Consider the following 144,179-nt stretch of genomic DNA (forward strand, 5'->3'; position numbering starts at 1 on the left):
ATTTAAACAGTATTCAGATTATTATAATTAAGATTGTTTTAAAGTTATTATTACTGGAACAATAACTTGGAAGGGAGGTGTGGTAATATCGTACCGTCAGTCTTAGCAGACGACGTGTCCATGACCTTATACATGTACAGTCCAAGGGACATCACTCTGGCAGGTTAGCCTCGTTCTGGTCTTCAATAAAGCACGTTGTAACTACACACGCCTTGTGTCTATATTTGCCTGTATCCGAGAATACTACAAACGTGGCAAAATTGCCTGATTTTTTAACATTTTCTTGTTTTTCTCGCTCTGACCCCTGATTTGCACATGATCACCAAAACCATTGCCTGTTACGACATTTCGCTTGTTCTGTGTATTCCAATCGTCTTCAAATAGCACAAAGTACGAATGCGTGTGATATTAGACCTATGTGAACCATAAGATGAATTGAATTTGCAAAAAACAGTTTTGTGTCCGTTCGTACTGATTTTGACGGGAGAATGTGTCTGTTCGTACCACTTTCATCAAATTGTTTCCCTTCGTACGCTTTTCATGACGTTTGTGATTTTTGGTAGAAAGCTTGTGCAATTAGCATTTTAATACCCCTAATTCGACTTATGTATAACCCATAATGCATGTTGTTCATGAGTGCAACAACACGCAACTGTGGCTTTTCTGGTGCAATACCATCCCTGTTTAAAATCTTACTGAAGAGCAAACATTTTGATAAGTGTGTCTTATTCCAGTTTCCTTACACAATGTCATTTCAAAGATCTAAACTTATGTGAAACCTGTTCAAAATATGCTTTCTGCAAGCTAAACCTAGACATTCAGTCTTTTAGCATTTTCAGATTTTTAATGACCAAACTTTTTTTTTATCATTTTATTGAAGCTGAAATGCAATCCCATAGTACGGGGGTTGCCTGGCTAAAGTTTTAAAATCAATTTGATAAAAAAATGAGGGTGTGACAGTGCGGCCTCAACTTTTACAAAAAGTCAGATATGACGTCATCAAAGGCATTTATAAAACAAGTCGCGTAAGGCGAAAATACAACATTTAGTCAAGCTGTCAGAATGAAACTGAAGGCAATGCAATTTTTCAGCAAGACCGTATACTCGTAGCATCGTCAGTCCACCGCTCATGACAAAGGCAGTGAAATTGACAAGAAGAGCGGGGTAGTAGTAGCGCTGAGAAGGATAGCACGCTTTTCTGTACCATCTTTGTTTGAACTTTCTGAGCGTGTTTTTAATCCAAACGTATCATATCTATATGTTTTTGGAATCAGGAATCGACAAGGAATAAGATGAAAGTGTTTTTAATTTGATTTTGACAATTTAATTTTGATAATAATTTGTATATTTTTAATTTTCAGAGCTTGTTTTTAATCCAAATATAACATATTTATATGTTTTTAGAATGAGAAAATGATGAGGAATAAGATGAACGTAAATTTAGATCGTTTTATAAAAAAATTTTTTTTTTTTACAATTATCAGATTTTTAATGACCAAAGTCATTAATTAATTTTTAAGCCACCAATCTGAAATGCAATACCGAAGTCCGGCCTTCGTCGGAGATTATTTGACCAAAATTTCAACCAATTTGATTGAAAAATGAGGGTGTGACAGTGCCGCCTCAACTTTTACAAAAAGCCGGATATGACGTCATCAAAAATATTTATAGAAAAAAAGAAAAACACGTCCGGGGATATCAATCCCAGGAACTCTCGTTGTAAAATTTCATAAAGATCGGTCCAGTAGTTTCGCTCTACACGCACGCACGCACACACGCACGCACGCACACACGCACGCACGCACGCACCCACACACACAAACACACACACACACACACACACACACACACACACACACACACACACACCCCACGATCCTCGTTTCGATTCCCCATTTATGTTCAAACATTAAGTCAAAACTTGAATAAATGTAAAAAGGACTCATAGAGCCTGGATAATGTTTTTTCTTGATTTGTCTAAATTCTGCTCATGATTATCACAGGTGAAGCAAATGGCATGATAGGAGTAACATACAAATGTACATGTTACTTAGTTCAGTCTTAGTTGCAGTGCTGCAAAGCAAGCACAACTGCACAAATCAATCTTCGTTCTTATCAAAACACACAGAAAGCTCCGTCACTGAACACATTACTGAAAAGGGTACGAAGGGAAACAATTTGATGAAAGTGGTATGAACGGACACATTTTCCCGTCAAAATCAGTACGAACGGACACAAAACTGCTTTTTACAAATTCAATTCGTCTTATGGTTTACATAGGTCCAATATCACACGCATTTGTACTTTGTGCTATTTGAAAACGATTGGAATACACAGAACTTGTAGTGGGGGCCTGTTTCACTCTGATCTAACGAATGTGTATGAACGGAAACGTTTTTCGTACGAAGGGAAACATGCACTTTTGTACGAACGGAAACATGGGGTATGAACGGAATCTGTATGTTTTCAAAAGACAAGTGATTGTACAAAAGCCATGGGTTTCTATAAACTTTTGTTCAAGCGAAATGTCGTAACAGGCAATGGTTTTGGTGATCATGTGCAAATCAGGGGTCAGATTCCATAACAGAGCGAGAAAAACAAGAAAATGTTAAAAAATCAGGCAATTTTGCCACGTTCGGCCCGCATGTGTTATTATTAGGATTAACTAGCACCTTGGTACTTATCGTACACATAGCCCAACCATTTCGCTACCTTATTCTTTCAATATCACACAAGCGCGCTGCCCACACGACTTACCACAACGTTTTTCCCGAAGCAAATGACGAAAATGGGGCTGTATGAACGGAAACATCCGGTGGATGAACGGAATCAGTTGACACACCGTGGGAATGGCACAGTGATTAGAGTGCTTGCCTCTCACACTGGCGCGAATAAAAATACCTGATTTTTCTCAGCAATCTGCAGTCTACCAGCTGGAAATGGGTACCTCACCCTATTTATAGGGCCAGGGAAGGCGAAGGAGAGGAGATGGACACCGCCCTCATGAAGCTGGCCCAAAAAAGTTGAGATCTTTAACATCACGCTCCCCTGTGATCAAAATGGTAATGGGAATACCTTGACCTTACTGTTATATTGTCTCAGGTTCCGTGTGAGGATTGAGCCCATCAAGCCAGACAGGCTGGATCCAGGCACCACAGTGAAGGGCATGGAGTTCATTGACATCCCAGCCAACAGCAAGAAGGACTACAAGCTCAACTTCTATGCCTACCGCGAAGGAACATTCTTCCTCAAGGTATGAGGATAGCAGGAGGGGTGGGGGTGGGGGGGGGGGGGGTAGCAGTGGCTGGGTAGGGGTTAATATGAGAGTAGGGGGTGGAGGGGTAGCAGTGGCTGGGTAGGGGTTAAATTGAGAGTAGGGTGGGGTAGGGGGGGGGGGAGGGGTAGCAGTGGCCGGGTAGGGCTTAAATTGAGAGTAGGGTGGGTAGCATTGGCTGGGTTGGGTTTAAATTGAGAGTAGAGTGGGGTGGAGGGGGGGGGGGGGTAGCAGTGGCCGGGTTGGGGTTAAATTGAGAGTAGGGTGGGGTGGAAGTGGGCTTGCTTATGTGTGTAAGAAGAACTACATGCTCAACTTATATGCCTACCATCAAGGGGCCTTCTTACTCAAGGTATGGGGAGAGGTGTGTGTGTGTGTGTATGTGCATGTGTGGGTGTGTTTGCCTGTGCGCATGTGTGTGTGTGTGTGTGTGTTTGCCTGTGCGCGTGTGTGTGTGCTTCTATTAATGTTTGTGATGAGGCGTCAAAGTGATACAAACAAGACAACTGTCTTCATTGCTGTGGAGAGTTGTCTTGTGATGGTGTTATTTACAATTACCGTAAGGTACAGAGTGCCGTACCAAGATAAAACTGGTTCCTTCTTTGTATTATTCATCCTTTTGCCCATACAGCAACTGCAACCACTGGTCTGTCCTATTTCAGGTCACATTTGCCAATGAACAGACTGGGGAATACCAGTACTATGAAATCCAGCTGCGTTCCACCAAGCCCGGGGTCATTGCCACTGTTGACCTTTCCACGCCAGTGCGACAGAGCGTGCCTCACACGGTTCGCTTGGAGAACCCGCTGCACTACCCCGTCAGCTTCAACGCCTCGTGTAACATCCCTGAGGTCCTCATGCCCACCGGTCTGCAGGTTCCTGCTCAGTCCCAGGTGAGGCGCCTTTCATGTAGTATTTGTCAGGTGATTCAGGTGTGCAGTGGTGACATGTCAACTGAAACTCAACTTTTTGTGTTAGGGAGCATCGGTCTCGAATAGCATTAACTGGTGAAGAGACGATAAACAATGATAACCAACCATCTCCGTCAGCTGATTCAAATGCTTAGTGGTGAAGAGACGATAAACAATGATAACCAACCATCTCCGTCAGGTGATTCAAATGCTTAGTGGTGAAGAGACGATACACAATAATAACCAACCATCTCTGTCAGGTGATTCAAATGCTTAGTGGTGAAGAGACGATACACAATAATAACCAACCATCTCCGTCAGCTGATTCAAATGCTTAGTGGTGAAGAGACGATACACAATAATAACCAACCATCTCTGTCAGGTGATTCAAATGCTTAGTGGTGAAGAGACGATACACAATAATAACCAACCATCTCTGTCAGGTGATTCAAATGCTTAGTGGTGAAGCTGTGGGGAACTTGTGAGAAGTTTTGTTTTTTGCACTTTGTGTGTAAAAACCTTCTTGTCCTGCTCACCACTCCAAGCTCTTTTGGGATCTTTGTGTTTCTTGTTTGTTTGTTTTATAGGTGGCCTCCCAGCATTTCTGCTAGTTCACCTGTTGTGACATTTCCTTTCCTAAATCAATCAATGTAATAAGAAGCAGTATTGCTAACCTCCCTTTGGTATTTTGTGTGTGTAATTTGTTCCCTCCGTGTTTTCGTTTTCTCCTTTCTGTCCTTCCTCATTGTAACTTTTTTTACGGCATCTTGTGCATCTTATTTTTCCTACCATTCAATCTCTTCAATGCTGCAAATGTTTTTTTCCATTCTGTAATGTAAAATGTCACATTGATTACAGGGTCGCTTCAACTTTGAGTACCAGCCGCTGAAGGTCGGCGAGGTTCAAGGCAAGCTAGAGTTCGGCAGCCAGGACCTTGGTCTGTTCACCTTTGACCTCATCCTGCGAGCCACTGCCGCCAGTCCTGAGAAAGCCATCTACCTGCGAACAAGTCTTGGTCAGACCCAGGTGCAGACAGCACGCTTCCTGAACTATGCAAAGCAGAAGACCGACTATGCTTGCAAGGTGGGTTGTATTAGCTGTGTGATTTGGCTTGCTTTTCTTAAAGTGACCGCTGTCTCTAAGAAATCTATGAATGAGCTTTGTAAACTGTGGTGGAATCTCTTATTTGTGAATAAGTTTTGTTGGCAGCCTGTCCATGTCAACGAATGAGGACTTCCAAATTCATGAATATCAAAGAATGACAGTGTACAGATCTTTTCACTGTAACTGAAATATCAATTAAATGCCGATAATAACAGTACGTACAAACCTCTAACAATCTGAGAAAACCAGGTCTTTAAAAGGAGGTAGTCTTAAAATGGATGTAAATTTACAGAGATTATGAAGAGAAAGTCTAAGACAGCAGGGTCTTAAGAAGGGAAAGTCTTAAATTGGGCAGTCTTATAAAAGGGATTCCACTGTAACTGTGTGGCCCTAGCTCCTTCAGAACCAGGTAGTATGCACAAGACAAAAGATTAAGTGTAAACTTCACCCATGCGTTATTGCATGTAAGATAGATATTGGTAGAACTCGAGAGAAACATTTGACTGACAACAAATCTTTGTTTTCACCAGGTGGACTCGGCCGACTTCCACGTGGACAAGACAGTGGCTGCCGCTCCAGGCTCCACCGGGGGCACAGAAGTCGCCCTTGAAGTGACCTTTGAGCCATCCAAGTTAGGAGAGCAGCGCGGCATGCTGACGGTGATTTCACCAGTGGGAGGGGAGTATGTCTTCCCGCTGTTCGGCACCTGCCTGCCGCCCAAACCCCAGGGTCCCTTCATCGTCAAGGCGGGAGGCACCACTTCCATTGTCTTCCGCAACGTCTTCTCTTCTACCACCACCTTTACCTTCCAGGTGAGTCAAACCTTGTAGCAATCTACTTTGTGATTATATGACACAATCTTTTTGGCTCACGTAAGTGTAGCCTATGTGATCGTAACTTTGTCTGTCTGTGCGTGCGTGCGTATGTGCGTGCGTGCGTGCATGCGTGCGTGCGTGTGTATGTCTGTGGTAGAAACTCTAACATTTGAAGACGTCACATTACATTGACGTCACATTATGACGTAAGAGGGTTAGACGTCACGCGAAGGAAGTACTGAAAGTGTCGGTCATTATTATTTTGAGCGGGCCGAGACTAGTTGGCAGTCGTGTCCCAGTAAGTAGGCTACATGCAGACAGACAGATCTAGATCTAGTGTCTCGCTTTCTTGCACAGTTTCATCTATGCTCTTTCTGTGTGTGTGTGTGTGTGTGTGTGTGTATGTGTGACGGAGTGATTGAGTTTGTGTTACTGTTTGTCGATTTCTTACGTGAGCCTTGATGGCTTCGCCTCTTGTTTTGTGGTTATTTCTTACCAGCCCACAGTGTCACCTAGAGGGGATGCAGTAGAGAGGCTGCATTATTATTATTATTATTATTATTGTGATCATTTTTATGCGCCTAATCTAAATATAGCCCTAGGCGCTTACATATTAATTTCTGCTGTTTGAAATGGAATTTTTTACAGACAGACAGACAAACAGACATTTTTTACACACAATATATAACGCATTCACATCGGCCAGTAAAGCTCAGTAGCCTATTTGGCGAGCATTCACCTTTCACGGCCTTTATTCCAAGTCAAACGGGTATTTGGTGGACATTTTTATCTATGCCTATACAATTTTGCCAGGAAAGACCCTTTTGTCAATCGTGGGATCTTTAACGTGCACACCCCAATGTAGTGACGGCTGCATAGTGTGTATAATGTACAGTTATGTATGAATGGTGCTCTGGGAGAGAGAGAAAAAGTGTGTGTTTGTGTGTGTGTATAACACACACATTTGTAAATCATTTTAGCTACTTGTGTTTGTTGATGACAAGTGAGAAAATGTACTCAACATCACCATGTAACCATGGGTTTACTCTGATACTGACACCGTTTGCTTCATTCGCAGGTTGACAACCCACTCTTCAACCTACCCAAGCAAGTCGAGACGATCCGCACCAAGAAAGATCACCGCATTGTAGTTGGCTTTGACGGCAATGACTCTGGCTCTAAAGCAGCAGTGATGGGTCGACTGGTCGTGTCATGTGCACGCTCAGCAGGCGGCAGTGCTAGCGTACAGTGGGTCTACTACCTCAAGGGGGTCACACTCTGAGTAGAAAGAACAGAATTTTATCTGGGAATGGATTCAAATCCAGATATGTGAAAAAAAGAAGATTCTGAAGACTTTTTGAATAAATAACATTTACTGTGATTCTACCCAGCTGTGTTAAAAAACAAACACCTCCAGACTTTTAATTTAAAAACCATGAGACATTTACTGTGATTATGCCCAGCTGTGAAAAAAAAACCTCCATTGACGTATAATGTACAAAAATTTTAAAAAACGTGATATTTACTGATACATGAAGTGAAATGATAAGAGGTGCATGGACATCAAATTGCAAATAGTTAAGAATCAAAGATCAAGTGATGTATTAGCTGCTTTTTACTGTTCGACTACTGTCATGTATTTTTTTCTTGTTGGCTCACGTAAGTGTAGCCTATGCGATGCTAACTTTTGTCTGTCTGTGCGTATGTATGTATGTATGTATGTCTGTGGTAGAAACTTTAACATTTGACTGAACACCGAAATACTAATTTTACCTGGTTATTATCCAAGCAACAGCTTCAAAGTATTGAAGCAATGATCAACATTTCTTTGTTAAAGTTAAAGTGTGTATCCAAAGAAAACTGGTGGTGGGGGGTTTTGGGGGGGTAAACACAGGAGACTGGTTTGTGTCGTGTGCGGTATGTAGACCAGGTCAGAGGTCAAGGTTAGGTCAGATCGCGTGAAGGATTGTGGTATAGATACAGTCATCACCGAGCTGCAGTTCGCCGATTTGGAGAAGACGATTTCACATTGTTCGGTTTCGTAGCTCCAGAAAAATAGATACAGAAGATACCAAAGGATATTTCCTACAGGTTAATCTGCACAGCGTGTTTCCAGTGTCTGCGCAGTGTTGATCTGGCAGTCGTGTCCCCGTAAGTAGGCTACAGACAGACAGATCTAGATCTAGTGTCTCGCACTCTTGCACCGTGTCACCTATCCTCACAGTGTGTGTGAATAGGTGACGGAGTGATTGAGTTTGTGTTACTGTTTGTCGATTTCTTACGTGAGCCTTGAAGGCTTCGTCTCGTGTTTTCTATTTTTATTTTGTTTTGTAATTAAAATAATATTGATGGCGTCCTTTGTATAAGAATATCAAGACATGTAAATTGAATCATTTGGTGTCTTTTTTATTTCATGGTACTTTTGTCCATGCATAGTTACACCAACCCATCCAAATGCTACAAAGGACAGAAACAATGCTACAAATGTTACACTACATGTACTTTGTGATTTTGATGTGAGTGTGATACTTAACACTTTTTCCTGTGTTGTGATACATGTATCAGTGTGTTTTTGATTTTAATGTGATGGGTGGAGCCTAGATTGTCTAAAATGATGTTCTCTGTTTTGTTTTGATGGAAGTTGCATTTTCCTCATTTCACAACTTTAGTATTTCATGATTTACAAAAACTTGACAATTCCGTCCATGTGTACAGATGTTTAAAGATTATTTTTAAATGTAAATTTATATGAACCATGAAGGTATTATAGTTTTTCAACATTCCATCCAAAGGAGTTTAACTGTGTCCATCCATCCATGGTTCTATTGTTGTTGTTTTGACAATAGTTTATCATGCAAGTAACTGATACTGTCACATTTGAATAAAACCTTGTCTGTATCTGTATTTCAATTCTTTTTGTTTTTGAGTGTGTGTGAAGAATGAGTTTGATGTCCTTTTGGGAGAAAAAAAAGTCTGTGCATGCATGTGTACTGTTTCAGCAAGCATTAAAAAACAAGAACACAATAAAAACCAGGTGTATTAGAAATTATGTACAAAGTGAGTTTTTAATGTGATCTACAAGAGTAAAGGATGTAGAACAACATGTCATACAAACAGATGCATTTTTTATTTCATGGCTGGCTTGGAAATCATGAGCTTATTCTAAATGGAAAGGGATCAAGCACCCAGGCTTGAGGAAATCGCAGTAAAAAATTACTTAAATTATGGTACACAAATTTTGCACAGGTACACAAGGTTACAAACAAAATAACCTGTTCCTTTTTGGCTCACGTAAGTGTAGCCTATGCGATCGTAACTTTGTCTGTCTGTGCGTTTGTGCGTGTGTGTGTGTGTTTGTTTGTGCGTGTGTATGTCTGTGGTAGAAACTTTAACATTTCGTCATTTGAAGACGTCACATTATGGCGTAAGAGGGTTAGACGTCACGCGAAGGAATTACTGAAAGTCTCGGTCATTGTTAATTTTTATTTTGAGCGGGCCGAGACTAGTTGGCAGTCGTGTCCCTGTAAGTAGGCTACATGCAGACAGACAGATCTAGATCTAGTGTCTCGCTTTCTTGCACAGTTTCACCTATGCTTACTGTGTGTGTGTATGTGTGACGGAGTGATTGAGTTTGTGTTACTGTTTGTCGATTTCTTACGTGAGCCTCGAAGGCTTCGCCTCTTGTTACCAATTAATTTTACAAACATTTGGGATAAATTTACACAGATAGGATCATATTGTTCAGGCCAAAAAGATAATAAAAATACAAAATTGAGTTAATTCTTCTGCCTAGTTTTGAGCTTTTAACTAGAAAGTGTGCAACGTCGCTACTAATCAGTTTTCCCAAATTCTGTCAAATTTTTAGCTATTTCACTTTCAGTTTGGAACAAACGCACACCTTTGAAAACACAATACTGTATTAAAACACTAATTAACTATTCACATTTCAATGTAATTAACTAAAAAAAAAGTCATGTTAAACAGAGCTTATGGGTATGCGTGGTTTCACTCCTTTTATTCCATTTGGTTTTATTCTGTGTCGAACTGAATATTTCAAGCATCCCGAATTGTGCACCAATTCGTTTTATTACTTCCCTGCAAAGCTCTTCTTGTTCAGAAAACAATGTTTAGTCAGCAACAAAGCAGGGGACATCACTGAAACTAACCAAACAAAGATGTCCAAGCGAAACAAAGTAAAATACGTAGGCGAAGAACCATCATTTATTCGTCAGTTCAAAGAGAGGGTCGGCTACAAGGAAGGCCCAGGCGTAGACACCAAGGTTTAAAAAACATGTTGTTTTTTGTTTCATCTTTATTGTCGTGGATCATTCTGTCCAGTAGTTTTCCTGAAATTGCTCAACACACACAAACACACACACTTACATTCACCATCATATCGTCTGGATTTCCAGTGTATCCGAATACATTTTCTCAAATTTGACAAGATGTGAAAAGAGGTATACAATTATTACAGTAGGTAAACAAGTTTAGGAAAGCAGTTGGAATGTAACATACAGTGCATTATCGGCAACATGAAATGTTCTTTTTCTATGGTAAAGGGTGTGTTTGCAACTTGTATTTTTGCAGCGACAGAAACTTGACTATGAGGAAGATGACCGATCAGACACAGAGGAGGAAAAGCCAGTAGTGGTGGTGCTGAAAGCTGGAGATCTCACTGCTGAGGAGGTTAGCGAAGAGGATCAATTTAAAAAATTGATAGAAGGTTTGTATTATTTTATTTTCAAAACAATTTGAGTTAGGTGTTACCTGCATTGGACCGCCTGTCCCCCCCCCCCCTTTCAAGACCTTAAAAAATCAAGTCTGCAAAGGGTAAATTTACAGAGATGATAAACAGAAAATCTGAAAAAGCAAGGTGTTAACCTTCGCCGGCACTCGTTATCGACTACACACGGACGCATTCGTGGGGCCAAGCAGACCCATGCTTCTCAAAGAAGGAAAAATGTGCATATCCTTCCGTGGCACTCGTGGGGCCGTGCAGACCCATGCTTCTCAAAGAAAGAAAAATATGCATATCCTTCCGTGGCACTCGTGGGTCCGTGCGGACACAGAAGGGTGTTTGATGCAAATATCTCTTAAACGAGTTGGAATTTTTTAATGAGCTTTTAGAAATGCCTCAGACACCTAAAAAGCTATCATCTCCTAAAAACTCATTAAATTTCAGTGATAATTAATTAATTAATTAATGGTCAAATTTAGACTACACACGGTATTTGGTAAAATATTATGGGTCTGCATGGCCCCACGAGTGCCACGGAAGGGTTTGCACAATTGTCCTTCTTTGAGAAGTATGGGTCCGCATGGACCCACGAGTGCCTCGGAAGGGTATACATGCTTTTCCTTCTTTGAGAAGTATGGGTCCGCACGTCCCCACGAATGCTTCCGTGTGTAGTCTAAATTTGACCATTAATTAATTAATTAATTATCACTGAAATTTAATGAGCTTTTAGGAGATGAAAGCTTTGTAGGTGTCTGAGGCATTTCTAAAAGCTCATTAAAAAATTCCAACTCGTTTAAGAGATATTTGCAATCAAACACCCTTCTGGGTCCGCACGGACCCACGAGTGCCTCGGAAGGGTATACACGCTTTTCCTTCTTTGAGAAGTATGGGTCCGCACGTCCCCACGAATGCTTCCGTGTGTAGTCTAAATTTGACCATTAATTAATTAATTAATTATCACTGAAATTTAATGAGCTTTTAGGAGATGATAGCTTGTTAGGTGTCTGAGGCATTTCTAAAAGCTCATTAAAAAATTCCAACTCGTTTAAAAGATATTTGCAATCAAACACCCTTCTGGGTCCGCACGGACCCACGAGTGCCGGCGAAGGTTAAATAGGGGAAGCTCTTAAGTCGGATGGTCTTAAAAGGGGGGGTTCAACTGTAGCTGCATGGGTTGCTCCCATTGCAAAGTTTTGCGTCAATATTGCACATTTTAGGTGACATACACATTTAAGACATATTGTTTGCATTAACCTATATATTAACAGCTATTGTGTTTTCAGCATAGCAATAGGGTCCGATATTTAGACGAGACAAGTATAATGCCGACGAGTCGAAGACCCTATTGCTACGCTGAAAATACAATAGCGATTATAAAGCTGTTCTGACCTTTATTTGTTGTTCCAAACTTACACAATGACAGTTTTTGCACCGATGCGTTGATCTCAGGTTTTGATAGCAGACGCCGTTTGTTATGCGCATTAGTTTTGCGCAGGCACCACACTGACTTTGGAAAAAAACTCGATTTGACAACACAGCTGTTAAACAGCTTTTTATTAGTTCATTCGTATACAACAAAAAGAAGTTTGAGTTTTTTTAATTTTGAACAAGACTACTTATGAAGAAGACCAAAACACAACATCAACGGAAAACTAGAAACAACTGAAGAACTAGGATGCAACAAGGGGAGGAAAAGAGAACAGCTAATCCGTACAAAGCGAGCAGACGGCAGCGACATTTTCAGTTTGGGTGAATGGCATTTATACTTGTCTCGTCATGAAGCGAATTTTTCAACCTCAGTTATAAATGACTACATGAATGTTAGTGCCATGGGTTGTACATCAATACTTCAGAGGGGAAGTGGGGTATTTAGTGTGGAGTTACGAGATAAGAAAAGCCAAATGCAAAAGTTTGTGTCAGTCGGCAACTGTGAACTAAGCTCACAGGCACACAAAAACGGCTGTTCCATTTTACTCCCCTGTTTGTACTACATCTTTCGACTTTAGGCATTTTGTGGTGTTTAGGGACAGAAAATAATAGGTTTAGTCCTGTTTCATCGGGAATTTAGCAGAAAAGGGTATGCTATCGACATTTGTAAAGCTAAAAAACATTCCAGAGAAGAATTTCAAGTTGTCAGTGTATGCTGTTGTCGATCAGTGAAACATCGTGTGGTACAGATGGGTAAACCGGAACCATGCGTCTTTGTTATTGACAATATGCTTTTGGATATTGGCAAAAATGGCCAACTTCCGTAGCATTATGCTTTGATGATCGGAAGAGACCATCCAATCACAGCCCCCGAATTCCCCCACGTGTCCATCAGAATAGCTATATTGAATGCTATATTTACAACTCTTTTCCTGCCAGGAACCCTCATACAGGCTTTGATGTACGATAGTATGTTTTAAGTGTCCATTTTCTGAATCTGAAAACACATATATAAGAACATAAATGTCTGCTACAGAGGGAGGGCTTAGCTTTGTGGTGCCCCAATAAGGGGATCGCCCATGGGATTACTTGGCATGCTGCCTGACGCCTCCCCCCCCCTCCCCCCCCTCTTCATTTCCCTCTTTTTTGGTATTCATCTGTTTTTATGCCTGCTCTCTCTGATTTCTTTTGGTTCAGATTCAGCAGCGTTGAATTATACAAACAAAAATTCTGGTGTAAATTATAGAACATTTCCGGTTATTTTTTAAGATTTATTTGCTTTCCTAAGTAACAAAAAGTGCTGTTGTTTATGGCAATTTATTTTAAGACCATAATTGATACAGTCTGGGTTTTTCCCCATTTGTTCATAACAGTAACTCCTTTATTCCCTTCTTCTGCAGAGGAAGAAGCTATCCGTGATGGGAAGATCACATTCAAGAAACCAGAGAAGAAAGGGGAAGAAACTCCAGCAGACACACCTGAAGCAGATGACCAAACTAAACCTGTGAAAGACAAAGGAAAAAATAAAGACAAAAAGAAAAAAGACAAAGAAAAGAAAAAGTCAAGCTTGTTATCATTTGATGATGAAGAAGAGGAAGAGGATTGACGCATTGTCTTCTGCGATTAGCTCTCTCTGATTTGAATGTTTTTGTTGTTGTTTTCTTAATGTACAAAGAGTGAGGTCAATTCGATTTGACTTATTGAATGAAACTCACATTCTGCTTTTACTGATTATCTGAGAGAATATGTATAAGGGCATTGGAAGAGATTGTGTACATCAGTGACAGTGAGGCTGCAAGAATAGCTTGAACGTGTACTTGTGAGCACACAGGAAAATGTGTGTGTGTTTTTGTGTAAAATTGTATGTGTCAGTATGGGTGTAGTTTGTGTAAATCTTTCTTAGTTTAAGTGAGAGCAAAATATGAGAGAATAAAGTATGTGAGAAAATATTAGATATTTTTCAAACGGTTTGCATTGTGTAAAAACATCATGTGGCCAACATTATTTCATTCAGTAACATCATTAATTTAGTGAGAATGCTTGTGAATGGAATAAATATGCTGAAAAGGGTACAATGAGAATTGTTTTGTCTTTGTTTGTACCAGTCAAGAAAGGGAGTGCGGCTTCAAGCGTTATACTCAAGACACAATATGAAAATCACACTGACATTCCAAAAACAGATCCACAGAAAGAAATCTACCTTACATGTACAAGGAACTCTCTGTAAACTTTTCTTTCTCTGTTTTATTGTTGTTGCTGTTCGTTTCACACCCATGCTGTTTGAAACAGTTCATTGCCAAATATCCTTTCAAAATCCTGATTATGTCCCTTGAAATATCTTTGGTTGTTTCTGAGAAAAAAAATTATAGCTATAAAGCCTAAAAAGGATATCCTGTCATATTAGTCTTTACAATACCTAACATGCTGAAATAGGTTTCTCATACTCAATCCCTCACACTTTGGGCTGACGAAAAAGTGAATGGAATTAAAGAAAGAACTTATAAGAAACCAGAAAAGAGGTTGAAAGATAAAAAATTAAAATGTAAATGCGATGCTGAGCAAATTTCCCCCCCACCAGCAATCAGTCCATGGTCAGCAACACTACCAGAGGTTAATTATTTTCTTCCTCGCGAAGACTGGAAACTGTCCTGGAGTGGGCAGCAGTCGTACAATACAATACATTGGCAAACATAAACAAAGCCAGTCAGGTTAATAACAATTACAAGTGAAGTTCATCATAAAAATGCAGTTAGCTATCTCTCTATACTACTGGTGCAGTAGTGTGTTTGTTGGTGCACAAAAGAAATTTTAAAAAAAGAAAAGGACATTTGTTTTGATATTTAGTCACCTAAATAACCAACGACTTTTACAGATTATTTTGTTTTCCCAGTGCTTATCAGTGCTGCTACATTTTACACATCGAATCTTATACGGAGGTGGAGATCTTTGCTCCAGTTTTTATAACCCAGGCCGGCATGGTCTGTTTGCCAATTGTAAGACCAGTGTAGATCACTAAACTTCCCTTATTGAGTGAAAGGTGAGTTGGTGCAGGCAGATATGACTGCAGGACATGAAACATGTCAAGGATTGTTTCGCCTTGAAGTGTTTAATGAATTTTGTCTGTTAAAGACAATAATAAAGACACAATTAAAGCAAAAACCAAACGAACAACATAACAAGGACACGTACATCAGCCGCCCGAAAGGTGGAATTGAACCACTCCGACGTCAATCGGCTACAGGTTTGAAGCCTGCACCCCAGACCACTGAGGTTCATCCGGGCACTTATTGACCTTTCCACTACAGTTATATACCATACGTTCTTTGTGAAAGTGAAATAACAGGTGTCTTGACGGTTCTTTTTTTTTAACAACCGCAGCTTTATCTTTCATTTTGAGAGGTAGATATTTCATCAACAAATTATAACAGAAATATATACATACTCTCACACATTCCATATATTTCTTTATTCGATTTAGTCTCTTTTAAAGCGTTACACTTTGTATTCAAGAAATAATAACTATGTCAAGACCGAACGCCGTAAAGTTCAAACCGGAAGTTCAGTATTTGTTGCATTTCTGTGGATTTATTTTGGTGTACAAGTGGCAAATCAACCATCGTTTATCATACAGCTGTAGGAGCAGAAAACGGACGTAGTTATATGCTGTTGTTTTGCACTAACAACAGTGTTATGTATGGTGTTTTATGATCTCCCTTTGTTTCAGGTGCCCGTTCTCGTGTCAGAGCCACAGCCGCCCAACCGCAGTCACTTCTTGCTGCGCGTAAATGATCATCACAGGCTACAAGGCTGTCTCAGCTATTTTTGACTATTTTCACATTCATTTTTATGAACAATTTTTGGGGTAAAAACCTGATCTTGGACATTACCCGTTCCTCCCCCCACCCCTTACTCCCTTCCAACACACACACACACACGTCACTAGTTGTAACGCGCAGAATCGAAGCCATCTAAAAAAAATAGATTCGCCAACTTGAAACTAAAACTAAAGTAACAAAGTCGACGCCGCGTTGCTATTTCCGGATGGGGCCCTGTCAGGGTTTTGAAGCGACTCGATATAACGTCATAGTTTTCCGTGCCACTGTGTGGTTGCTCGACTCGCCGGTGTCACGATTTCATCTTTCGCCTGTATCGAAGGGTGTGTTTTTTTGTTCAGTGTAGAGTTAAATACTAGATCAACGAGTCTGAGAAGCGAAACATCAACACGGCGAAAGATGAAAACGTCACACCGGTAGCGCGACTTGACGAGTTCTGAGAAATGCCAGCGCGCTATTTTGCTCAAAAAAGGTCAAACACGGGGAGGGGTTGCTGTAGCATATTGGTTTCGACTTGGGAACTTATGCCAATTGTGAGGTGTTTTCCCAAATGCAAGCGGGAACTATTTTAGCTTTCCCCCCCTTTTTTTGGACAGCCGCACAAGCGATCGTGCCACTGTGCGAGCTTGGGCATACAGTGGAACTCGTTTGCAACGGCGCAGTCTTGCATTACTCCGTCAGCGGTCTTAGGCCAAAACCAATAAATTAGTTTGCTCTTTTTCTTCGCGAGAATTGAATAGTTCCATTTTATGTACTTCGATCCTGCCACGGCTACCGTCAGCATTAATTTTGTTCGTATGCCAAGCCTGTTTCCTGCAGTCAGTGTAAGTGGTGTAGACATCGTAAAGACGGTCTTACTGGTTTTGAGTTCAAGTTAAAATAAAAGGGGTGGCTAGATGTAGGAACATGCCTACTGCCGCATCATTATGCTCCTTTTTACATTTAGTCAAGTTTTGATTTCTTTTTTAACGTGGCCTTTGAATTCAAAATAGACAATCGCAAGGGTGGGTTTGCATTGTGTGTGTTTGTCAGTATGTGTGTGTGTGTGTGTGTGTGTGTGTGTGTGTGTGTGTTGTGACAGTGTGTAGCACACTACTGGAACAATCAGCCAGAATCAACTAAAACAGAACTCGTGGCGGAGTTGTCAGCAATAATCGTTTATCAGTGCAGTTAGGTCAAAGAATGAACACATATATTATACCTGCAAAAATACGTTCTTTTGAATACTAACCTCGGCTCTTTCTTTTTACATTTATTTTTACGAACTTCAGCTTTCACTGATACAAAATCGTATCCATACTCTAGGCGGCAGAATAGATACATTTCATCTCGCCACTGTCTCCCCCAAACAAATATATATACTCAGCAAGCCTAACTGAATGGCAGTCAGTACAGCTGTCTGGTACACAATAAAGGGGAGCATCTCGTTACTCCCCCGTATCGTTACTCCCCCGGCTCGTTACTCCCCCGTATCGCTACTCCCCCGGCTCGTTACTCCCCCGTGCCTTTTTATTACACTTAAGTAATGCAGTTATTACTTAATTGAATTTTCAAGAGAGAGATAGATAGAGAGAGAGCATGTTTAAAGAACTTACAACTGTCAGATCTGCCTGTACATTCGTGTACAGTACATCTTTGAGAAGAAAAAAAGGTATATATTCCCCCGGCTCGTTAGGCCTACTCCCCCGTATCGCTACTCCCCCGGCTCGTAAACTCAGTCCTCCGTGCCGGCACAGAAAATGACTGGATAACCCTGTGATAGTAAGTTTGCAGGAAATATTGTTTTTCCGGAGAAATTGTCTGGATAAACAAACAAAGAAACAAACAAAGAAACAAACAAAACAGCTGGACAGGGGGCGGGGGGGGGGGCAATATTTCATGACAACTTACTATCACAGGGTTATCCAGTCATTTTCTGTGTACGGGCATAGACCAAATAGATAAATGGTCTATGGTACGGGGGAGTAACGAGCCGGGGGAGTAGCGATACGGGGGAGTAACGAGCTGATCCCCAATAAAGTTCGTCCACCAGAAATCGGCGGTCTGACAACCAGTAACTTCTGAGACAGTTATCCACTACTGTTTGGAAGGTCGGTGGCTGAGCAGTCAAGACCCGAGCGCGATTTGGCGCGCATTTACAGTAGGGGCCAGGCACAAGTGGGGAAAAGAACGCCAGCGGCTGCCTCGCCCGCCAGTTCGACCGTCCGCCATTATGACCTACATTTGTTGCCGTTGTCTGCAGTTGCCGACCACGTCCCGTGTGCAGCGCGCACGTTGCAACTCAGTTTAGCTTCACTGCTGTGAAGCGATTTCAAAAGGTTGGTCGAGTCTCGCCGCCACACCGCAGAAATTCCAGGGCTACGCTGGTGCCACGCCTCCTGGATAGGTCAAGAGTGACAAGACAGTTGCTGAAGCTGAACCTCAGTTCTCATCATGGCGTCTCAGAAACGGCGTACTGGTAGTTTCTGCGGTGCGATAAATTGCATAAACTCGCGTGCTAAATGTCCCGGCAAGTCCTTTTTCCGATTTCCAAAGGACAAAGACAGGTTAGAGTTTGTATTTTCTTTAATTTTATATAATAGACATGTTCTAACTGTGACAAATCATGACCGAGTGGTATATCTGTGACGACATCACTGACAGTGCCAGATAATGGATTGTTTTATTTGTCTTGGATAGATCTAGAATACGTGGGACAGAGAGAGAGAGAGAAGTTATGAATATGTTGGACGCAGTGTGTGTGTGTCTGTATGTGTGTTGCAAGAACCTAAAGAAGTTGATATTTGATGTCGAACTTGTTTCGAAACTATGATGTTTCAGGTGTGCCAAGTGGCTCTACAACATACGCCGTGCTGACCTGGATAACAAATCGCCCGAGGAACTCTATGACAACATCTCCATTTGTGCTGACCACTTTGAGGAGTGGATGTTTACATGCCCCTCGGAGAAAAAAAGACTGATGCTCTGTGCCGTACCCACCCTGTTCAACTTACCTGATTCGCAACCAGAAATCAAGCCCGGTCGAGTCAGAAAAATCCTCGCTACGAGAAAACCATTAGAAGGCAACAGCTCACAGTCAGACAATTTCAGTGACGTCATCATTGGTCATAACGTAAGAGCTCAAACTGATAGAAAACAAACTACATTCAAGTTTGTTTGTTTTTCACGTCAATTTTTGTGTCTGTTGTTTTGCATGATCGTTTTTAGTTGAAATGGTTCAAGTGCCTCCAACGCCTGTTTCACATTCAAACCCCCATTCATTTACTTTGCAAATAATCCCCATCAATTCACCCAGATCGGCGAGTCACCGCTCACCACACATTCCCGAGCACACGGCGGTAAAGGGAGGGGGGGGGGGGGGGAGTCATAATTATAAGGTTCTGATAAGTCCCGCCCCAATTGTTTCGGTAGACCACAGTTCCGCTTGAAAATTCTCCTGTCGTCTTGGGCCAAATCAAACTAGAACAAGTCGCGTAGGGCGAAATTACTACATTTAGTCAAGCTGTGGAACTCACAGAATGAAACTGAACGTAGTCCGCCGCTAGTGCAAAAGGCAGTGAAAGTGACGAGCCTGTTTGGCGCGGTAGCGATTGCGCTGTGCTTCATAGCACGCTTTACTGTACCTCTCTTCGTTTTAACTTTCTGAGCGTGTTTTTAATCCAAACATATCATATCTATATGTTTTTGGAATCAGGAACCGACAAGGAATAAGATGGAATAGTTTTTAAAACGATTTCGGAAATTTAATTTTGATCATAATTTTTATATTTTTAATTTTCAGGGCTTGTTTTTAATCCAAATATAACATATGTATATGTTTTTGGAATCAGAAAATGACGAAGAATAAGATGAAATTGTTTTTGGATCGTTTAATAAAAAAATTATTTTAATTACAAGTTTCCGATTTTTAATGACCAAACTCACTCATTAGTTTTTAAGCCACCCAGCTGAAATGCAATACCAAACCCCGGCCTTCGTCGAAGATTGCTTTGCCAAAATTTCAATCAATTTAATTGAAAAATGAGGGTGTGACAGTGCCGCCTCAACTTTTACAAAAAGCCGGATATGACGTCATCAAAGGTATTTATCGAAAAAATGAAAAAAACGTCCGGGGATATCATACCCAGGAACTCTCATGTCAAATTTCATAAAGATCGGCCCAGTAGTTTAGTCTGAATCGCTCTACACACACAGACAGACACACACACACACACACACACACACACACACACACATACACCACACATACACCACGACCCTCGTCTCGATTCCCCCCTCTATGTTAAAACTAGACTAAACGTAAACAAGTCGCGTAAGGCGAAATTACTACATTTAGTCAAGCTGTGGAACTCACAGAATGAAACTGAACGTAGTCCGCCGCTAGTGCAAAAGGCAGTGAAAGTGACGAGCCTGTTTGGCGCGGCAGCGGTTGCGCTGTGCTTCATAGCACGCTTTACTGTACCTCTCTTCGTTTTAACTTTCTGAGCGTGTTTTTAATCCAAACATATCATATCTATATGTTTTTGGAATCAGGAACCGACAAGGAATAAGATAAAATTGTTTTTAAATCGATTTCGGAAATTTAATTTTGATCATATTTTTTATATTTTTTTATTTTCAGAGCTTGTTTTCCATCCAAATATAACATATTTATATGTTTTTGGAATCAGAACATGATAAAGAATAAGATTAACGTAAATTTGGATCGTTCTATAAAATTTTTTTTTTTTTACAATTTTCAGATTTTTAATGACCAAAGTCATTAATCAATTTTTAAGCCACCAAGCTGAAATGCAATACCGAAGTCCGGCCTTCGTCGAAGACTGCTTGGCCAAAATGTCAATCAATTTGATTGAAAAATGAGGGTGTGACAGTGCCGCCTCAACTTTTACAAAAAGCCGGATATGACGTCATCAAAGACATTTATCGAAAAAAAGAAAAAAACGTCCGGGGATATCATACCCAGGAACTCTCATGTCAAATTTCATAAAGATCGGTCCAGTAGTTTAGTCTGAATCGCTCTACGCACACACACACACGCACACACACACAGACATATACACCACGACCCTCGTCTCGATTCCCCCCTCGATGTTAAAACATTTAGTCATAACTTGACTAAATGTAAAAAACGTGCTTCCAAGGCATCAAAATGCAAAACCGCCGCTGGTGTAGATCGTACTAGCGTGGTACACACACTTTTTGTGCGTTCTGATCAGATAAAATAATTGTCAATCATTGTAGTTACTCGACTGTACGTCTCTCACGCTCACAGTCTTGTACTGTGCGGCGCATTTTCAAATAATGTTAAAAACATGTAAATACATCTATGTGGTCCAGGGGCGGACGAGGGGGGGGTGCACAGGGTGCAGGTGCACCCCCCCCTCCAGCAAAAAAATAAAAAATAAAAAAATTTGGAAAGCTGATTCTATGACCATTTCTAAGTTCAAATGGCACCAGATGGCACCATTTTGCTTCTTAGGGCCAATTTTTTTTTCGGGGGGGCATGCCCCCGGACCCCCCTAGGAAATTCGAGCGCTTCGCGCCCATCACATTCACTTCAAAGTGCACCCCCCCTTACAAAGCAACTGATCCGCCCCTGATAGTCGGCGCCAATAGATGGTGACATACCTATAGAAGTACAGCAGCGGAGTACTTATTAGTTTTAAACCATACAACAAATTCACCAAGTCAGATATGATTCTCTTGCTGCATTTGCACCGTGCGTATCGCTGTATACAAAGTTACGGAACTTGTGAATGCATGTGGTTTAAAAGTGGATAATAATTTAACGAACTGCGTCATTCACTGCCCGGGAGTTTTTACTGAACAGAAAATAATATTTATCTACCAAAAAATGGGCTGGTTGGGTTGGCCGGGTATTACCCTGGAGGGAAAACGTCATAGCGGCTTTGACCTTTGTTAGAGGTCAAGAACCTTGGGCTAAATTTAGCATCGTGTACTCACTCGGTCGCTGCACGGACCTACATTCTACGTAGAATGTAGGTCCGTGGTCGCTGTGCAGCCGAGACCACACAGTCTTCGCCTTCGGCCGAGACTCACATGACCTGGAAAGAGATAGCAGGAAAAAAGGAAGAATCAGCTCGTTGACATGATTGTAGTAAAGGACGGAACAACACTGAACAAGAAGATGCTATGAGATTTGTATTCGATGACAGACAGGTGTTTTTGCGATAATAATTATCATAGTCCGCCGACAGTGAGCTCTCGCTCATCAGTCTGATACTGGTGGCCGAAACCGAGGCAACTGTTTCCATGCCGCGTCGACGTGAATCGCTTTTGAAATATTTTACCGACTGGGGCTAACTCTATTAGGTTTATCAGTGCAAATTGTTTTTTTCTCTCATCGTGTTGTCACTGTTTGTATATTATATCAATGTTACTTGTAAATCGCATCGAGCTCAGTTTAGTGAATATGTGAACATTCTCACTTTCAAGACTCTTCAGAAAAGACAACGGCAGAACTTCGAAGAACAAGAAAGTGGAAATGAAACAAGTCGCGTAAGGCGAAATTCAAGCTGTGGAACTCACAGAATGAAACTGAACGTAGTCCGCCGCGAGTGCAAAAGGCAGTGAAAGTGACGAGCCTGTTTGGCGCGGTAGCGATTGCGCTGTGCTTCATAGCACGCTTTACTGTACCTCTCTTCGTTTTAACTTTCTGAGCGTGTTTTTAATCCAAACATATCATATCTATATGTTTTTGGAATCAGGAACCGACAAGGAATAAGATGAAATAGTTTTTGAATCGATATGGGAAATTAATTTTGATCATAATTTTTATATTTTTAATTTTCAGAGCTTGTTTTTAATCCAAATATAACATGTATATGTTTTTGGAATTAAAAAATGACGAAGAATAAGAAGAAATTGTTTTTGGATCGTTTAATAAAAAAAAAATTTTAATTACAAGTTTCCGATTTTTAATGACCAAACTCACTCATTAGTTTTTAAGCCACCCAGCTGAAATGCAATACCAAACCCCGGCCTTCGTCGAAGATTGCTTTGCCAAAATTTCAATCAATTTAATTGAAAAATGAGGGTGTGACAGGGCCGCCTCAACTTTTACAAAAAGCCGGATATTACGTCATCAATGGTATTTATCGAAAAAATGAAAAAAACGTCCGGGGATATCATACCCAGGAACTCTCATGTCAAATTTCATAAAGATCGGCCCAGTAGTTTAGTCTGAATCGCTCTACACACACACAGAGACAGACAGACAGACACACATACACCACGACCCTCGTCTCGGTTCCCCCTCTATGTTAAAACATTTAGTCAAAACTTGACTAAATGTAACAAGTCGCGTAAGGCGAAAATACAATATTTAGTCAAGTAGCTGTCGAACTCACAGAATGAAACTGAACGCAGCAAGACCGTATACTCGTAGCATCGTCACTCCACCGCCCGTGGCAAAGGCAGTGCCCGTGGAATTGACAAGAAGAGCGGGGTATTCGTTGCGCTAAGAAGGATAGCACGCTTTTCTGTACCTCTCTTCGTTTTAACTTTCTGAGCGTGTTTTTAATCCAAACATATCATATCTATATATTTTTGGAATCAGGAACCGACAAGGAATACGATGAAAGTGTTTTTAAATTGATTTCGAAAAAAAAAATTTGATAATAATTTTTATATATTTAATTTTCAGAGCTTGTTTTTAATCCAAATATAACATATTGATATGTTTTTGGAATCAGCAAATGATGGAGAATAAGATAAACGTAAATTTGGATCGTTTTATAAATTTTTAATTTTTTTTACAATTTTCAGATTTTTAATGACCAAAGTCATTAATTAATTTTTAAGCCACCAAGCTGAAATGCAATACCGAACCCCGGGCTTCGTCGAAGAGTACTTGACCAAAATTTCAACCAATTTGGTTGAAAAATGAGGGCGTGACAGTGCCGCCTCAACTTTCACGAAAAGCCGGATATGACGTCATCAAAGACATTTATCAAAAAAATGAAAAAAACGTTCGGGGATTTCATACCCAGGAACTCTCATGTCAAATTTCATAAAGATCGGTCCAGTAGTTTAGTCTGAATCGCTCTACACACACACACACACAGACACACACACAGACACACACACGCACACACGCACATACACCACGACCCTCGTTTCGATTCCCCCTCGATGTTAAAATATTTAGTCAAAACTTGACTAAATATAAAAATGAGAGAAGCAGACGCAGAACACACAGTTTTCCGTGGAAACCCCCTCAGTGAAGTAACATTCAGCATCGCTCGATAGTATGCGAACCTTGGTGGGTGTTTTTTTCGCTATTGATGTGACATGGCGACTGTGATCTGTCCGTTGACTTTCGAACTTCCTCAAGGGCGACACACGTCGTCTTTGCCCAACAATTAGGAAGAAAGGAATGTGAAAGCAAGCATGCACAATTTTGCGGCAAACTCTTTCTCTCTCTGTCTGTCTCTCCCGCTGAATTTAACGGTTTTTTCCCCCGACTTGTCTATAAGGCTTTTATTAGCTAATGGCAATACGCCATCAAAGCGTCTCTCTCTCTCTCTCTCTCTCTCTCTCTCTCTCTCTCTCTCTCTCTCTCTCTCTCTTACACACACACCGTCACACTGACGCACACACCTCCGAACCGTGCCTCTCTACGCCGTTTGCGAGCCGCTCAGGTGCGGATTTGTCGTTGACTGATGGTATTTTATGATTACTGTATGCATAATTAGTATGTTCTGTTTGTGTAAACAATATAATGGGCAACGGAGACTCTAAAGGTATCTAAAGATTGGGCTCGTAAACTAAAATAGCATGCACTGTTGTTTTTCCCAGAACTGAGCAGGTTGGATGTTTATAGCCAGTTGAAGCGAACACTGAGCATTCTTTTGTACAATTACAAAGGTATCGCAGGGCCGGACTACCGGGGGGGTTATGGGGGTTGCGCAACCCCCCCCCCCCCCCCTAGCCTAAACATGTACCTTACTTATTTAATTTTTTTTATTATTATTGCTTATGTTATGCCGTTTCATGCAAGGAGCGACCATTTTCCTATCTCAGAATATGACCTACCCGTCAGCTTCAGGGGGCTTCGCCCCCTGACCCCCACAACGAGGGGGGGTGGGTTCTAGGGTTTCCGGACCCCCCCCCCCCAGCCAAAAAATAAAAATATTGAATGAGGTATGCATTTCTTTATTTTACATTGAGTTTCAATTTTTGGGGTATTAATCAGTGACAAAATCTGCTGCCTGAAACTGGTAATGATCATCCTCAGAATGCACCAGATTGCACCATTTTGCATCCTTTTTTTCAAAATTTTCCGGGGGGGCATGCCCCCGGACCCCCCTAGCAAGCTAGGCGCTTCGCGCCGTCGGCTCGGCGCTTCGCGCCTTCACACCCATATCTTCACAATATACTTTTGAAAAATGAACTGATCCGCCCCTGCCGCCAGGGGGGGTGTCCCCCTAGGCCACCACTGGCAACCCCCCCCCCTCCTCTTCGCCTAGTCCGGCCCTGTATCGTGTCTATACTCCCCAGCATGTCGTAAGAGGCGACTAACGGATTCTGTTTCTCCTTTTACCCTTGTTAAGTGTTTCTTGTATAGAATATAGTCAATGTTTGTAGAGATTTTAGTCAAGCAGTATGTAAGAAATGTTAAGTCCTTTGCAGTACTGGAAACTTGCATTCTCCCAGTAAGGTCATATATTGTACTACGTTGCAAGCCCCTGGAGCAATTTTTTGATTAGTGCTTTTGTGAACAAGAAACAATTAACAAGTGGCTCTATCCCATCTCCCCCCCTTTCCCCGTCGCGATATAACCTTGAACGGTTGAAAACGACGTTAAACACCAAATAAAGAAAGAAAGGTATCGTGTCTGAGAAATAAGGCCATCAGATCGCTTTTAAAGTTAGTATGATTTTGCGTTACAAATAATGCTACCGCGCAGAAGGACTTTAAATGTTAAAAGATACTTTTCTTCCCGTGCAAACGGTCATGTTAACCGCATCACTATTGGAGGTCTGTCCACGGAGTAACAGCCTTCCACTTTGAAGCATCCACAAATCAATAAATAGCCTGGCTGCTTCCTGTGCCTGAGCGGGAACTTGGTTTTTGCTGAATTTGTGTCGCCGATTGACATCGGTGTCTCTTTCTTCTTCTTCTTTTTCGTTCATGGGCTAAAACTCCCACGTTCACTCATGTATTAGCACGAGTGGGTTTTTGCGTGTATGGCCATTTTTACCCCGCCATTCAGGCAGCTACGCCGCTTTCAGGGGAAGCGTGCACACACACAACCCCAACCCGATCACGACCACATTAAAAAAAAAAATGAAAAAGAGAGAACATTATTTGCACACCGGTGTCACGAACTGAAAACTCTGCCTGAACAATCCTTCTCATTGCGGTCAATGCGCATGCGCTAACATGGCCCGGAGATTAATCAGGTCGTGAACAACCTAACCCTAACCCTTACCCTAACCATATCCCATGGTTCGTTCGGTCAAAGGGTCGCATTTTTTAAGTCCAAGATTGGCGCATGCGCATTGACCGCACTGAGAAGGATTGTTCAGCAGAGGTTTCAGTTCGTGACACCGGGCTGAACGTGATGGGTTGCCAGTTTAGGGATGTCCAAGTAGCAGCCTTGATATGAATACATGTGAACCGGCCGCGGCATGGAACTACATGTATCTCGGCAGCACATCTAAAGTCGGACTGACTAGGTTACTGACTCAGTCACTGGGGGAGCGGCTCCTCCGGTAACTATGCGACTGACAAACAGGATTCAGTATTACTAAATTCAGGGGCGGATCCAGGGGGGGTTTCCTGGGTTTCCAACAAGTAAAAAACAAGTCGCGTAAGGCAAAAATACAACATTTAGTCAAGCTCAATCGAACTCACAGAATGAAACTGAACGCATTGCATTTTTCCGCAAGACCGTACACTCGTAGCATCGTCTGTCTACCGCTCGTGGCAAAGGCAGTGAAATCAACAATCCAGAAAAGCGCGGTAGCGGTTGCGCTGAGGAGGATAGCACGCTTTTCTATATCTCTATTCTTTTTAACTCCCTGAACGTGTTTTTAATCCAAACATATATCTATATATGTTTTTGGAATCAGGAACGGACAAGGAATAAGATGAAATTGTTTTTAAATCGATTTCGGAAATGTAATTTTAATCTTTATTTTTATATTTTTAAATTTCAGAGCTTGTTTTTAATCCGAATATAACATATTTATATGTTTTTGGAATCAGAAAATGATGAAAAATACGATAAACGTAATTTTAGATCGTTTTATAAAAAAAATACTTTTAATTAAAATTTTCAGATTTTTAATGACCAAAGTCATTAATTAATCTTTAAGCCTCCAAGTTGAAATGCAATACCAAAGTTCGGCCTTCGTCGAAGATTGCTTGGCCAAAATGTCAATCAATTTGATTACAAAATGAGGGTGTGACAGTGCCGCCTCAACTTTTACAAAATGCCGGATATGACGTCATCAAAGACATTTATCGAAAAAATGAAAAAAACGTCCGGGGATAGGAACTCTCATGAAAAATTTCATAAAGATCGGTCCAGTAGTTTACTCTGAATCGCTCTACACACACACACATACACCACGACCCTCGTCTCGATTCCCCCCTCTATGTTAAAACATTTAGTCAAAACTTGACCAAATGTAAACAAGTCGCGGAAGGCGAAATTACTACATTTAGTCAAGCTGTGGAACTCACAGAATGAAATTGAACGTAGTCCGCCGCTAGTGCAAAAGGCAGTGAAAGTGACGAGCCTGTTTGGCGCGGTTGCGCTGTGCTTCCGATAGCACGCTTTACTGTACCTCTCTTCGTTTTAACTTTCTGAGCGTGTTTTTATTCCAAACATATCAATCTATATGTTTTTGGAATCAGGAACCGACAAGGAATAAGATGAAAGTGTTTTTAAATTGATTTCGAAAATTTAATTTTGATCATAATTTTATATTTTTAATTTTCAGAGCTTGGTTTTAATCCAAATATAACATATTTATATGTTTTTGGAATCAGAAAATGATAAATAATAAGATGAACGTAAATTTGGATCGTTTTATAAAAAAATTTTTTTTTTACAATTTTCCGTAGAAGATTGCTTGGCCAAAATTTCAATCAATTTGATTGAAAAATGAGGGTGTGACAGTGCCGCCTCAACTTTTACAAAAAGCCGGATATGACGTCATCAAAGGTATTTATCGCAAAAATGAAAAAAAAGTCCGGGGATATCATTCCCAGGAACTCTCATGTCAAATTTTTATAAAGATCGGTCCAGTAGTTTGGTCTGAATCGCTCTACACACACACACGCACGGCCTGACAGACACACACACACACACACACACACACACACATACACCACGACCTTCGTCTCGATTCCCCCTCTATGTTAAAACATTTAGTCAAAACTTGCACTAAATGTAAAAAGGAAATAATCAAATTTGATTGCCATTTTGCTTGATTTTTTTCAATATTTTCCGGGGGGGGGGGGGGGGACATGCCCCCGGACGCCCCTAGGAGCCGGCCTTTGTCTGCTAAGTGGCGGTTTGAGAAAGTAGTTGGGTAATGTGTTGGCTCAGGTTACATCGGATCGGTCAATTGATCTTGTTTTTCTCCAAATATGTCTTCTTAAATGTACTTTTTGGAAGGTGTATTAGGGGAAGTTTCTTGGGTAAGATAGCACCAGAATACTCCATTTTCCGTGTTTTTATAAAATAAAATAAAAAGTTGGAGGGTGGGGGGCACGCCCCCGGACCCCCTTAGGGGGTTGAAACGCTTCGCGTCGTCGAATTATCCCTTTAAAAAAAATTGGAAACCCCCCTGAAAATGATGTGATCCGCCCCTGACTAATACTATTAGTTCAGATGTTGCCGACAAAAAGGGCTGTTTCGTGACGACGGTCGCCGTCCGCAAAATTGGGAAATGTGTTCCACTGATCCGAGCGATCTGGAACGAGCATTACGAGCTATAGACCAAAGCGGAAGGTCGTGGGTTCGAATCCCGGCCGCGCATGGTGGCGGGTAAAGGTGGAGATGTTTCCGATCTCCCAGGTCAACTTATGTGCAGACCTCAGTGCTAGTGCCTTATCTCCCCGTGTGTACAAGCAAGCACAAGACCAAGTGCGCACGGAAAAGATCATGAACTGAATCCATGTCAGAGTTCGGTGCGTTATAGAAACACAAAAATACCTAGCATGCTTCCTCCGAAAGCGGAGTATGGCTGCCTAAATGGCGGGGTAAAAACGGCCATACACGTAACAATCCACTCGTGCAAAAACACGAGTGTACGTGGGAGTTTCAGCCCACGAACGCAGAAGAAGACGAAACTGCCGCAGTCGATCGTAAGTCACTGAATATGAGTCAAATTACTTCTCCAGTCAGGCCCAAAACTTCTATGTATTACTGAAACACTGTCTTGACTCATTGACTCCTGACCGCGAGTCATTCGGGCAGCTGAGCCGCCGAGTCAGTTGGGCTAGATTCAGTTGAATCCAAAATAGTCATCCCTGTCCAACAATGGTACGTCATTGAGATCTGGCGTGCCAGACAAGCATAACCGTCGAGTGTGTATACGTGCTGAAGGCCGGAGTCTTGGAACCCAGGCTACACCGCGGCGTCAAGTTCAAGATCGTAAACATACGTCAGCACATAGACCAAATAGCCTGGACCGCCAACTCGTCACGTGACCCTTCGAGGTTACGACGCCGCCTTTCAGGGGCCCTTAGCGTCCGGTTTGAAAGGCCAGCGATTCGAAGACAGTGGAAAGAAAGCACGCTCCAGTTATTTGTGACAATGGGAAGTGACAATGAACTGGATTTTCCAAAACTCCAAACTAAACTTAAAGGCACAGTAAGCCTCCCGTAAACCATCACAGAGCTCCCCGAGCGTCTAAATACAGTACAAGCATACTTCCATTTGAACGCTCACCGAACGGGAACATCCTGGCTGCTTTCTGTCGAGCGTGAGACATTTTCCAAGAATTTATTTTCGTAGACTTGTTCCGTTAACAACAACGGCGCCTCGTTTTTGCGCTAGACCTAACTTTTAAAATCTAAATAATAAATTGACAGCTTGTTACACAAACATTCTTTAATCATAAAAGAATTCGTTTTTCATCAAGACAAGATCAGAACAATTCGAAGTTGTGAAAGTTTAAAAAAAGAAAAGCCCGGAAGCAGGGTCACGCAAGGGTCGTAGCAGACGACGGCCGGTTTATCAGTGCAAATCGCCGTTCCTCTCAACAGTCACAAGCCATCGCTAAAGTTCTTGTGAACCACAGCCGTTGTTTCGTGCATAAAAAAACGTGCTATTGTAGATAAGCTCACGTCGAGTCGCATTCAAATGACTAACTATGACGACTGCATTGTGAAAAGGGAAAACTGGATCACACGGGTTCACGATGGCTCATGGGTAAGATAAACCACGCAAAAATAAATTCTTTGAAAATTGTTCGCTCTTTACGGAGGGCACCTAGGATGTTCTCAATTGGTGAGTGTTTAAATGAAAGGGTGTTTGTACTGTGTGTAAAAGCCTGACCGTATCTGTGATGGTTTACGGGAGGCTTACTCTGCCTTTAACAAAACTCATCGAAAAACATGTTCCATATGCACTTTTGCTGAGTTTATTTTAGCATTTTCAGAACATACCTCGGCAACTTCTTCCATGTTTACAATCGACACCGGATATCACGTCCCCCTGATTTCTGAAAGGCTTGTAAGCGTAGGTTCCTAAATGCGAGAGGCCGCTACCTCGTAATAGAGAGAAAGACTGAGCGGAGAGAGAGCCAGTTGGCGGTCCAGGATAAATGGATAAATGGTCTATGGTCAGCATTATCGTCACGTGTAAGCATTCGCGTCTCTTCCCGCCTCTTTTTAAGTGACATTTTCTCCACTAGATTTGCCCTCCAGATACCAATGAAAGTAAAGAAGCATTGCCGGCTCTTTAGCAACGCAACTCTTTGAACGGGAGAACGGTATCACGTCACAAAGTCGTTGTGGGGACCAGGATGACGTCACACATGAAGAAACGTTTCTTTTCCATTTAACTGTCAAACGGTTGAAGGACAACTCCTGACGTCACTCAGATACTTTCCTTGTCACATGTGTCAAAGTTTTCAACGAAAAAAAAGAGACTTTTGTGACGTGGAAACTCGCAAAAATGATCTGACCTAGTTTTTCGGACGCCATGTCAGTTTTTTGCCAGTTCGAGGCTGAGGCGAGCTGTTACGCCTTGCGCATGCGTAGTCGAGTGTGTATTCCGATTGGCTGAAGTTTACTGATTATGCAGCGCGTTTGTGACGTAGGCGTCGTGTGGATTGCCGTCACGTGACCATCCAATCGCCATCTTTGCGAGGGAGAGTAGTGTGTCACGGTTACCCGGCTGCCCCTAGGAGTGGCCTCAACATGAACAATTGTTAAAACCGTAGTTCTCGGCGATTATTTGAAGGTAGGGTTTTCCTACATTTTGTAAGGGGGATGTAATTGATGTTTTGTTTACAAATATGTGAGTTAAAGACACGTTATTTTGTGTGTATTTATTTGGGTTCCACAATTTTCATCGGGTTGAATGTGCCTGTGTCAGTCATGCAGCGGCGGAACTGGCTCCCGGCCACAGAGTGATCACGCCTTTGGTCTCGCAAAGCGAGTTGCAGTCACAAACCATATCCTACTGATTGTTATAAGAATTAATTGCAGTTGTTCCATTATGATGGTGTATAAACATAATTTGTTGTATGAAACGTTATGTGTGAACTAGATTTACTTCATGTAATACTAATTGCGATCATTGTGAAAATCATTTGAACCGGATGCCTCTCGCATTGACAATAGCAAGTGCGCGTTTGGGGTGAATTTTGTGCGCACGATAATGATTCTAGTTCAGGCATTGAGATCTCTTCAACCAAAGTCAAGTAGTTATACAAATCAAAAAACAACATTCGCATTGAAAGGATATATGTTTTCTGATCCCTAGCCATGCTCGCATGTCTCATTGTCTGACGAGCTGGTTTGGGCTGAAGGTTCCTTGGCTGAATGACAGTCTCATGCTCGTTCATTTTCACATTCTGTCATATATATATATCTATATTTTATGAGTAAACATGGGTTTTTATGTATAATGATACCAACTTTGTTAGAATAGAGTTGGGGGGGGGGGGGGGAGGGCATGACAAGAGACAAGAGAAAGATGACGGTAAGTGTGATTTTTAGGCCAGGTGTTAAATTTAATGTGGGCTGTGTAAAGGGGAAAACCCCTGGAACTGTCTTCCTTTTTCCTACATTTTGGCACTGAGAGACTGATTGAGTTACTGCGTACTACCGAAAACTACCCTGTGAGCGCTCAGTATCGAGCAACGTCCACCCCTTACTTTAGGGTATAGTACCTTGTAAACACTCATCCCCCACATTTGGATCAAGGATGGCAGGAGAAATATGATTTGTTCCAATGTTTTATGAAATTCCTCACACAATGCGGACATGGAATTCCAATGCATAATGACAAGATACTATGATGTGGTCAAACTGTTTATTTCATGTTTGTCACTCGCTCACTGCAGTCTCTAGATAGCCTTGCCAAACAGAATGAAGATTGAGGGGACTCATCTGAGGTGGGGGGGGGGGGGGGGGGCTATTTGAGGGACTTGATAACATTAATCAATTTGCGATTTCTGCACAGACACTTGCTCTGCAATGCCGATTATGTACAGCAGATTTTGAGTCATTATCATTCAGTTTACATTCAAGATATGAGCACATGTTCTAACCATCACACGAAGGGATTTTTGTGTGTGATTGGTTTCCAGGTTTCATTCTTGCAAAGCACTTATGCACGTCCATGATACTGGGTAACAGTTGGGGGACATGAGCACTTTGAAAAAAAGTGTAAATAATCAAACTTAAACAGGCTTGTCCACATACAAAAGACCTGTGTTCAATCAGATATTCCAAAGACAAAAAATGGAAAGTTCTCGAGCATCTATTTCATCACAACACATTGACAATTGGGTGGGGTTGACTGCATGAAGTCAGTTACTTTGCTTTACGTACATCACAGAAGGAAACGAAACCAAGTGAGATCGGAAAATCGTCTGCGGTTAATCACTCACACTGATCATTGATATTTTTGGAAGATCTATTGCTCAATTAATTAAGTAAGTTATAATCCAGTATACAAAATAATGTTGCTGTAAGTGTGCGCGTTAGTACTTTACAGATTAAAAGACTCAAATGTCCGATTCACATAGCCGCATGGCGGTCAGATGTCCTATCGTTTTCAACTGAGCGCGGTCATTGTCTGATAAAAACTTTATTCCTTCGGACAGCGCATTATTTTGAAAATTTTCCTTTCATGATAGAAATTTTCAAAAAGCGACCGGTTAGATATGAAGCTCACGGCATTGAATTATGCCACCGAAAAAAACTAAAGCCTGCCAAAGCAGGGTTTCATTTACTAGTGCGCCCTGCGCCATTGGCGCATTAAATCTGAAAATGTCCCATCACAATTCCCTTCAGTGCGTCAAAGGGCGCATTAAGATTACGTACCACTGCGCCACCAAATGTACGCTTTACATCGGATTACACACACATATGATATATATATATATATATATATATATACAGAGATAACACGATATAGCGGCTAATTCTCAGATGGCACCATATTGCACCATTTTGCATATTTGGTAAAAACACGTACAGGCCTCTCTGGCGCTTCTTGCCTTCGACTATGTCCCATCGGAATTTGGTTGAGGGGGACAAATGTCCCATTGCCTTTTTCTCCCAGGTTAAACCCTGCAAAGAACAGCAAAAGCTTAACACGTTTGACGTTATGTGACAACGGCATCGTGTGCCACATTAGGGCCAAGAACATGGGAAAACACGGCTTGCATCATTCTGGAAAATGACGGTGTCGCCGCTGAAACCTCCACAATCACGGAAAGTAAAGTTTTGGTACAGCAGGAAATTCACACAAACGGTCATTTAATAAGGTTAACTATTTCTGGCTGACCCTGTTTGGTACTAGTTGGTTAGAATTTGACAGCAAAGAGACTGTCAGAAAAAGTTCTGTCAGGAAATCATGCACTTTGTGTGCCAATCAAAGTGAGAGTGCTTAAGTTTTTGGTTGCTTTTTAGTTTGTTTGTTTCTTTAGTGTGTGTGTCCTGTTTGAAACAAATAATAATAAAACAATATACGCACACAATGTTGGTGCATATAGTGTGTGCACATGATTTTGTGTTTTGCACAAAATTATGATGTCCTATTAAAATGCCTTAAAGCAGTCAAATGTCCTATTGATGCCGAAGAGCTCGGGACATTTGTCCTATAGGTATGAATTTGTGGCAACATCATTCTTCCTGAAGCGTTTATGGAAACAAAAGTAACTTACGACAAGGCTTTTTTCAATTCCATCTAAAATAACTAAGTGTGTGTTTTTATTGGAAAAATGTGTCCTAACCTAAAATCGTGTGCCCCAACTAATGATCTTTGGTGTTTCTAACAAAAACACTAGTGCATACAAGTGAGAAGCTTCGTTCATGTCCTAAAAAAGGCCCACCCCCTAGTTTTGAGCTAAATTAGTTTACTGTATACAGTATAACTTAAGCTTGCAAGTTACTATCACCCTTCGTTGTCTCTGTCGACACTCATAACAGCTCGGAAATCAACAAGTCACATACTAATCTCCATGCTTGAGCACTTGCATGTAAAACTTTAACTCAAAATATCTTTCTTTAGACCTGACAACAAATGAGTCTGGTTCGCTCAGTTTGACTGCAAATTGTTACGTCAAAACCATCTCTTTTTTCCTTTTTTGTTTAAATCTTGTCCCCAAAAATTTTCTTTCAGTACTCTTGCTTCTTGTATTCAAATAACGACTGGATGGTTAACGAAAGCGGAGAAGGAGGTTTGTGTCCCGGTGTGTGTGTGTCTTTAAAAATCATTTCTCGAAAACTACCGACTGGATTGTTCACGAACATTGGAACAGACATTTTTGAGTGCGTTTGCCAGCAACATTTCTGGTGGGCTAGTGACTATCTTGATGTTACTCTCCCGGCTGGTGAGTTAAAATTTTGAGATTTGGCCATCCATGATCATGTTACAAATTTGATGATAAAATTAATGAAAATGTTGCTGTGACAGTGCTAAATTTTTGCTAACAGGCAAATCTGAAATCATCAAATAGCAATAAGCATACAAAAATCGGCGAAACACGTTTTAAAGCAAACGCACTCAAAAATGTCTGTTCCAATGTTCGTGAACAATCCAGTCGGTAGTTTTCGAGAAATGATTTTTAAAGACACACACACACCGGGACACAAACCTCCTTCTCCGCTTTCGTTAACCATCCAGTCGTTATTTGTAACATCGAGTTTCAAAGCCATTAACTTGTAGACTTTGTAACATCAGTTGCTGCTTCTGCAGTGTTAATGGCTTTGAAACTCGATGTTACAAAGTCTACAAGTGTTGCATTTGACCAGAATGTTCACTGGCCAGCAGGTCGAGTTACCAGGCTGTTTCTACTAGCCTGGCGGATTTTTTATTCGCCCCTGGCAATCAAGCAGACAGTTTGGCCACCCCTGCATGATTTTTGACTTGGGCCGATTTTTTTATTTCTGAAAAATTTATATTTAAATCTCAAAGGTGACATCTTTGTTGCCTCATGTATCTGAAAGTATATCTTGGTTGTGTTTGATGGAAAAAAGGGCTTAATGAAATCAATCAATCAATCAATCAATGAGGCTTATATCGCGCATATTCCGTGGGTACAGTTCTAGGCGCTCTGCAGTGATGCCGTGTGAGATGAAATTTTATACGGCCAGTAGATTGCAGCCATGTCGGCGCATATTTACCTTTCACGGCCTTATTAGCATCCATGATCATGACCAAGTCACACGGGTATGGTAGACAATTATTAACTGTGCCTAAGCAATTTTGCCAGGAAAGACCCTTTTGTCAATCGTGGGATCTTTAACGTGCACACCCAATGTAGTATACACGGGGGGTGGTTCGGACACCGAAGAGAGTCTGCACACAAAGTTGACTCTGTGAAATAAATTTCCGCCGAACCTGGGATCGAACTCGCGCTGACAGCGGCCAACTGAATACAAATCCAGCGCGCTACCAACTGAGCTATATCGTTAAACCGTTAAATACCGCCTTTCTTAATCGAAAGGAGATACATAAAATTATCATTCCTCTATTCCTTATCATGTGCTGATTAAAAAAATATGGTGTTTGTTGCTGAAAATATGCTTTAAATGAGCAAATGCATTGAAAGGAAATTATGCTTAATAATAAATAATTTTTCTATAGTATAGCGCGAGTCCCATCAATTAGCTCCAGGCGCTTTACAAATTCACTCTAAAACAAACCCGCACAAAGTAAACAAGCATACAAATAACTGAGATAAAACAACATCAACCTAAGCACGAAGCAAACTGGGCTTGCAGGACAAAACATGTGCACACACCGACCCACACATAAACGCACACACACAGTCATAGCATTGATAGAGAAACCATACTGTACATACAGGCTAGAGAGTTCCAAAGCAGAAATAGAGTTGTGGGGTGTCTAGAGTAGGCTAAGGCCAAAAAAAAATAGGTCTGTTTACGGTAACAATAACATAGGCCCAACAAAATAGGGTCGGTAGGTCGGGATATTTTTTTTTTATTTTTTTATTTTTTCCCAAAAAACCATATTTTTACGTTATTTAAATTTTTTTTTCTTCCCCAAATGCCAAAAAAAAGTCTAGGGTCGCGCAAAAAAATAGGGTCGGTCGGGTTACCGTAAACAGACTATTTTTTTGTGTGGCCTAAGTAAAGGTTTAGGAAGCAGGTATGTTTTGAGTTGTGTTTTGAAGGAGGAAAGGCTACTGGAAACACCGATAGAATTAGGAAGTGCATTCCACACAATCGGAATCTGATGCCTGAAGGTTATTTAAGAATGTTGAGTAGTTTTTCAGAGGAGGATCTGAGGGAACCGGATGGCTCGTAGATAACAGGGAGTTGGGACAGATAGGGGGGAAGTGATTTCTCAAAAGTCTGCTTTGACTTTACACTCTGTTCACCCGATCATTATAAAATAACGCCATATCGAGCGTTGAACACGCAAATGGCGCAATATTCAAAGGCGGGAGATTATGACATCACCTTGTGATGTTCTTTTCCCCAAACACAGTACAGATTTTGCCTCAAACTTTCCTTGCGATGTCTGCAATATCAAATGTCCTTTTTTAAATTATATGAAGATGTTTTGAAGGGTTCTAGGATCAGGATAAAAAAAGAAGGGTTGGTCAATGAATCTGTAACACGAACAATATGTAACATTTATAAGTAACTTCTTTATGGCATTGCTTTAGTTGAAAATTACCATCAAAGTATAGGTATAAATGCAGCATATCTTTTCGTTGCAGATGTTAATTTTCACACACGCACAAAAAGAATGTTGGTTTCCAAGCTCTCGCAAACTTCAAAGCATGGCTAAGCATAACCTAGGGCTATCTCGCTAGATGTGCGAAGTCAGATGATCATAGTTCTTTTGACTTTCAAAGCTGATAACTCGCGAGAGCTGCTCAGATGCCGTAAAGGTCTATTGTAAGCTATCGGCCCTTTTGAAATTGTCTGTCAATTGTTTGTTTTTTTAAGCATTTTGACAATTTAGCTAAACACTTAATGATAGTAAGAAGATTTAACAGAGACCTATTTGCTGCAAGGAAGTTTTGCAGTCAGTAAAGTAGGCTTACATGCAAAATATATAATTGTGGTTCCAATCTAACAATACTAACATGTTAAATTATCCTTGCATTTGTTTGTGCAGGAAACCATGGAGGTGGACACGCACAATAAAGATGACAACAACATCGCCACCTTGTCCCCAGCACCTGTCGACACCTTGGGCAAAGTCAACGGTGACGAGGAGCTGGATTTCACCATCACCATGAACGAGTCCGAAGATGAAGGATCTGATGATGCGGTTTCCAGTGAACCTGTCAAGAAAGCTAATGTGAACCCTGCCCAAGTCAATGGCAAATTATCTTCAGACGATGACTCGCAGGCATCTGCCCCTGACAGCGCCAAGGTGGCTGGGAAGGAGAAATTCAAGGAGAATGATTCAGAAAAGGAGGAAGGTGGGGGCGAGAAGAAGAAAAACTTAGAGAAACAGCATAATGGGGAGAAAGAGGATGATGCGGACACCGAGAAGAAAGAGGCAGAACACGCGAACAGTAGTGATGAATGCAAAGAGGAGGAAGACGGAGCTAAAAACGATGTTCAAGCCGACTCCAAAGTCTCTGACATGGACACTGAAAAAGAGAAAACTACCAGTAAAGAAAGTGGTGATGACAAGTCAATTGGCGAAGACAAAGAAATCAAGTCTGACAGTGAGGAAAAGCAGGGCGATGGAGAAGAGAAGAAGACTGAGAGTAAAGACAAAAAGGCTGACGATGAGGACAAGAAGGCTGACAGTAAAGGGAAAGTTACTCCAGTTAAGAAGGCAGAATCCGCTTTGGGAAAGAAGCCGGCAGAAGAAGATGAAGATGATGACGTGGTGGAAATTGAGGACTCTCCTATGAAAATTGATGGTGGGGGAGGTCAGCAGGCTTCCTTTAAGTTTTTAACAACTACGGGTTCTGCTTCTAGAGGCAGTGCTGGCAACCTGGTACTTGATGCAAGGACTGGTGCCAGTGTCCCCTTCATGACAACTGCGCAAGGCGCGTCTCTCCTGCCTTCATCCTCTGGCATGCAGTTGATGCTGCCTCAGGGGACACCAGGTGTCCAGGGCTCGGCTGTTATGTACGTCCCGAACAGCGGCACTTTCATCACCACCTCATCTGCTGCCCCTTTTCTGTCCGCCATCAACACGGCCCAGCAGTCCCAGGCACGAAGCAATGCCTCTCTCCTCTTCTCCCAGAATACCAATATGATGCCCAACCAGGCCAACCTGTTTGCCATGTCGTCACAACAAAACCAGGCTGCACGAGCTGGCCAGCCTGCCCTAGCAGCGGCACTGACCAACATTCCAGAAACACCCACCTCCAGTAAAGGCATGATCGACATGATTCGCTGGGAGGTGGAAAACCACATCAACATCAAGCCCAAGTACGTCAGACCCAATCCCAAGGCTGAGCTGGGCAACATGGCCAAGTGGAGCTTCGACCTGGGCTCCGACCTAGTGAAAGAGTACGTCTACCATGACCTCGTGCGTATTCAGCACCGACGAAAGGATGAAGGGAGCCTGTCTGACAAGGAGAAAGAGGACTTTTCCAAGCTGCAGCAAATTGACAAAGAGCTGAACCAGAAGGTGGGTCACCTCAAGAACAGACTGAATAAGTCATGCAAGTGTGGCTTCAAGACGGAACTGGATGGTGTGCTGTACCATCACCAGCAGCACGCTCACATTGACAGAGGCGGTTTTTTGAGCTGTCCACTGTGCAAGTATTCCTCCCGCCAGCCCAACACTTTCCGTGTCCACATGGAGGGAGAGCATGGGCGGGTGGGTAAGGTGGAGAACAGGCCCAGTTTCTACGAGTGCCCCCTGTGTCCCTATGAGACCAACTTCACAAACAGGCTGGACCAACACAAGGTGCGGTGTCAGCGCCAGTTCCGTGATGCTTTCAACCTGCACCCCAGCTGCATAACTGGTCCAGAAGTCAACCTGTGCCTTGAGAATGTCTTCTACTATGTCTTCACTCGCCAGTTCATGAACTCCATCATCCCCAAAGCTGCCACACCTGCTATCACCTCCGCCACCAAAATCCGTGATATGCCAGCCAAGGCAGGTACAACAGTAAACTCCATGTTGGCGTCAAAAGCTAGAGGTACTGCAGCCACCCAACTTGTCTCAGCCAGGCATATTGCACCCATCATGGCTGCTCAAAAAACAACCAAACAACAGCTGCCCAACACTCTGTCTCGCAACTTCCCTGTCATTTCATCCAAAATCAACACCATCACCGGTCAAGGTGTCCCGAGCTTCGTTGCTAATCAAGCAGCGGCCATTGCCAAGCAGGCCATGGCTTCGGCACAAATCCCAGCACCCAAACAGGCTCCAGCTCCCAATCAGCCAAACGGCAACTTTGAAGTCTGTGAGATTTGTGGTGGCTACGTCAAAGACCGCAAAGCCCTGCGTATCCACTTCTTCTACGCTCATCGCATTGACATGCCGTTCGGTGTGTTTGAGCGGCCCCAGCCTCCATTGTACTGTGCCACATGCTTTGCTCGCTTCTGGACAGCCCAAGGCCTACAGAAACACATAGAGGTGCACAAGAACGACATGCAGAGCACCACGCAGACTAACAACGGCGTGGCTGGCAAGTGCATCTCCTGCGGTCATCGTGTGCCCAACATCCTCATGCACATGCGCATGGTGCATAACAGAGAGCTGCGTCATTATCTTGCCGCTCTAATGTGCATTTTCTGCGGCAACCGCTTTCTAACCAAGAAGGAGACGGAGAACCACATGAGCAAGATGCATGGAGTCATTGTGAAAAATAGCAGTGTGCAAAGCAGCGCACCCCCACCCAAGCCTGCCGCTCAGACCTCGGCCCGTCCAGGGCAGCAGCCACCTAAGGCTTCAAGCACCAAGCAGTCCCCTGGCCCTGCATCTAGTGCTAAGGAAGCAGCAGCTAAGCCAGCCAGTGGTGGCAAGATGAATCGTAGCAGCCAGTGTGTGCTGTGCAACCTGAGCTTTTCACGCAACGTTGACCTGACCAGACACTGCATGCGTGTGCACCATACCTGCATGAAGTGTGGCCTTGTGGTGGTGGATAAGGAGTCCCTCAGTCGACACACCTGTCTCCACTCTGCCTCTGGTATGCGTACCTGTGAGGTCTGCAAGGAGTCTGGCTTTCACCCAGCTTATTACATCAAGCACATGCGTGACAAGCACCTGCGGAAATGCACGGTGGTCCTTCGGCGCATTGACCGTGCTGTGGTGGAGTCCATGAAGCGACCAATCACCATCTCTGACAGCGAAGATGAAGAACCCTTGTCAGGGCCCTCAAAGTCCAAGCAGCAGAAGATCTACAGAGGTGTCAAGCAGGTGGAGGAAGGCAAGACAAAGCCAACAGCTGATGGTGATCACTCTGATAGTAAGAAACAAGAAGAGGGGAAAGCAGAGACCTCCTCTACAGAAGTCGGCAAAGAGAAAGGTGAAGATGCAGAGAAGGGGGATGACGACAAGAAAGAAGACGCCAACGCCAGCAAAGAAGAGATGAGTGAAGACGCAGAGAAGGGGGATGAGGGCAAGAAGGAGGATCCCACAGAAGTGGAAGAGGAGGGAGAGAAAGACAAACATGATAGTGATGTGAGTGAAGAGAAAGCAGCAAAGGAGAAGGGTAAAGAAACAAATTCTGAATCTGATGAAAAGGGCAAGTCAAACAACACCGCCCCTGAAGAAAGTGACTCGGCTGAATATGTTACAAAGGACCAAGTGCCTGACGATGAAGAAAAGGAGGAAGGTGAGAAGACTGCTGTGAGTGAATCTGAAAATGGAGTTTCACATGAAGACACTGACATTAAATCTGGTAGTCTTGAGAAAAATGCTGGCAGAAGGTGTACAAGGTCAAGAAAAAGTGATGCAGAAATGGACAGCAGTGAAAAGCAGAATTCAGACAATGACAAAACTGTTGGAGATGAGAAGAAACCAAGTTCAGATAAAAGTCAGGACCCAGCCTCTCCAAAGAAAAGGAAGATGGACACAAGTGACAGTGAAGACGGTTCTGTTCGAAAGAGTCTCCGGCGCAGTGGTAGTAAGGGGGGTGATAGTATGGACTTGGACTAAAGTTATCCGATGTGTGTGTGTGTGTGTGTATGACTGTGTGTAAGTAACTATGTGTGTAGCAAGGATGACAGTTTGACTGAACACGGTGGCCCCAGAATCGGACATACAAATTACAATGCCACCAGAAAGTGAATAAATCTTTTGTGTGATCTTTTTATCTAGCAAATTTCAATCTTCGGTTGATGGATTGTTTTAGTGGTACATTGTATAAAAGAACAAAAACTAGCAAACTCAGTCCTTGGTTAATAATTTCTTCTAGTGGGGTTAAATGAAAACACTTACTTCGCCAAGTAAAATTGTTAGCTGTGTTTGGCAGTAGCAGTTGGGTTAAAAGGTCACACCAGAGAATTTGTTCTGCTTTTTGGCATGATTGAACATCTGACTCATTCTGAGGCTTATTTGAAACAAGGCATCTGACACAGTGTGAATAAAATATGTAAAGTGATTATTCTTGACATAATTTTGGTTGTAAATTGATTTCCATGTGACTTTAGAAGTTAGTGTACATATGTTGATGTATTACTGACCCCCCGCGGGTTAGGGGGAAGAATTTACCCGATGCATGTCGTAAGAGGCGACAAACGGATTCTGTTTCTCCTTTTACCCTTGTTAAGTGTTTCTTGTATAGAATATAGTCAATTTTTGTAAAGATTTTAGTCAAGCAGTATGTAAGAAATGTTAAGTCCTTTGTACTGGAAACTTGCATTCTCCCAGTAAGGTAATATATTGTACTACGTTGCAAGCCCCTGGAGCAAATTTTTGATTAGTGCTTTTGTGAACAAGAAACAATTGACAAGTGGCTCTATCCCATCTTCCCCCTTTCCCCGTCGCGATATAACCTTCGTGGTTGAAAACGACGTTAAAACACCAAATAAAGAAAGAAAGAAAGATGTATTACTGCAACAAGTTACTAGAGTCTTGGAGATTTGGTCTAGCTGTTGTTATCAGTGCTATTCTGTGCTGTTCATGATCTTTCAACTATTTGATTCTGTACATATAAAAAATGTGTACTCAATGTATGAGGAAAGTACATGTACTGCCATATTATGGGCTCATGTCCTGTTTTCTGCTGTAAGTTATATAGCTTATTCCTCCTTTGTCATCTTATATATATGCTCTTGTTTATTTCGGCAACATCGTGCTGCATTCTTGTCATTCACATTTTTCTTTAAATACGTGACAAGGCAGATACTTGAACATTTTTCACACAATTTCATTTTGTGACAATGATTTTATTTTTAAACTGGCGATTAAAAAAAGAGCTTCAGTTGTATGCATTTTGCTCTTTCAGCATGTTAATGTGGAGTTAGCTTTAAACGTTACCCCCGATGATAAAGTTAGGGAGGACAATTATTATGGGCTAGGTTTGGCATTGTGATTCAGTTGACAGGGATGTTGCCACAAATTCATACCAATAGGACAAATATCCTGAGCTCTTCGGCATTAATAGGACATTTGACTGCTTTCAGACATTTTAAAAGGACATTATAATTGTGTGTAAAACACAAAATTATCATGTGCAAACACACATATCAGTACATGCACCAACATTGTGTGCAGGACACACACAAAAGAGAAACAAACAAACTAAAAAACGACCAAAAACTTCAGCACAATCACGAAAAGAATATTATCAAATATCGCGCTGTCCGAAGGAATGGAGTTCTTATTGGACCATGACCGCGCTCAGTTGAAAACGATAGGACATCTGACCGCAATGAGGCTATGTGAATCGGACATGTGAGCCTTGTAATCGGTCTATGTCCGATGTCCGACGCCTAACGACATCCCTGAGTTGAGTATTACTACATGTATTAGTAATCTGTTGAATGACTTAAAACAAAAGCGAAATCCAGCAGATTGTTTCTAGTTTGCTAAATTCCAAGTCTGAATAAAAGAGGAATAAATTAAGAATAAAAAGTTATTTTTGGAAACTTTTCTTTTCTCTATGTTGTCAGAACTTGAGGCTTTTATCTGTATCATGCATGATGTTGGTAAGAAATTTGGACATACTCTAAACATTGTATGCAGGTATGGTTTTTGTCTCAGAGACCATCCTAAAAATCACTGGCGGGATTATGACAATACTTTCTGTCTTTCTTGAATCTGTTCATGTCTCTCTGAGTTTTGTCTTGGGTTGTTGTCATGTTTAAAATTCGATAAGTTTTCCTACACAGGTTGTGAAAGAGTATCTGGGCTGCAAAAATACTTTGTTTACTTTCTTACTGATCTCAGAAGTACACTGACCTAATATATTTCTGTTTTCACTGATACTTTGCATCTGTTCCAATGTACACTGCAATCTTCATAGACTGTTTTTGTCCCTGTTTTCTGTTGTATGTCAATCACTCAATGATTATGTCCCGCAGTGGGGCACTGCGGTTATGAAATTAAAGGCCCCTCCTGTTTTTGGAACCGCAGGAGCTTTCTAGTTTGCTGTTAGGTAGATTTTTGGTTCCTCTTTCCTGTCATGCTCTCTTTTTCTTCATGAATTCTTTTCTTTTTTCTGCCTTCTTGCTCATTCACCTGTATTTTTTCCAAAAATCTCTTCTCTTGCCGCTTGTCTCGCGATTCATGTATAGTTTAATCTGTTAGTGTTCTGATGTAAGTCCAGCAGTAGATAGGTTAAGCCTATTTTAACATACTGGAAACTGGTAATCTTCCAGTAGGTATTAATTTAGTTTTACTAAAGCCTGCTGGGACACAAGTAATGGGTTAGTGCATTTGTAAACAGGAATCGCTTGACAAGTGGCCCCCTTCATTCCCCCTTCCTCGTCCTGATATGGCTCTGCGTAGTCCGCTGGACGTTAAGCAACAAATAAACAAACAAACAAACAAACAATGATTATGCCTTTCTTTCTGGGGTTTGTTTCCCTTTCTTTTTCAATTGTGAGATTTTTATGTTGTTTGTGTTTGTTAGTGTTCCTTTTGTCATGGATGGAGTAAAGCTGTTTGTTCTGATCACCACTCACTAGTAGACCACACTTTTGTACATTTGCACTCAAAAACTACAATCAAAATCAGCAGACACTTGTTTTTAGTCATGAAAGGGGGTAATCCTCATACCGCCATAGTGCTCCTCCGTCTCTTTATTTTTTTGTATTAATTTATTTATTATCCTGTAGCTAAGTGCTGTTGTTTTAAAGTAAGCCCACGCAATCTCTCGGTGGCAAGTACAGCAGCTAGGATTTTATAAGACTGAAGTTCTCAAGTCAGTGATGCAGTTTCAGTTCTAAGATTATTAGCCTTTTGTTAAGCAGTATTAGGTAATACTGTTTATATCTGAAATCGATAGAAAGGTGTACATATACAGCAGTGTCAGAATTTTAGGATCTCGGAATTTGCTGGTAAGACTAACAGCTTGCATTGTCACGTATCATTTTTGTTTAAACTGTTGTATTGAGGCTTCAACTGTTGTAAACATACTGATGTTTAGATCTATTATCAGTACAAAGGTGTATCAGCAGCGGTACCTGAATATTATGAACTGGGATTTTGCCAGAAAGAGCTTGCATTATCCCATATCTTGTTTGTTTTATCTGTTGTACCGATTGAGACTCCTATCATTGTTTGTTGATGATGTTTTGTTTTTTGACTCACATGCGAAGCAAAAGTGAGTATGTTTTCCGTCCGGAAAACTTTAACGTTGGATATTTCTTAGACACTATTCAGTCTATCAGTACCAAATTTGGCAAGATGGTGTATGATGACAAGGCCCCAAAAACATACATAGCATCTTGACCTTGCTTCAAGGTCAAGGTCGCAGGGGCCATAAATGTTGCCTAAAAAACAGCTATTTTTCACATTTTCTCTGAAGTTTTTGAGATTGAATACCTCACCTATATCCCGCAGTGGGGCACTGCGGTTATGAAATTAAAGGCCCCTCCTGTTTTTGGAACCGCAGGAGCTTTCTAGTTTGCTGTTAGGTAGATTTTTGGTTCCTCTTTCCTGTCATGCTCTCTTTTTCTTCATGAATTCTTTTCTTTTTTCTGCCTTCTTGCTCATTCACCTGTATTTTTTCCAAAAATCTCTTCTCTTGCCGCTTGTCTCGCGATTCATGTATAGTTTAATCTGTTAGTGTTCTGATGTAAGTCCAGCAGTAGATAGGTTAAGCCTATTTTAACATACTGGAAACTGGTAATCTTCCAGTAGGTATTAATTTAGTTTTACTAAAGCCTGCTGGGACACAAGTAATGGGTTAGTGCATTTGTAAACAGGAATCGCTTGACAAGTGGCCCCCTTCCCCCCCCCCCCCCCCCCCCCCCCCCCCTTCCTCGTCCTGATATGGCTCTGCGTAGTCGGCTGGACGTTAAGCAACAAATAAACAAACAAACAAACAAACCTCACCTATATATGATATATAGGGCAAAGTAAGCCCCATCTTCCTTGGGTGGGAGGGTAGTACATGTAGACAGATTTTGTACAAAACTTTCCAAGTAGTTAAAAGGCACACTCCATCTCACGTTAACAGCTCGACTCGCCATCTCAGATTTCCACACCCTTACTGCTTGCCATGGTGAGCTCAAATTTTTTTGATGAATCAATTTCCTAAAAATCCACTAGTGCCTTTTACGAAATCATTTTTATCAAAAAAGTTCCACTGTGCACTGAGAGCACCCGGACTGTTAATTTTTGGTATGTGAGGGATGGTCTTACCACATGTCAAAGCCTGGTCAGGTCTGGGATGGTGAGCTAAACTGTTGATCCAGGAAAGATTGTGCCTTGAACCAAGCTGCATTCTTGTTGCTTAAAGGTCTATGTGTTGTAATTGCCTCAAGAGTTAGGTCTGCATACTTACAGGGTTTGCAGGGAGGGCGTTGGTTTGGTTCGTTTCTTTTTCCTCCGAAAGCGGCGTATGGCTGCCTTAATGGCGGGGTAAAAACGGTCATACATGTAAAATTCCACTCGTGCAAAAAAAACACGAGTGTACGTGGGAGTTTCAGCCCACGAACGCAGAAGTTTGTTTCTTTTAGTTCCATTTATGTGTCTTTTGGTGTAAGTGCCCACCATTCTAATGCCTGTATTTCTACTGATCGTAAAAGCTTTCAGGTGCATGTATGTTTGTGTTTTTATATATATTACAGAACTGTAAGACATTTTGAAGTGTAAATGACACCAAGTGTGTTGAGATCATCTGACAGGGTTATTTGAAGTTGCTACATTAGCCAATTTGCATGGACGTCACATCTTTCTACCATGGTAGAAATCATTCTTTTACTGTCATGACTATGGAAGGTGTGGCTAGTCAAAATAAAAGATCTGTCTGTTGAAAGCTTTTTGTCTATGATCTGTCTTGCATGTGTGCGATTGCTGGTTTGGTGTAACAACACTTCACTTTTAACCTCCACCGTGGGTCGTAGACAACCCAGAACCTCACTAAATCATCTTTTTCTCTGAAACATTTTGCAATTGAGACTTCATGTAATCACCATACAACGTTCTCATTGCCCAACCTTTGAAAGATTATCTTTACAAACAAACAAACGATGACAAAATTTGAACTACACAGTCCTGATGATGTGGGTCATGGATGACCAATATGGAATTACGTAAGGAATTTTACATTGTTTATCCTTACTCAGATGGCATGGGTCGTGTACGACCCATACTCTGTAAAGAGGCGGCAAAACATGTATCCCTATTCGGATGGCATGGGTCGTGTACGACCCATACTTTTTGCTTTGAATCTTTCTTTGGAAAGTATGGGTCGTGCACAACCCACATCATCCGGACTGTGTAGTCCGAAGCGTGATCCGGTGAAGGTTAATGAAAATCTGGAGGCTGTACAACTTTGGCTGATGTTTGTAAGTTCAGCATTTTAATAGGAAATATGATATAGCAGAAGGTTTAACACTTGGAGGTAACTTATGATTTGTTTGAACAAATGTGAAAGATAGGAAAACGTAATTTGTAGTCAAATATTAGATTGCTGATGCAGTGTTCAGTAAGGCACACATCCTTTCGACACACATTACACTTGGACACTGAAGGTACCTTCGTGCCAGATTAAGCGATCATGTGCACCACAACACATCTGTTCAGGCTTTTATAAACGATATAAGTGTTCATCCACTTGGTCACACACCAAAAATCAAGAGCTTGGTTGCGCCATGTGGAGAGTGGCAATTTTCTGATCCATTGATTTTGTAAGTGACTCATGTCCTCTGCAAAATTAATTCGGCCCAAAAAATCCTCTGCACCCAGGCTGTTAATCTTTGGTATGCATTCAAGTCAAATGAAACTCTTACCATGTTATTAAAAGCCCAGAGATGACCCAAGTTGGTGTACATGATCTCTTAGTACTTGCGCAACCAGCTTGATGTATTTTTGTGTGGTGAAAAAATAAGCCCTAAAAAGCCCTTGAATCTGTCTGCATAATTCTAAGTTTTTGATTTATACCCTTGACCTTTGGTTAAATGTCGCTCCACAAAGGTTTAAGTTTACATGTACTATCAAACACAATGGCAAAGAAAAATTTCAGGGGATGGGGTAAAGATCAAACTCAAAACATGAAGCCAGATGGGAAGAGCAAAGAACACGCCTGCATCTTCTACAGTGGAGCTATATATATTTCTGTGTGCATGTAAAGATGTGCCTTTTTTTATGCAAATCAACAATCATGGCGTTCTTTACAAAAAAATCTGTTTGAAAAGTTTGGTAACTTCTGAACAGTACAACATGAAGGAAAAAATCTACACACACAAATACATGTATTAGTAATGCTGATTTTAATCATATAACATTCCAAAAAAGTACCGGTAATGGATTCACATATTTACAAACCTGTATTCATAGACTAAATGGACACATTACAGACAAAACATACTATCACAGTTTTAGGCACATTATGAATAAATGTATGCAGTCAGAAAAACAAATCTGATAGATCATGTACAAATTTGCTCTGTTGGACATACAACAAGTCGCGTAAAGCGAAAATACAATATTTAGTCAAGTAGCTGTCGAACTCACAGAATGAAACTGAACGCAACGCAACGCAGCAAGACCGTATACTCGTAGCATCGTCAGTCCACCGCTCATGGGAAAGGCAGTGAAATTGACAAGAAGAGCGGGGTAGTAGTTGCGCTAAGAAGGATAGCACGCTTTTCTGTACCTCTCTTTGTTTTAACTTTCTGAGCGTGTTTTTAATCCAAACATATCATATCTATATGTTTTTGGAATCAGGAATCGACAAGGAATAAGATGAAAGTGTTTTTAAATTGATTTGGAACATTTAATTTTGATAATAATTTTTATATATTTAATTTTAAGAGCTTGTTTTTAATCCGAATATAACATATTTATATGTTTTTGGAATCAGCAAATGATGGAAAATAAGATAAACGTAAATTTGGATCGTTTTATAAATTTTTATTTTTTTTTACAATTTTCCGATTTTTAATGACCAAAGTCATTAATTAATTTTTAAGCCACCAAGCTGAAATGCAATACCGAACCCCGGGCTTCGTCGAAGAATACTTGACCAAAATTTGAACCAATTTGGTTGAAAAATGAGGGCGTGACAGTGCCGCCTCAACTTTCACGAAAAGCCGGATATGACGTCATCAAAGACATTTATCAAAAAAATGAAAAAAACGTATGGGGATTTCATACCCAGGAACTCTCATGTCAAATTTCATAAAGATCGGTCCAGTAGTTTAGTCTGAATCGCTCTACACACACACACACACAGACACACAGACACACAGACACACACACGCACATACACCACGACCCTCGTTTCGATTCCCCTCGATGTTAAAATATTTAGTCAAAACTTGACTAAATATAAAAACACAACCAAAACGCTGAATCTATAAAATAATGTTTTTTTATATCTGCATTAACAGAACATTCAACAATATCTTCATATGTGTTTAGTCAAATGGGTTGTTGAAATCATTTTGCTGATATCATTTAATTTACATGGGCTACGAACCTAGGACAGTTCTCAGGTCTAGTCGGTAAAACTAACGACATTTGAACAAAATTTCATTTCAATAAACCGGTAACCCATTTGCACACATGACTGTAATTACACCAGTTGGGGAAACAATCAAATGTCCAGCGCGTGAAGCATTTCCAAAGAACAACTCCTAGCTCATTGGTTCAATTCCATTTCTGCGGTAGAATTCTGAGCGAACATATCCAATGCGGACATGGAGGCGGTCTGGTTTGTCGTACTCATTTTGCAGTCTGTGGCCAAATTCAGATGAAGACAAGGTAGGTACTGGTTTTAGTACTTCCTGCATTGAGAATAAAATGAAACAGATGATTATCAATAGCAGGCATGAGCAAGATCGGTCGCCCACTCGCCACAGGCGACCAGAAATGAGTGGGCGAGTAGAAAGTCTTATAATGATCGCCCACTTGGCGAGTGAAAATTTTGGGTCTGTGGTATTATCATTTTCCGAGCGACGATTGTCTGTTGTGAAGCACCAAAAAATGGGTAAACTCAAACAAAAAGGTCGAAGACACCGAGGGGGGACACGCTATGCACCAGCTAACGCAAGACCAGCGTGCTCGTGTCGCTCAACTGATCCGATTGGTACTGGCGTTTGCAAAAAAACAGCTCGTCTTTCACCACGTTTGAATGGATGAAATCGTTTTGTTCTTTGGTAACTCATTTTTGTGGGCGAGTGAATTTGTTTGTGGGCTGGTCAATTTTGAAACTTACTAGCCCACAAGGCGAGTGAAAATTTTGGAACTTGCTCATGCCTGAATAGGTGTATACCATTTGTAATCATACCCTGCCAAATCGGTAGGTTCAAACTATTTAATTGCTATTATGATTAAATAAACATTTATCTAAAAACACACTTTAGAACAATAAAATCCTTACATATCATAACAAATGTTAAAGTTTTATCAAAGAAAATGCTCAATTTGTGCTTAGGCCTAACTTATTATTTTGTTAACTTCTTTTCTTTATAAAAAAAAATGATGTGAAAAACACAGTCACACATACATTAAGGAGACAGGATGTAGTGGCTGTAAATTTACTATATTGAAGCGCTTAAAAATGTTTTAACAAAGTTACCTACTTACTCTTTTTTTTCTCAACTGGTGTTAACCATCACTATTTGTTTTCCTGGCCATATATGTCTTTTCTGTCACCACAGCTTGTTCTAAATAACTCCTTCCATCACATAACCTGCTTTTATACAAAGTTTCAATCCCTTTTTGGGAATGGATTTCTTGCACACACACACACACACACACACACACACACAAACCTTCTTACTTCTACTCTCCACCCTCAAATAAAGAAGGTATTAAATGACCCAAAATCATACCAGTATATCATCACAAGTAATACATACCTCATTATTGACACAGAGCCCTCTTAATTTCGCGTGCTCTCTGTCATCACGGTGCAGTTTGTTGTTGTACCCTATTTCTTTGCGAAACAGTCTGTCGTACGTGTCGTACGTGTCATGGCCTTTTCTCTCCTGTTATAAAACAAGTTCTCAGTTAATAAAATTCAACCTAAAAATGAACTGAAAAATTGATCAAGTTATAAATTTGTCACAATGGTAGGAAAACTCAGCATAAACCGCTCAATACACTTTCAAGTTTTGCACTGAAAACTGCTTGGTATTTCAACTAGTGATTTGAAATATCGTTGTTTATAATTGTGCGCTGCGTACGTCCTAGGACGATCTCAATTGAGTTAAATTTGTAGAGAACATAAATTGTCTCCAGTGCTTGTCAAGTAAGTTTTTGAACGTGTTTAGTGTTCCTGCTGACACAATGTTGGGTGGCAAATTGTTTAGTTTTGTTTAGATTCTGCAGGTTCTCAGTTAAACTTGAAACGTCTGAACAATCGGTTATCTTTTTTCTTTTCTTTTTTTACAGTCACAGCAATTTACCTGGTGGAAAGATCATAGGTCTCAAGTTATATGTTACTCATACTTTCTCTGAGTTAAGAGTGTGAAACTAAAGCAAAATGCAACCTACCATGTGTCCTTTGATGAACATGCAATAACGCTACTGAACATGTAAACAAAACTGAAACGCAAAGATAGTCTTTTGAAAACAAATCAACTTAAATATTTTTATTATTTTTATTAAACGCTTGACATTAGGAACGCTTTTTATGACTGTATCCAATGACAACAATAGAGCACTTGCTGCTCTCTCTCTCGATTAACGCTCGTTACCTTCTTTGCTGAATTGAACACTGTCCTTTCTGCTGGTTCGTTCCTCTGTGTAGGAATGAAAGAAAAGGACGATATTTCGCACGGTCTTCCGTACAATGTATAATTGTCAGCAACAGTTTCCACGTTCAGAACGTGCTCCTTGGCCGCCATTTTTGTTGTTGCGTTCTCTAATGGAGGACCTGTTGGTTGCCAAGAAGATGGAATAAAAACTATATCAAAACGGGCTCCTTCATAGAATTATTTCACAATATTTTGGATAAAAGATCAAGTATGATAAAGCAGAGAACATATGTTTGCAAAATACTAGTTAATTATGCCGATTTTCAAGGGTTACCCATCATGCTTTATAGCAATGGCGGATTTCATGTCGGCTGCTAGACTGAAATCATTACACTATGGATGCTAGCATGGTGATAGCAAATAACTGTGCTTATTAATCTCTGTTGGGCTTCCCCGGTGAGTACTTCAAAGCCTCAATGATTGTTATTGTTAATTCTGGCTCAAGATTCCGAGATCATAGGTCAGACGAACAAAATGACACTTTCATCAGCTGTCTCATTTTGATCCCCGGCCTCTCTGTTGTATCGGCTGTGTTTGGTGATTTAAAACACTAAAAAAAAAAAAGTCTGTCTGGATCATCATTACATAACACTGGAACCAATCGGTCTGACAGCGTGTTTCATTTTGGGTCATATTTCTGGAAATCACCCCAGACACAGATCCATAGCATCTGCTGTGCTGTTTGTGATGTTTTGACATAGGAAAAACAGGGAAAAACTGTTCCTCATTTCTTCCTAATCCTATTTTTGTCGATGATTGTTTACGCTCTTATAAGGGGTGGATCAAAGTATTGACGTGTTCAAGACTTATAAAAGCTGCATAGAACCTTTATTTGGTCATTTCGTTCTGACATGTATGCCTTTATATCTCGTCGGTTTAGGCTATGTGATACATCCCGTTTAAAGCATACGTACGGAGTAGCTAGGAGGATCGAGGGGCTAGGTAGATTTGGATAAAAAGATTGATGGTTCACCGTTCTATGTTTTCTTTTTTAATCATCAACACAATTCGACCGCTTTCTATCTATCAGTTGTTGTTGTTCCCTCTTTTTTTTCTCAGGAAACAACAGTTATATTATATGTTCATTTTCAGAACAGTGGGGGAGTTTAGGCCTAAAAAAAAAATAGGTGTGGTTACGGTAACCCGACCTACCCTATTTTTAGGGGCCGATCCTATAACTTTTTATTACATTTGTCAAAAAAAAAAAAACACAAAAAAAAACCGAGTGCAAAAAACGCAATGAAAGCGAAAGCGCCCGTGTCGCACACTTATTTCCCTGTCAAGTAGGTTTAATTTGTACACATTAGAAAAAAAAGTAAAAAAAAAAAAAAAGTGATTGCCTACCTACCTACCCTATTTTTTTTGGCTATGTTACCGTAACCACACCTATTTTTTTTTTTTGCCTTATTTGTTGTTCATTTATTTGTTCAGGTCAGTTTTGGTTCCAGAACTGTTTATTTGTAGGCAGTGGTGGATAACCGACGAGTCGGTTCTGAAGCCTCCAGACTTGGGGACCGACACTCTCCAGAAGCTACCTTTACTTTTTGAGGACCGATTCGTTCATTTTATTAAAAGATTTTCTTTTAAGTTCAATTCTAAGAACTTTGTCTTTGGTCTTTGATGTATTAATTTATTAGAGAAAGATTAGTATTGCTGTTTCAGTGAAAAGATGTCAGCATTCTGTAAACCTCCCTGAGGTGGAGTGGGCCTTTAAGTAAGTGTATAAGTAAGTGTGTCATAAATATAGTGTGATTATCGCTTTGCGGCAAGTTAAAATCGCTTTTTTTTTATTGCAGGTTCTTACAGGAAATTGTCCTCTCTTCAGGTTTCAGGGTGTTTACATAACTCCAGGTGCTTCTTTTTGAAGTTGCCAGTTGACCGGAAAGCCTGAATTTGTAAATGTGTGCTTGAACATCATTTAAGACTCAACAGCAGAAAAAGGTGAAAAAGAAGGCTGCCTTTACCAAGGTCTGTCATAGTGTTGTGCACTGGCTTGTGATCCCAGAAACAGGCAACTGTGAAAAGCATTATGAAAACCAGAAGAGCAACCTGTGCTAATAACGGATAAAAAAGACAAGAGAGGGATGAAAATGTTACTGTGGAACAAGCTCTCAAAGAACCAAGCAAACAACAATGCTGCACAGTAGTAAACTGGTCAGAGTACAGGCAGAACAGTCGCTGGTCTGAAGAACCCTCTTGGATCGGGAAAACCTTCACCATCAAAATGGGTTCTTGTCTGTGTGTGGATAAGAGCCAGGAGTCTCCTATTGTGTCGGCTAACCCGGTGGGAGTCGAACCTGAGCCAGCCCCTCCTCCTGGACACCATGGTAGCCACAGGCACCACAGTGCCAACGGACACTCTTCTCATAGCGAACGTCACAGGCATGGATCTGGTTCTCGGCGGAGTCGGGAACCTAAGGAAAAAGACATTGACAAACTTGTGTTAGAAACGCTGTCGCTCATTAGAACACTAGTTGACAAGTAAGTACAATCATATCATGATAATTCTTTGTTTCTCTCTCTTCTTCTCTCCCTCTCTGTTTCTCTCTGTTTCTCTCTCTCTCTCTCTCTCTCTCTCTCTCTCTCTCTCTCTCTCTCTCTCTCGCTCGCTCGCTCGCTCTCTCTCTTCTAAGTGCTGTAGTCTGGATTATTTTGGATTGGATACTGATACATGTTCACACGTCTAAACACTCCACTGGCTGCCATTGGTTTTAAAAGGTGATGCAAAGATCATTTGTACATTTCTGTTTGTTGGTTTGTTGTACCTGGTGTGGGGAAATAAATGATGAAGTTGTTTCTTTAACAGATTGACCTGTATGATTTTTGTAAATTAATGTAGACATTTTAATGAAAGACCTTTTATGTGTTTTGTTTTGCTGAAAAATTAATGTTTATTTGAGTCTGTCTGCCTGTTTCCGCATGTGGCTGTCTGTGTGTATCTTGTGTCATTGCTCGCACTTAAACTTCAGAATACAGAAGATGACTTTCAAGTTGACTAGAAGGAAGCACTCTACCTAATCAAAAGACTCAAATTAAACGGACCAGTCATGTTTTCAGTAACCAAAAGCCATTTTGTCAGTTTCTATGTCTGGTGTCAATGATTACACAAAAGTAGAGTGGTACCTCACGGACCATCCAAAAGTGTCCCTGCATTGCAGGTGGCCTGTCATGAGAGAGATACTTTGCTTAACTTATTAGACAAAAGGACAATACAAATTGGGATGTGTCCTTTCATCGCAGGGACCTGGCTTGACAGGTACAGTGGACCCCCCTTTTAAGACTTTACTTTTTCTGATTTTGTTAGATAAATTATGTAGGCCTTAAAATGGGGGTTCAACTGTATCGCTGTTTAGAAAAAAAGTACCACTGTCAGCATTGGTAGAACACAGTTATCAAAATACTCAAGTGAAATGTATTAGCCCTGTTTTTAGTGACCAAGAGCCGCCCCTGGCCATGGTGATTCTCCACAAGGTAGCTGACTGCGATACAGGATGGCTGAACGTCGTGAAGTCCTTGATTCGCGTCATCCCTCTCGAGGACCCTCTGGGCCCAGCGGTCATTGCGTTGCTCCTCGATGAGTGTCCTTTACCCACAAGGGTAGGTGGTTCAATCACAATATGATGAAAGTTGCTTGTTCATTTCAATGCTTGTTATTCTCTCAGGTGCCTGGAGACTGTTTCGGCATAACGCTCACCTACTCTATTACACATGTTGTATGCATTTAGAGCGCTTACTTCGCTTTGTTTCTCAGATAAATCACAATATCGTTGCTGTAATTCACAAACTTCATATCTCAATTTTTGCCGTTTTGAGAAAAACAAAAAAACTGTTTAAAAAAAAACACCACTTCAAATATAACTTCAATTCATGGGTTAATATTTTCTTTGAAACAGTGCAATACCAAACTGATAGGTTTGTGTGTAAATTAGGATATTGAAAAGGGGCAATGAAATTGTTTGGTTTTTTTAGTGCGGATATTCTCTATTATCCCAATGCTGGAAAATTCGGGTCGCTTCCTCCCAATGGAAAGCTAGCAGCAACAAGAGTCGCGCTACCCAGGTGTCTGCGTGTTTAGGTGTTATCAGCCACCTGCACTTATGGCAGAATGACCGAGGTCTTTTACGTGCCACTGTGGTGACACGGGGGTGGAACATGGATACCGTCTCTGAGTCTGCACATAAAGTTGACCTGTGTCCGTCCCTGCGGGGATTCGAACCTGCGACCTTAGGATCACAAGTCCAGTGCTCTACCAACTGAGCTACCCGGCCCCCCTGGGCCTAAATCTGTTAATGAATTTATTTGTGAGGAAGTAGAGGCTCTGCTTATTGATCCATGCATATGGTCTGTTCTGCGCTGTGTTCATGCTGACAAAAGTGACAGAAGAAAACATCGGTAGTTAAATGTAGCACACAAAAATCAAGAAGGAAGGAAAGAAAGAGGATATCTTATACCTGGACAGTTTTTATATTTAGTCAAGTTTTGACTAAATATTTTAACATCGAGGGGGAATCGAAACGAGGGTCGTGGTGTATGTGCGTGTGTGTGTGCGTGTGTGTGTCTGTGTGTGTGTGTGTGTGTGTAGAGCGATTCAGACTAAACTACTGGACCGATCTTTATGAAATTTGACATGAGAGTTCCTGGGTATGAAATCCCCGAACGTTTTTTTCATTTTTTTGATAAATGTCTTTGATGACGTCACATCCGGCTTTTCGTGAAAGTTGAGGCGGCACTGTCACGCCCTCATTTTTCAACCAAATTGGTTGAAATTTTGGTCAAGTACTCTTCGACGAAGCCCGGGGTTCGGTATTGCATTTCAGCTTGGTGGCTTAAAAATTAATTAATGACTTTGGTCATTAAAAATCTGAAAATTGTAAAAAAAAATAAAAATTTATAAAACGATCCAAATTTACGTTTATCTTATTCTCCATCATTTGCTGATTCCAAAAACATATAAATATGTTATATTCGGATTAAAAACAAGCTCTGAAAATTAGATATATAAAAATTATTATCAACATTTTTTTTCGAAATCAATTTAAAAACACTTTCATCTTATTCCTTGTCGGTTCCTGATTCCAAAAATATATAGATATGATATGTTTGGATTAAAAACACGCTCAGAAAGTTAAAACAAAGAGAGGTACAGAAAAGCGTGCTATCCTTCTCACCGCAACGAATACCCCGCTCTTCTTGTCAATTCCACGTGCACTGCCTTTGCCACGGGCGGTGGAGTGACGATGCTACGAGTATACGGTCTTGCTGCGTTGCGTTGCGTTCAGTTTCATTCTGTGAGTTCGACAGCTACTTGACTAAATATTGTATTTTCGCCTTACGCGACTTGTTTTTCCTCATGTTGTTTCATTGTTTTGGCTTTGTGTGCAGCTATTAGCTGTTTTTAATGTAGGCAGCCCTGAGTTATAAACTACTTCCTTTTTTTTGACAACATTCAACAAAGGGAAATGACATTCTTGCAACTTTTTATGATAAAGAAATCAAATCTAGATCAGGAAGATAGTAGCAGGGCCAAGTAATTGTAATAACAAGGATCAGTATCGGCCGATATCTGCTTGTTCCATTTTATTTTGATTGTCTGCCTTACTCAATCTCTGGGCTGCTGTCTTGGGTGTAATGTGTGCTTTTTAAAAAAATCCAGTTTTTCTTGAATAAAAAAAGAAGAGGGGGGTGGGGGGGACCTCCTTTTATAGTCTTCAGCGGGTCACCTCTGAGATGCAGATAGCAGTAGCAAGAAATGAGGTTAAAAAAATGGCGTTATAGTCTAAACAATTATGATACTACATATGTACAAAGACATGCAACATAATTTTTTTGTTAACAGAGTTAGTAATGATATGTTTGATATGTGTTGATTTGCAGGAGGCTCTATTAGAACTGCGGAAACACCTCAACTTATCTCAGGTCGATTCTACCCGCACCTACTGCAAGCCCTGTCAGCAGCGAAACATCTGTGTTGTGCTAGGCTGTTTGGCAGAAAAAATGGCAGGTAAGTGCACTGCTGTCTTCCTGAATTATATCTCTATTTCTATTTTAATTTTATTCTATTATGTCTTTATCTTGCTATTAAGAACAGTCCTTCCCGTGTGAACAATTCAGATCACCATCTCGAATCTAGTCAGGTTTTTGCATGGGATAAGACAGCCCCTACACTTAGACAAAAATCAACAGCAGAGTGGGCATTTTTTTTTGGAATTCATTTCTGAAAATCCACCTGTGGCTTTTTAAGAAGAAAAATATGATGAAAAGAGATTGCCACTGTGCACAGAAGACAGTTATGCTTGTGAGTTTTGGTGCGTGTCACAGTGGAAGGTTGATCTTATCCCCTGTAAAAGCCTAACCAGATTTGAGATAGGGAGCTGAAGTGTTTATTGTGGATCAGAAGAATAGTACCTTAGTAATAGTATAGAGTCTGGGGATGTGAGATGTGCATGATGTGTTGTTTGAATCTGACAGTGATTTTATGATTTTTGTATACATGTATTGTTGTCACGCGCTTTGAACTTCTGATAAGGCGCTTTATAAATGCCCGTTATTATTATTATTATTATTATTATTATTATCCCCCCTTTTAAAGGTGGTCGTCTACATTTTTGCTTTTTTTCAATAATCTTATGGTTAGATTTCGCTAAAAAGTTATGTCAAATGATGAATGAACCATGGGGCAAAAAGGTATAGAAAAAAAAATATATGTAAAAAAAAATTTATTTTTGGGTAGCGTGACTCACGCTTCCAATATTTTGTTTTCTGTTTGCTGAGAACATGTGCTTTGCCTAAAAATACTGACCAATCAAATTCATGTCACTATGCTTATAGCCACGCCCAAACAAGTGCAGCAACAGTTTGACTCTGGAGCGCTGTCCACGCTTTTTTTTAAACGCAAGAAATGCTCGGGATTTGAGAGGAGTTTTGCGCTTGGCATTTTCCAAATAAGGATATCCTACTATGAGTACTACGCTGGAATACTACAATGAATTTTCAAACGGCTACACTGGCTTCGTCTTTCCTGATCGAAAGGGGGTGTATTGTTGATATTTGTAGGTAATAAACTCTGCATTTTAATGGTCAAATGGCGATTTTGGTATAAAAATGTAGACAAGGACCTTTAAAAAACCCAATTTCAGCAGCAGCTAAGTGGGAATGAAATCAAGTAAATGATACATAGATGTGAATTGAGGTGAATAGTAGCTAGAAAGTCAAGGTAAAAGATGGAATGTAGTAAATTTTAAAATCATTGTCTGGAGGAATGTTTACAGCAGACTGGAAATAAAAGACAATGGAAACGTCTGGCTCTGACTGCAAAATCTTCCAGTCTAGTTACTGAATCCTAGGTTCAGTTTATATTTCAGTCATTTCACTGCATTTAGCTACATAGCTGGTTTGCAGGTTTGTACGAGAGAACAGAATAGAGGTAAGTCTGATTTATTTTGTGGATTAATTGATTTTTGTGTGTGTTTTTTGCAGGACCCAGCAGTGTTTCATTAATGTCATCAGATGTTCTTCATTTCCTCATCAGTCATCTGGTAAATATTTAACGTGTGTGTGCATGCGGGTGTATGTATGTATTTGGCGAATGTGTGCGTGCAGGTTTATGTGTGTGTGCAGGTGAATGTGTGTGGGTATGTACATATGTGTCTACATGTGTTGCTTTGTGCATGCCTCAGTGTGTGTGTGTGTGTGTGTGTGTGTGTGTGTGTGTGTGTGTGCACAAGCATATGCACATGCCTGCATGTTTGAGCATATGGTCGTCACACAGTACTTGTCCTGTTATTCTGAATGCTTTAAAACAGTTATGATACACACGGTTTGTTCCCTGAATTTGTTAGTATGACAACTTTCATGATAATGCTGATATTTAGTGACTGGTTGTACAGATTTATTACATGCAGGTATTGAATTATTTATTTTGATTTGTTGCAGAGTCCAAACAATCATCCTGTGGTCATTTTGCATTCCATGATCGCTTTGGAGAAGTTTGCACAAACAAGTAAGGAAAAGCTCTTTTCTTCCTAGAAAGACATTGGATGCCATGATAGGATGGTTGACCGCAATTTTATTTTTTAATTTTCTTTCTGTACTGTGGTGTTAAAAGGTTGGTAAATATTGTATATTATATATATATATACAGAGCAACAAAAGAAACGCGAAAAAATTCGTCATTTGTTTGATTGACAAAATCTCCAATAATTAAAGAGTTAGAATTATTAAACCACAAAAGTTTAATGAAGGCATGTTTGACCTTGCTTTTGTGTGATTATTTTGATGCTGTGACTGTTTTAACACACGGGACAAGCAGGTTTATCGTTAAACACATAATGCGCGCTCGCAGCACGTGCAAGTAGAGCAGAAGAAATCTGATGTGTGAGATGTGTTCACCAATGCATTAGCAATCAAAAGAGACCATGGCACACTTGCTGCCAGTCTCACTTTTGAAACAGCCAGGATGCCAAGATTGACACCACCAAAATGCCATATCGATTTAAAGCTGGGGGTGGTCCAGAAGCGCTGGCATGTGCTTTAAACGTGCGTATTCCAACAGTTTATCACCTTCTGCAATGTTCTGGTGACATTGGAAGCACTACAGTTATGCAACGCGGTGGATTTTTCGCATTACCCCAATAAGACAAGATCGCAATTTCCTGCCACAACGTCTTCGACATCGATTCAATTCAGCCGCTGACACTACCAGGAACATCATTGGAAGCAACCAGTGTCCGATCAGTGGCCAGAGAGCGCGATGAAGGCTGACTGAGCGAGACCTCCAAAACTTCATTAACGTTAAACCTACTAGTCCCGTGTATTAAAACAGTCGCAGCATCAAAATAATCACGCAACAGCTAGGTCAAACATGCCTTCGTCACAATTGTGTGGTTTGATAATTCTAACTCCATAATTCTTTGAGATTTTTTCAATCAAACATTGCAGATTTTTTCGCGTTTCTTTTGTTACTCGGTATATATATATATACTAGAGGAATACCCGGCTTCGCCGGGGTGAATCGCGAGACAGAGACAGACAGCGTGGCGGTTCATCACAATCACCTCTGCAAGCGAAGTCCTGTCAAACGGGATTGAGAATTTTAGAGCTTATTTCTTAGCCCTATATTATCTGTTGTGGCTTCTCAAATGCCAGAACATACAGACAGACAAAAGCCGCTAGACCCCATCACAAACAGAACTCTACAATCAACAGGTTTTTTCCCACACACACACACACAAACACACACACAGAGAAGCCGTATATATATATATATGTATATCTATATCTATAAATATATAGAGATAGGTGAGAGTGTATTTTTCGCGTGGCTATAAATTGATTCGACCTTTTCACTTTGACAGTAAGAACAACTTACGGGTGCAAGGGAAGCGTTCTGGACAGCGCAGTGACATTCTAAAAATAGTCACTCTCAGAAACGGGAATTTGGGGTGAACGGCGCGACAGAGACAGACAGCGTGGCGGTTCACCATAATCACCTTTGAAAGGCGAAGTCCTGTCAAACGGGATTGAGAATTTTAGAGCTTATTTCTTAGCCCTATATTATCTGCTGTGGCTTCTCACATGCCAGAACATACAGACAGACAAAAGCCGCTAGACCCCATCACAAACAGAACTCTATAATACATAGGTTTTTGCCTACACACACACACAAACACACACACACACACAGAGAAGCCGTATATATATATGCATATCTGTATCTATAAATATATAGAGATAGGTGAGAGTGTATTTTTCGCGTGGCTATAAATTGATTCGACCTTTTCACTTTGACAGTAAGAACAACTTACGGGTGCAAGGGAAGCGTTCTGGACAGCGCAGTGACATTCTAAAAATAAATAGTAACTTACAACTGAACGGGAAAGCCACACGAAGGAAGGGAGATAAACGCCAAACACTGGAGAAGATAAGGAAGAGTTACTTATAATGGTGAAATGAACACAAAAACGAACATGAGTTTAGCGCTGCGCGCTGAGAGCACGTGTTGAAATATCTCATCGATGATATTGTGTCCGGGGTGTAGCTGAATACGGTGTCCAAATTTGAAAAAGAACCACCGAGAACTTTGGCGTTGTGATGTGGTGTAGCGGCTATGGTGTGTCGGTATGGGGGCCCGGGTAAGCTGAGGTGGAACCAAAATAGCTGAGGTGGAACCAAAATCGGTTCCGCGCTGCGCGCTGAGAGCACGTGTTGAAATATCTCATCGACCAGGTTGTGTCCAGGGTGTACCTGAATATGATCACCAAATTTGAAACAGATCCATCGAGAACCTTGGCCGCGCATCGCGCACAGACACACAGACACACAGACACACAGACACACAGACACTAGTCGTATATATATATATATATATAGAACTAGATGAATACCCGCTTCGCCGGGTACGGCTTCGCCGGGAAGAAGTCGAGCCGAATTCCTGGCTGCGTCGGGGACCCGGCTTTGCCAGGTGTACACCGGCTTTGCCGGCGCACCGCACGAAGGAAGGGAGATAAACGCGCAAAACACTGGAGAAAAGTAATACCCGGCTTCGCCGGAACAGTGACCTTCTAAAAATAGTATAACGGGAATATGGATTGAGCGTTGTCGACAGTGACCTTCTAAAAATAGAAACGGGAATATGGATTGACGCCACATGAAGGAAGGGAGATAAACGCTGAAAACACTGGAGAAGATAAGGAAGAGTTACTGGGAATGGATCCAGAGAAAAACCAAAATCGATTCAGCGCTGCGCGCTGAGAGCACGTGTTGAAATATCTCATCGAGCAGGTTGTGTCCTGGGTCTACCTGAATATGCCCACCAAATTTAAAAGAGATCCATCGAGAACTTTCGCCGTGCATCGCTGACACACACTCATGCACACACACACACACCCACACACATACTCACACTCACACACACACACACAAGTCGTATATACAGTGGAACCCCTCTCTAAGACCCCCCTCTCTAAGGACTACCCCGCCACAACGACCCTTTTTTTTTTAACCGATGTGTTTCCTTATATAGTTGTCACCAGTGTAGCGACCACCCCGCTGTAACGTCTAAGGACCGAACTAACAGCTTGTGCAACGACATTGTCAGACAAAGCCAAGACTCTCAGTCAGCGTAACCCATCACTGACAAAAGGCACTAAACCGCTGAGAGGTGTGATGGTTGGGTGGGCTGAGTAAACATCACAAACCAATCATCGAGATCAAAGGCAGGTCCATTGTGATAGCTGGGTGGCCTTCTTTATAGGCACTGACCTTCTTCCCAGGGGTCATTGACCCAGTTTTAGCTAGGAGAGGTGGTTCCCCTTTCATATCTGAGAGAGGAAACACTTCCTGCACCCGGGTCAGTGACCGAGTTTAACCTATGGAGACACCTATGGCGGGTCTCTTTGATGTCTTAAGAGGAAACTTGGCCAGGGTACTGAGATCCGAGTGCACCAGAACTGGTGGACACCATCCACAATGTCAAACATGAAATCGAAGCAGTTTGCTTGAGAAAACGGTCGTCAGCAACTCAAACTTCTCTGTTTTCTTTTTTTAAGAAAATCTGAGGTGACTTTCTTTGTGGCCCCCTGACCCCGCCCCCTCCCTCTGTAAGGACCCCCCTCCATAAGGGCCGATTTTTGTCAACATTTTCAAGGTCGCTAGAGAGGGGTTCCACTGTATATATAGAACTTAGAAGGTGTGAATTAATGAGGGAGACCACTGTTGATTTGTATTATTCCCCTTTAGATGTTTTTATTTTTTTTATTTGATGTATTGATAGAATGGTTGAGCTTATTTTCTTTTCTTTTTTATGCTGATCCTGTCTGATTAAAAAGTAGGAAAATAGTGTATGTACAAAGGTGTATATTAATGATGGAGACCACTGTTTTTCAATTTTATCTCCCTTTGGTTGCTGTGCCCCTTCTCTGCATCATTACAGAAATTTCTGCTTAGAAACTTACTTACCGGTAGTTACTTCTCAATATGTATCAGGTAATAACAAAAAGGCAACAAATGCACGGACATGTTTTTGTAAAATATTTGCTTGTTTGCTTGTATGGCTGTTCCCTATGTAGATCTTGTGCGTGTTAATTTTACAGGTGAGAACAAAGTGACCGTGGCACAGTCATTACAAAAGACGCAATCTCATCCACTGATTGCGCTGCAGGAGTGGGGGAACCATTCGAACTTCACCAAGCGAGAGGTTGGCTTTTGTGCCCGCTGGTGCCTTGACAACTTGTGTAAGTGTTGTTTTCACTTTCGTTCAGCTAACATCTGCAGAATTTTCAAACAGTCTTTCAGAAGGTTTTTTCCTTAGAAATTGTGTTTGGTTTAAAAATGTTTCTGACTTCCTTCTCCAAAGCATATTCTGTCAGGAATGATCTTCGCTTTGTCATTTTGTTCTATTGTTTAGAAAAGCATTTTGTTTGATGTAAACGATGAAAAGAGATCATAATTTATGTGTAAACCTTTTGAATTTATCTATTTGTCTCACTTTTGGTGATAATGATGGAATAAATATGTAAGGAGCAGGGGAAAAAACATGCACAGCATATTAAGTATTGCTATGACCCTGACTTTTTCTTTTATTACCATGACTTTCACAAACAGATTTTGCCCAAAGAAATCACTATTGTACAGGTTATCACTAGCACATGTAAACAGCAACTTGCACACCTGCTTGTGCACAGAAATGCAAAGCGTTTCTTTCGTATTATCCCATTCTCAACACATGTTTTAATTCTCACAGGAATACAAAGCTCTTCTTTCGAAGTAGCCCGTTATCAATTCATGTTTTAATTCTCACAGTAATGCAAAGCTCTTCTTTCAAAGTGGCCCGTTGTCAATTCATGTTTTAATTCTCACAGGAATGCAAAGCTCTTCTTTCGAAGTAGCCCGTTATCAATTCATGTTTTAATTCTCACAGTAACGCAAAGCTCTTCTTTCAAAGTAGTCCGTTGTCAATATTTGTTTTAATTCTGTTGAGCTTATTTTCCTTTGTGCATGGGCTGCTGTCATGAACAACTTTCCATCTTCCACCTTGTAGTTGTCATAGAGGTAAGTGCGTGATTGAGACTGATTGAAACTAGCAAGCAAGTGTATTGGTGTGTTTTTACAAAGATATGAGAATCCATGGTGCGTTTTCTGGTGCTGGTTCTGTATGGTAATGTGTATATGTGTGTTTAAGCGTGTGTGTGTGTGTGTGTGTGTGTGTGTGTGTGTGTGCTTCCTTGCTAAAAAAAATGTGCCCCTGTCAGTACATATCTGTGTATTTTTTAACCCTTTCGCTGCCAATCAAAACTTGCGTATGTGCATTCCTGACTGCCAGGGAATATTGGAGTTCGGGGTGTAATAATTCACAAAAAATTCTAGCTCCAAACTGGCAGTAGGTAGGTAAGTAAAACTTATGTTATTTTTAAGGGAAATTGAACCAAGAATCTGTTTTTAGTGTCTAATCATGGAAATAATAATTAGTTTGGCTTATAATGATGTTTAAATATGAACTTTTGAAAAATCAGTCCGGCGCATCTTCCGGTGCCTGTGGATCAAACACAGGTAGCTGTTTTGCTTGCTCCAAGAAAGGATTATAATCACTATCATCTACCTGTTTCCAACGAATCGTCCGAAAGAAGATCTCCCCCTTCCCCTGTCAGTATCCATAATCATTTGCACCGCCTGTAGCGTCAGTCTGGCTTTGTTTTTCCCTACTAGGGCCCTGTCGACTGTCACCGTCAGCCATTTTGACGAGTCGAGATTTCTCTCCCCTACCCTGTCACCAAGGCCGAAAATAGCCTTCAGGCGCAAAACCGCGTCACCATTTATGTTTATTCATGAGAATGAGGTATCCTACCAAGCCATTGGCTGCTATTTGTGTGTCAGCAGTGACGTAGAATTTCTGGAAAATCCCGGAACGAAGAAGACGGGTTTACCCGTCCTAAGGCGCTGCGGCTGCACAAGCGCATGACGGGTATACCCGTCCCAAGGCAGTCAAGTGGTTAAGTACACGTCTTTGTACATTTTGTAAGCATTTGTGTTTTGCCATGCATTTATACCTGCAAGTTCTTGTCTGTTTATTTCAGGGTCGGCCATATACATATGAGCAGCTGGACCTATCAGGGTTGAACGTTATGTTGAACAGTAACGACGTCAGTGAATATCTCAAGATCTCTGCTGATGGCTTGCAGGTACGTTGATAAAAAAATCATTATAGGTGAAGATACTAACAACTGCAGGACCAAAGAAATTATATGAAAAGTGAGCTGACCTGAGATCAATGACGATCCCCCGAAATGTGCGTAAGGCTTCCTAAAAGGAGGGGTAAAAATGGTTATACACGTACAAAACGACCTGTGCAACAAATATGGGTTTATGTGGGAGTATCAGCCCATGAATGAAGAAGAAGAAGAAGGAGAAGGAGAAGGAGCAGGAGGAGGAGAAGAAGAAGAAGAAAAAATCATTGAAGATAGAAAAAGGAGTGACTGCAGGTTCAAAGTAATGAAACAAAACCTAACGTTAAAAACCATGTGGTCAAAATGAAGAAACGGGTATAGAGGCAGTGTAGACTAAATGGCATTCACCCATGTGAGATTAATTGTGTTCACTCTAGCTATGTACATGTAATCAGTTTTTAAGTGATTTCTCTTATGAGAGAAGCAGCAGACACTTAGTCAGTAAGACTTCTTCTGCCTCTTCTTCTTTAATTAGTGCGAGTCAGGGAAGCTAAACTACTTGAAGTCAGAACTTTACGTAGCCCAAATTATCTCCCCTCAGCTATGTGCTTTAAAAAGGGAAGAAAATATTTAATTCCAGTTTGCGTTTGCCTCTAAGGTCTAAGGTTAAGCTATCAACAAGTTTTGACTTCAGCATTGCTTTTCTGCATGTAAAAATGCAACTACCAGGACTCTAGTTTGAAGGTAATGTTTCGCTAGTGCACAATGTATGGATAACAAAAGAGTCAAGTAAAACTTGTGCAGAATACATTCACAGTCATGATTTGTTGTTCTCTATGTTTAAACATGGAACTCAAGAGAAACCAGTGTCAGAATGCAGCCATAGCCATTATTTGTTACAGTGGAGCCCCCATTTTACGACCTCTAAAAGTCTTAGAAAATCAGGTCTTAAAAAGGAGGGAGTCTTAAAATGGGGGTTAATAATTTAAAGGGGTAATGAACATAAAATCTGAAAAAATAGGATCTTAAAAGTGAAATAGTCTTGAATTGGAGGGGGGTTTTCTTCTTCTTCTTCTTCAGCGTTCGACGAAAGGGGGTTTTCAATACATATCTTTGTTATATGTCCTCTACAGGCAAGGTGTGATGCATCCTCATTTGAGAGTGTGCGATGCACGTTCCAAGTGGATGCAGGGATTTGGTACTACGAGGTGTTGATCATCACCGATGGAGTCATGCAGATCGGCTGGGCCACCAAGGACAGCAAATTTCTAAACCACGTGAGTGCTTAATTTTAAGAGTGTGTGTGTGTGTGTGTGTGTGTGTGTGTGTGTGTGTGTGTGTGTGTGTGTGTTTGAACTGTTTATTTTTTTGTTATATGGTAGCTTGTGCAGATGTGCATGCCAGTATGTGCATATATTTTTATAAATTCATATCAACCATTCGGTAACAAATGAACAGACATGTGACATTATTTGTCTGTCTGTCTGTCTGTCTGTCTGTCTTGTCTGTCTGTTGTTACTGCATCAATGTGTGTCTGTCTGGTTTAAACAGTGTTTATTCAACAATTCATAGATAATTCAACATAATACATGTTAAGGATCAACAACAAGCTCAAGCTTATGTGTCTGTCTAGCTATATAGTAGCTCTACATCTGTAATCGAATGTGTCTGCCTTCAACTCCGTACATTATTATACCAGACCTGTTTACACTACACATTGAGCGTAGTAAACTACGAATTTGAATAATATACTACGCAACTACGCAAGTCTGTCGTTTTCTACGCAAACGGTATTTAAAAAATATTTTTTTTTCTTTTTTCTTTTTCGTCTTTACACCTGTTCCTTGTCCCGTTGTGCTCTCACACCGCCCCGTCCCTGCACGCAAACGGTATTGTTTCGGCTACGCATATCACAATCCGTAATTTTCTTCATCTCCCTTGACCGATCCATTTTCCAATCCATGTTTTCGGCCAGCAGTCGTTTGCTGCGTGCAGCGCGTAAAGCGCCCACGGGCGTTGCGTTGTAGCTTGTTAATGCCGAATAGGCTTCTCCAAGCAAATGCCGGGCACAACTGAAAGCGTTACTGCCAAACCATGCGGGCGTTTCGACACAATGGCTGAACGCAGAGCACACGAAAGTGAAGATGAGAACTGTGAAGAAAATGACTCCGAAAGGCCACCAACCAAAAAGAAAAAGACGAGCAATGCGCCGAACCAAGTCTTTCTGCCAAAATATCATCAGGACTACCCATGCCTTGTCTTCGCGGAAAAGAAAACATCATGCTCATTGCACTGTCTGCAATTCCCATTTTTCCGTCAGTCAATCAATACATGTGGTAAAAAGTAGCAATCATTGTTCTTGTTGTTGTGATAGGTCGACGAGAAATTCTACACATTCAATTACAAAACTACACATTTGCCTCATTTTGCTCCCAGAAAATACACATGCAATGTTTTAGGGGTAAACAGGTCTGTTATACTAGCAAGTGTGCCTGTTTGCCTGTAGCTTCCCTTACATTTGTTGAGGTTTGTTTGGGGCCTGGTAGCTAAGTTGGTAGAGCACTGGACTTGTTATCTGTGGGTCTTGGGTTTGAATCCAGGCCGGGACGGACACTGTCATTTTTTGTGTGCAGACTCAGAGACTATTTCCATGTGTGCTGCGTGTACATTTAAAACAAACAAAAAACTTCCCCATTCATTATTTGTCCGGAGAAGTTGGCCAGTGTCTATTACCTCCCTTCTCTTACAATACAGTGTTCTAGATGGTCGAACGTGTAGCAAAGACCTGTACGGGTACGTACGTGTAGATATTGCGTCACCCGTTACTCTCTTTTTTCTCCAATGTTCCAAATGCATACATTGTTTTGCTCCCACCAAGACTACAGATCTTGGCAAACGTGTGACTTTAAAACTAGATTTGATGACGTTTCCGTACACGTCTTGAAAAGTGCTGATCTAGATCTTGCTAATGTCTTCTCTTGCCAGACGAAATGGTGGCATTGTAAACTTGCCTTTACCCAGATAATGGGTTAACATAAAAAACAAACACTAAACGCTTATTATATAAATGTGACTTTACTGGCAGTCTATGTTTGATCAAGAAACTCTTGTTTACTCTGTATCAAGACAATTCTTTGTTGTAATTGCAGGATGGGTGTGGTATCGGGGATGATGAATTCTCCATGGCGTATGATGGATGTCGGCAGTTGATATGGTACCAGGCTCAGAGCGAATCACACACACATCCCTGCTGGAAACCAGGTCCATCTTTCTTTCTTGTTAATTGTCTCTTTTTGATTGTTTGCTTGTTTGCATGGTACAGGGGAGCCCCATTCCAAGGCTTCCTGATTTAAGACTTCCCTCATGTAAGACCGTACTTTTTAGACTTCCCTCATGTAAGACCGTACTTTTTAGACTTCCCTCATGTAGAACTGTACCCACAGAATACGCGCGATATAAGCCTCATATTGATTTAAGAGCTGATTTTCTCAGATTTCTTGAGGTCTTGTCAGAGGGGTTCCACAGTAGTGCAAGTGTATGTATCTATCTGTTTGTTAGTAGTGCAAGTGTATGTATCTATCTGTTTGTTAGTAGTGCAAGTGTATGTATCTATCTGATTGTTAGTAGTGCAAGTGTATGTATCTATCTGTTTGTTAGTAGTGCAAGTGTATGTATCTATCTGTTTGTTAGTACAGTAGTGCAAGTGTATGTATCTATCTGTTTGTTAGTACAGTAGTGCAAGTGTATGTATCTATCTGTTTGTTAGTAGTGCAAGTGTATGTATCTATCTGTTTGTTAGTACAGTAGTGCAAGTGTATGTATCTATCTGTTTGTTAGTAGTGCAAGTGTATGTATCTATCTGTTTGTTAGTACAGTAGTGCAAGTGTATGTATCTATCTGTTTGTTAGTACAGTAGTGCAAGTGTATGTATCTATCTGTTTGTTAGTACAGTAGTGCAAGTGTATGTATCTATCTGTTTGTTAGTACAGTAGTGCAAGTGTATGTATCTATCTGTTTGTTAGAACGTCTGTCTTTCATTCAATACTTCCGGCAGTAGATATTTCTGTCACTTCATGTATTTTTACATTAATTTTAGTCAAGTTTTGACTAAATGTTTTAACGTAGAGGGGGGAATCGAGACGAGGGTGTGGTGTATGTGTGTGTGTGTGTGTAGAGCGATTTAGAGAAAACTACTAGACCGATCTTCATGAAATTTTACATGGGAGTTCCTGGGTATGATATCCCCAGACGTTTTTTTCATTTTTTTGATAAATAATAAGCATCCGATCGGAAATTTCGTTTACGTTTGTAGCTACTCGGAAATAGCCTTCGGGATTGAAAGCCCGTAACTGACGTGTGAAAAACAATTTTGAGGACCGATCTTTATGAAATTTTACATGAGAGTTCCTGGGTATGATATCCCCAGACATTTTTTTCATTTTTTTGATAAATGTCTTTGATGACGTCATATCCGGCTTTTAGTGAAAGTTGAGGCGGCACTGTCACGCTCTCAATTTTCAACCAAATTGGTTGAAATTTTGGTCAAGTAATCTTCGATGAAGCCCGGACTTTGGTATTGCATATCAGCTTGGAGGCTTAAAATTTAATTAATGAGTTTGCTCATTAAAGTTGTCATTAAAATCGATTCAAACAGATTTAAAATTGATTGCATCGTATTCTTCATCACATTCTGAATCTAAAAATACATACATATGACATGTTTACTCTTAAAATGTGATCACAATTTACGAAAATAGAATAATTAGTCTTAGGATTAAAATGTAAAAAATCGATCCAAAAATGATGTCATCTTATTCGTGATCATTTCCTGATTCCAAAAACATATAGATATGATAGGTTGTATTCAAAACAAGCTCAGAAAGTTAACAAGAATACAGAAAAGCGCGCTTTTCTGCTTAGCGCAATACGCTACCGCGCTAATCTGGCGTGTCAATATCACTACGTTTTGCACGTGGAAGGTGAGCGATTTCCTTCACGCGGGGATTGACGAAGCTGTACTGTCTTTATGAATAAATACAGTGCGTTCAGTTTCATCCCGTGAGTTCGACAGCTTGACTAAATGTAGTAATTTCGCCTTACGCGACTTGTTGAGAATGTGTTGCACGCAAGACATCACGACAAACGCTCGTGTTATCATTTTTTTGCTTTAAGGTCGACTTGCGTACCCGCTCTTTCGCTATCCTCAATTAAAATTCATCTTGGAAGTTCGGTTTTATTGCGCTTATAATTAAGAAGCTTAAACTAAGACAACAAATAGTTAGTTTTCCCATTAAACTCGATAAGGTAGTGACATTTTGTGTTGAATGCAAGATTATGGAGTCGCACGCAAGATCTCAAAAAATGTTGACGACATAATTTCAACACTTGGTAGCGCATTCGTGGTTCGTGATTTCTTCACAAATTTTGAACACAGAATGTGTCACGTGGTTCCCTAGATGAAGTAGATCCTTGTACATGTAAATTTTGTTTTTAACTTGAAATAACCGTTAATTACCGAACATTATGTCGCACGCAAGATATGACGACATTTTCAGGTCGTTTTCAAAAATGCTGTTTAAAAGTTCTGCAGTCTTTGCTGGATTACTTAAAAGACAGCAGTTTGATACACCGTTATCGCTTGACATGTCGACGTCAATTCCAGAGTTTAAAAAAAAGAGCTTTAGTAAATATCTGCGATTGAAAAATGTATGCCGTGATGACGACGTGATAACATTAAAATTCGGTTATCGAAAAAAAATAATTCTGTCTAGATTTAGATTTGACGTTTGGTCTCGTCTGTTAAGCGATGATTAAGGCTTTCAATCAAACCAAATGCAAGGCATTTGTGCTTCTTGTTATTTTTTTCTTTTGTTTTGCAAGTCATAACCCCAGGGAAAGGAGATTTTAAATATTTTTAAAAAAACCACACACAAACCAACAAGCAAACAAACAAAAACTTGAATAAGGAAAGAAAAGTGTGTGAAAATATTAGTGAAGATTTTTATTACAGCTGGAGAGGAACAGGGAGGGAAATCCCAACATTCCTTTTACCCTTGTTAAGTGTTTCTTGTATAGAATATAGTCAATGTTTGTAAAGATTTTAGTCAAGCAGTATGTAAGAAATGTTAGTCCTTTGTACTGGAAACTTGCATTCTCCCAGTAAGGTCATATATTGTACTACGTTGCAAGCCCCATGAGCAATTTTTGAGTCACTTGAGAAAAAGTGACTCTATGTAATCGGTCAGTGTTAGTCTGTCCGGCCGGCCGTCCGGCCGGCCGGCCGTCCGTAGACACCACCTTAACGTTGGACTTTTCTCGGAAACTATCAAAGCGATCGGGCTCATATTTTGTTTAGTCGTGACCTCCAATGACCTCTACACTTTAACGATGGTTTCGTTGACCTTTGACCTTTTTCAAGGTCACAGGTCAGCGTCAAAGGAAAAATTAGACATTTTATATCTTTGACAAAGTTCATCGGATGTGATTGAAACTTTGTAGGATTATTCTTTACATCAAAGTATTTACATCTGTAGCCTTTTACGAACGTTATCAGAAAAACAAGGGAGATAACTAGCCTTTTCTGTTCGGCAACACACAACTTAACGTTGGGCTTTTCTCGGAAACTATAAAAGTGACCGGGCTCAAATTTTATGTGAACGTGACTCATTGTGTTGTGAATAGCAATTTCTTCCTGTCCATCTGATGCCTCATATAATATTCAGAACTGCGAAAGTGACTCGATCGAGCGTTTGCTCTTCTTGTTTGATTAGTGCTTTTGTGAACAAGAAACAATTAACAAGTGGCTCTATCCCATCTCCCCCCTTTCCCCTATCCCATCTCCCCCCTTTCCCCGTCGCGATATAACCTTGAATGGTTGAAAACGACGTTAAACACCAAATAAAGAAAAGAAAATTCAATTCTGAGCTGTATTCAGCCGAGTTAAATAACGACAGGCTGCAACTTTTGACAGAGAGGTGTCAAAGATGAGGCAACTGTTTATCACACTTCTTCTCCCTGTTCCCATTCAGCCTCCTCCTCTCCCCCTCACCGGCATTCCACCCACCCGTGACTGAATAGCACTTGAGATCAAGGATGATAGTGATTGAACGCAGTGGGGAAGGGAGAGACGGGGTGGGTGTGGAGGAGAAAAGTGGTTCGAAAAACTGAAGGGTAGTGTGAGTCGCTAAATTATGCAGTGGGGTTTGGAGGCAGGAGAACTTTAGGTGAGGGGAGCGTGTTATAACCACAAGTTTTTAATAGTAATTCCAGGGGGTTGGGAGTGGATGGTGGTCGAGAACATATGGATGGGGAATTTGAGGCGGGAACTCTCGAGGAGGCGGGATGGGGTGCACACCGCGAGTTCAAGGTTGGAGGAGGAGAGGCGAATACCACGTGTCCTTGATCGTAACTTTTTTTTTTAGGTAAGAAGCAAGTAAGTTTGAGAGGGGGGTGGGGGGGGGGCTGCCATATTAAGATGAACACAAGAAAGGCCAGCCACCATGCAACACTTTCCCCCTTCCCCACCACCCGTCTTCACACTCAAAATAGTGTCATGTGATCATTGTTTGCACGCTTCGTCCGCGTGTGGTTAATCCGATTACGCGCTTGTCGAGCCAGGTTGATGTAATATTGCCAGTACGAATTAACTTCATAGACTGTATGCTCACTGCTTCGAGACAAGAACTAATTAAATGCAGGAATTGCATGCAGCTCACGATTGTTTTGAGAGACAAGCGTTCTTTTATTTGATCAAAGAATGATCATGTTTCAACAAGTGTTGAGAGGATTGGTTACCCTAGATAAGCGAAATAAAATGTTTACCAGCGTATTTTGCAACATACAAGTGCAGCCGCACCAGTTTTTCCGTTACGGTGACATTTAGTTCAAGTTTTCATTTGTCTCATTCAGTCGATTCCAGAGTTTAAAAAATTGTGCCAATAGTGGGGGTGGGGTGGGAGAGAGAGAGGAAAGGAAAGAGTGGGATGGAGACCGAAGGGGGATAATTAAATCTCATTTATGGTATACATTTTATTCACACGGAAACGGATGTTCAATTTCTAAAGGCCGGCAGCAGTGTCGCCTAATTGCTTAACAAACCATATGAAATTGAATCGACGAATCTCCTTTAGAAACTGTTAAACAAGATACGCATAATTATGGGCAATTTTCTTGAGAAAAAAATCCGGAGGAGTTTCTAAGCCACACCAACTGTGCACCCCTTGCCGGAGGGTTTTTCAAAATGAAGCTAATGGTTGTGTTCCAAACCATCCTTTCAGCGTCTCATTCCGATGAGCGAGAAAATGTACCCCTATAAAGGCCCCCCCCCCCCCCCCCCCCCCCAAGGCCTTCAAACTGTCTTGTGGCTTTTCTTTCTGAACACCTTGACTTCTCAAAATCAACATCAACATACTCCGAGGCATCAGCCGTCTTCAACAGTATCCCGAGGTCCTCGGCATGTTGTCGGCTCCAGCTGCTTCGTTATAGTGGCGATATACACCATGCAGTTTTGTCTTGTCTGCGACATGCATGCTGTTGACTTCAATGTCAAGGAGAAACCAACTGGACGCAAGGCAATTCAGTCAGACACCATAGATATGTTTTTACAGTCTGATTCAGACTCTTCAACTTATCAGGGTGATTGTACTCGAGCATGTCCGTTGAGTTTGCAGTCCTTTGTGTTATGTTACACATAATTATAGCTAGTTACACAGTCAACGAGGTGATTTCTGCAGCCACGGGCTAACACTGGTCGGAAGATGTCCCCTCTGACAGCGAAAATTATTGACTTAAGTTGTCTCCACGACGGGGAGTGTAGTTGCCATAGCGACCCGCCAGGACATTGAATCCTCTTTGTTCGTTGGGGTGTAGTGTGGATGCGTGGTCATTGACGATGTCTCAATGATGCGCTTCAGGGTTGATTGGGCTTGAAGATGACACACGACAACGTAATGCTCTGTTGGAGGCATGGTCTACTGACTTGTCGTTGTGTTTGCCGGAGGGTAGGACTTTGTATCACTGTCACAGCAATAGCTCTGTCCTGTAGTCTGAGGTACTCATCGATGGCCGGTGATGCAAACAATGTTTGGCTGTCATCGGTTGGACTGGAGGATACGACTATTTTTCTGTCTCCACATGTGTGGAAAGCGCCCCGTAACCGTATTGCAGTGCAGCCCGAGGTGCTCGCTGTAACCCTATGCTGCTAACAGTATTTGACTATCACGGGTTGTAGCAAATAAAATCTGCCAAAGGCCGTATCACGATTGTCGTCCGAACATTTGTTCACTTGGTGAACCTCGGTCGCTTCAGTGACGAGCCGGGTTTTGTTAACATTTTAATTTTTATTATCCCTGAGCCTGAGGCCTGAAGATGGCGAGTGGCTGTAGATTACATGGTTAGTGAACTTGTGAAGTGTATCGTTAGATTGCCTAATAATTGAGAGAAGGAATGAGGGTGGTAGTGGAAAGAAGGAAGGTGGTGGGGTGGGTGGGGGGATGCCGTTGGCGGGAAATGGTGTGTGTGTGTGTATTTGTGTGTTAAATGTTTCTTTATTTGTTTCTTTGTTTGAATGCTGGTTTGGGCCAGTTGAAAAGAATGCAGATCATTCTATCCACCACTTTTGAAATCAAACAAACAGTTATACATGTTTTTGGATTTTATTGTCAAAAGGCAACACGCAGTTGTTTCTCCAATGGCATTGCAATAGATTGAGCTGCATGAAGTTGAATTAAACACGAACGGTCTTTTGAAACACACACGCATTACCCTCCTATCTTGCAACAATAACCACACATTTTAGCGTACGTTTAGTGTTACTTCATACTTTTTCTTTTTTTGCGCGGTTATTCACATACATAAAGTGTGTGTAGGCTAATGCAAACTCTGCACAAAATGGAACAGACGCGAAGGAAATGCGTCAGTATTCCAAATTAACAAAACAAAACGTTTCCCTAAACGAAAATGATAGTGCAGTTTATTCGTAGAACAATTTTCGGGTGAAATTTAAAAACGTGCATCGAAGGGCTGTGGTTTTTTTTACGCGCACATATCATCTCTTTCGAGATTTTGTCGTAAGTATTTTGTGAAAGTGATGTCAGATGTGGGGCTAAACGACAACAGAATGAAGTCAAATCCAGAATTTATCGTTTTCAGATTGGCATAAGCGATTATCATTCGAATAAAGTGCACTGTTCACGAAGTGATTAATTTGTCTTAAAAATCGCAATGCGTCAGATTTACGACTTGTTAGTTTCGTACTGTCAAAGGGTGACACTTTGGGTATGTCAACATCACAACTAAACGATTAACCCCGTGCGGCCTTACACATCACAAGTTTCGAGTATGAATTACAATCAAAGATTTAGTATCACAAAGCCCATGAATAAAATCTGTCAACCTCTTTCTGTCAAATACAAAAACTTTCTCTCTACCTCACACACGCACATGCACACACACACACACACACACACTCTCCATGCTCTCTCTCTCTCTCTCTCTCTCTCTCTCTCTCCCACACTTTCTGTCTGTCTGTCTCTTTCTTCCACTCTCTCTCCACAATCCCAGACTATCGATCACATACTTTATTTCAAATCTGTGTGAAACACAACACATATGTTATTCGCATAGTACATGGTATAGTTTCCTCTCGTCGGCACAAGTTCAAAGCGATTTCGTGCAGCAGTAAACCACAAACAGCGTATCCACTCAGTGAGCGAACAACCTATAAATAATATTGGTATAATTTCATTATCAACACTTCCCCATCTTGATATTCACGTGCAAGTGTCAAGAACTTGGGTACTCAGGCCACAGATCTTGATCGGTGATTGGGTGGCGGTGTAGCTCTGTGATCCCAATAACGCACGTGAACTTCTGCTACAGTATGAGAGTTTTCTTTCTTCTCTCTGTATGCAAAATTAGTAGGCCGTGAACCTTTTTCACGGACAAATCACAATTGTTTTCATGGACGTTTTTCTTTTTCTGATGATACCGAGATACGCTGATTTTGTTTTTGTAATTTCTCAGCTCAGTTGTCGTTATTTTGTTGTGACGAGAGCAAAATGCCGAATAGTTTTGTCTTTGTGATTGATACTTTTTCTCCCCTCTCTTCCCCGCCGAAAAACGAAAACAAGTCGCGTAAGGCGAAAATACAATATTTAGTCAAGTAGCTGTCGAACTCACAGAATGAAACTGAATGCAACGCAACGCAGCAAGACCGTATACTCGTAGCATCGTCACTCCACCGCCCGTGGCAAAGGCAGTGCACGTGGAATTGACAAGAAGAGCGGGGTATTCGTTGCGCTAAGAAGGATAGCACGCTTTTCTGTACCTCTCTTCGTTTTAACTTTCTGAGCGTGTTTTTAATCCAAACATATCATATCTATATATTTTTGGAATCAGGAACCGACAAGGAATAAGATGAAAGTGTTTTTGAATTGATTTCGAAAAAAAATTTTTGATAATAATTTTTATATATTTAATTTTCAGAGCTTGTTTTTAATCCGAATATAACATATTTATATGTTTTTGGAATCAGCAAATGATGGAGAATAAGATAAACGTACATTTGGATCGTTTTATAAATTTTTATTTTTTTTTACAATTTTCAGATTTTTAATGACCAAAGTCATTAATTAATTTTTAAGCCACCAAGCTGAAATGCAATACCGAACCCCGGGCTTCGTCGAAGATTACTTGACCAAAATTTCAACCAATTTGGTTGAAAAATGAGGGCGTGACAGTGCCGCCTCAACTTTCACGAAAAGCCGGATATGACGTCATCAAAGACATTTATCAAAAAAATGAAAAAAACGTTCGGGGATTTCATACCCAGGAACTCTCATGTCAAATTTCATAAAGATCGGTCCAGTAGTTTAGTCTGAATCGCTCTACACACACACACACACAGACACACACACGCACATACACCACGACCCTCGTTTCGATTCCCCCTCGATGTTAAAATATTTAGTCAAAACTTGACTAAATATAACAAGTCGCGTAAGGCGAAAATACAATATTTAGTCAAGTAGCTGTCGAACTCACAGAATGAAACTGAACGCAATGCAACGCAGCAAGACCGTATACTCGTAGCATCGTCAGTCCACCGCGCACGGCAAAGGCAGTGAAATTGACAAGAAGAGCGGGGTAGTACTTGCGCTGAGAAGGATAGCACGCTTTTCTGTACCTCTCTTCGTTTTAACTTTCTGAACGTGTTTTTAATCCAAACATATCATATCTATATGGTTTTGGAATCAGGAACCGACAAGGAATAAGATGAAGGTGTTTTTAAATTGATTTGGACAATTTAATTTTGATAATAATTTTTATATTTTTAATTTTCAGAGCTTGTTTTTAATCCAAATATAACATATTTATATATTTTTGGAATCAGAAAATGATAAAGAATAGGATGTACGTAAATTTGGATCGTTTTATAAAAAAATATTTTTTTTTACAATTTTCAGATTTTTAATGACCAAACTCACTCATTAGTGTTTAAGCCACCAAGCTGAAATGCAATACCAAACCCCGGCCTTCGTCGAAGATTACTTGACCAAAATTTCAACCAATTTGGTTGAAAAATGAGAGCGTGACAGTGCCGCCTCAACTTTCACGAAAAGCCGGATATGACGTCATCAAAGACATTTATCAAAAAAATGAAAAAAACGTATGGGGATTTCATACCCAGGAACTCTCATGTCAAATTTCATAAAGATCGGTCCAGTAGTTTAGTCTGAATCGCTCTACACACACACACACACAGACAGACAGACACACACACACACACACACACACACACACACACACACACACACACACACACACACGCACATACACCACGACCCTCGTTTCGATTCCCCCTCGATGTTAAAATATTTAGTCAAAACTTGACTAAATATAAAAAGGAAGAAAGAATTGGAAAACTCAAACACTCAAGATCCAACTGGACAAATCAAGAAAAATTCAACAAATATTTGAGCAGAATAAGAAGAACAATTGGTCAGCTTCTTCTTCTTCTTCTGCGTTCGTGGGCTGAAACTCCCACGCACACTCGTGTTTTTTGCACGAGTGGAATTTTACGTGCATGACCGTTTTTTACCCCGCCATTTAGGCAGCCATACGCCGTTTTCGGAGGAAAATTGGTCAGCAGTATTAAAGCACGCTTTTGTTTACATTAATCACAGTCAAATCACATCACGGAGAGCAAAATGACAATGAATTGCATCAATTTATCACAGTTCGCTTTTAATTTTTTTTGGTCTCTTCTGATTCAACTTTATCGTTGAATGCATCACAAAAAGTTCAGTCTTCAATCCAGATGATGACAGTTCAAGAAAGCAGCCATTGGTTTGTGTGTGTGTGTGTGTGTGTGGTTTGTCGAGGAAGCGAAGAAAATCATCACCTCACCAGGCCGCTGCTTGACGATTTTAGAAAGCGAATACTAATGTCACTGCATTAGTCTTGGACTTTTTGAAAGAGCAAAAGACTAACATCACAGCATCAACCACTGGTCTCCCGAGAAAGGGAAAACAAAAACAGTCACACAATCAGCCGTAATCCGTTTCCAAGACTGAACTTTTTGAACGAGCATTGTCCAACATCACAGCATCAAGCATGGGTTTTTGGAGAAGTAATAAATGCCAGAATCACTAAATCATCCGTTAAGCGTTAGCGAGACTGAGCGACCTCATGGGCTCCATCCGGGACGGGTTTCTTGACGGTATGCCTCCCGGGCCCGGGGTGAGGGTGGCAGCGGATGTGGCCAGGTCCATGCCGGACTCCATCTTTGTCTTGAGCTCCTCAATCTCGTGCTGCTGGTACTTGGTGCGGTCGTTCACCAGCCGCTCCACCACCTTACGCATCTTGAACGTGGCTGTGTGCCTCATGGCGCGCCCGGCCGAGTGGAGAGGGATCCTCGCAGTCAGAGACCGGCTCAGCGGCACTCCCGTCAAGGTCTGAAGAACCAGATCCTCGGCCGTGTAGGTTCCGCGTAAAGACCTGTCCTTGCTCCGTCCTCGGATGTACTTCCAGGCGTCTTTGGGGATCCTGGGGGTCTTGTTCTGTTCCAGCTTCTTGCGGCGTCCGGCGCACGTGCTCGTGGAGTTGTCGTCGTCTGTGGTGAGGGTGGTGGAGAGAGAGGGCTTGGTGGTGTAGATGGGGGGAACGTGTACGGTGGCGGGCCTGGGTGGGAGGCGGTGTTGGGCGAACACGCCTTCGTCTTCTATGTCGCTGTCCGAGTCGTATTGGCGGTTGGCATGATCATGGAGTTCTTGCAGGAAGCGGTCCACCTTGCCTTGCACCTGTGATACAGTATGATACAGTGCGAACAGTGCGATACAATACAATACAGTACAATACAATACAGTGTGATACGATACAATACGAGTCAATACGATTCAGTACAATACAAGACAATTCAATACAATTCAATACAATGCTATGCAATCAAATGCATCTATAGGCTTGCAGCAAGAATCTAATCAAAGATAAAAAATGCAATAAAATACTTAGAACGTTCAGAAGGAAATCTCCCTTTCTGTGCCTCTGTCTCTTACCCTCTGTCACATGTACACACACACTCTCTCTCGATATATATCTAATTGCCTGTCCCTTCGCCTCTCTCTCTCTCTCTCTCTCTCTCTCTCTCTCTCTCTCTCTCTCTCTCTCTCTCTCTCTCTCTCTCTCTCTCTCTCTCTCTCTCTCTCTCTCTCTCTCTCTCCCCTTACCTGATCGTTCTCCTGCTGAATGAGCTCCTGTGTGAACTTGGGGGCGTACATGTTGGAGCGGCGCAGGATGGGAGTGGGCACGTGATTCCCGTGCGTCACGGATTTCATGGACACCGCCTCGTCCCTCCGCCCCTCCCGGTCAAACAGCAGAGCTCGCAGGTCGATGTGGTCTGGGAGGTAAGGGTCATCCTCATCGTCCGAAGACTCCAAGAAGAAGGAGTTAAACCTCTCCCTGTCGTGTTCCATCCCAGGGTGGTAGGTGTAGGCATGACTCCGCGTGGAAGCACTGTCGTCAGTGTCTTTATCCTTGGTGGTCAGGATCTTCAGAGGGTCCTTGAACATAAACTTGACATGGGCGGGCTTAACCCCCCTCTGTTCCTGACTGTCAGCTACAGCTGGAAGCCGCGCTTCATCCCTGTTCATGGCCCCGCTGTAACTCTGCGACACCAGCGGGGCAGAGCGGGAGTTCCTTCTGTTGAACTTATTGGGCAGCCGCATCGGGCTTGCGGGAGACATGACGGAAGAGATCGTCGTCTTGGCCGTGTGCGCTCGCTCGCTTCTAGTAGGTTCTTCGACCTTGCTGAGGTCCTGCAGTTTGAGGGCCTGCCTAGCTTGGTTCACTATGGGCGTGGTGGAGATGTCGCTCAGTGACGGACTTGAGTCTCATGGGGTACTTCATCCTCCTCTCCAGGTAGAAGGAGGCGATGTTGGCTCCAAGGCGTTTCTCCGTGTTGGTGATCTGCGTCTCCTCGAAGCTGTAGTCGCGCTCCGGCATCACACGCTTTTTGACCTCGATGCGGTGCTTCTGGCGGTCCAGGTCCAGCAGCTTGACCTGAAGGAGAAGAATATCCCATAGTTAATTATTGCTCTTATACGTCTTGCTTTTGTCATCACTCAATTTGTGAGGGTTTGCCTTTGCCAGATAGTTTTTGTGGTCATCAGAATTGGCGTTAGTTAACTGCAAAATGGCGACGACTCTCTCTCTCTCTCTCTCTCTCTCTCTCTCTCTCTCTCTCTCTCTCTCTCTCTCTCTCCCCCCCCCCCCCCCACTTACTGCTGCCCACCACCACCACCACCACACCACACCCCTCACCTCACCAAACCCCCCACCCCACCCCGACCCACGAACACCACTGACCTCATATCTGAGTTTGCTGGAGTTGTCGTGGATGTGCTTGAGGGTGGAGGTCTTGTTCCTCTCGAGGGAGGCCCGCTCCATGGCGAAGTGGTTCTCGCACACATTGTTCTTGACACTGGTCAGCTTCTCCGTCAGGGAGTTCTTCTTCTGAGCCTCGGACATCACCTCGGACTGCAGGTCGTGGAACGGGTTGCACACCAGCTGCTCCGAGTCCATAATAAAGTAGTTGCCTGGAGGAGAAAAGATGGTGGAAGAGATGGTGAAAGGAGTTCAAGGCAAGCTGTTCTTTGCGCAGCTTGCATGCCAAAGAAAGGAAAACTCTTGAGAACGTTGGTGTGGCAGAGATTAAAAAAAAAAAATTGTGCAGAGAATTTTTTTTTATTTTTTTTTTAAAGAAAGCAGCAGCTCGAAGTCCATGGTGAATTTATTGTCCAAATCAAAAGATGCTGTGTACAATTCTGCTCAGGTCTGTTGTGGTGAACGTGACCTTAGCCGTTTTGACGAAGTGGACGACTGTACAGGATCTTCTTTCAGGTTTGTTTCCCACAAGCAACAAATATATTACGGTTCGATCGCAATAATTACATGACCGGAAGAAAGGTAAAAATCATAAACATGTCATACGCGCTAATAGACATAAAACGGACCCTAAAACATAAACACGTCATATGCGCTAATAAACATAAAACGGGCCCCACCTCACATGTTTGTGGTTTTACAGCTTTCGCTGCAAAACACACACGCACAACATACCCAAGGGAGACCACTTGTAAACAGCGAAAATGAAGAAACTTCCAATCACTATTAAAACTTAACGATGAACACGATTCCAATCAGTGTGAAATCAATTCACTGTCATCAGGTGTTCTAGTTACTATTTTTCCACGTCGCTATTGTGAGAAAACAGGTTCACTCAGCGTTACCTCAATTCACTTTCATCAAGGATTGTGGGTATACTATATATTTCCATGTGGCCAATCACTTAGGACACTTATAAAAGAAAACAGCTAAAAGTGTCAAATCAATTCACTTTCATCGGTTTTTTGTTGTTTGTACGCTATTAAGTACTGTATGCACTTGTAAAAGAATACAGGTCCATTCAGTGTGAAATCTATTCACTCTCATCAAAGTTTCTGCGTAGTACATAATAGCGTCGCCAGGGATTAAGAACGACAATCTGTCGTTGACGTTATGACAAAGTCTTCCTCGCTCCTGGGCTAATTGGTGCATACCCCTCACTGCAGTTCCATATGCTTGGCTCCCTAGACCTTTGCTCGCATTAATTGTAGTTATAACAGTTGACCACGCTCTAACCTTTTTGTGAGAATACGCATTGTATCAGAAACTCAGGCTTTGATCAGAAACATGCGGTTGGTGTTATAGACCCAAGCAATATTTAAAAGTTTAGCCCCAGCTCAGTGTTAACAATCAATAGTTCCAGAGAATAAGAGTTGGTGTTGTCTTCTTTTAAATACATGTACAGTCAGCACTCAGTTTAATAACTATACGTATTGTGCGCCTTTCATCTCCTTATTTTAACGATTCCCCAAATGAGAAATGTTGCTGCTGTGAATGGTATATTTATCATTAAAGAAGTAAGTAAGTTGTACACAATTCTCTTTTCAAAATGTTGATCGCAATTCATTGGTGTTTATTTTATCTAATGTAATTTTCGCCTTAATAGCGCCATTCACGAATCAGTTTCAAGAGCTGTTTATGTCGGCATAGTCAACGGTCATTTGTAAAATACAGCCATCGAATCAGTGAGGCAGGTTATTTAACATTAACTCCTGCTGTTACAATGTTACAGCGTTTACAATGTGTGCTACTTTTGCAAGTATAATTATATAGTATCTGACACAGTGCTCACACGTGGTTACAAGAAGTGTGTTCACATTGGAACACTTCTGGTTTTAGTGTACACTGCAGGTCACATACACCATATTCGCAATTAGTAATGCACAGTCATTAACAGTTCACATTTCGTAGTAATGACACAAAGGGAGTTGTCAACCAACACCCGATATTAACGCTTCCTCGGACAGACAGAATATATTTTTGGTCTAAATATTCAGCACTGGACCACGGCTGTAACTTACTCGGATCATAAACCTTGCAGAAGACACCCGTTTTCCATGTCGTCAGTTCTGTGAGCGACCACAAGTCTTACACTTTGACAAAGAGACCCATTGCCATTTTCTGACTGGAAGTTAACGGTTTGCTCTTGATGTGTTTGAGAAGATTAACTGAATATCTCTGAGGGTTTTGGAACCTGAGCGCATTGACTCTTTGTGTGATATTATTGTGGTGTGTGGATTCAGCTGACGTTGTTTAAACATCCGCTGTTGACTTACATTGCATGTCGCCAGCAGTATGGTGTTGCTCTTAGCAAATGCCTCGATGGCTTTTTTTTTTTAATGAGTTGGACTTGTGCTTTGTTGGCACAACACTTCACCATACTGATGAAGACTGCATTGAGTAAGCAAAATACCATTTGGAATGATTAAGACTTGAAGAGTGCAGTGGCCATTATCACCACTTGGTGATAAGCTTAGGGAACAGCTTTCCGCTGTGACTTCAGTCACAAAAACTAGCCTTGAAGTATTTATTCCATACGATACCAAGGCAAAGACTTCCATTTCATAAACACATATTGTTGATCGTTTATGACATTGAGGGGAAAAAACCACTTGTTTGCTTCGACGGAAATATGTTCTTACCCTCATGCTTGATGGCCGACTTGGGCTCGTCCATAATCATCCCCCCCAGTTTGGCCGGTTCTGATTATTCTTCAAACGTCACAACAAACGATAGAGATAACTTCGGATGTACGTGCTACAGATTCTCTTGCCAGCACTGAAAAACTGTTAGTTCAGTGATATGTGGCCATGATTGGGTGGGTTTATTCCTCCGTTGTTTTGCTCATGGGTCAAGGTCGGATATTAAACATGCATTGTCCAACAACCACAAGAAGATCTCCCAACTTTATCCACCGCCAGTCGATAAAGGAATCAAACATGAACACCCCATCATTGTTAAACAATGTGTCTGTTCTCTTGACACAATGTTTGAGTCCCTTCTCATCCACACATGGCCGCACTGTGCTTTGTTTAATCGCCGGCCACCATGGCACAAAATAGAAGACCTTAGCACCAATTTGCAGACATTTAGTCAAATGACCACAACCTCGTAGCCTGACAAACTTGGCCGGGGTGCGCACTCATTGCCAGAAGTAATATGCCGACACAGATTGAACAATAAGCTTTAGAGTGCGAGCCGCAGGATTTTGGCCAGGCGTTCAAACGATCTTGTTAGTTGGAGACCCTAAAGAATCCACGACCCAGTAGGTCTAATCTTTCTGTGGATCATATTGCATGGCTCCATATAGCAAAGGGATTATTTTAGACGTGGACGCTAGTGTAGAGGAGGCTACCTATCCATTTTAACGACCTGCAATCAACTTGGCTGACTAGTGTACCGCTAGATTGGATTTCTGCCGGCCTGTGCCTAACCGTTGTTATTTTAGATGAGAACGATTTATGGAAGAGTGTTAGAAATGTACCTCGGGCTGGATGTACATTACATCGCTTGGTCACACATTCGACCAGATTCTGCTTAAAAGTAGCATATTAGTGGGTGCATGGACACGGAGAGTCTAAAACTGAGTTGCAATAAAGGCGTTGTTTGTTGGAAGATGTGATGAGTTGGTTCAGAAGCCGTGCAGTATCGCTTATTTGCTTGTTATGGTTTTAGGTAATACAACGAGAATGATTTTTTTGTAGGTATATTTAGTTAAATAATTCAGTGAAGTATTTGCAGGGACTTAGACAGGTTGATTAGTGTGTAACTGCTCTTTTCATGCTAAGTCAAATGTAAGAAGGCATCGACGTGATGAAGAACCATTACTTATTTTGTGCGATTGTCGATTTCTTCACTTCTTCTTCTTCTTCTTCTGCGTTCGTGGGCTGAAACTCCCACGTACACTCGTGTTTTTTTCACGAGTGGAATTTTACGTGTATGACCGTTTTTCACCCCGCCATTTAGGCAGCCATACGCCGTTTTCGGAGGAGATTTCTTCACTGACATGATGACATAGATCTGAATGGAAGGTTGTGTCAAAGTTTCAAGGTGTTGTTAGTGTTACGCATATGCTCTCTGTCTCTGTCTGTCTCTCTCTATCTCTGTCTCTGTCTGTCTATCTCTGTCTCTGTCTGTCTGTCTGTCTGTCTCTCTCTCTCTCTCTCTCTCTCTCTCTCTCTCTCTCTCTCTCTCTCTCTCTCTCTCTCTCTCTTTTCACACGGTTCCAATTAAAAGGTCAATGGCGATGGAAGTGCGAACATGACTAAATGATATTTTAATTTTTGTGGACAGAATAACACGTTTGTGCGTGTATTCAAATTATTTCAGATCTCTAAAAACACTTAACACGTTGGGCGGTAACGACACACACATTACATAGCAACATCACTACCATATATGTGAATAGCTATAATACCGACACTTTGCCATAATCAGGCATGACCTTAACCTCTCAGGCAACTTCGGTTCCTGTTTAAAGCACTCTGCCAAAGACATTGTATGCCTCGTTAAATCATCATAGACTCCGTTCGCTTGGTCAGTGAATTGTTAAGGCGAGAATGGACCCTTCTATGTATGACGGCTTACTTGTGCCAAAACCTAGGGTTATCGTTTTCACGTGAAAATTAGTAATTAACAGTGTTAATTACTAATTTTCATTTTTGCCTCGTTTTCGGTCACAGTAGTCGGATTTTAAGAGTCCGCACTGAGAGGCTTCAACGCCCGGCAAACATCACTCTCACACTATTTCTAAAATATCTTTTAATAGAAGGCCTTATCGAGAAAGTAATTCGACGGGAAGATGCATGTCACTGTTTTCTGCAATAGCGCTATCCTAAACGTTGTTTTGGGTATCTTAGAAAAGAATAATCGACCCTGAAAACTTTCGAAACGAAGCTGTTCGTAGCAGACGGACTTTTGATCGGCTGTGGTCTCACACTTTCACAGATATCTTTCAATATAATTCCTTATTCGACAAGTTGTCAGGCAGACAGCTGTACTTCATATTTGTTTCCACTACCACACTCATACATTTGCTTAAAAGTGTATTAGGGAAGGACAATCGATCCGAAAATGTTCGAACCGAGAGAGGAAAAATGGCGGCCGGTCGGACATGTGCAAAAGGTCTGACGACTAGCAGACGGATCTCTTCATCGAGACTCACACACTTTCACAAATATCTTTCGATAGAATTCGTTATTCAACAAGTTTTCGGACAGACAGTTGTATGTCACGGTTATCTACACATGCGCTCAGCTCTTAGTGTTAATTTACATCTAATTAAAGAACTATGGACCAGAAAAGTTTCGAATCGAAGGATGTTTTGCTCTGGCAGGTGAAACAGTCGCGCATGCGCATTGAGCCCCCACAGTCACGAGGTACAAGAACATTAGTAATTAACGCGTGAAAATTACTAATTTTTAGTTTTGGCACTAGTAAGCCGTCAGGAAGCGAGCCAAAACTGAAAATTAGACATTAACACTTGAAAATTAGTTATTAACACTAGAAAATTAGTAATTAACACGTGAAAATTAGTAATTTTCCCGTCAGAATTGTAATTTTCTCGTGAAAATTAGTAACTTTCACGGGTTAATTACTAATTTTTAGTTTTGGCGCTAGTAAGCCGTCTTATCTATGCCCTTCCCTGTTCTTGTGGAACACTTGTGTTGTTCGTAAATAAATGTGAGAAAATGTGAGAAAATGCGAAGGATGGGAAGATTGGATGAGAGGAGGTAGAAATGGAGGCATTGTTTTCCTTGACAACGGTGATTCATGTACCGCCATTTGAGCTTAGTATTCATGGTATTCAATCCATTCAGTCCAGTTTTTTGTTTTTTTACCATAAACAAAAAATGTAGACGCAGATAAAATGCTGAGGACCAACCAAGCAAGTAATCAAACAAACAACCCAAATCAGTACCATGCATGATACTGTCACTGTGTATATATATACACCTTGTCTTTTCCTTCTAAACGCCTCTCGTCTGCTCCTTTACCTTAAATACATGTGTGAACATCTGCATCCTTTTTTTCTGTGGACAAAGGGCGCATGGGGACTTGGAAAGCGAAACCTATCATTCTGGCCTTGAATCTTGATTTCTAAGCCAACAGGTCTTTAAGACAGACTACCCCATTGTTAGAGCCTTGCCTTTGTCGTGTAAACCGGAGTACCCATCATCCATGCCTTTCTCCAACACGCATCTGCCCTGTTCTTTGACACAGCCTGGTCGAGACTTATAATAGCTAAAGCCGCCATCGTTAGAAGAAAGCTAGGATATCTTGAAAGGGGATTGGCTGTAAAGAGTACTTCACTTTTCTTCATCCGATTAGTGCCCGACCTTGAAAATGACACGTTTCTCTCAAAAGAAAATTAGTTTCAGTACAAGGTTTACCAATACCCGTTCGTGGAGGTAGAGAGTACAGCGTGTCTGCTTTTCTTGCCTTCCTTTTTGTTCCTTGTATGGAACAGTTGACGGAAAAGAAGAGCTTAATCATCAAGTGTCACCTAATTAGTCTGAGTAAAAGCCAGCTTTCACGAAGCTGAGATTTAGGAAATGAGGGTCTTTACTTGGCAACATTTTTTGGAACCCATCTGCTGTCTTACTTTGGAAGTAAGACTTAACAGTCCTCGGAATAATTCTAAATTTGAGACGACACTGCTGCTGGTCAGAACAATAGGTAACGCTGATCGTCATCGAAAAAGATGAGAGAAAAAAAGAAATTTGCTTTTCTGCCTTAGGTTTCTTCTTTAATAAGATACTTACGTTAGAAAAAGATTAAGAACGTTATAAACGTTGTATCTTTATTCATGTAAACATTTTACTGACACTCGGTGTTGTTATATATATATGTTGTTGTTTTTTTAATTAAGTCATTGAGCCCGACAACGATTTGGAGGAACATGCAAAAGCGTTACCACAAATTCTGACCCCAAAAAACACCCGACATTTCTTTGATGAAATAATCAACAGCATACGTGGCAGTACAGAAGGAAGGAATACATGAACACATAAAATAAAGAAAATCAATTAAGATTTGCGATACAGCTTGGGAAATGGAGTTGTTAGAGTAGCATTGACTCTTTGAGTTGTGTTGACGGACTTATAATCGTACAGTTACGGTACTCCTCATTTCCAATCAAAAGACAATGTCCCTAAACCTCTGATCTTCGTCTCTACATGTAGGTGGGCAAGTCGGTGCTAGGCAAACCCTTGATCAACATGTCCAATGTCTTTGTGAATTCCAGGATGCCTGTTTCATGTTGGTTTGGTTCCTCATTGGAGCGTGACATCAGTACGCTGAAGCGTGACAGAGACCCGTTCCGGTATTGACAGCGATACTCTTTCTGTGGCACTTTATGTGGTCCCATGGCTTTACAGTGATTGACTTCTTGTTTGGGCGTCTCTCACCAGTGGCACCGCTCGGTTGTGTGTCTTTGTTTAGTTGCTTAGTCGGTGGTTAGCCCCCCCCCCCCCCCATACAAATAAAATTTAAAAAAACACAAAGCAAAACAATAACCCACACTCACACACAAAAAACACACAAAAACAACAACAAAACGAAACGAAAAGTACAAAACAAAAATCCTCACTTTGAAGGAAACAGTGTGAATTAAAATTAATGTGCTTTGTATTTAACCTGAACAAGCAAAAAAGACCAGCCTATAACACGTGTCAGACTGAACTACTGTTTTTGTATGTATTTATCTGTTTTTATTATTGATTATTATGTTTTGTCTTGTTGCTTTGCTTGATTTTCTTATTACATTGTATGGAAAACATACTTACCAACTCGGTGTGCGTCCATTTTAACTTTCAACTGCGCGACCATCAGTCATGAGAGAACACATCACAGATTTATCCCTCTTGTTTTCTAAACTAAATATACCTCACAGCGAACAGAATAAAGTTTTTACCATTATCATTATCAGGCGAGGCGTATGCGAAGGCTGAAACCACGACACTTTGAAATCAGATCACTTGACAGAGTACGGCTTTGGTTTCAAACCACAAGTTAGCTTTTTTCTCTCGTACAATCACATTTCGTGAATACCATTCGAAGACTGCGGAACACTGACCGTGAAGGTTGAATTACCATTCATTTGGCAGATGTCATTTCCAGATTGTTTATTTCTTTCCTTTGGCTTTCCACTTCCTTTTTTCGCGGTTGTAAAACGATCGTGTCATCTTTTAGCCGCCGAAGCGTTGACATGGAACGTTCTTGCTCTTGAAACCCTCCAGGAGTTTATTGAACTTATTTCACTCAGTTCATTTTAACGAAGAAAATTGTCCTGAATTTTCCTCTTCGAACTTTTGTTTTCATGCGTTTTGTGGCCTTTACTTTTTCTTTCTCTAATACATGACCAGAAATTAGATAAAGCCTTCGTGCAGAGCTACCAGACCTGACCTGACCAAACCGAACTGGAAACCTTGTTGGTGTGTGTCACACAGAGAAAGGCAACGTGAGTTCTTCCTCTTCCCTCCTTTGAACCTACACGAATCTTAGCGTCTAATCGTGAATATTTAAAGATGCAGTCTTCGCTAATTTTGTCATGCGCCGTGCGAAGTTGGAATTTACCTGAAGGTAGGGTTGAATTATATATATGAATGATTAAATATGAAGTCTTCGCGGGGAGTGTAACTTGTGCAGTGCGAATTTGTTACATTTGGATGTCCATAAATCAGGATTATGAAAGAAAAGGCAACTGTGTGAAAAGTAGCTGAATGGACGGTAGCTAACCTGGGATAAAGGGCCAAGTGTAAGCGTCTGCAAAAGAAAAACGGTCATGCCATGTTCAGAACCGGCGAAATTAAATTCGTTGGATAATATTTACTTATCATTTACCGTTATTTCTTTTTTGCAAGTACTGTAACAGAGCGACCGAGGTAGCATTCGGTATCAAAATAGTAGTTTATCAAGCCTTACCTTACAACACAATCGGCAGTTAATAAGATTTGCATAATAAAGTGTTTGGCCAAGTTTTATTTCAATCAGCATTCGGTACATAATTAATAACATAGACACGATAAGGTGTTTAACCGAGTATTATCTTGAACAACAAAAAAAGAGGATGCCTCTTTAACGCCCCTCTCCAGTAGAAACTTATCTCCATACAATCACAGGTTCATGGCCCGGCCTGTTTATACCATAGCACTACCATCGATCCAAGATCGGCAGATCTTCCGAACCAGCAGGACCGTGTGACGTGCTTTTTGTTTCGCACGCTTCTCTGATGAGATTCACGCATAGTTTTTGACGAGAGATCATTTCTGCTTGAAATCTCTCCTATGCGGTTCAGTAGGCCCTGAAAAAAGGCTCGAAATAAGCTGTTGTGGACATGTACAGTGTGCTGAAATAATAACTGTCTGTCTCTCTCCCCAGGCCTAGAGGGTGTACTTTGATTACTAGTCCTGTTAGAGAAGAAGTAATTGGGGATTTCTGCAAGAAGGGTGCATCTGGTGTTAAGCAAAGAAATGCGACATAACCGTTTTGTACAAACATGAGACATTTTTTGTCCCGGTTTTATTCTTTCAGTGGTATTTTTTAACACCCCCGATGCCTTTCACCTCTGTCGAAAGATCTTGCAAACAACTTTGGAGCTCATGGAATTCTTTCCATTATCTATAGCTTTTTTTGTTCGGTGCGTAACACACTAATAACCACAGAAAATCGTGATTTACAGTTATGAGCCGTTCAAACCAGATTGATTCAATAGAAGACTTCACGTTTTTATTAAAATCTTATCGGTGGTAAATTTACATTTTAACAAATACACATTCAAGTTCAAATTTTTTATTAAAATCTTATCGGTGGTAAAATTACATTTTAACAACACACGTTTTAACATATAAACACGTTTTAGCAAGTACAAGTTTTAACAAATCCATGTTTCTGTGATGAGAAGTTGTACGAGAGAAACACACAAACTTACAGACTGGTTTCCTCGCTGTTAGATTTAGTAGTCTTTTCCAAAAGAACCGCGAAGAAAGGAAATAAAACCCCGTCGTATTTGATAATATCACCCTACAGAAATAAGTCGAACACTACCGACGCAATGGGATACTGTTATGATTATGTTACTTCAGAAGTTGAAGACTTAGCCGCACAGTGTAACCCCATTTTAAGACCTCCAATAAATCTGAAATAATTAGGTTTTAAAAGAGAGCAAGTCTTAAAATGGAGGTTTAAGTTACAGACGTTATAACTGAAATCTTGAAAAGGGGGTCTTTAAAGGGGGGGAGGGGTCTTAAAACGGAGGGGGGTGGGGCGGTCTTGGCGAGTGGTTTTTGCAGTACATTGTAAGCAATACCGTTTCTGTGTGAGATAAGGGCGTGGCAAAGACTTCCCGTGTGTAAGAGAGACAAAGGAATGTGTTAATCTGAGACTCCATAAAAACCCCATGATCGGTAAGCGCTGATACTATGTCTGTTAGAACTGTATCGGCTTGTTTGTAATAACAACCTTTATCATGTGACAAACAGGTGTTCGTCTTTAGAAACACTGCATTACACTGACCAGTTCGACCTATTTCTTTCTTGTCATGAAAATTCACTATTGAGTAACGTAAGTGCTATTGTATTTCCCAAAAATACAATTTCGTCAGGACAAACTGGCATAATTTCTGGATTAGTGACAAAGAAACGCTATTTGAGAAAAATATGATCAGTACTATTTTTCTTCATCCCTTTTTGTTTTGCTTCCCCATCTCCTTCTTTTTCTGATTCATAACTTTTTTGTAATGGCAAATGCTGGCTAACATCATGAAGTCTGATTTATCATTAATAACGTCCAGCTTTAAACGGAGTTGACGACTATTCGCGTTGTGAGCAATCAACGCCAGTGTAAGCTTAAAGTTTTGGTTCGTGTTTTTTGGCGGATCCCATGTTTCATTTTTCAGTGCCGTCTGGTGATTGTGGCTGTCATGAGAATTGTGGTTTTTTTTTCTCGATAATTCTTCTTGTATACTGCAGTACTTACCAACTTGTTCAATGGGTGAAATGACCGAGTCAGTGCACCCGAGTAGAGGCGATGCCATGGTGAATGTGTTGCGCTTTCTTCCCTTGGCAAATTGGTTGAACAGAATGTATTCCTTCTTTTCAGATCTAGGCCGTCGACGAATTCACACAAGACTGTTAGTTCTTGATGATCAATGTTCCGCAGCGTTCATGCTGACGATAAAAATGTGTAGAGTATTCAGAATCGTCGGTAGGAAGAGGTAATCTTGTCCACAACTGTATTCATATTGATGTTCATAACTGGTTCTTTGTTTTGTTAACTGATATACACGGATACTCATAGTCTATCTCCCTAGAAGCACAAGCCGTTTGATTCTTCCCAACACACAGCACTCTGTTCCTAAGCATTTCTTTTGATTTAGTGCCAGAGGTGGAAACATAATATCAGGAAGACACCGCGAGTACACACCTCAAAAACATAACCTGTCAGTTGGGGGTGTAACGTGTCTCTTGCCATATACAACTCATCTGCCATTGTTTCTGCTTGAATGAACAGCCACTGGGAACAAAAGAACACGTTACGCTCGTAACAATACAACTCTTTACTGAGGATGACGTGTGTGTCTGCTTCAAGAGATCATTAGCCGAACACTAACTTCGACCGTCATTTGCTATATTCTAAGCTGTTGTGTGGCAGAAAGAACTGCCAAACTGGAGGGGAGGGGGGGCGGGCGGGGCTAGGGGGTGGTCTGTGTTTGAAACAAGATGTCTGCTACCTCCATGGTCCGTCCCTCACAGACACATACCAGAGCATAAACTCAGTTTTGTTTAAAGTGAAAAGAATATTGGGTTTCAGCATTCGATCTGTCGGCAACATGCAGTTATTGGTCTCAAGTCGGAGCATACTCCATGTTCTGTAAAAGCAGACCGAATGCTTGGTTTCAAAATTCAATGCTCCTGGGTCTTCAAAAGCAGAAAGAAACTTGGTTTCAGCATTCAGTACTCGTGGATCTTCAAGCGACCTGCGGTTACTGGTCTCGGCAACAATCACTATGATGCATGAATGTACCAAACAATCGTTATCGACTAGATCTGTGATATTTCTACCCTGACATTATCACGGGGTGGCTTCGGGTTCGAGTTTCAGCCTCCACCTCTCCCTCTCCTCCACCCCCCCCCCCCCCCCCCCCCTCCCCTCCCCCATGTCACGAGCCATGTGTCCGTGGTGTCCTGCGGTTCCAGTCAGTTGACACGCTCCCCCGCGTAGTGCTGTCACCACTCAGTGGCCGTCACGCATGACTGAACACGCTTCTGGCACCCTGGCACCTTGGTGTCAACCCTGGCACCTTCGTGTCACATCTGGCCGCGTATCATCAGTATTGATGGAATGGTAATGTCGGGGTTGCGGGCCGCGTACCGGCGACATGCACATTGGAAAATACGAAAAACTGCTCGTCTGTTGGTGTGTTTGTTTGTTTTTGTGTTTGTTGTTGGCTTTTGCGGTTTTAATGTTTTTTTGAAGGGGAATCTGTCTGTTTGTCTGTCTGTCTGTCTGCCGGCCTATTCGAAGGGGCAAGGTCTTGAAATATTAGCCAGATTTTCGACATTAAAGACGAGGTGAAAAAACACGCTCAAAAACACAAGAATGTTGTCCAAAAATCATCGAACAAGTGAAAAAGGTTTAGGCCGAACAAATGTCAACATTTTGTCAGACCATCATACTGGGTGATAGGCAGGCACACATGCAGGCAAGCCAATACAAGGCTAACCACAATGACATTATACCAACACGCCGAGATGTGGACACCGATAAGAAACACTAGTACAGTGCCAGACCGGTATCATGATTGTCTGTGTGTTGGCCAGGGTTTTGAGACAGCGATCTCCAGATGTGGTCACTGATAGCGCAGGGATAGTGGGGTTAGAACAACTTTTGGCGGTAACAGCCAATCCTGCTGTCCACGACCGCATGGAGAAAAGAAAAGAGAGAAAAATCGGAAGAAAAGGCTCGAATTGTGAGATCGGGTGTGAGTTGTTGTACAAGATGTTGAAGGACATCCTGAAGAAAGCCCAGGAAAGCGGCAGACACCTGATTTCAGCGAAACCAGCAGGAAAGCATTCAGCCCTTTCGTGTATTTCTTTGTATTTTTTTTTGGCCAAGCACTTCGTTTTTAAAAGTAGGGGAAAAAACCCAAATATTAAACAAGACAGAATGAAAATTCTCATGGCGTTTTTGTTTGTATCAAATTAAATATCGTTCTGGTTTAGGGTGTTTTTTTCCCCACAAAATGTTTCAGTTTGTACAGCTACACACAAACTCCACCTTTTCGACAAGAGGTGAAGGCAGTTGCCAAAGTGTGGTGGAATTGGTTGAAGAGAAGTTCAGTTTTTTAATGTGTGTTTGCACCCAGTAAAGGTGAATTACATTTTACAAACACAAATGCAGCTGTTGATCAATCAATCAATGAGGCTTATATCGCGCATATTCCGTGGGTACAGTTCTAGGCGCTCTGCAGCACTGAGGACAAATGTTTAAATGTTCCACAACCCAAAACAGTCTTTCTTCTGACGAATTTTCCCAAGAAACAGATTGCCCTATGCTCTTCCCAAGAACCAGATTGCCCTTTGCTGCCCCAGTCGCTTCTTCGCGTTGTGGGTTTCCACGGCACGCATATCAGTGGATACTCAGTAGTTGATTTGCCCGTTCAAAGTTGAGCGAAACTTTCGCGATAGATGAAACCACACGTGGCATGCGTAGTATTCAGTGAATTGGCATACATCGACAGTTTGCAGAGACTCCGTAATTTGTTTTTAAATTCATTAATTTATTAATTTATAAATTTTTGATGGTAGCACGGCATTACCAAGAGCCGGTTTTTGTTTTTTATTGTTTCGTAATGTAGAAAGTGAAGAATGAACAAATTTAAACAAATAATGCCGGCACACAGCAGGGATGTCGTTTTTCAAGATGGGAAAAAATGAAAACTATAGGACTGCCTAAAACTGGCCAAAATTGCCAATGGCCAATGCCCAAGAAAATAAATCCCAGCATCATCCTCGCACAGTCTCAGACGTAGAATTGTGAAGTTAAATTGATCCTGTTAATAAGATCATCATACTTACCGATTTGGAAGAACATTCTGACTCCCTGAGTCACGTTGGCCATCTTGCTGCTTTGCTGTGTTTGTGACGGGCGCAGTGGCGTGGTGGTAAGACGTCGGCCTCCTAATCGGGAGGTCGTGAGTTCGAATCCCGGTCGCTGCCGCCTGGTGGGTTAAGAGTGGAGATTTTTCCGATCTCCCAGGTCAACTTATGTGCAGACCTGCTTGTGACTTAACCCCCTTCGTGTGTACACGCAAGCACAAGACCAAGTGCGCACGGAAAAGATCCTGTAATCCCTGTCGGAGTTAAATGGTTGATGGTGTGTGTGTGCTAGTGACTTTAAGTCTCCGTGTGTGTGAATGAGTGTATGTGCGCCTTGAGTCGCCTGTTGGTGAGATATGTGCGCGTTATAAATATTCGTATTATTATTATTATTATTATTATTATTATTATTATTATTATGTTTTGACAATAACCGTAAGACTGACCAGCAATATCAGTCACCTGTGAAAATAAATCAGGTGTGAGGTTACGTTTTGCTGTGTTTTTGTTTGTACGTGCAACAATAAAGGAAATATCGGCAATATCAATTAGGAAATCAAGCGTGAGGTTATGTGTTTTTCTCACTGAAGTATGTGACTTTGTTTTCTGAAATCGTCAGTGTTCTTGAACGAGCAGCGACATTAGCCATCCGTTCACCGAAAAATCAGGCGTGAGGTTATGATTTGTTTTTAAAACTCACTGATTTTGTTTGTTTGTGTTATAGTCTGTATGCGTCAGTCATTTTGTTTCCTGTTTATGCTACTCAGACTTCCTACGTCAGCATAAGTGTTTTTGTTGATACTTTTGCATAGTCCGACAAAACATAGATTGCATGGAGTGAACATGTTTTTGGTTTCACACGTTCTTGATCTGTGCCGGGCATAATAATTTGGCCAGGCCCTTCGTTGCCTGGTTATTCGTTGTCTAAGATTGTTTGATACGTTTCTTGCCGTGTTCGTTGTTTGTTAAACGCCTACAGTAGCGGGTGGGAAGGGCCCGTGAGGGGAGAGATGTCTTAAAACGGAGATGTTATTAACCGAAAATCCGAGAAAGCAGTGTATGTTGGGGAGGACGAGGTGGCAGGGGAGGGGAGGGGAGGGGATGTCTTGAATCGGGGGTCTTAAAGGGAGGTTTCAGAGTACTTTCAGTCTATGGTCCCTTTACCCAGTAGTCTACCAAAAGATGGTCCGTAATGACAGAGACATAGATATAATATATATGTCTCTGGTAATGGCAATAGGATCGACATGTTATACTAGTCAGAGTCACACACTTTGACACACGCTCCTGTGTTAAAGGCCTACTAAAGTGCAACATTTTTATTGCTTATATGGAAAGAGCTGCATATCAGGATACCAAATATATTAAACAAAACAATTTCTTCCGCTCCGATCACCCGTAGTCGGCCTGAGAAAGTGCTCAATCTCACCTGTAATCAGCGAGAAGGGAAGCAATAGACAATTTTTTGCTACTGCTTCTCTCCCCTGCCAGTGACGTCATGCGTGGTGTATGGCTACCATGATGTCGAACGCGGATGAGTCTGAATTGCAGCTTTCGTGCGAAAGCAGTGACTTTGAATCGGAGTTGGAAACATCGGAACTACCGTATTCTGGAGCGATAGGCATAGAGCCATACCAGTTCGAACCAAGTTATACCAAGTTTTAAGTCACAGAAATAAAAAAATAAGGGAGTTATGATGTATTTTGCGACGATCTATCGAGCGAAAGTGAAAGCATCGTGGTTCAGCGTCCGACCATGTTCGCATTGATCTAAGAACGCAGGCTCAACCTCAAAATAAAGAATGTTCATGTAATATTTTTATATATCTAGAATCTTCACAATATTATCATACTTTGTACCGAGTTTTAAGTCACAGAAATAAAAAAATAAGGAAGTTATGATGCATTTTCGAAGAGCTAGCGAGCGAAAGTGCAAGCATCAAATTTCTGCGTCCAACCATGTTCGCATTGTTTTTAGAACCGCAGGCACGACCATAAATTAAAGTACGGTTGTTTAATATTCTTATATATATCTAGTATCTTCAGGACATCATCTGCCTTTACACCGAGTCTTAAGTCACAGAAAAAAAGAAACGGGAGTTATGATGCATTTTGGAAGATCTAGCGATGATGATGAAACGAGTGCAGAAAACGCAATGAAAGCGAAAGCGCCCGAGTCGCACACTTATTTCCCTGTCAAGTAGGTTTATTTTGTACACATTAGAAAAAAAGTTTTAAAAAAAAAGTGATTGCCTACCTTCCTACCCTATTTTTTTGGCTATGTTACCGTAACCACACCTATTATTTTTTTGGGCCTAATGATGATGAAAATTATGATAATGATGATGATGATGATGATGATGATGATGATGATGATGATGATGATGATGATAATCAGTGATGGTGATGATGATGATACTCGAATGAATGGAGCAAAAGAGAGCGATAACTAGAAAAATGAACATCAGCATGTACAACAACAACAACAACAACAACAACAACAACAACAACAACAACAACAACAACAACAGTCTCCGTGTGAGTGTGTGTGAGTGTTTGTTAGTGTATACGTGAGTGTTTGTGTGTGTGTGTGTGTGTGTGTGTGTGCCCGGTGTGTCAGTGTGTGTGTGTGTGTGTGCCGTGGTGTGTGTGTGTGGTGTGTGTGCCCGGTATGGTCATGCAATATTCGTATAGATCTAGTATTTATCCTACATACGTCAGAGAGACACCCGTGAGATAATAATAGTTAAAATCACACGTGTGTATATCATGTAAATGAGGTCATGTCAAGCAAGTCTGGCAGGGACCTGTTTTTCCACTGCTTTATGATGCCAAAGTCACCGAGACAAACGTCATTATAGAAACAAAAATTGCGCTGGCTAATTACCCTCGATAAATCTTTAGAACTAACACGTCACGCCACACTTTCAGAGTGACGTTTCTTTGCTTTGACGTAATAGATTGCACGAGGCTTTACTAGAAGAGATCGAGGTTCCAACACGTTCGAAACTCTATTGACAGGAACCCTACTGGCCCAAATACTACATGCATGATGTCGTCGTGGAATTACTGCGTAACTCCATTATTGGCGATTTTGATGTTCTGGTCCCTTAGATCATTTAGTCATTCATTCTCACTGAGAAATATTCTCTCAAATACGTCGATACGAAAATGTGTGTGTGTGTGTGTGTGTGTGTGTGTGTGTACACTATTTGCGAATATTGACACATACCCGCACGAGTGCGAACGTGCGCGCGTACACTGACACACACGCACACACACACACAGCTGACAGACACAAACACTGACTCACTCAAACTTCAAACACAGACGCACACACAAACAGTAACACAAACACACACACACACACACACACACACACTGACTCACCGTGCACACACACACTGCACACACACACTGACACACTGGGCACACACACACACACACACACACACTGACACACAGTGACACACCGGGCACACACACACACTGACACACCGGGCACACACACACACACACACACACACACACCAGGCACACACACACACACACAAACACTCACGTATGTATACACAAACAAACACTCACACACACTCACACGCAGACTGTTGTTGTTGTTGTTGTTGTTGTTGTACATGCTGATGTTCATGTTTCTAGTTATCGCTCTCTTTTGCTCCATTCATTCGATCATCATCATTATCATAATCATCATTATCATAATTTTCATCATCAATATCATCACCCTCGCAGTCAGAGTTAAAATGCAAACTGCATATTCTCGAATTTTGATTTGGTGTCCCAAACTTCGGACCAAAATCCGCTCTGCAAGTTTGCACAAACTTGACCCACTGCCTCTGAGTGTCGGCATCATCAGGAAACCTGTGCATGGTATGACCCTTACCATGATTGTTGCTGCACTCAGCGACAGCACAGGCGAAGCCATATCTTCTCCGCTTCGAAGATGGAATCTCTTTTCAAACATACGTACTCGCAGTGGCAGCGCTACTAACACCGTCGGCCATGTTGCTCTTGAAGGCCGTGTTACACTCATGACGTCACTGGCACCGGGGGGTGTCTCTCGCAGAATGGACAGGTGCGCGGAATCGGTTTTTATTCAATAAAAAATCAGCCACGCAAAATTTTACAAAATGGTCTTCGGAACATTTACCAGATTGCTATTACACATGTTTTCGGCGAATACAAATTTTGCACTTTAGTAGGCCTTTAACAAGCATGTCAGACAAGCCGGCCGCTGTGTAGCAGGGCCGTGACTGGAAGCCGTTACTGCCCCTACAGCTCTAGCACCCCCGGCAGCCTGGAGAAATGGGCACTGCACGGTCTGTGTGCTACTGTTGGTTCAAGTGCCTCTCGCTTTGTGAGGAGATTAACTCGGACTACTGTTAGAAATTTTGGAGGGTTGGGTAGGTTGGTTGAGATTGGCGGTGTGTGTGTGTGAGGGGGGGGCAAGTGAGTGTGTGTGTGTGTGTGTGTGTGGAGGCAGAGTTGGGGTAGGGAGTGGGAGGGGGGCTCAAGAGTGCAAAGAGGGTTTCATGTCATCACTGAAAATCTCTTGTACATTTTTTTCTCATCCTTATTTCAATTATTCCTACCACACGCCCTCATTTGAGAAGAACGAAAAGGCACACACACACAAACACACAAGCCTGGTCGGTCTCAAGTCATCATTTCTGAAGGAGTTGTCGATTTCTGTGTGTATTTGATACGTTTCCTTGTCTGTTAGAGTGTATAACCATTTGCATATTTTCTCTCTTTTCCTTTCAGTGATAGTAAAGATGTCTGAGAGGAGTAAACTGGGGAGTGGGTGATTTACATTGAACTGTAAAGATGTTTATTGAAACTTGTGCAATATTTAGATTGTCTTTTTGCTCCCTTATAAAATATTCTTTGCTTGTTAGGCTGACAGAACAACCACTTCACTTTGAGACATGACACATCATCTTGCATACTATGTTGCTGTTATTGCTGTCGTTATCATCATCATCGTTGTTTTTTCATCATTGTCATTGTTGCAAGTAGTGTTGATGCTGCTGCTGCTGCTAGTTTCTATTCAAATAAGGCTATGGTGATGGTACAGTTGACAAGTTCTGAAGGATTCTGACATAATGTCAACTACTTAGACTGTATCAAATCTGTCAGTCTTCATACTTGAATATGCAGTTTGTGTATGTTTTACAGATGATCATTGATGTGTTACGTTTCTTGCTGAATGTCAAGAATCTGACTTTTTGAAATCTTTCGTTCTCCATGGTTGATTCTTGTCTCTCTGTTTAATAGAAGGAACAATGGTGACTACACATGAGAGTGATAAATAACAAGTCGCGTAAGGCGAAATTACTACATTTAGTCAAGCTGTGGAACTCACAGAATGAAACTGACCGCACTGCATTTTTTCACAATGACCGTTGTCCGCCGCTCGTGCAAAAGGCAGTGAAATTAACGAGCCTGTTTAGCGCGGTAGTGGTTTGCGCTGTGCTGCATAGCACGCTTTTCTGTACCTCTCTTCGTTTTAACTTTCTGAGCGTGTTTTTAATCCAAACATATCATATCTATATGTTTTTGGAATCAGGAACCGACAAGGAATAAGACGAAAAAAATGTTTAATCATAATTTTTATATTTTTAATTTTCAGAGCTTGTTTTTAATCCGAATATAACATATTTATATGTTTTTTGAATCAGAAAATGATGAAGAATAAGATGAACGTAATTTTGGATCATTTTATAAAAATATAATTTTAATTACAATTTTCAGATTTTTAATGACCAAAGTCATTAATTAATTTTTAAGCCTCCAAGCTGAAATGCAATACCAAAGTCCGGCCTTCGTCGAAGATTGCTTGGCCAAAATTTCAATAAATTTTATTGAAAAATGAGGGTGTGACAGTGCCGCCTCAACTTTTACAAAAAGCCGAATATGACGTCATCAAAGACATTTATCCAAAAAATGAAAAAAACGTCTGGGGATATCATACCCAGGAACTCTCATGTCAAATTTCATAAAGATCGGTCCAGTAGTTTAGTCTGAATCGCTCTACACACACAAACACACACACACACACACAGACACACAGACACATACACACACACACATACACCACGACCCTCGTCTCGATTCCCCCTCTATGTTTAAACATTTAGTCAAAACTTGACTAAATGTAAAAAGACCCAAAAATACTGTACTTTCATGTGAACGAAGAATACAAAACAAATATCAGCAACATTTGAATCCTTGGGTCTTCTTCAGGCACATACACGATGTAGAAAAACGTTTAATTTAAATTTCTGTTTAATTTAAATTTCTTTACATTGTACTTAGTTTCTTGCTGAATGTTAAGATTCTGACTTTTTGAAATCTTTCGTTCTTCACGGTTAATTCTTGTCTCTCTGTTCACTTTAAATGTCTACAGGTACATTGTTCTAAGTTTGAGTTTGTCTGTGTGTGTTTCAGGTGATGTCTTGGGTCTCTTGCTGGACGTTCACAACCAGACCTTGTTGTTTTATCTCAATGGAAACCCCCTCCCTCCCTTCAGGCAGCTATTTAACCATGCAAGGTCAGTGTACACTTCTGAAGAGGGAGTGTGGCTGTATGAAATTTATAGATAAAGAGAAAGAGAGAGTGTGTGTGTGTGTGTGTTTTTGTGTGTGTGTGTGTGTGTGTGTGTGTGTGTGTGTGTGTGTGTGTGTGTGCCAGCAGCCAGCTCCGTGTATATTTAATATTATTTGGATTTTCTGTGTGCAACAGGAGTGGATTTTTCGCAGCAGCTAGCTTCATGTCATTCCAGCAGTGCGAGTTTAACTTTGGTGCCAAGCCGTTCCGGTACCCTCCGCCCCAGTCCTTCCAGACCTTCAACCACTTTGGTACGCTCACTGACGACGAGAGAATCATCCTGCCCAGGTTTGTGTATATTCAACTGACAGTGTGTTTGGCTGTGTACAGACATGCAGTCAGAATGGAGTCACATGTGAATAAAATAATACATGTCAAAACACACACACATGCATGTGCACGTGTTACTATGTGTTACCATGTGTTACTATGTGTTACAGGCAGAAGAAGCTGGACTTGCTGATACCGGTGACATGACAGTGAAGGAAGACGCGTGTACACTTTGTGTTACAGATAGAAGTGTTACAATGTGTTACCATGTGTTACTAGGTGTTACAGGCAGAAGAAGCTGGACTTGCTGATACAGGTGACATGACAGTGAAGGAAGACGCGTGTACACTTTGTGTTACAGATGAAAGTGTTACAATGTGTTACCATGTGTTACTATGTGTTACAGGCAGAAGAAGATGAATTTGCTGATGCAGGTGACAGTGAAGGAAGACTCATGCACTTTGTGCTTCGACCTTCAGGCCAACACCAAACTTTTAGACTGTGGACACCAGTAAGTCAGACAATGCCTATCTACTCCCCCCCCCCCCCCCCCCCCCCTCCCTCAACGCCTTGCTCCAAGTCCATTGTTGGCTATGGCCAAGGAGACATGGAGACTACTAGTCATCAATCATTGCCATTGAATTTATAGCCTGTATTCACAGGAAGACTATTTCAAGGGTTTTCAATTTTAAAACAATGAGTTGTCCAAGCAGACACTTCGCATTACATCTGAGAAATTGTTCTTTCTTTCTTTCTTTCTTTCTTTTTTTCTGTCTTTCTTTTTTTCTTTCTTTCTTTCTGTCTTTGTTTATTTTGTGCATTCTCACTGGCTTCAAATGGTATGAAGGAAATGTTTGTATGTATGACAGGTTCATTGCAAATGTTTTCAACTGTTACCTTGCTGACTGCCTTAGCCATTAACACAATCAAGGCAGTTTGAGAAATCCAAAACGTAATACATGTACTTGGCACATCTCTTGTCCTTTTATTAGGGAAGTCTTGCCTTGTCTTGTCTTGGCATTGCAATATACGACCACCTTGGGGAAACTCTAAGATAATTAGCCACAGCATCATTTCTTTTCTGTTGTCTCTCTTGTTTGTTCACTTTAAAGGCCGTTAGGTCGAGGATCTTGTGAATGTGTTATTTTGTCCCGAATAAAAGGTTCCAAACGTTTAACCTTTCTTGTTTTTTGATTGTTTTATCAGGGGTTTCTGTGAGGAGTGCGCCCTCCAGCTGGAGAAGTGTCCCATCTGTCGCCAGGACATCCGTCAGTGTGTCCAGATGCCTGTGGCCAGCTCTGACGACAACAGCAGCACACAAACCACAACGCCAGACCCTGCGTCCTGATACCCGCCACAACCTCTTGGCAACCTCACCAGTTAACCACTTACAGGACTGGCTGGGGGATATCGGGTAGGGTTGGAGGAGGGTACTGTAAAATCTCTGTTGAATACCTCCCAAACTCTATCCGCTTCTGTCTAACAGCTTCTAACAAATTTGCTCATTTTGCGAACCGACCGCCAAATACATAAAATCAAGAATTGTTGACCTCTTCCTTGTAACCCATAAAGAGAATAAAATGAGGTCTTTTGACGGAGGGAGTATGAACACTCAAAACTTTATTGCTGTATGAGAACATCTTTGGGGACAAGGTTTTCAACAGATGAGATGTTAAAGTGGAGGTGGTTTAATTACTGGTTTCACTCAAAGGGAGTAGTGGGGGATGGGGGGTGTCAAGGGTGGAGGAGGGAGGGGTAGACAAGAGACAGGGTGGGCTATCCATTTTGTTCTGACAACATACTTCAAAAGTGATCAATTTTCTTTTTTTCAAGTATTTTGTGTTAAAGTCATACAAGTTTTAATGTTTTGTATGATAAATTTTTGAGAAGAAAATGGTTCAACTCTGTACATTGTGCATACTTCTAAGCTAAGAACATGCAAGTGGCTACCTAACATCTTTGTTCATTGATTATGTGACATACTCATTGATTTTGCATTTGTTTGAAAAAATAGTTGCCACTGGTACTTCCCAAGAGCATGTGGTACATGTATTCAGGTCACCAAAGCCACTTTATTGTCTTATCTTGTTCTGAACTAGATGTTCATATACTACAATTTCACATGTGAAGCGTAGGAGAACAAAGTAATAGGGCAAACGTAAATGAAGATAAACCACAATTTTTCACGCCTCATAGTTTGCAGAAGTCATGTTTATAAGGGATTTCTTACAGATATATTTTTTTCTCTGAAACATAAAATGGTTTATTATGTTTTAGTAGCTGTTTATTGGTCATTTTTAGCATGCTATGTGGTGCAGTGCAACATTACATTTTGTTGATGACCACACCAAATTCGCTGAGGGCATATACCCACTGGTTACCAAAATATGACTGCTCAATACCTTGGAAGTGGGAGTATGGGGGGGTTCTTGTTTTGTGAAGAAAATGTTTCTACTTATTGCTCACTGCAGATTATGTGAACAAAAAGTTGGAGCCAGAATTGTGTGTATTATGACCTGCAGTTATCTGGGGTACATTATCATACCAGAGTGTGTTTCTCATACCATGTAAGATGTGTGCAAAGTGTAATTTATTCTTCAAAATGGGGCAGTTTGTGTCAAAGAGCTATCGTCTTAACTGATGTCTTATTTAAGATACAATTTCATGTGACTTTATATATCTTGAACTCTCCACAGAACCTTTTCGATCTGCCAAATGGTATATGTGAGTTAATGCTAGACAGACATTTTTGTCCAGTCGTACTCTCTGCAAACAGAATCCAAACAGCGAAAAAAACAACTAAACTAAACAAAACGCAAAAAAAAAAATTCAAGTCCTGCTGCATAGAATGTAAAACTATCCATCAAGTAAGAGATGAAATGAGAATTAAAAACCCTTTTGGGAATAAAACATGGAGAGATAATAAAATATCAGGGCCATGTACATAATGATAATACAGTGTACATCATACTTTTCACATGCATCTCCCAGTTGTGCTTGAACTGGGACAAGGGAGGTAAAATCGGACAGGCAGGAAACTTTGGTTTTTCCTCCATTGTGAGAAATTCACTCTTGTTTCCTGGTTCCACCTGATCTCAACACCACCTCCCTAATCCACAAAAAATCTTAGTCTGAACTTAGTTTTTAAGGGGATTCTTCTTCTTCTTCTTCTGCGTTCGTGGGCTGAAACTCCCACGTACACTCGTAGGTTTTTTGCACGAGTGGAATTTTACGTGTATGACCGTTTTTTACCCCGCCATTTAGGCAGCCATACGCCGTTTTCGGAGGAAGCATGCTGGGTATTTTCGTGTTTCTATAACCCACCGAACTCTGACATGGATTACAGGATCTTTTTCGTGCGCACTTGGTCTTGTGCTTGCGTGTACACACGGGGGGTGTTCGGACACTGAGGAGAGTCTGCACACAAAGTTGACTCTGAGAAATAAATCTCTCGCCGAACGTGGGGACGAACTCACGCTGACAGCGGCCAACTGGATACAAATCCAGCGCGCCACCGACTGAGCTACATCCCCGCCCTTTTTAAGCGGATGAATACAGTCAAACCCTTTCTTTAAGACCTCCAAAAATGTGAGAAAGTCGGGTCTTAAAAGGGAGCATGTCTTACAATGGGGGTACATTTACACAGGTTATCAACAGAAAGTCTATGAAAACATGGTCTTGAAAGGGAGTGTGTCTTGAATAAGGGGGTCTTAAAACGGGGGTTCCACTGAAGTCTGGTTTGATGAACCTGGTGGGAAATGTTTGTCGTGAAATCTTTAGTGATACATACTGTGGAACCCTCCTTGCAAGACCCCCCAATTTAAGACACCCCCCCCCCCCCCCCCCCACACACACACACACACTTTCTGTTCATTATTGTTATAAATTTACCTCCATTTCAAGACTTACTCCTTTTTAAGACCTTTTTTTCAGAAGTTTTTGGAGGACTTAAAGTGGGGGGGGGGGGGGGGGGGTCCACTTTATTTCTTCCTGAATATAATGGGCACACATACTGGTCCTGTGGTGTATTGTAGTAAAGCATGTGACAATCAATAACAGGTGATTTATATTAACAATGTAAGTATTTGAATAGATAATGATATGAGCATTATTAATGCTTCCCAAGATCAATCCATTCAGCTTTTACTTCAGAATTAGGCGGGTTTTTTGTGTTTAAAAGATACACATGGGCTGTTTTATCTTATTTCATGGGTTGGTCTTTGATGCCTGTTCTGTGATCTAGTTGGTTTGAATTGAGCATTTGGCCTTGAACTACAAAAATGTGTACAATGTATGGAATCAGAAAAGGCTGCAGATCATAATTATCAAAAGACAATGTACACCCTTATGAATATTAAAATACTGATGATTTAAGGGTTCAGTTTGTATATAGAAATATTAAATGGCAAAACTGCAGAGGAAGGGTTGCACTTTTACTTAAACATATCCAGATAATATAAACTAATCTATGTTATTGGCACTAATCAAGCCAAAACGGGACACTTAGCACAAACTGGCTGGGGGTGGGTAGGACGGGGGGGGGGGGGTTGATTGTGATGATATTTTTTTGTACAGGCTGTGTGGGGTTGTGAGTATGGGGTTTCGTTGCAAGCTCCTGGAGCAATTTTTTGATTAGTGCTTTTGTGAACAAGAAACAATTAACAAGTGGCTCTATCCCCCCCCCCCCCCCCCCCCCCCCCCCTCCCTTTCCCCGTCGCGATATAACCTTGAACGGTTGAAAACGACGTTAAACACCAAATAAAGAAAGAAAGAAAGAAAGAAAGTATGGGGTTTCATGTGATGGAATAACTTATACCTGAACTCTGACAGTATTTGACAAGAAAAGGACACACGTGTGTCCCATAATTTACGCAGCTTGTGTTGGATGTACATGTACCCCCTTCCCTAACAAGCAAACTAATCATGCCCAATATGAATGTGTTACACCATGCAGAAAATACATGTATGAAGATTTCAGGTTTATGTCACACTCATTGACGGGAGATGAGGGACGTGTTTCTTATGAACTGCTTGCATTTATTCACATTTGAAATACAGCCGCAGTTGTACATTTATTGTAAAATTTGCCAAATGTGTGATTACAGCTACCTCCACTCGTGTGTAAACAGTCATGTAAACTACCACAGATCTGCCCAGGCTTTTATGATGGATAAGACATAGCTGCCGACCCTCCCGGATTTTCCGGGAATCTCCCGAATTTTACAACTTCTCCCTGCTCATATTCAAGACTAAACGGTCCCCCTGGACCCCCTGGCTCCTGGATGATGACTTCAGAAGGTTGGCAGCTATGATAAGAGCATCCCTCTGCTTGAACGTAGACCAGAAAATAATACTACAGTGGCACCTGCCCTGGCGACCACCTCTTGATAACGACCAACAAAGTAATAGGGCAAACGTAAATGAAGATAAACCACAATTTTTCGCGCCTCATAATTTGCAGAAGTCATGTTTATGAGGGATTTCTTACAGATATATTTTTCTCTCTGAAACATGAAATGGTTTATTATGTTTTAGTAGCTGCTTATTGGTCATTTTTAGCATGCTATGTGGTACAGTCAAGGAGTACTGTATTAGAGAGCTCCTTGGGTACAGTGCAACATTACATTTTGTTGATGACCACACCAAATTCGCTGAGGTTCTTTCCCATATAATTGACCTTTCCATAACGACCGCTTGTCTCTGTGGACCACTTTTGGTTGGTCCCTTAGGTGCTTGTTTTAGTCGGGTTTGACTGTAGTGAGTAATTGCCTGACATTTTTTTAATGTGTTGTTAATGATGTTGAATTTTAATGTCCAATCTATTTTGTAAAGCGCCATAAGACTGCCTTTTGGTGGAGAAAAGCGCTACAGAAGAACATTTTAGTATCTTTATTATTACATCTATTAATTTGTCTGCTTCCAGTGTAAAGTTGGAATTTTCTGATGAATTAATTTTGCAGTCAGAAAAAGGTGTGAGTTACAAAATAATTTCTGTAAACCGTCCCCGCTCTGCCCAGAAAGCAGTCGGGCTGAAGACTGTTGGCCTATGAACAAGTCGTGCAAGGGTGGGGTTGCCCCATGTGAAAAGCTGGACAGATCGTTGGTGGTCAACAACATGTTTACACACGAAGGGAACTATCTTTGAAGTATGGTGCATTTCAGATACAATGGAACCCCCATTTGAAGACTTCAATCATTCTGAGAAAATCAGGTCGTAAACAAGAGAGAGTCTTAAAATGGAGTTAACATTTACAGGGGCTATTAACAACAAATCCAATAAAACACGGTCTTAAAATGGAGTTAACATTTACAGGGGCTATTAAAGGTACTGAACTTGTCAAATCCAGGTGCACGGAGCCCCTGGGGCTTTTAGTCATACCTCAGGCAGCTATCCGTTAGAAGAACTACCAAGTTTCATTGACTTGCACCCTAAGAGTCAAGAACTGCGATTTTTTTACGAATTAATTTCGTACTCAGACCCGGCTGGTCTCGGCCTATTTTTGGATCTAAATTTAGATCAGGTAGATCACCACATCATGCACAAAAAGACACGTCACTAAAAGCAAACTATGTCAGACGTCATCATGAGTTTGTGTAAAACAAAATGGAGGCCGGAATCACTCAAGTTGAATCGAACTCCGACCAATAACTAGGTTAATGTCTGCACTCGCGTGAACAAGAAACTGTCGAGCTTCACAGATGTCGTCGTTGGGTAGTTTTGGGTTTGTTTTACTACCATAGGAGGATTTTTTAACTGTAAATGCACTCAGCTGCAACAAAAACGCAAAACGAAGGCTGTGAGCTGCACTGTGCCTTTAACAACAAATCCAATAAAACACGGTCTTAAAAGGGAGGAAGTCTTAAATTTGGGTGTCTTGAAAAGGGGGTTCCACTGTAGCTGATGATTATTGGTGTGATCAAAAATACTTTGGGTTACAGAACGTGTTTAATTTTAATGGTGATCACACTGGTAACGAGAATTTAAAGATGACTTATCTGTGAGTACTTGTGCAAGTGCTTTTTAACGTGTTTACCTGGTGGGTGGTAACCAGGTGTTGTTGTACACATGTTACATTTTATCCTTGTTGTCTAATTCTTACAAACATTTTGATTCGTTACTGCTCGTTGTGCTGAAACCGTCAACAGTCAACATGAGGTTTTTTTGGAATGAATTAAGTGCCAGCTACCATTTGCAGATTGTGATTGAAGTATGTGTTTATGTGTGTGGGGGTCTTGTTTATGTGAGTTGGTTAACATTCCAAATTCATGTGTATGTGTGCCTCTGTGTGTGAGTGTGTGTGTGTGTGTGTGTGTGTCTCTGTGTGTGTGTGTGTGTGAGTGTGTGTGTGAGTGTGTGTGTGTGTGTGTGTGTGTCTCTGTGTGTGTGTGCCTCTGTGTGTGCCTCTGTGTGTGTGTGTGTGTGTTTGTGAGGATGGGTGGGAATGTATAAAGAGAAATTTATGGTTGCTATTTTACCAACAAGACTGTTGAGAAACATTACTTTCTAATGTACGTTTTTAACTTTCCGGTTATTGTTTTCTGTTCTCCACTAATCGGAAAGGCAAGTGTGTGAACAGTTAGTACGATTGCCATATATAGCTCTCATTATCATGGTTTTAATACTTCTGGCATATCTCAGTGCATGTACTTAAGATAAAGAGTTTAGATTCTGTTTATTAGGATTTTGTTGGTATCTAACAAGATTTCAGTAGTCATAATTTTAAGGCAGTCAAGACTTCTGCTGATTTTTGTTGGTTTTGATTGCAGTAGATGTGAAATCAGTAATCGCCATGGATTAACCATATGAATTTTTAAATCTAGGCAGTGATGTTTCCAGGAAATGTATCCACAAGATTATTGCACTTTTTCCACATGAACTTATATATATGTTGTGCTTGGTTGTAGGACTGGTATGTATTTTTATCTTTTGTTGTTGTTGTTATTCTTATAAACAAAGTCTGAAAAGCATTACTTTAGGCATTCATATGTGTCTAAACAAGGCCATCACACATTATAATAAGGCAGCCTGATTTGGCTGATTCAATCCACATTTGAAAAGAACATTTTGAGTATGAACAGTGAGTGTTTTCATATAAAATGTGTATGAGAGTTTGCTTAAAATATCTATCCATTCATCGAATTCTGCAGTCTTCAAGCCAACTAATCCTTGAGGCACAGTTGTTTTTTGTGTGCGTTTTTGTTGTTGACGTTGTTTTTCCTTTTTTTCTGGATGGACTAAATTCATCACTTTTAACTGTCACAACTTATGTCATTTAGAAGCTTCCAAGCTTTAACATTGAAGAAAAATTGTTTGCTTCGGAAAACGCAAGGATGATTTATAATGTAGGCACTATTCTTACTTTCATGCGGTGAGTTACTTAGTTTTAAGTAGCTCAACATACTTTCATGTCAGTAAGTTTTAGAAAAAACGGAAAAAAGAGAGTGTGTATGGAATTTCGATTGCAAGCAAGCAACAACTCCAGTATCAAAATGTACACACTTCCTAGAGCCTCCTTCATGGCATCACATTGTGGACTGAACTTTTTCTGCTTGAGCGTCACACTTGAACATATTCCACCTGCTGCAAGTCCTTGCAGATCACTGTTATGTTTATGACTTAACACTTTCTGCCCCACCTATGTTGACCAATTTTTTTTTTAGCTGAGATCAGCTGAGCTGCAGCAGGTCACTCAGAATTGTAGTAACTGTGTATCAACACGCTGGATTGCAGGTGTTAGATGGACGTTACAGGAAGCGACTGAAGCTAACAGTCTGAGCGGATATATCCGTACGTGGTCAGATAGAGCCATATTGAGTGGGTACGGATATATCCGTACCTGGGAGACAATGAGTTAAGTCAAAGCCTTGATAGATTTGTGCTTGAATAGAGAGCTTGAATCGATTTCTTACCGTTTCATGTTTTCTTCTCTTTTCTTTTTCTTGATGGCTGCCTCCACAGTGTAAATCTAAATATAGTTGTATTCTAACTGTAATTTGTTCCTGAATGGCTCAGGATAGGGTGGGGGGGGGAGGGGCAAGGTGTGTGTTTCTGAGAAAGTGTGTTTTTCAGTTTTTCTTGGGCAGCTAGCAAGTTTAGTTTCATTGTCAGCTGTCTGGAGATGTATCACGAATTAAGCAATGAGCAGGGAAATGCTTTTGAATAGTATTTTTAAGATAGGGGTGTCTTACCATGAAGAAGTTTAGGCTTGGTTTTAGATTTTCTTCTTTATCTTCTGCGTTTGATTATGGTTTTAAATTTATTAAAGAGTTAGAAACTCTACAAAGAAAGCAGGTATTGTTAAGAAATACATGTACCTGTGTGTAATTAATTCATTCCGTGTGTGTGTGTGTGTGTGTGTGTGTGTGTACATTTTGTTTTGATGAAAGGGTCATACAATGTAATAGCTTTTTGCTAAGGAAGCTTGCTGACCTTTGGAGCAACCAGTTGTTATTGGATTTTATTTTTATTTTTAAAGTGTTCCTGCTATCTGTCAGGAATTTTGGTGATTATACTCTTAATTGGGTAGAGAGTTTTTTCCTGTTATTCTGAAAATGCATAATACTGTTTCAGTTATCTTTTTGCACACAGCAAGCTCACATTCTTAATTCTTTCACATGCACAGTCCAGGCTATTCGGCATATGGAAGCAAGGTTGAGTTCGTTTGTTTTTTGTTTTTGTTCTCTTCATTGTATGATTACTTATTGATGTCAGTAATTACTTTTGTTACTTCTGCAAGAGTGTGACTGTACAGAATAAAAATAATTTGCCCAACGTTTCACATGAATTTTTCAAACGAACAAAACAAGTCTGGCCTAGAATGCTGGGATTTGAACAATGTCACAGTCTCAAAACTTTGCAAATGAGAATTTATTTTTTTGAATAATAAATGATACAATTAAATTAAAGTTAAAATAAGACCAAGAAAGGTTAAGATAAGAATGAAAATGTACTCACCAAAAACATGAACAATAAAAATATGAATAAGGACTGGTTTTGAAAGAAAGATTAGTTCTTGGAACATTTGATCACACAAAAATCGAAACATTTACTAGTTCACCAACCTCGAGGTGTGAAGGAGAAGGTCAAACAAATAATAACGAGATATAATGAATAGAAAGCAAAGTAAGCTCAGTTACATTTTTTTCTTATAAAAGACTTTGATTACAATTATAGCACAAAAGAAAACTCTGTTCTTGTTAACATTTTGAACAAAGGAAAACCAGTCGATAAATCTGCATGATGATCTTAAGGTCTGACAATCTCTCTCTCTTTCTTTCTCTCTTCAGATGCTAGCAGTCAGCTTACTTCTAAAAATGAGTACAGACAGTTGAAAATATTACAAGCCTACAAGCATTTTCCGACATTTTTTTTCATATTCAGGTTTGGTTTCATAACAGAGTACATGTAGTTCACTTTCCTTGTGATTTTTACAAAGATCATGGTGCTTTCCTGCATCTTTTCTACTGTGTTTTGGCTTTTTTTTTTTAATTGCATCACAGACACAGAGAGAGGTAGAAAGAGAGAGAGAGAGCGAGGACTGAGCAAGCGCATGATGTAATTATAAGCTTCTAAAAGAGATTGTTATTTAATGGTTTATTCATTTATAAGTGTGTGTATGTCTGTGCATGATTGCATGTTATTTATAGACATTTGCAAGCTTCTGTGCAGTTACATTGTGAGTATTTGCGATGTATATGTGAGTGTAGATGAGGGAACCGGTGTGTGCGTGCATGCATGTCTTAGTACGTTTGTGTGTGTGTTTGTGTGTAATATGTATCAGGCTATGTTTGTGTGGTTTTCTGTGTGTGTGTGAGATACTTGCGTGTGTGTGGTGTTTATGTGTAGGTGTGCGTGTGTGTCTTGTTTATGAAAAGTTTTACCTTGTGTGCTTTAAAAAATTTTAACAGAATATATGTGTAACTGAATATTTGTTTTCTTATATTTCGGATGCTCTGCTGCTCATTTGAAAATGTTTTTGTTTTTTTATGTACCGTAGATGTAAACTGAAAATTATTACTTAAAGATGTTTTGAGCATTTGTACATTTTGTAATTCATATCCTGAAAATGAACTCTATTGACTTGCTGCTATGTCATTCTGTATAATATATTGGCTTGGCAAGTTGCTATAAATGAATGAAATCATACCGGAAAAGAATGTTAAACATTTTCATGTATTATGATTATACTGTCTCATGTGATGCTGATAAACAACTGAATAGTGATTGTAATTAAGTGTTGTTATATTGATTAATGAGTGATGACCTGTGAAGGTGCGTGGAGCATATAACCCTAAAATCTCATGAACTGTACATATTGCTTTGTCTGACTTGTGATGCCATTTGTGAGTTTTGTATCAATTGTTGATGTCATTCATGGGTCAAAGTTACTAAATGTCATTCCACATTGTGTGATAAAATCATATTATATTGACTGAGTTTTTCTTCCCCTTTTTACATTTAGTCAAGTTTTGACTAAATGTTTTAACATAGAGGGGGAATCGAGACGAGGGTCGTGGTGTATGTGTGTGTGTCTGTGCGTGTGTGTGTGTAGAGCGATTCCGACCAAACTACTGGACCGGTCTTTATGAAATTTTACATGAGAGTTCCTGGGAATGATATCCCCGGACGTTTTTTTCTTTTTTTCGATAAATACCTTTGATGACGTCATATCCGGCTTTTTGTAAAAGTTGAGGCGGCACTGTCACACCCTCATTTTTCAATCAAATTGATTGAAATTTTGGCCAAGCAATCTTCGACGAAGGCCGGACTTCGGTATTGCATTTCAGCTTGGTGGCTTAAAAATTAATTAATGACTTTGGTCATTAAAAATCTGAAAATTGTAAAAAAAAATAAAAATTTATAAAACGATCCAAATTTACGTTCATCTTATTCTTCATCATGTTCTGATTCCAAAAACATATAAATATGTTATATTTGGATTAAAAACAAGCTCTGAAAATTAAAAATATAAAAATTATGATCAAAATTAAATTTTTGAAATCAATTTAAAAATACTTTCATCTTATTTCTTGTCGGTTCCTGATTCCAAAACCATATAGATATGATATGTTTGGATTAAAAACACGCTCAGAAAGTTAAAACGAAGAGAGGTACAGAAAAGCGTGCTATCCTTCTCAGCGCAACTACTACCCCGCTCTTCTTGTCAATTTCACTGCCTTTGCCATGAGCGGTGGACTGACGATGCTACAAGTATACGGTCTTGCTGAAAAATTGCATTGCGTTCAGTTTCATTCTGTGAGTTCGACAGCTTGACTAAATGTATTTTCACCTTACGCGACTTGTTTCTTTTTCTACTTCTCTTTCTTTCCTCCTCCTCCCCCCCCCCCCCCCCCCCCCTCCTTCACTCCTAAACTTCTCATTTACCGACCCTCCCTCACAAGTCTTTGGGTCACAAGGTCACTGTGTATGTCAACTAACTGTCCGTTTTTTGTTTTGAATTTAGTCGAGTTTTGTCTCACAAGTTTTGTATATATTTTTGCTGGCTGCTTTTTCTATTCTGTGCGTACATCATGTGTACTGTTCTGTACATAAATCTGACCTGATCCAGTTAAGACTTATCTTCTCTTTTGGTGAAAAAGGTAAGAGAAAGTGTGTGTGTGTGTGTGTGTGTGTGTGTGTGTGTGTGTGTGTGAGAGAGAAAGCGATAGCAATGATGTCTTGTTATTTGTTTTTGCTCATTTCACTGCAGTCTCTTGTAACGAGAACTGTACATAAAGTGGGAAAAGGTTCTCTATTCAGAATTCTGGTGGGCTTGTGTGAGGGAGTACACACACACACACACACTCACGAACAAACAAACACACACACACACACACAGACTGATACACACACACACACACACACACACACATCTAAAAACATCAATCACAATGAGGAAATCAAGACCGTATCACTTTATTCACTTCACCAGTCAGCCTGCATAATCAGACAACTCCCTTGAATTCAAACATAATGTTTACTTGCAAGACCAAGGGAATTTTAACAGAAAGGTTCCCGGATCTCACCAACATTGTAACTACAGTTTGATCACATCGAAGAGGAAATGGCGATCAAAAGGTTTTGATAACAGTTTAAAAAAATTATTAAAAAATTGAATTTCATTTCCTCTTGAGTTTTATCACCTGCAATATCTAATTTCCCAGTAAGAATTAAGCAACGTAAATAAAATTGAGTTGAATGTCAAGGCAAGTGCATTGTTTTCGTAGTTTTACTGATCTCTCGTGTTGAGGCACAATTAGACTTAGAGCTAAGACTGGATGGCACTCGGTTGACCTCTGCAGGTGAAAACAGTAGGCGTAAGAAATATGAAATAAAAACATAGATTTGTTTAAAACAAAATAGATTTTCTTCACATATACATGAGCTGATCACACAAGCACTGGCACACACACATTCTGTCTCTAATTGTCTCTGTTGCTGTCTCTGTCTCTGTCTCTGTCTCTCTCTCTCTGTCTCTCTCTCTCTCTCTCTCTCTCTCTCTCTCCAGGCATCAAATGTGATTATCCCTCGTCACCTCGAGTCTCTCACAGAAACACATAAAGAGAGGACACACTCTCTTACGGCTCCGAGTTACAGACACATTCACTGACACACATGCTGTCACACACATACACACACAAACACAAACACACACACACACATACACGGGCCCTAATACACCCTCTATCTCTCATTCACACCGCACACACAAGCCTGCGCGCCATTTTATTTTTTTATCAGAGGCACACCCAGCGCCTATGTTGTGAGAAAAAAATCAGCCCGCATGGTATGCACACGCGACTGGTGGGGCTTATTATGGCGGGTGTCTGGCTGGTTCCGAGACAGTCGCATTATCAACCGCTCCTATCAAACACAAAGCCGTCTCTCTCTCTCTCTCGTGCACTCTCTCTCTCTCTCTCTCTTTCTTAGTCCGTGGGCGCCTACGGGTCCCTTTGGCGCCCTGAACCCACCCGAACTCAACAAAGACCATCCAACTCTTTTCAGGCGACTCCACGCACAGGCAGATAGCCAGCTACGCTCCCTTTTTCTGCCCGGACGCTCCACCAGGCTTTTTGATCTGCCTTTTTCCGGTGATCCTAAACTCGCGTATCTCTCTCTCTCTCTCTCCCTTTTCTCTGAGATTTTACTATCGAGGTCTCCTATTCTCTCTCTCTCTCTCTCTCTCTCTCTCTCTCGGGTCAGTCTCTCCCTTTCTCTGAGATTTTACTATCTGATAGAGGTCTCCTCAGATTCTCTCTCTCGCTCTCTCTCTCTCTCTCTCTCTCTCTCTCTCTCTCTAAGGACCGGTTGTAAGAAAAGACGTAGCCTTTAAACCTCTAGCCTTGAAAAATAAAGTTCCATCATCATCATTCATGCCGTGTAACCACGCACGTTATACGTCTTTGTTCATTCTTTAGCCATATAAAACCATATTCTCTTTGCGGGCGAAAACCAGATGTAAATAAATTGAACAGATCACTGCTAATTCATAAGTTACTCAGTTGCATGCAATAAAGACTTGTCATTGTCATGTGTGTGTGTGTGTATTTGTGTGTGTGTGACTCCCTCTCTCTCTCCCAACCCCCGTGTGATTACTCCCATCCCCTCTTGACCCGTTTGCCTTTCTCCGAAATCGTCTTGGTGACCGTACCTGAGTGTCTGCTGATAACTGAAAACAATTGTGCTGACTGGTTGGAACTGCGTGACTAACTTTCGAGTGATGTCCGCAGGCTTTAAATCCGTGTTCGTGCGGGCTCGGCTTGTAGCATTGAAGATTTTGAATAGATGATTTCCATGCAAAGGATTTGTGAGAAGTATGACACTGGTCCGGCTTTGTGGGACACTGAGCAACGATGTGTGTGTGTGCGTGTGTGCGTGTGTGTGTGTTTGTGCCTGTGTGTGTGTGTGTTTGTGCCAGTGTGTGTGTGTCACCGTGTTTGTGCCAGTGACTGTGTGTGTGTGTGCCGTGTGTTTGTGTAGTGGGACGGTGTGCCAGTGTGTGTGTTTGTGTGTGTTAGTGTGTGTGTGTGCGTGCGTGTGTGTGTGTGCGTGTGTGTGCCCAGCCTAGGTGTGTGAGTTTTTCCGTGTGTGTGTGTGTGTATGTGTGTGTGTGTGTGTGCGCGCGTGTGCGTTATTTTATGACTTGATCGAGTCAGTGACTGATGTGATTCTGATCCTCTTCTTTTATTCTGATTCTATCCCATTTTCTCAGAGACTGAATTCATTCTAACCGTGTATGGGTGTATCTGTATATCTGTTGGGGCTGGGCCGCTATTGCGCGGGTCCGCTATTGCGCGGGTCCGCTATTGCGCGAATCTAACCCTAACCCTAACCCTAACCCTAACCCTAAAGATTCGCGCAATAGCGGCCCGCGCAATAGCGGGCCGACCCCTATCTGTTTGTCTCAGAGACTGCTGAATTCATTCTGACCGTGTTTGGGTGTATCAGTATAATTATCTGTTTGTTTGTCTGTCTGTCTGCCTTCCTGTCTGTCTGGCTCTGTCTGGCTGGCTGACTGTCCGTCTAAAAGAGTGTATCTGCCTGTATATGTACTCTTGTGAGAGTTATAACAGTAAACACAACACACCTGTGCACCAATATCCACTGCGCCAATGCAGACCCCCTGGTTTTTGGCTTTGTTTTGGTTCCTCTGGTTCAGTTAACATAGTTTCGATCTGAGAATCGGTGTTACTGGGTCACCGATCTGAAATTGTACTGGTATTTCTGTCACAAAGACAGTGCAAGCTACAGCTTGTCAGTATCACTTACCCTGATTCTCTCTGACAGCTGCCCGCAGTCATTATCGCATCTACACCTGTTATATGGACAGTGTGATGTAAAGTTTCAGTGTAACAGCTTCCCGCGTATAGTATTTCCTACATATATGTAGGAATAGCTTATGTTGATATTACAGGTGGCTAACGAATTGACTTGTGTTGCGACATGTGTTTTGATTGTAATTAAAACTGAGTGTGTGTGTGTCAGGGGGGGGTATGTGTGTGGGTGGGGTGTGTGTCAGTGTGTGTGTGTGCCGTCTCTCTCTATTTCTCTCTCTGCATCATCTTTGCCAGTGACTGTCTCTGTCTGTCTACTTGTCTCTCTCCGTCTGTGATGTGAATTACTTATACGATAACAAGTTATAGCTGTTCCACGCTTGATAATATTAAGAGCCAAAAGAGAGCCACCACTGCGGAATAACGTATTAAATGAAAGAATTCTAGTTAATCCTGATGACAATAGAAACAAAGTGTTATTTTATCTCACGTTTCTATTTCTGAATTATTCATCGAAGCAGACGGTTTTACTTGTTATTTGCGGACTCAGTGTCGAGGGCAGATTTCTTGCGATGATATAGACACATGCTATCAAATGTCCTCGCTCACATCAGTAAGCCTACTGATGCGTAAGAAAAATCGTTTTACCCAGTGTAAAATCCTGGACATCTTTGTGGTGGTTGACACTGAATGATATCCTTTACACGGCCTGCCCTAGCAATCACCTCTCAATATCGATCACCTTCATAAAACGAACACCTTAAACATGAATACACGCATGCAGGAAAAAAAAAAAAAAAGGGGTAGCGCCGTATACTGTATGGCAGCTCGCTTTCCCCAGGGAGAAAGCAGCCCGAATTTCTGTGAGGTTACCCTCATGGACTATATAAAATCTTATCCTCCTTATCCTCCTTAAAGGATCTCCTACAAGTCATTTTCTATTAAATCCACCTTTCCATAGCGACCTTATTAGGTCTGTCGCGGCTTGACGGTGATCGTTACAGACAGGTTCGACTGTATCTTTGATGGAACCCCAGGGACCATATCAGTCGGACGTTGTATCGTCTTACGGTCGTCGTGAACAGTTCAAACAGAAGCAGGTGTTCTTCTTAAGGTCGACAGTGACTTGTGTCTTGCTCTTCCACAGACGGTAGAGAACTTCAGTGTAGACTGAGAACACAGTGTCTGGCTCTTCATTGTCTCCGCTCATAACTTGAAACTGAGTTGCTCCCTGATCTGTTTGGCGTTTTTCTGTTGTTGTTGTACACTTGTGTTCGCTGGTGCGTCTCGATTGTTTCTGTCCGCTCTGTATCACTGAGTCACGGCTTGTTTGCTGTTCCGCGCGCGGTTTTAGTGTCTGTCTGTCCGTCTGACTCTTTCCGGCTGTCTCTCTCTCTCACTCTCTCTCTCTCTCTCTCTCTCAGTCTCTCTCCACCTCTCCCCCTCTCTCTCTCTCTCTCTCAGTCAGTCTCTTTTCTCTCTCTCTCTCTCTCTCTCTCTCTCTCTCTCTCTCTCTCTCGGCTTTCCCTCTCCCCCCCTGGCCCTCCCCATCAGTCTCACTGTGTGTGTGTGTGTGTGTGCCGGTGTGGGTGTGCCGTGTAGTCAGTGTGTGTCTCACTGAGTGTGTGTCAGCACGGTGTGTGTGTCAGTGTGTGCCACGGTGTGCACGGTGTGTGTCAGTCAGTGTCAGTGTAGGCTATGTGTGTGTATGTGTGTGTGTATGTGTGTGTATTAGTGTGTGTGTCAGTGTGTGTACTGATGTGTGTGTGGCGGGTGTGTGTGTGTGTGTGCACGGTGTGTGTGTGAGTGTTGGTGTGTATGTCAGTGTCAGTTTCAAGATGAAAAGTGTACAGACTAATAGGTATAAATAAAGCTTTTGAGCGAGACAAACTTTTTGTTCGAACTTCAAGACTACGGCCGGTGCACACTAGACAATAATCATTTGTTCAAAGATACTAATCGTCACTGTGACAGGGGTGTACCTTAACTTTTTTTGCTACCGGCCAGGGGGGCCGGTAAGTCAAAAATTGAACCGGCCCCCCCAAATCCCAACCGGCCCCCAACTTGCCGGGATTTCTTACAACCGCCCCAGCGGCTCGTCGCTTGCAAACCACATACACAAAAGACGTACATTCATACTTATAATGCATACATGTGGATTTGCACTACTAATAACTACCACAAACACACAGAAAACTTGATGACTAAAATGCTATGTTTTAATATAATGATAATTAACCTTGTTTTAATAAAGAATTTAAAATAAAAGCCGCCACAAAGAAACAAGAAATCAAAACCACATTCACACCCTGTCACACAATCACACACTAAACCTCACTAAAAGTTACCCCCTTTATGTACCCCTACCACACAATTTACAAAGTAATTTACTATGGAACTTTACTTACCACATAAACACACACTACAAAAGAGTAAATCAGCATTTTTTTTCAATTTAAATTATGTTTTTTGTTGTATAAAACCAAGTATAAAAAGCTGACTACAAACAAAACATTTTCTAAGTTGCTTTCTTGTTTTGTTTCTTTTTCTTTATGTCTGTGTTATTAATATTACTGTAAAAGTTGCATACCAGCCAAATTTACCACAGCTTAAGTCATAAATAATCAAAAGCATTACATTTCATTTCTATTTCCTAATGAAAACAAACAGATGTTCAGATTTCCTGATCCTAGAATTGTTCACAGGTGATCTTTATGCTTTTGATTCAGCAGAGTTGCATCCCTTGTCCTATTGTTGAAGGTCTGTCTTTTCTTCTTTATCACATATAGTGGATCTGGGTGGTTTTTTTTACTTCCTTAGTTGAAGGGAAATAATTGACAGCAGTAGTACTGTCACTACTTGTACTAAGTTGGTCAGCAAAGCTGGTGTTAACATATTTGGGAAAACGGTCTCAATGAGTATCCCTGCAGTCAATGACATAATTATATACATTTCCCAGAAACTGGATCAGTGGTACATAGCAGGCACATCAAAGGAAAAATACAGAGGGCTAGGGGGAATATGTTTGCTCTGGATGGGCGGTCAGATCAAAGGCAGATGCATTGTAAAAGCTGGTTGGCCTTGAGACCTGGGTCAATGACGTTACTTGCAATCTGAACACAGCTGCCTGTCGAGACACTGACCTTCTTACTCGGGGTCAATGACCGAGTTTTTATCTGAGAGGAAACTGTTTTACAACATGTGAAAGTCTCTGAAGGATTGGTGAGCGCAGGATAAGATCAGAGAGGGGGTGAAGTGAATAGTGCAAAGAGGGGGGAGTTAAACTATTTTGACTGCTGATGCAATCGCCAGCGGCTCGTGGCACTGGAGGGGTGATGACACGGTCAAGTGAGGCGGAGGGGGGTAGCTGTCTAGCCAATGTGTCTGACATTGATTGATGGCAGTCCTGAGTCCTCAAAGTGGGGGAAGGGGGGGGGGATGAGTGGGCAGTAGAGAAGTGACAGATTTTGAGATCGCCCGCAGAGATATTTGTTCGCCGGCCGTTCCGATTGACTACGTTGCATAACGACTTTGTACTTCAGCAAAATTTGAACCCGCCCGGCGGGCGATTTCAGAGGAATTTCGAACTCGCCCGACGCGATTTGAAGTCGCCGCGGGCGAGCGGGCGAGCGCCAAAACTCACCCCTGCTGTGACAAACAATTCATATTCCAATGAGCTGCAGTTTGTAATTTAAAAAAAAAAGCGTGCCAGTGCACTGCGGTATTACGAGATTAACAACGTAAATCTTTCTTCTGAAAGCGTTTAGTGTTCATACAACGCAATAATTTTGCATCTGCCGTTACATTAAATATGACATCTGTGTCAGATTCTCTATTTTCACAACGGCGCCAAGACATGACGGGTGGGAGTAGGGAGGGTAATGAGATGAGTAGAACGGTGTGACGTTTTCATCTTTCGCCGTGTTGATATTTCGCTTCTCGGCCTCGTTGATCTAGTATACACTCTACACTGAACAAAAAACACCCTTCGATAGAACTGATTAGCGACCTTGTGTACCTTACATTCATGGGGCCAAATTTTTCCAACCAATTTTTTTTATTTAACTTAGAAATTAGATTCATCCTAAAATGTTTCCCTTCTTACTCAAGGGACGTAACCACTCGGTACACGTTTTCGAAGAATTCGATTTTGGGGGTGAAATCTACAAAAATTTTACCACCAATTTTCTTCACATGCAAGAAACTGACATGCTTTTCGTCCATAGATAATTTCACTTCTTAATTTTACCAGGAAACAACATTTCAGTCTTGAGTATATATGTCGAGGGGCCGAAATATGTACACAGGCGAAAGATGAAATCGTGACAACGGCGCCGGAGAGGCGGGGGTAGGCGCTGAAACGGGTGGCGGGGGAGGTGGGTTCAGAGAAGAGGTGGGAGGCTGGGAGGGAGTAGTAGGAGGAGAGGGGGTGACCATGACCTTCGACGTAACAAACAAAATCAAGCACGAACTTGTAGCAGCCGAGCATTACAAACTGATTTTGTTTTGGTGCACCGCAATGAAAGCGTGATACGAGAACAAAGAGCAGCTGGAAGAAGATCAAGATCACACTGACTTGGGCCGTGTGCAGGTCACCACAGGAATCAAGGTAAAACACAAAGGCGAATAATTCCATACAATTCCGATTTTATCGTCAGTCCTCAGTGACAGCAGTCGCCAGAAGTACATGCATGTTTATTTCTCCTTTTTTTAATTTTTTTAATTCCACAGTTGTGCTGTCTTTGTTATGGCGAAGAATAATACCTCAATTTGTATTAAAAAAAAAGAACCTGAAGAAAAAGGATTAAATAAAAGTGAAAATGAAAGACAAATCTAAAACGACCAACAAACAAGCAAGCAAACTGACAAACAAAAACTTGAGATCGAATTCTAAACTTTAATATGCACTGGATGCACGGTAGCATAATTATGTGGCCCATGTGGCCATGCGTTAAAGCTATTCCGGCCATGGTAATCTGCAAAACTGACACACTGACGAACATCGGAAGAATAGAGGGGCGCGGCGAACAGGATTGCTCACTGATTACTGACAACTGAATATGATGTGTGTACACTACACCAGTCCTCGTGAATCTGGAAAAATATATACTGGCCATCTTCAAAACCATCAACGATCCATTTTAGGCTGTCATTAGAAAGTGATGACTTTTTTTTGCAAAAGAAACTGAAAACCAAAACAAGTAATCGTTGTAATGTATCATCTGTTCGGCATCTTCAGCAAATGTCCTTGAATCTCTCTCTCTCTCTCTCTCTTGTAAAATAATTGATTTTTTTCTTGCTTAAAAAAATACACAAAAAAGGTTCATAATAACATGCCCCAAGGCCCAACGCGTGCGAGCTTGCAACGCGAACAAAGCAAGTCGCAACGTGAAATCTGATTGGTCAAGAGAAGCAGCCAGCCACCCCTTCAGGTGCGCGAGCTGCTATGTCGTCATAGCAACTCGAGCGCGCGCGCGTGCGTACTGCTGTCGTCGCCATTCGGAGTCTGCGCAGTTACTATGTTGTTTATCCAGTCAGCTGTTCGCGTTGTGGATTTAGCCTTGGAGCTTGCGGAGACATTCTGGCTGATGGAGTTGAACCTTTTGGTGTCTGGATGGGGGGGGGGGGGGGGGGGGGGGGGGGTGTGTGTGTGTGTAATGTGAGGTGATGATATGTAAGGTGATGTGTGAGTCTGTGTGCGTGCCATTGTGTGTGTGTGTGTGTGTCAGTCTCTGTGTGTTGTGTCTGTGTCTCTCATCTGTGTGTGTGTGCGTGAGAGAGAGAGAGAGAGAGAGAGGGGGCGACTGAATAATATGCATGGTGTGTCATTGTCTTTGTCGCCAATTTAATCAGCACCGCTGAGTTTGTGAATGTGTGTCAGTGTCACGTAGTGTGTGTGTGTGTGTGTGTGGGGGGGGGGGGGGTGGTGTGTGTGTGTGTGTGGGGGGGAGGTAGAAAAAGAGAGAGAGAGAACTTTATTTGTAGATCGAAGGTAGTGGCTCCAGTGCATTGTCTTGCATTCAGCTGTCACCCAAGAGAGGGAATACTTTAATGTTGTACTTAGAAGGTCAAACGACAAACAATGCACAAAAGAAAGAAAAACAAAATCAAAAGAACAATATAACAAGACTGAAAGAAAGACGAACTGCCTAGCTTATGATCATCAAATCTAAATTTTGAGACCCGGTTTTTTTCGGTTTTTTTCTCCCCTTGATTGTCTATTCATAGGCTGTACAAATGTACCTCCATTGTTTTACTCCCTCCATTGTGAGACCTTATTTTATTTCTTCTCCAGATTTGGGCGGGTCTAAAAACGTGGCTTTCAGTGTTGTGCTAATCAACACCCTCATGTCCCTGTACAATAGAACACCCCTTTTAATAAGACCTCGGAAAATCTTAGAAAATCAGGTCTTAAAAAGGAGGGAGTCTTAAAAAGGAGGGATTCTTAAAAAGGAGGGAGTCTTAAAAAGGAGGGAGGGAGTCTTAAAATGGAGGGAGTCTTAAAATGGAGGGAGTCTTAAAAAGGGGGTAAATGTACAGAGGTTATGAACAGAACAATTGAGACAACAGGGTCTTAAAACGGGGGGGGGGGGGGGGGTCCACTGTAGGTCAGAGGCCTGTGAGGGACTTCAGCCCACATTAGACTAGACTCTGCATCGACACAAGGCCACTGCAGTGACGGTGGTGAAGGCGCCATAACATGAAAACATTGCCCTGTAATCAGTCATGAATGTGACAAGCGTCAATCATATTGCTAATGACGTGACGGAGTGACTGGCCATGCGACATGAAGCCTGTTGGCACTGGTGTTTAAGCCGCTTAATCACGATACATGTGGAACGACTATCACTGTTCGTATTAATCCTGTCAGTCTGATGTGCATCCACTATAACAAGTATAACCCAACCCAGCCGGGCCATCCCGAGAACACAAAGAGAGAGAGAGAGAGAGAGAGAGAGAGAGAGAGAGAGAGAGAGAGAGAGAGAGAGAGTACCGCCTTAACTTTTACTAAAAGCCGGATATGACGTCATCAAAGACATTCATCGTAAAAAGGACAAAACTCGAAATCGCTGTACACACGCATATACACACACACACACACACACACACACACACATAAACACACACACACTGACACATAAACACACACACACACACATAAACACACACACACACATAAACACACACACACACACACACACACACACATCCACTTACACACACCACCACCACCAGTCGATTCCCAGTCTATGTTAAAACATTAAGTCAAAACTTGACAAAATTGAAAAAAAAAATTAAAAAAATTAGGCGAGGCTCTTTCCTTTAAAAACTGATCCCACTCCCTTGGCTCATAGTGCAGGACTGAGTGTCCAATAAACGGACGGACATTACTGCAGCGCCCACTGAAAGTTGACCTTCACTTTGACCCTTTCGATACGAGTTTCTTTTGTCACACCAAACGATCGATGCACTGATTGATTTTTGAGTACTGTGCAGTGTCCACAGACAAGCCATCTAATCCGTCGCAGTCCTTGTCCCATACCCAAATCGTTTTGCAAACAAGTTTGGGATGGAATAGCTTTATTGTCCCGTCAGTGGTGGCTGAAGGGGATGGTTGAATTATTTGGAAACTGTTCACTTGTCCGGATTTGGGATCGTCAGTACTTAACAGGCTGAATCATATTCCAAGTAATATCTCGATTTGTTGTGCGATTCAACTTGTTGTGCTGCTCTGGCTAAGCCCATGAGAAGGCTCTCAATATCAATTAAGTTAAAGGGATACTCTCGTGGTGGCAAAAAACATGAAATAAAATATAAAATATGAAATATAAAATAAACACACACACACACACACACACACACACACACACACACACACACACACACACACACACACACACACACACTATGGTATAAGATATTTTTTCGCCCCTGAGAGCGTTGAATCTTGCGTGAAGAAATAATAAGTGTGCTTTAAAACAAAACAAAATAACTCAAAATTTCGTCATTGTGTTTCCTACTTCAGTTTTAGAAAGTTCCAACCGCAACGGAATGTCAAAATGATCAAGCAATATGCATGATATTTCGACGAGTAAAATTTCAGCGGCTAGCGCTGAGCGATTTTGCAGTGTCACTATATTCATGTCAAAATCCTTATTTATAGTAAACGTATAGCCTTTTGACCAAATTAACAAAAATAAAAATAAAAATAAACCATTCCAGTGGTTTGGAAGTTGTACGACAGCTTGAGGACCTGTGGCGCGCACCTTCATCGCACAGACTAGAGTGTGTAACGAGAAGATGAAGGAGAAGAAAGAAAAACAACACACCAACAACAAAATCAACAAAGAGACAGTGCAGGCGCCTGTAGCATCCGAAAAAGCCAAAGGACTGAGCAGTTTCCCGTGCGTGCCCACAAGAGAGGGCACTCCTTCACACACTCCCACTGACACTGAGAAAATAAAAGAGCAGTGGCCCAAGCATAGTACTGACAGTCATAGTACTGACACTGACTGTTCAATGACCTTTCGCTCCCCCCATTGCTAAACAGCCATGCCTCAATCCTGTCTTCTCTACACGAATATTTTGCTCAGTTACATACACAAAAAATGTCTTTAGAAATATAATAAGTTTGCCTCGTCTGGTGTGTGTGTGACTGTGTGTCTATGTGTGTCTGTGTGCGCACGCGCGCGTGTTTGTGTGTTATTGGGCGCGCGCACGTTGCGCGTGTGTGTGTGTGTAATCTTATTTGAGAAAAAGTACATTCTAACTACAGTCGCCTGTAGTCTACTCTCTCCCCCCCCCCCCCCCCCCCCCATACTCTACTCGCGAAAACGCCAAATGAGCGGAGTTTCCCAGGCCTACACAGCTGAGATAAACTGCCGCTCCTTCACGCACAGTAGACACACTCCGAGCAGGGCAGTAGCCATAGCATGATACTGACACTGACCGAATGACCTGCCATTCCCCTCACACTGTGGCCATAGCTCAACAGCCAGGCTTCACTCCTGTGAATGCGCCATGCGAATACCTGCGTATTTGACTCTGACCAAGGAGCTCTTTGCTCTGACCAAGAAGGTTTTCATGATCCCATCAAAACTTCATCCATTTGTTTTTTGTAGCCCCACCTGTTTCCTATGGTCAGAGTGTTATGTGTCGTGTACGGACAAACAAACACACTGTTGCTAAACACGGAGGAGGAAGATAGGAGAGGGAGGGAGAGAGAGATTAGGGAAGAGAGAGGAGGGGTGGCGAGAGACAGATAAAGAGAGATGGGGGATGGAGAGAGAGCTGGAGAGCGAGAGAAAAATAGAAAGAGATACTGACATAGACATATACAGAGAGAACGAGAATAAGAGAACGAAAGAGAGAGAGAGAGAGAGGGGTCTAAGAGAAAGAGGGACATAAAAGATGAGGATGAAAGAGGAAGGCCGGAGGGGTCCCCCGCGGGTTAGGGGGAAGAATTTACCCGATGCTCCCCAGCATGTCGTAAGAGGCGACTAACGGATTCTGTTTCTCTTGTATAGAATATAGTCAATTTTTGTAACGATTTTAGTCAAGCAGTATGTAAGAAATGTTAAGTCCTTTGTACTGGAAACTTGCATTCTCCCAGTACAAAGTAAGGTAATACATTGTACTACGTTGCAAGACCCTGGAGCAAATTTTTGATTAGTGCTTTTGTGAACAAGAATCCCCGTCGCGATATAACCTTCGTGGTTGAAAACGACGTTAAACACCAAATAAAGAAAAGAAAAGGCGGAGGGGTGGGAGCGGGAGTATTTAGGGAATAACCTGGCAAGAGATTGGAAATTGTCGACTGCATGTAGCGATGAAGGGAGAATGAGGGGGGTGGAGAGGGGGTGATGATAAAAGCAGAAGCATAATTCTTCTCGACTGTAGATATTTGCTTTGGCCATTCTATACAGTCAAACTAAACTTACAAACAAACAAGCAATTTAAGAAAGCAAACAACAAAAACAACAACTTCTATACTGAAGAAAAACAACCAAACAAACAAAAACAACAACTTCTATACTGAAAAAAAACAAACAAACAAACAAAAACAACAACTTCTATACTGAAGAAAAACAAACAAACAAACAAAAACAACAACTTCTATACTGAAGAAAAAACAAACAAACAAAAACAACAACTTCTATACTGAAGAAAAACAAACAAACAAACAAAAACAACAACTTCTATACTGAAGAAAAACAAACAAACAAACAAAAACAACAACTTCTATACTGAAGAAAAACAAACAAACAAAAACAACAACTTCTATACTGAAGAAAAACAAACAAACAAAAACAACAACTTCTATACTGAAGAAAAACAAACAAACAAACAAACGAAAACAACAACTTCTACACTGAAGAAAAACAAACAAACAAAAACAACAACGGCAAAATAAAACCAGACAGTCGAAAAAGACTGAAGAAGGAGAAAATGTGTCACACAGTCGCCGCGCGAACGATCCAGGTAGGGTTTAGTGAACTCAGTTTACACACAATGAAATGTGCAAGAAAATATCATGCCTTGCAAACACTGTGCTTGCAAACGAATTGAAGTGGCCCGCCGCTTCAGGAAAAAAGGTCTTTGCCAAAGCTAGGCTTTCTTTAAACCTGATACCTGTCCTGTAAAATGTCGTATTTACTTTATGAAAGATAGAGCATTTGAACCATCTTCAAGAAAGGTCAATCCCCTCCCCCTCCCCCTCCCCGGCCCTCCTGCCGCCTCCATTCCCGGACCTACACCCACCCTTCAAAACTAAAAGGATTAGATACCTCTATACATAATCTTGTGCATGACTTTATGTGTGCTTGGTGAGTCGGAGAGGTTGCGAAGATAATTGTGAGGGTCTGAAGATAAAATAATCTGCCCATGTCAACACCTCATGATATTACTACCTCAGTTGTGGTCTCCAAACAAAATTGTACATTGTAACCCCTGTGTCAAGATCTCCCCTCCTTCCTTTTTTGAGACCCTGCTGTCTCAGATTGTATTTGCATTATAATCTCTGTAAAAATACCTCCATACTAAGACGAATTTGAAACATCAGTACGACTGACAGAGTTAAACATCAGTACGACGTAGCTGCACATCTGTATGACGAATTTGAAACATCAGTACGACAGAGTTTAACATCAATACGACGTAGATGTGTAGCTGTACATCTGTATGGCGAATTTGAAACATCAGTACGACAGAGTTTAACATCAATACGACGTAGATGTGTAGCTGTACATCTGTATGGCGAATTTGAAACATCAGTACGACAGAGTTTAACATCAATACGACGTAGATGTGTAGCTGTACATCTGTATGGCGAATTTTAAACATCAGTACGACACTGAAAATGCTTACGGCGGAGTAATCTTTGCGACGGAGTGGACAATCTGCACGACAGAGTTAAAACTTCTGCCTAATGGAATCAAACATCAGAACGGCTTCAGAAACACTGTCAGTTGAGAATAAAATGTTAAAAAGTTACTTATTTGAACGTTTACAAAACAGGGCCGGACCAAATGAGTTGTAAGGGGGGGGGGGGTCCTCCTTTTTGGGGGGGGGCAAATCAGCGAAGTGGCGAAGCCACAAGCGCGCACCTGCAAAGCAGGCGCACGGACTAGGGGGGTCCGGGGGCATGCTCCCCCGTAAAATTTTTGAAAAACGGTTAAAATCTGTGCAATCTGGTGCATTCTGGGCCTTGTTTTGAGGGTTAAGAGCAGCATTGTTTTGGTGCTAAAACTAGTAAAAGTCAAAGCAAGGTACATGCTTTTTCCAGGGGTGGGGTTCCGGAACCCCTGGAACCCCCCCCCCCTGGGTCCGGCCCTGCAAAACAATACATTCATTTTTACATTTAGTCAAGTTTTGACTAAATGTTTTAACATAGAGGGGGAATCGAGACGAGGGTCGTGGTGTATGTGTGTGTGTGTGTGTGTGTGTGTGTGTCTGTGCGTGTGCGTGTGTAGAGCGATTCAGATCAAACTACTGGACCGATCTTTATGAAATTTTACATGAGAGTTCCTGGGAATGATATCCCCGGACATTTTTTTCGTTTTTTCGATAAATACTTTTGATGACGTCATATCCGGCCCACCACATGGTCCATTCCTTAACGTGGTGTGGTGGTTTGCGTGTCTCGGTGACCCTAAGAGCTATGCCAGCGGGAGTGTAAACTCCTGGCAGGGCTTCCCAAGCTGGACAGGTCGAAAGGTAGAGGCCAGACTAATATGGACCAACCTTGTGCTCACAGGGCAGGTCCTTGGGCCATGAGCTAAGGGTGAGGTAACCCTGACAGAAACCTCGAGTGCTGAAGACGTATGTGTTGGGCCGCACGGCGCACTCCAACAAACCACAACACTACGCATCAACTGCCATTATGACACTTGGAGACAGAATTGACAGTAATGGTGCTCGCCCTGTGAGGATCCACCAGGCAGGTGCAGCGCCGGGCTCCGCGCCTCAAAGGAGTCCACCCTCAGCTACTGGAGGTCCCTTCATCTCGTCTTGTGGAGCCAGGGGACGAGAAAGGAAAGCGACTGGCCGGAAAAACAGCAGAGCCAAGGACAACCCCACTATTAACATCATGCATTGGAATGCAGAGGGGGTATCCAATAAGAAGGAAGAATTAGAGCACTTCCTCTATGAAAACAGCATCAACATCTGCTGCATTCAGGAAACACACCTGCAAGAAGGGAAGCCCTTTAAGATCAGAGGGTACCAGGTGTTCAGGAGTGACCGACAAGGGAGGAAGAAAGGAGGAGTGATGACTCTGGTCAGGAACAACATAAATGCCAGTGAAACCAACAGATACATGGAAGAAGCAGAGTACATAGAAGTCAAGATAACGACCAATGACAGCAAGATGAACATCGTCAACTACTACTGCCCCAACGACAAGATGCTGTCGCTTGACACAATCCAGGTCCCTGACAGCGGCTTCCTCATCGCTGGAGACTTTAACAGCCAGTCCCAGAGTTGGGGGTATAAAACACTAGACAGGCGAGGAGAAGATATTGAATCTTGGCAGGACGACAACCACCTGATCCTTGTCAACGACCCCACAGATCCGTCTACCTTCTACTCGCGCCGCTGGCACTCAACAACAACACCAGACCTGGCATTGTGCACGGATGACATCCACAAAACCATCTCAAGAAAAGTGGATGAACAGCTGGGTGGAAGCGACCATCGCCCAGTTCTCCTTACCATCAGTAGAGACTCAGCATCTGAGCATCCACAACACCCGAGGTGGAACTACAAAAAGGCAAAGTGGGGACTGTTCAACGTACGAACAAATGAGCTGACCAGAGCCATAGAAACAGAGGGGAGAAACATCAACAACGTGATAAAGGAGTTCAATGCTAGCATAATCCAGGCAGCCAAGGACAGCATCCCACGTGGAGTGAGGAAGGACTACATCCCATACTGGTCCGATGAGCTGCAGAAGACGCACGATGCACTCACAAGAATGAGAGAAGAGGCAGAGACGAACCCTAGCCAGGAGAACAACATCAAACTCCAAGAAAGCAAAGCAAAACATCTGAAGACAAAGCTAGAGTGCAAGAGAAGAGGCTGGAGAGAAAAGACGGCAGGGCTGAATATGGAAAAAGACACAACAAAGCTCTGGAAACTTACAAGAGCACTGAATGAAGAGGGCAACAAGGGACAGAAGATCACCCTGGAGGAGGAAGGAAGAACACTCACTGGAAAAGCCGCTGCCAATGCTTTCGCCCAAGCATATCGGGGAGAAAGCGACACCACCATACCCCTGCCTCTACAAAAGGAAGTCAGAACAGAAATTAGAGAAAGAACAGAAAGAAACGTGCAGGATGCCATGCAACAAGACATCACCATGGCCGAGCTGAAGAATGCCATCAAGAAGCTCAAAAAGAAGAAGTCTCCAGGTCCAGACAACATTACGAATGAGATGTTGCAACACATAGGCAACTCGGCCCTCCAGAAACTACTGGGCATCTTCAACCTCAGCTGGAGACAGGGACAGGTACCTCAGTGCTGGAAGGAAGCCAGGATGATCCCAGTTTTAAAGAAAGGGAAAAACAAGACCAAAACCCTGAGCTACCGACCCATCAGCCTGACAAGCTGCGTATGCAAAACCATGGAGCGCATTGTCAACCAGCGCCTGCAGCTGTACCTGGAATCAGAAAGCATCATCGTCCCAGAACAAGCCGGCTTCCGACAGCACAGAAGTACGGAGGACCAGACAACACACCTTAGCCAGGTCATAGAGGATGCTTACCAGGCCCAGAAGGTCACCCTGGCCACCTTCATTGATCTGCAGAAGGCCTTCGACAAGGTCTGGAAAGATGGACTCCTTGTGAAGCTCCTACGTTCCGGCGTCAAAGGCAACATGTACCAGTGGACCAAGTCGTACCTGCACAACCGAAAGGCCAGAGTGCTGGTGGACGGTCACTGTGGCCGAAAGGTGCTACTACGCCAAGGAGTTCCACAGGGAGGAGTACTCTCCCCCACGCTATTCATACTCTTCATTAACGACCTGGTACCAGAGTTGCCCAAAGGAGTCCAAGCGGCACTGTATGCTGATGACCTTGTTCTCTGGTGCTCGGAAGAGTATGCAACCACAGCAACCTACAGGATGCAACTTGCCCTAGGAAAGGTTGCAGCGTGGGCGGAAGACTGGTGTGTGACCATCAACAGGGAGAAGACCACTGCCACTCTCTTCACACTTTCTGCCAAAGCGACACCTGGCAAACTGACCTTGGGGGACACACCCCTGAAATTTGAAGACCAGCAAACATACCTGGGGGTCACCTATGACAAGCGCATGACCTGGAAACAACACATCATGAATGCAGAGGGAAAGGCCAGGAGAAAACTAAACATCATGCGGAAGCTGGCAGGATCACACTGGGGTGCAAACGAGAAGATCCTGAAAACAGTCTACCAGGGGACTGTACGACCGCACCTCGAGTACGGATCAAGCTCTTGGGCAACAGCAGCCAAGACACACCAGCAGGCCCTAGACAAAGTACAGAACCAAGCGCTGAGAATCATCACGAGCGCAATGAAATCAACACCCATACAGAAGATGGAACAGGTGACTGGCATTCCTCCACTGAGCAAAAGGCGAGACTGCAAAACAATGGTACAAGCCACCAAGTACCAGTGCACTCATGACCATCCAATGAGTGACAGACTCAAGAAGATGTCCTTAGGCAGGCTGAAAAGATCGAGCTTCGCTCTGGAGGCAAGGGCTTTGCAGAAGAAACATCAGACAGAGATGCCAGAGCTAGTGGAGCCACCATCTTTCTCCCTTGACGCCCCTCCCTGGGAAGACAGACAAGGAAACCTGGACATACAGACCAGTGTCCCCTACCTCACAACAAAGGACGAGCAGAGCAATGCGACGAAAAAAGCCCTGACTCTTGCCATGCTTGAAGAAAGGTACCCCCAAGAAGCATGGATACGGGTGTATACTGATGGGTCAGCCACAGAGGCCGTCAAAAATGGAGGAGCAGGGGTGTATGTCCAGTACCCCAGTGGAGAGAGGCAAGCAGAGGCTATACCAACAGGCCTCCACTGTACAAACTACAGAGCTGAGGTACAAGCACTGATCCATGCAGCATACACCATCAACGACAGAGTCAACCATGACAACCAGGTGGTCTTCCTGACTGACGCTCTGTCAGTACTACAAGCAATGACCAGTAGCAAACTGCCTCAGCTGGAACACGCTCTACACAACATCAAGAGCCTGAGGACAGTACTGCAATGGATCCCCTCCCACTGTGGTGTACAAGGAAACGAAGAGGCGGACAGGATGGCAAAGCTGGGTGCAGAAGATGAGCAAGAGAACAACCCTGTGAGCCTGACAGAGATGAAGACCATCATTAAGTCTCTGCACAGGACGCCCCAGCCACAGGACAGCTACCACCTGCTATCCAGACCACAGCAGGGGGTCATCTTCCGCCTGAGAACGGGACACAACAGACTTAACCAGCATCTCCACGGGAAGCTGCATGTTGTGCCCTCCCCCATGTGTTCTTGTGGAGAAGCAGAGCAGGACACGGCCCACATCCTACGAGACTGCAGGAACCACCAGGTGCTGAGAGAGGAAATCTGGCCATTGCCGGAGTCCCTGCACAACAAGCTGTACGGGCCAGTGGCTGCGCTGCAGAGGACCACTAATTATATCTCAAGATCTGGACTCCAAGTGTGATCGGCGATCGAAAAGAAGAAGAAGAAGTCATATCCGGCTTTTTGTAAAAGTTGAGGCGGCACTGTCACACCTTCATTTTTCAATCAAATTGATTGAAATTTTGGTAAAACAATCTTCGATGAAGGCCGGACTTCGGTATTGCATTTCAGCTTGGTGGCTTAAAAATTGATTAATGACTTTGGTCATTAAAAATCTGAAAATTGTAATCATTTTTGTTTTTTATATAAAACGATCCAAATTTACGTTCATCTTTTTCTACATCATTTTCTGATTCCAAAAACATAAATATGTTATATTTGGATTAAAAACAAGCTCTGAAAATTAAAAATATAAAAATTAAGATCAAAATTAAATTTCCGAAATCGATTTAAAAACAATTTCATCTTATTCCTTGTCGGTTCCTGATTCCAAAAACATATAGATATGATGTGTTTGGATTAAAAACACGCTCAGAAAGTTAAAACGAAGAGAGGTACAGAAAAGCGTGCTATGCAGCACAGCGAAACCTTACCGCGCTGAACAGGCTCGTCAGTTTCACTCCGTTATGCACAAGCGGCGGACTACGGTCATTGTGAAAAAATGCAGTGCGTTCAGTTTCATTCTGTGAGTTCCACAGCTTGACTAAATGTAGTAATTTCGCCTTACGCGACTTGTTTGTTTTGTTTTTTGTTTGGCCACTTGATTTGTAACGTTAGCACTCTGTCTCTCTGGATTTTTTTTCATGATGACGATTAGGGGGCTTTCTGTCCTCAGGCTAATAACTTTGCCGATCTAGGAATGAATTGTTATACATGATAATTTGTTTATTTTTACTAAACTCTTCCTGTTACATCCAAACTGACCATTTTTGTGTACGCCTGCACACTGCTGGGCTATGTGAATTATGCCGAGTAAGCAGTTTACAAGCTGAGCTAAATGCATGAGCTAAATGGCACTCGCCCAGTGCGTCAGTGCGGGCTTCGTCAATATCTGGGCCGTCTGTCTGTCTGAGTGTGTGTGACTGCCACAGTGACTGTGACATTCATCACATTCCTTTCCGCTTGAGTGGCTCCAGCCATTTTTATTCATAAGTCAGTTTACTACGCGAGAGTGAAAAACGCGTGTAGCGTGGGTGAGCTATGGCAGCACTGTGTGCTATGACACAGTGGAACCGTTCTTTTAAGACCTCCCCCTTTTAAAACCCGAGTTCAAATTTCAGATGCTCTGTTCATAACTTCGGCCAATTGACCTCCGTTTTAAAACAGCCTCCAAAGACATGATTCTCTCGAAACGAAACGCGGAACGAAAAGTTAATGGGCTAAATTGCCTATATTGGACATGACTTGCATGGTTTATACGATAGTTTAAAAAAAAAATAAAAAAAAGTTAAAAAACGGGAGGATGACGGGAGTGGGGGTGATAAGATATTTTAAAGAGATCTGTTAAGATTGGAAAAAATCGAGTACTTTGTATCACCTCAGTATAGGTGGGGTCCACATACGTACTCTGGGGGGGGGGGGGGGGTGGGACGATAAAATCGAGTGTTTATTTCATCCAAATGATTCTCTCCTATTTGTGGAGGTCTTAAAATGGGGTTCCGCTGTATGGGGTTAGGGGGAGTGGAACTTGGGTTCAGCGAATGCCCGCGCAGGCGGATAGAAGCGAGGAGCATGAGTGTGTCGGCCAAGTGTGCCATCGGATGCAAAAGTTACAACCCCACATCAACCTAAGGAGATAGTTACCACAGTGAGTTCCTGCCTTATATTAATTGGGCGAAGTCGACTTCACGAAGCTCGCTGCGCGAGGCTTTGGCACTGAGTTTTTGGTTAAAAACAATGTTTGCGAAGTCTTCTGGAAGTCACCTTTAGACTTACGTGACAAGACAAGCTGGGATCGTGAATAGACCAAGTTTGTTTGTTTGTTTGTTTGTTTGTTTGCTTAACGCCCAGCCGACTACGAAGGGCCATATCAGGGCGGTGCTGCTTTGACATATAACGTGCGCCACACACAAGACAGAAGTGCACAGGCTTCATGTCTCACCCAGTCACATTATTCTGACACCGGACCAACCAGTCCTAGCACTAACCCCATAATGCCAGACGCCAGGCGGAGCAGCCACTAGATTGCCAATTTTAAAGTCTTAGGTTTGACCCGGCCGGGGTTCGAACCCACGACCTCCCGATCACGGAGCGGACGCCTTACCACTAGGCCAACCGTGCCGGTCTAATAGACCAAGTAGGTATTTCAAAAACGGGGGAGCAGACCAACTGTAAGTAGACCACACCGATGGTCTATAGCATTTATTATATTTTTCTTTACATAAAGTTGTAAATGATGTGTTTTTATATTGAAATTATTCTTATTTGCGGTACATATGTTTTTGGTGACCGTGTCCTCAGTAAAAACTGTGCAGTTTTAATCCGGGAGTAGGAAGTCAACTTTTATTTCCTGCTCTGCAGAAGATCTGCTTTTTAAATTACTCCGGATCGAAACTGAAAACTGAAACCACCCACCCAGGAGACATAATAAGCATAAATTGTAGTAATTTCTTTCAAAATACACACATATACCACCATTCCAAACGGTTGAGCATTCATCTTCAATAAAAGTTACTCTATGTTATAGATCGAACAGGTAACGGATCAACACGTTACTTCTATATACTCCGGCTTATTAATGCCATTTCAGTGACCATTCGCAAGATTCTAGCAGCTGCAAGTTAATCATACTGGAATAATCGCCAGCAAAGACTTGTAAGGAATCTTAGTACAGATGTATCTGACTGCTACTGTCGCCTTAACACGCTTGGATGCCTGCTTCTGCCCCTTGCGGCGCCCTTGATCTCAGCGAGGATGCAGGGAGGTGAGAGAGATGAGAGAGAGGAGCGGAACTGTCATGATCATTTTGTGAAGGTCTCTCTGCACACGGCATTATGAATGTATTCAGTTCAACGGATCAGGTAGTGTGTAAGGTGTTATACTCGATGATGCTTTTTGGCACACACAAAAAGAAGAAAAAAATGGATGAAACCTGTTTGTACCTTGAACAAGAAGTGCAATTGATGCTTACATCTTACCGCACAGGTCTGTTTGTCTGTCTGTCTCAGTGTCCGTGTCTGGCAGTGAGTCTCTATCATTCCTGTGTAATCAAGACACACACCCCCCACCCCGTCTCTCTCTCTCTCTCTCTCTCTCTCTCTCTCTCTCTCTCCTCTCTCTCTCTCTCTCTCTCTCTCAGAGTCTATCTCTCTCTCTCTCCGCTCTCCCTCTCTCTCTCCGTCTCCGTCTCTCTCTCTCTCTCTCTCTCTCTCTCTCTCTCTCCCTCTCTCTTTCTCTCTCTCTCTCTCTCTCTCTCTCTCTCTGTTCGTAGGTTTGTTGTCCCAAGGCAGATTGTAAGAAAAGGTCCAGCCTTAAATCTTTATCCTTGTAAAATAAAATTCAGTCTCAGTCTCAGTCTCTCTCCCTCAGAAATAAAGTCTTCGAGTTCGAATTCTCTCTCTCACTAAGTGCTGAGGTCAAATCAAGTTTAACGAGCAACGCGACGGAAATAATCAGGATTTGACCTTCCTGCGCATCTGCAGCAGAATCTTAGTACACACATACTTGCCCCCGCGGGTGGTACACATGCAAAAACTGATAAAAAGACCGACAAATGGGCAGACTAACCGCCCGGCGATGGACGGTCTTGACGGACGGATGGCCGGGACGGACTGACAGACAAACGGACAACGAACAATAACATTATCAAACAGACGAGCATGGATTAGCCATTCAGTAAAGATACACATCATTCCTAAATCTTGAAGCTAGTAACGAAATCATGTCATTCCTGTTCATTCGGCATCAGCCTGACAGGGCCGGACTAGGCTAAGAGGAGGGGGGGGGTGGTTGCTAGAGGTGGTCTAGGGGGATATCCCCCCTGGCGGCAGGGGCGGATCAGTTTATTTTGGGGGTTTCAAAAGTATATTGTGAAGATATGGGTGTGAAGGCGCGAAGCGCCTAGCTTGCTAGGGGGGTCCGGGGGCATGCCCCCCCGGAAAATTTTGAAAAAAAGGATGCAAAATGGTGCAATCTGGTGCATTCTGAGGATGATCATTACCAGTTTCAGGCAGCAGATTTTGTCACTGATTATAACCCCCAAAATTGAAACTCAATGTAAAATAAAGAAATGCATACCTCATTCAATATTTTTATATTTATAAGGTGGGTCCGGAAACCCTAGACACTCCCCCCCCCCTCGTTCGCCCGTGGGCGGGGTCAAGGGGCAGAGCCCCTTGTGGGGGTCAGGGGGCGGAGCCCCCTGAAGCTGATGGGTAGGTCATATTCTGAGATAAGAAAATGGTCGCTCCTTGCATGAAACGGCATAAAATAAGCAATAATAAAAAATGTTTTAAATAAGTAAGGTACATGTTCAGGCTAGGGGGGGGGGGGGGGGGTTGCGCAACCCCCATAACCCCCCCGGTAGTCCGGCCCTGAGCCAAGCGACCGACTAACTTACTCATCAGTTTATGCAAATACTGAACAATCTTCTTCTTCTTCTTCGTACGACGGTGTTAACTGAACAATCAAACCGTGGCAAGCTTGCAGCAGAGTGCCTTTTCACATCATTATACACACTATATAACCGTCTCTATCGCACCGAAAATAATTTATTACCCCATTAAAGCTCTGCCAGTAAGTTCTCCTATCAAACATCTCTCATCTTTTATATGTACCTACCGTTTTCTCCTCCCTCCTCCACCCTCCCCCCTCTTCCTCCTGCTAGCTTTTTCTTATTCTTTCTGATTTACTTTAACTATGCTCTTCTTGTAGATAGTTCAACAATTGATAAGTAATGCTTGTCCGACATCATATTTGCGTTATTTTCCTACTACGTAGGGCGCGTAATATAAGCGTTTGCTTGAGTTCGTGTCCCTATTGTTTATCGTTGTATTTTTGTATCATGTTTGATTTAATAAAACATTGTTTAAACCAAACATCTCTCAAATTAGCCGAACTATAAGCCTTCTCGCGGATAAGAATAGACTCGCACAAGAATTGGCAAACAAGATAATAGCCTCTCTCGCAGTAGGCTAATTACCGACGCCCCCACTTTTGACCTCACCGATGTAAATCAGTCGGCCCGCACCGTTTGAGGAGTGTATTGGCCGGGTGGGAGATGAAACTGAGGAGCCTTAAATAAATGAAGCGCACGGCATCAGTATGGCATAATCGGTAATTTAATCGTCTCCATCTGCTTCCACATATTATGCTAAGTGATTGTAAAAGGATGTTGATTTACATTTGGTCAGTCAGTCGGTCTTGAACGCTGAGTAATGACATATGATTTGGAATGTTGTCGGAAGATGTGTGTGTGTGTGTGTGTGTGCGAGAGAAACGCACACACAAACACACAGAGGGACAGAGGCGGCAGACAGACTAAAACCGCTGTCCGGCAAACAGACCTACCGACAGCCGACAGACAGAATGTTTGTTATTAATAATAATTCTTCTTCTTCTTCTGCGTTCGTGGGCTGTAACTCCCACGTACACTCGTGTTTTTGCACGAGTGGAATTTTACGTGTATGACCGTTTTTACCCCGCCATACGCCGCTTTCGGAGGAATTAATAATAATAATAACGGGTATTTATATAGCGCCTTATACGAAGTTCAAAGCGCGTATGCCGTGTGAGATGGAATTTTTTTACACAATATACCACGCATTCACATCGGCCAGTAGATCAAATTTTATAACTTTTAAAAATCATTTGGATGAAATAAACACTCGATTTTATCGTCCCATCCCCCCAGATTACGTATGTGGACCCCACCTATACTAAGGTGATACAGAAAGTACTCGATTTTATCCAATCTTAACAGATGTCTTTCAAATATCTTATCACCCCCACTCCCGTCATCCTCCCGTTTTTAACCAGCTCCCGATTTATTTTTTTTATTTTTTATTTTTTTTTAAAATTTTTAAACTATCGTATAAACCAAGTCAGGTCCAATATAGGCAATTTAGATCTGACGGACAGTACGCCCCTTAACTTTTCCTTTCAGTAGATCAGCAACAGCCTATAGGCGCTGCATCCACCTTTCACGGCCTATTATTCCAAGTCACACGGGTATTTTGGTGCACATTTTTATCTACGCCAAGGACTACTACAAGTGTGTAGTAGTCCTTGATCTACGCCTATACAATTTTGCCAGGAAAGACCCTTTTGTCAATCGTGGGATCTTTAACGTGCATACCCCAATGTAGTGTACACAAAGGGACCTCGGTTTATTGTCTCATCCGAAAGACTAAGCACTTGAACCCACCACCTAGGTTAGGAAAGGGGGGAGAAAATTGCTAACGCCCTGACCCAGGGTCGAACTCGCAACCTCTCGCTTCCGAGCGCAAGTGCGTTACCACTCGGCCACCCAGACCCATCCCGTCAATGTTTTCGATCCGTCATGTGTATAAACAAGGGCCTCTGAGATTGAAACTTTAATCACACACTTGCACCGCACAAAAGATGTATTATATATACCACAGAGATATAGAATATTCAGTCTATATCTCTGTGATATATACCAACCTGAAAAATCGTGCGCAAGAAGAGCACCCGGGGCCTTCTGGCACACCCTTCCCAACCCTACCCCTGACCCCACACCACCGCCCCCGTCCCCTAAATCATACTGATTTTATCTCAACGGATATACATTTATCTAACTAAACTGCACGACGAAACGCATAAAACACCTTGAACGAAAATAGCCCCTATGACGCCCCGCAAAAACGATAAATCGAAGCGCGGGTTATAAATAGACGCGACGCGCAAAGCTCACGCCCACAGCATCAAAGATTATTACTGACGTCATCTAATAGTGCTCGGAGTCATACTTATCGTTGTCTTCCAGTTCGCTTCTGGCATCGCGTTCTCGACCTAGTTCTATTTGGGGATATAGGTGAGGAACTTTCGCCTTCAGAACACTACATAACAGGTTTGTAACAGGTTTCGCCTTCAGAACACTACATAACAGGTTTGTGTTTGGTTTGGGGTAAAGCTGTTCAAATCGGTGAACATGCATGTACGATCACACGAACGCACGCATGAACGCATGCACGCATGATTGCAGTGAACCCCCCCCCCCCCCGCCACACACACACTCTCTCTCTCTCTCTCTCTCTCTCTGACGCACACACACAACACACACACACACACACGCGCGCACACACACACACACACACACACACACACACACAGAAACACCGGTTAAAACTGCTTCAATATGATCAGCAGCAATAAAAGGACACTAAGAGCTTACGTCACTGAACACGAGAAGAGAAAATTGACACGCCTCCTTTTTACGATCGCAGTTATGACTATTTAACGACTGAAAAAAATACACGTTACGAGAGTCAGGCCCAAAACGGAAGAAAAAAAACACAAGGAAAAAGATATGACAGATGCAAAAAGGAAACGAAGACAAATTGAGCAACAACAAAAAAGAGGATATAATTTATATTACATCGCTGTGGCACGTTAAAGGTACATTCCTTCTCGTGTACATTCTCTTTAACCACGTAAAATCTCGAACAAATCTGTAATGGTCTCTGTGATGGTTAAAGGATTTCGAAAATTTAATTTTGATCATAATTTTTATATTTTTAATTTTCAGAGCTTGTTTTTAATCCAAATATAACATATGTATATGTTTTTGGAATCAGAAAATGATGAAGAATAAGATGAACGTAAATTTGGATCGTTTTATAATTTTTTTTAATTTTTTTTTTTACAATTTTCAGATTTTTAATGAGCAAAGTCATTAATTAATTTTTAAGCCACCAAGCTGAAATGCAATACCGAAGTCCGGCCTTCGTCGAAGATTGCTTGGCCAAAATTTCAATCAATTTGATTGAAAAATGAGGGTGTGACAGTGCCGCCTCAACTTTTACAAAAAGCCGGATATGACGTCATCAAAGAATGTCCGGGGATATCATTCCCAGGAACTCTCATGTAAAATTTCATAAAGATCGGTCCAGTAGTTTGGTCTGAACACACACACGCACAGACAGACACACACACACACGCACACACACACACACACACACACACACACACATACACACACCACGACCCTCGTCTCGATTCCCCGTCGTGACTAAATGTAAAAACAAGACCAGACACAAACAACGGAAATGTTTTTTTTTAATTTCTTAAAAAAGTACAGCAATGTATTGCCGAACAGGGCCATATACAGGCAGCTTAAGTTTCAAGAAGAAGGGGGAGGGGGACGAGGGATTACGCATTCAGATTAACTACATATGCAATATTTAAAATAAAGAGAGAGAGAGAGAGAGAGAGAGAGAGAGAGAGAGAGAGAGAGAGGGAGAGAGAGAGACAGAGACAAAGAGAGAGAGACAGAGAGAGAGAGACACACAGAGACACAGAGAGAGACAGATAGAGACAGAGATAACGAGAAAGAGAGACAGACTGATCGAGAGAGTAATTGGTAAATTCGTCGGCAACAAGACTTTCTTTATTTGGTGTTTAATGTCGTTTTCAACCACGAAGGTTATATCGCGACTGGGAAAGGGGGGAGATAGGATAGAGCCACTTGTCAATTGTTTCTTGTTCACAAAAGCACTAATCAAAAATTTGCTCCAGGGGCTTGCAACGTAGTACAATATATTACCTTACTGGGAGAATGCAAGTTTCCAGTACAAAGGACTTAACATTTCTTACATACTGCTTGACTAAAATCTTTACAAAAATTGACTATATTCTATACAAGAAACACTTAACAAGGGTAAAAGGAGAAACAGAATCCGTTAGTCGCCTCTTACGACATGCTGGGGAGCATCGGGTAAATTCTTCCCCCTAACCCGCGGGGGATGGCAACAAGACTAATCAGCTCGATATTTAGCCCAGAAAAAAATCAGTCGCCCACCCCACATGCAACCAGACACAGTCTACACATGCACACAGACATAGTCTCGATATGCACACAGACATAGTCTCCACTGACTGACATGCACACAGACA

General features: G+C 41.7%; 5 protein-coding genes, 1 non-coding gene and 1 pseudogene across 14 annotated transcripts in view; 4 read left to right on the top strand and 3 right to left on the bottom strand.

Annotated features, from left to right (window-relative positions):
- Positions 1-9,008, top strand: part of LOC138966370 (hydrocephalus-inducing protein homolog) — a 244,873-nt gene extending 235,865 nt beyond the window's left edge. For all 9 annotated transcript variants that reach the window (XM_070338587.1, XM_070338596.1, XM_070338602.1 and 6 more), the window contains 5 exons: positions 3,103-3,253; positions 3,937-4,167; positions 5,044-5,268; positions 5,820-6,101; positions 7,183-9,008. In XM_070338587.1, coding sequence (XP_070194688.1) covers positions 3,103-3,253; positions 3,937-4,167; positions 5,044-5,268; positions 5,820-6,101; positions 7,183-7,386 — 1,093 coding nt within the window. In that variant the 3' untranslated portion in view covers positions 7,387-9,008. The remainder of the gene's footprint in view (positions 1-3,102; positions 3,254-3,936; positions 4,168-5,043; positions 5,269-5,819; positions 6,102-7,182) is intronic.
- Positions 9,009-10,225: 1,217 nt separating this feature from the next.
- On the top strand, positions 10,226-14,353 carry LOC138966481 (uncharacterized protein KIAA1143 homolog). Its single transcript, XM_070338752.1, has 3 exons — positions 10,226-10,384; positions 10,692-10,827; positions 13,671-14,353. The coding sequence occupies exons 1-3, from the start codon at positions 10,280-10,282 to the stop codon at positions 13,874-13,876; spliced, it is 447 nt and encodes a 148-aa protein (XP_070194853.1). The 5' UTR covers positions 10,226-10,279; the 3' UTR covers positions 13,877-14,353.
- A 1,112-nt stretch (positions 14,354-15,465) lies between these two features.
- On the bottom strand, positions 15,466-15,552 carry Trnastop-uca (transfer RNA opal suppressor (anticodon UCA)). Its single transcript has one exon. It is a non-coding gene; the product is annotated as a tRNA-Sec (tRNA).
- A 15,899-nt stretch (positions 15,553-31,451) lies between these two features.
- On the top strand, positions 31,452-47,161 carry LOC138966428 (MOG interacting and ectopic P-granules protein 1-like). Its single transcript, XM_070338669.1, has 2 exons — positions 31,452-31,557; positions 37,927-47,161. The coding sequence occupies exon 2, from the start codon at positions 37,933-37,935 to the stop codon at positions 41,887-41,889; it is 3,957 nt and encodes a 1,318-aa protein (XP_070194770.1). The 5' UTR covers positions 31,452-31,557; positions 37,927-37,932; the 3' UTR covers positions 41,890-47,161.
- Positions 47,162-48,594: 1,433 nt separating this feature from the next.
- LOC138966502 (cilia- and flagella-associated protein 90-like) lies at positions 48,595-52,237 on the bottom strand. Its single transcript, XM_070338773.1, has 3 exons — positions 52,053-52,237; positions 51,213-51,341; positions 48,595-50,135 (listed from the first exon to the last, which is right to left on the bottom strand). Exons 1-3 carry the CDS (start codon positions 52,200-52,202, stop codon positions 49,986-49,988), a joined length of 429 nt encoding a protein of 142 aa, XP_070194874.1. The 5' UTR covers positions 52,203-52,237; the 3' UTR covers positions 48,595-49,985.
- Positions 52,238-52,373: 136 nt separating this feature from the next.
- Positions 52,374-104,927, top strand: LOC138966514 (RING finger and SPRY domain-containing protein 1-like). The gene is made up of 15 exons (XM_070338781.1): positions 52,374-52,508; positions 53,909-54,593; positions 55,544-55,709; positions 57,987-58,113; positions 59,589-59,647; positions 60,045-60,111; positions 64,202-64,342; positions 65,149-65,159; positions 66,182-66,286; positions 67,405-67,548; positions 69,421-69,532; positions 102,780-102,882; positions 103,074-103,226; positions 103,615-103,719; positions 104,415-104,927. Exons 2-15 carry the CDS (start codon positions 54,337-54,339, stop codon positions 104,554-104,556), a joined length of 1,692 nt encoding a protein of 563 aa, XP_070194882.1. The 5' UTR covers positions 52,374-52,508; positions 53,909-54,336; the 3' UTR covers positions 104,557-104,927.
- On the bottom strand, positions 76,834-93,570 carry LOC138966264 (uncharacterized; annotated as a pseudogene).
- Positions 104,928-144,179: the final 39,252 nt, after the last annotated feature.

This window comes from Littorina saxatilis, linkage group LG1, assembly GCF_037325665.1.
Source record: "Littorina saxatilis isolate snail1 linkage group LG1, US_GU_Lsax_2.0, whole genome shotgun sequence".
NCBI lineage: Eukaryota > Metazoa > Mollusca > Gastropoda > Littorinimorpha > Littorinidae > Littorina > Littorina saxatilis.

Excerpts from the sequence above, each read along its gene's own strand:
- LOC138966481 (XM_070338752.1), top strand. The coding sequence starts at position 10,280 with ATGTCCAAGCGAAACAAAGTAAAATACGTAGGCGAAGAACCATCATTT. Across the intron at positions 10,385-10,691 it reads GCCCAGGCGTAGACACCAAG|CGACAGAAACTTGACTATGA; the intron begins GTTTAAAAAACA and ends GTATTTTTGCAG. Across the intron at positions 10,828-13,670 it reads ATTTAAAAAATTGATAGAAG|AGGAAGAAGCTATCCGTGAT; the intron begins GTTTGTATTATT and ends CTTCTTCTGCAG.
- LOC138966428 (XM_070338669.1), top strand. The coding sequence starts at position 37,933 with ATGGAGGTGGACACGCACAATAAAGATGACAACAACATCGCCACCTTG.
- LOC138966502 (XM_070338773.1), bottom strand. The coding sequence starts at position 52,202 with ATGGCGGCCAAGGAGCACGTTCTGAACGTGGAAACTGTTGCTGACAAT. Across the intron at positions 51,342-52,052 it reads TGTTCAATTCAGCAAAGAAG|GAGAGAAAAGGCCATGACAC; the intron begins GTAACGAGCGTT and ends GTTTTATAACAG. Across the intron at positions 50,136-51,212 it reads GGCTCTGTGTCAATAATGAG|GAAGTACTAAAACCAGTACC; the intron begins GTATGTATTACT and ends TTCTCAATGCAG.
- LOC138966514 (XM_070338781.1), top strand. The coding sequence starts at position 54,337 with ATGGGTTCTTGTCTGTGTGTGGATAAGAGCCAGGAGTCTCCTATTGTG. Across the intron at positions 69,533-102,779 it reads ACATCCCTGCTGGAAACCAG|GTGATGTCTTGGGTCTCTTG; the intron begins GTCCATCTTTCT and ends TGTGTGTTTCAG. Across the intron at positions 103,720-104,414 it reads CTTTTAGACTGTGGACACCA|GGGTTTCTGTGAGGAGTGCG; the intron begins GTAAGTCAGACA and ends TTGTTTTATCAG.